Source organism: Canis aureus, chromosome 22 (assembly GCF_053574225.1).
Source record: "Canis aureus isolate CA01 chromosome 22, VMU_Caureus_v.1.0, whole genome shotgun sequence".
NCBI classification, from domain to species: domain Eukaryota; kingdom Metazoa; phylum Chordata; class Mammalia; order Carnivora; family Canidae; genus Canis; species Canis aureus.
In genome coordinates, this window is record NC_135632.1 from 12389494 (window position 1) to 12533672 (window position 144179).

Sequence of the window (144179 nt, forward strand, 5' to 3'; positions counted from 1 at the left end):
TGGAACTCCATCCCAGAACCCTGGGATCACAACCTGAGCAAAAGACAGATGCTCAACCTCTGAGCCACCCAGGTGTCCCTAGACAACCTCATTGTCCAATCATATTGTGATGGCAAGGAGGCTGCCCGGTATATGACTGTGGGATTTCTGGGAGCATTTTGTACAATGATGGTGTTTAAAGTCACAGGACTAGATAGAGGCTATAACCTACATCCATTGTGCAGATAGACAGAAACGAGGGTGTGCCCAGGATAAAGCTCTCATTTCTTACAGCCTTTAGAATCAAGGAGGCACCAACCAGGAAGAATTAGAAGCCAATGTTCATGAGACAAGAGGAAAACCAGTGAGTGTGCATCGTTGTGGAAGCCAAGGGATAGGGGTTTCAAGAATGAAAGAATGAGTGCCACAGTTTTAGTCATTTCTCTAGGTGAAGGAGACAGAGAAATGGGGCAGTAGGACAAACAGGGGATGAAGCAGTTTCCTTATAAGGTGGGAAATGTTAAAACATGTATTGATGGGAAGAATTCAGTGGAGGACAGGACATAGGCAGTGTATGAGACAGGATAAGTGGCAAATTAAAAATTTTGAAGATGTAAGAGGTGGTAGGAGCCACAATACCATCGGAGGCCTTGGTCTTTGAGGGAAACAGGGTATCTGCTGCTTGGCTAAAGGGAGGAGGCTGAAAATATGGGGATCAGACCTGCTCATCCCTTGAGAAACATTTTTAATTATTCAGTTTGTTGCATCCTACTAGTTCTATGTTGGCTTTAGTCTCTTCTAAGTACTAAACAGAATTTGAGGAGCCGACCTAAACAGTGGCTGGCGTGTCTCTGTGACTCTTCGTTGTCTTGTGTAACTGGCAACTCCAGAACCTTTGGCCTATGGCAGTGTGGTGGAAGGAATATATCTGGCTCTGCTCCGCCCTGCACACAAATTTGCAGTTGTTGGAAAACCACTGTGTTTCCTAAATGCCTTTGCTTCTTTATTCTCAAAGATTTTTAACAGGCAGACATTTTCAACTCACAGGTCTTTTGCTTGTGACAGAGATGAATAAACACAAGTAAGAGTCAAACAAAGAAACAAAAAACGATTTTGAGCATTTCCCATCATTTGCTCTCCAGCTGCCTAAGAGAAGGAGGGTTTTTGTTGCTGGGACAGCATTACCAGAATCTGGCTTTGCGGGACTGGAGGGGGTGAGAATAGTGGCAATGTAGAAAAGTTGTCAGAATGGTGTAGAGGCTGTGAAGGGAAACAGGGAGAGAAATCTATAAAGGTGAGTGAAAAGGGAAGAAATAGCAACACCTTGAACCCTGCAGATACTTTTGGGAATTTGCAAGCTGGGGGGAAAAAAAGGAAGGGAGACAGGCAGAGAATATACTGCTGCTAGCATGAGAGGGATTTTGGTAGGGAAGCAAGAGCCTGAGAGCACTCAAAGTGGCTTTTCACCACCTCCCTTGGTAGGAGAGATTTGGGGAGAGAAACTTGTTACTTTGAATGTTTTTAGAGTCATCTTTTTGTTTCTTCTGAATGTGACACTGTGCAGTCTCAAGACCTAGAGGTTTTATTAGGATTAAAATTCAACTGCTTCAGCATTTTCTGATGCACATTTGCACAATGTCAGGCATGGGGCTCAGCGCCCTGAGAGACAAAGGGTAAACTGTCCCACCCTCATCCCTCATCCTCTGGCAGTGCCCTCAAGTGGTAGAAACAGACACGTGCATGCACTGCTAAGTGATCCTAATCAATAGTTCTGGAAATAAAGGCAGAAGTCAAAATATATAAGGTACTGGAGAATTTTCAGAGGTACCATTTTTTTGGGGGGGGTGTGAGTTCTTTATTCTAACAGTTTCAATTTAAACCAGTATTCGTTGTGAAATATTTGTCCAGATGAGGGAAATGTTCCAAATGGTTATTGATAGATTAGTTCTTGTCTAAATGCATCATTTGAAAACTCTGTTTCAAGTGGTTTAAAATAACCCTAAATACTGTGGACTATGTAATCAGGAAATGAAAATGATCACTTTGGGCCTGATGGTGTTTTTTTTTCTTCATTCTATCCAGAGAATATTTCTGATTATTAGGTTAAGAAGATGTTTTCAGTATTTTAGAGACTAGGACAAGACTCAAAAGATCAATTGCAATTTTGCTTTTAACTTTCAATGAATGTTGGCTATTAACAAGTTCTTGGCCTTGTTTTCAGAAATTTTTTTGTTTTGTTTTCAGAAATTTCTTGTCTATACTGTCTAATCTGTACGTATTTTCTCTTTCCTCTCAAGAGAAGGTTGTAACTAACGCATCTTTATATATTTTGTTCATTTTTCTCTTTGTCATTTTGTTTCACTGCTGGATATCTTCTACGAAGAACAGTAGTAGTTGGCATACAGGGGTGGCTTAATAAATATTTGTGGCATGAATGGATAAAGTCAATGGAAAAAGTGAGAGACAGACTTTTCTATCCTTCACATTGCCTAGTAGCAGATCCTCAAATATTAAGTGATTTGAATTGATTACCATCAGTTCTAACCAGTTGCGTGAATAGAGATGCACGTCAAAACTAAAGACTGTAACCATCTCTCTTTTACAGTCAATGACTCTCCAGTTGTAATTGGTAGTGTTCATAAGCTCTAGTTTTGCAGCAAAAGTGTCACTGCACCTCAGATTGTCATTTCATCATTGAATATGAGGTTCTCACCTCACTAGCTAGAGAATTTCAGTTGAATTGATCAATATATGCATTTCCAAAATGAGGGAGAGTTGAAGGGAGATCACAATTAGGCAGAGAGCCCTGAGAACAACCTATCAAGGTTTATAATGGTGCTTAAATTCTATCAGGCACACTATAAAACCTATGAAGAAAGTGTTATAAAAAATAATTGGACAAAGGATAGGTATTGAACACAATGATAGAATGACTAAATGTCCTGATATCACCAAACATGATATGGAACATGAAGATTCTGGCTCTAGAAAGTAAAAATTACATTTTAAAAATAAGTACTTGATTTCTAAAGTGTTTTTATAATAAATTTACATTATGAATTAGATATGAAAATCTTAGGGTGATACAAACATTCAAAAATAAGTGCATGCTAACACATAAAGAAGACTGTTTTTCAAATTGGTGAAAATGGAGAGAAATGATAAAAACAGGTCTCTTACCAGCAATCCTAAATTTGATATTCCTAAAACAAATGAATGATCTGACTTGATAAACATGATTTTATCATTTTTGATTTGAGAAATCATAATCATGATTTGACTTCATAAATGATTTTTATCATTTTATGACTCTTTCATTTAACTATAAATAGTATTGCATGAAGTAATAATACACAGTGATTGGGTTCAGTCATATCGCTTGATTTTCATTTCAAAATATGAACTTTGCAACCTATATCCCAGGTCTCTAGAGCATGAGGATTCCTTTCAATCAAAACTCAGAACACCTTTCACTTACTTGTCAGAGTTCTCAACTTGAAATTTGGTCTCATATGGCAGCTGTCAAAGCTTGACAACTGATATTTCAAAGGGTTGACCTAAGGGACATTACAACCATTTATTTCTATAGGTTCTCTAAAATTCTACCTTTCTAGGAGGGCAGACAGACAGCAAGCCAGGTAACTGGACTCTATTATTCTGTTCATAGAAACACTTTCACTGAACTAGGATTTAACATTTTGTCTTAAGGCTTATAATTGGTTGACCTAAGAGAAGGTCATATAATGTTATAGGTATCATCTATTGTAGTGTTTATTTATTTATTTATTTATTTATTTATTTATTTATTTTTTATTGTAGTGTTTAGCATGTCTTATACACAGAACCTGCAAGTTAAGTTCCCTTAAAGGTCGAAGATTTTGTTTTCTTTACTTATCCTTTTATTTTTCTTTTCTGCTGAGTTGTGCTTCTTCAGAATAAGGAGTGCGAGCAAAATTAGCCATTTTCTCTTTCGCCTCAGACACTACAAAGCATATTACTGAGTTTTATGTTCCCTTACTTTCTTTTTCCATGCTTAAGATACTACTAACTCTTTTAAAAATTAGGCAAGATTTATTCTCAAAACAGACACAATCTCAATTGAAATTTGTTTACTCAGATTTTGAAATTTGTGTTTCTAATACAGTAGTCAACCATATATAAATCAGTATTTGTTTTGCTAAAATTTATTCAGTATAAATAACCACCTACACATCATAACAAAAATCATACTTTATCAATACTGTATCCGTAGTAAGATTATCACCATGAGTACACAGTTTGACATCATGAATTGAGCAAGGTTTTAGATTCTTTAGATAAATCTGTGTTCTGGATTCTCCACGAATTAACAGATTAACTGATCTCATCTTGAGCAACTGACCTAAGCCTTTGTTCCTTTATTTGTAAAATACAAATCAGTAACAGCATCTAACAAAAGTTGCCTCAGACATTCTAAACAATATATGGGAGGTAAGTTGACTGGCATTTTAGAATATAGAGCTTCCCTTTCAATACCATCTACTGTGTTCCATAAATAGTAATAACCATATTTTTTATAAAACCATGCTTTCTAAGCATTAAAATAAAATTTGAAAATTAAGCTTTCTTCTTAGAGTTCTGCAAATTCCTTAAAATCATTTCATTGTTCAAAAAGCAAAATAATGTCATTTTGTAACAGAGTTCTGGTAATTGTAGACATTCATATTCCTGGATCTTTGATAAAGGGATAGTTTATTACTTTATAAATCCACATTTTTAAGGTACTTGGCTCTCTAATGTATCCATCAGTTCACTATTAAAGTGAAATCAGGACATTTCACAGGGCAATATTGTAAAGATTTAATCCTAGTGGGTAGTTTTTTGAAATGTAAGCTTCACAACAGAAGACTTGTGAATGTTTACGATGAAATTAATCAGTATTATATGTATTGGATTTTTTCTTAACATAGAAAGTGAAAATGCCTATTTCCAAAATTTCTTATTTATTTTCAAAGATTTTATTTATTTATTTGAGAGACAGAAAGACAGCACAAGCAGGGTCTGGAATGGGCAGAGGGAGAGGGAGAAGGAGACTCTGCACTGAGCAGGGAGCTTGACATGGGGCTGGATAGGACTCCCAGATCATGACCTGAGCCAAAGGCAGCCACTTAACTAACAGATTGAGCCATCCAGGTACACATATAAACTTTCTTTAAAACTACATGAGAGGGATGCCTGGGTTGCTCAGCGGTTGGGTGTATGCTTTCAGCTCAGGGAGTGATCCTGGATTTCTAGGATCGAGTCCCACATGGAGCTCCCTTCATGGAGCCTGCTTCTCCCTCTGCCTGTGTCTCTGCCTCTCTCTTTCTGAGTCTCCCATGAATACATAAATAAAATCTTAAAAAAAAAAAAAAACTACATGAGCATATGTTGACATCTGGAGAAAAATACTTTGGAATTAACTTCTGAAACGATATAAATCAATAAAGCAAGTACTCTTTGAGTATTTATAAAGTTAGGCCCTATTCTTATATCTTATATCATTAATGAATGCTTAAAACAACCATTTGAAGCTTATACTGTCATTATTAAGATATTCTCAAATGAAGAAACTGAGGCACAGAGAGATTTTATAATTTGCCCAGAGCCATACACTTTACAGAAAAAGGACTTGGATGAAACCCAAATCTATCTGACTCAGAACTCTGTGCTCTGCAACAGTAAGCTCTAAATACTCAAAAAATATATAGTTGAGCTCTAAAGATAAGACACAGATGAACAAAGGGACTGGAGTATAAGGTCTTGCTGCTGCTACTTTTTTTTTTTTTTTTTTTTTTTAAGATCTTGCTTCTTCCTCAGTCTGCTAATAACTAGCTGGGGGTTCTTAGGTAAGTTACCTCACCACTCAAAAATTCAGTTCTCTTCTGTATATGATTAGACAGTTGAAACATAAGCTTTCTAAATTCCCATCTGATGTGGTGCATGGGTGGCTCAGTCGGTTAAGTGTCTGCCTTTGGCTCAGGTCATGATCTCAGGGTTCTGGGATCGAGCCCTATGTCAGCTCCCTGCTCAGCAGTGTTTGTTCTTCTTCTTCTGTCCCTCCCCTCTGCTTGTACTCTCATAAATAAATAAATAAATAAATAAATAAATAAATAAATAAATAAATAAATTTTTAGAAAGTCCCATTTGATTATCAAGCTCTATACATCAGATATCTTTGCTTTTACATCATACAAGCTTGGGGGAAAATGTGGTTATGGAAAACAGTTGCCATGTCTTTTCTCTGGTCTATTCCCAATGTTGGGGATATTGTCTTGTAAAATTCATTTTCAACTTCAAGAGAGTTACAGTTGTCCAGAATCACCACCTCTCACCTCACTTGTTATAGTAGATGCTTCCTGTCTTTATTTCTTTGCCTTTTTGTAATGATTTCAGGTGGTCGAACCCTGTTCAAGGTTCTCTGTCCCTCTCTAATCTCCATAACTGACTATTAAAGAATGCCTGTCAAAACTGCTGTATCTATCAACACTAGCACCTGTTTGCCCCAGAAGAAGCCTGATGAAGCAGGGTTTTCTGTTTGTTTTGGTTTTGCTTTATATTTGCAGCCCCTTCTTTCTAGGGCTTAGTCAAATGTGTGCTAGGGAGGGGCACCTGATGGCTGAGTCAGTAGAGCATGTGACTCTTGATCTCAGGGTTGTAGGTTTGAGCCCCATGTTGGGTATGGGATTATTAAGAAACAAAATCTTAAAATATATGTATATATTTTATATATGTGTGTGTGTTTCCCCACATATGCATTAGGGGAAAAGAGTATAAGATGAATGACAGAACTGCCTTGCACTCTAGCCCAAGTCAATTGTCCATGAACTGGTATTTTACACACTCTCTATCCCTTAGTATGAATTTTTATTCCAAATATCCTGATCCTTCCTGTAAATAAGTCCAAAACAAGCCAGTGTCAAAAACTATCCAAATATGCTTAGGACATATCAGTAATAAAATTCTAAAGTGACCACAGTTTGACTAACAAAGATAGAAAACCACCTGTGTTGTGTAGGCAAAAGACTGTCATAAGCCACTATCCTTCCTGGACTGTTACTATGGTTTAGTGATTCAGAATTTGGGCTAAAGTGTATCTATCCATATGAGGCCAATACACACCAGAAAAGGAATGAATAAAACACAGTCTAAAAAGTCAATGTAGTATAATAAAAAATTTGTACTTTGGGATTAGATCTTGGTTACCATCCAAGTCTTTCACTTGCTTGGTGGCTTTGACTCATCTGTGCCTCTGGAGTCTCATCTATATAAAATGGGGATGATTTTATATAAGAGAAAGTTGTGAGCTCTATGCTATATAAAATACATAAAGTGTAGAAATACAATAAATTCTGGTTATTATTATTAACAATTTTACAGAGTATAATTTGAGTAGGTAAAAGGAGAAACAAAAGAGATCATATGATTGGACAAGCAAAGTGCATCAGACCCTATTACCATGATATATAACTTCTCTCCTGAGACAGTTTCATAAACTAGTTATCTCTATCATGTTGCTACTGCATGGGGATGATGAAGGTTTTATTTGTATAAAAATTAGCATTAACATAAATCTATATATTGAATACATTTCAAGTCATAAATACCTCCTTTTACATTCCTGTTAAAACTGAAGTGTGTAAACAGTGTAATAATTTGCCAGTACTGATTCGATAAGAACAAAACACAGTATCAGGCCAATTAGTCATACAACAGCAGTGATCCTGTATCTCTAGAGAGAGTACCACCTATTCCCCAGCCTGTCAGGCAGATCGGAGTGCAGCAGTAAAATTCAACACAGAACTATTACATCTCCATGTACCATCTCAGCCACAGGCATTCTTCTTTGAAACTCTTGTCCAAAGGGATGGACATTTGAAAAAGAGGAAAATTTTTTAGTTCTGCGAAATATTAAAAAGCAGTTTGGAAGACTGTCCTAGGAGCTCCTTCTTAAAATATAACTCTAGTATACCTGAAAGCAGCTCCAGTTATGGGGAGAAGACATCTAAGGTGTCAACTGTCTGAGTTCAATTTTTCAAAAACAAATGCATTAGTGTCTGCAGGCTCTTATAATTTTTGTCTTATTGCTCTATGATTCAGTTATGAATTAATAAAATCTGTACTTCAGGGAGCTGTTGAATATAACTTTTAAAATAAGAGCAACATCCTGTTCAGTTAGCTTTCATTAAAAAATCATCTTTATGATTTATCAAATGTGCCTACAATAATGATTTCCCAAATGCACCAAAATAGAGTATATATGCAATTAACCACAGGAGATGATGCTTTGCAGAATCCTATGAATGTTCTGAATCTAAACTGATTTTTTAACTAAATATTCATATGAAAAAGATTCACTTAAAAAGACAATTTCAATCTGAGCAACATCAGTGAAGCATAAATAAGACCATTATTTCTGCTTTTTGTGTTTGTGAGCCTTGGTATTTCAAATTCTGTGTCTGCACATATAGTACATAAACTCTGTCCTTGGAAAATTTAATATGAATCACAGGCGAATATAGATACTAAGTTTGAAAAAAGATATAGGAAAAAATAGGAAGAAGTCAAAATATCTCTGTTATCATAAAGCCACTCAAAATGTTATTGTTAATGGCTAAAGAAGAATATATTACATCTATATCTCATTTATGAAAATAGATTATTTACTTATGAAACAGCATTGGATACAGATATCCATATTTTCTGTAACAATCTTAATTTTATGTTTTCTATAACTTTGGCTCTATTATATCCTAAATTTTCCAATATTTAGCAAATAAAATCATTTAGTCAGAAGTAGTAATACTTACAAAAATTAGCAAAAGCCAAAGAAAAATGATGGTGTTAATAATTTGAAAATTGGCAAGACAAACTACAAAAATAAATGAAGGTCTATTTTTTCCCTAAATCTGATAAACATGAATTTATAAGATATTGAGGAAAGTCACATGTTTAATATTATTAAAATGCCCATACTACCCAAGGCAATCTATGGATTTAATGCAATCCCTATCAAATTTCTTAACAAACTAGAACAAATAATGCTAAAATTTGCATGTAAATACACACAAAAAGACCCCAAAAGCCAAAGCAATCTTGCAAAAGGAGAATGAAGCTGGAGGTATTACAATCACAGATTTCAAGACATACCACAAAGCTATAGTAATCAAAACAGTATGGTACTAGCACAAAAACAGACATAGAGAGAAACTGAACAGGATAAAGAATCCAGAAATGAACCCATGATTTTATGGCCAATTAATCTACAACAAAGGAGGCAAGAATATACAATGTGGAAGAGTCTCTTCAACAAATAATGTTGGAAAAACTGGATGGCTACATGCAAAAGAATGAAACTGGATCACTTTCTTACCCCATACACAAAAATAAATTCAAAATGGATTAAAGACTTAATATGAGACCTGAAACCATAAAACTGTAAAAGAGAACACAGGTAGTAATCTCTTTGACATTAACTGTAGAAATATTTTTCTAGATATGTCTGCTCAGTCAAGGGAAACAAAAGCAAAATTAGACTATTGAGACTATACCAAACTGGAAAGCTTTTACATAACAAAGGAGACTGTCAACGAAACAAGACAACATACTGAATGGGGAAAGATATTTGCAAATAATATATTCAATAAGGAGTTAATATCCAAAATATATATAGGACTCATACAATTCAATACCCAAAAAACAATCTAATTAAAAATTGGGTGGAAAATAAGAACAGAAATACTTTTTCCAAGTAAGACATACACATGGCTGATGGACACACGAAAATATGTTTAACATCTCTAATCATCATGGAAATGCAAATCAAAACCACAGTGAAATTTCACTTTACATCTGTCAGAATGGAAAAAAAAAAAAAAAAAAAAAACACCCACAATAAATAATGTGTTGCTATGGATGTGGAGACAAAGGAACCCTCCTGCGCTGTTGGTTGGAATGCAAGGTGGTACAGCCACTGTGGAAAGTTTGAAGGGTCCTCAAAAGATTAAAAATAAAAACACCGTATGATTAAGTAATCCCACTACTGGGCATTTACCCACAATAAACAAAACCACTAATTCAGATAGATACGTGCACTTCTATGTTTACTGCAGCATATTTACTATAGCTGACATATGGAAGCAATCCAAGTGTACATCCAGAGATAAATGGATAAGGAAGATGTGGTACACATGCAGACATAAAATGGAGTATTATCTAGCCATAAAAATTTAAATCTTTTCATTATAACAACGTGGATGGATCTAGAGAGTACAATCCTAAGTGAAATGAGTCAGAGAAAGACAAATACCATATGATTTCACTCATATGTAGAATTTGAGAATCAGAACAAACAAACAAAAAAAAAGAGGCAAATAAAAAAACCAGACTCTTAAATATAAAGAACAAACTGGTGATTACCCACAGGGAGATGGGTAGAAGGATGGGTAAAATAGATAAAGGAGATTAAGAGTAAACTTATTTTGATGAGCATTGAGTATGGGATTGTTAAATCATTATACTGTAGACCTGAAACTAATATAACATTGTATGTTAATTATACATGAATCCAAAATAAATAAAGTAAAATATTAGTATTCGACAACATTTACATTGGAAATAAATAAAACCACCCTGAGTTAAATTTATTATCCTTCCTCTTCTTCCACCCCTACTTCTTTTCCTTTCTCTTTTTGATAAATGTTTTCATCTGCTTTTCTCACCATAATGTCAACTCTTCAGAGGTGGGGATTCCTCTTTTTCGTCATTTCTATTTCCTTCTTGCATTTGATATGATGTATAGAGAAGCCACTCACTAATTTTTGTTGAATAAACATATAGGTAACTGAACAAATTATTTTTTATTGGTTGGTATGCCTACTATGTGTCAGATACTGTACTAGACAATATGTACTTATTTCAATGACAAAAACAATGCAATTCATATACTCCTTCCGTTTTATAAATGGGAAAACTGGACTGCAAAAGCTTAACTAACTTGCCCATAATCTCCCATTGCTGGGAAGTAGCATAAGCAAAGTTTGAACTAAGCTCTTTCTACAGCTAAAGCATGCTCATGCACCGGCATATCATGCCACATTAAACCTGATCTCCTTTGATCTCCCCATTATGGAAATATAATGAAGTCAAGGGTCTCTATCACAAAATCTTCAGTTTGACCTGCCAAATGCACCAGAATAGAGACATAAATCAGAATAAAGTAAATCATATGGGTGATTGATATGATTCCACATTGACAGAATAACTTAGTTAAAAATATGTTGGTGTCAATTTAAAGGGCTGCCACATGAGGGGAAAAAAATTCATTTCAAATACACATTACTCCAAGAATATTTCAGATGATTCCAAACACTTACATAATATATCAATACAGAATCAAGTAATTTAATAAGAAAGCATAGATAGAGAATTTGATAGAATTGAGAAAAATATTGGTCTGAGAAATGTATACTATTAAGAGTGCATTAGTCAGAGTTTAGCAAGGCAGATAATATTATAAAAATTTGGCCTTCAGAGTAGTGGAAGGAGTTGGGAAAGTTATACAAGAGGGATTCTGAGAATCATAGGAGTTGCTAAATCGCTTCTCAGTTTATCTGAAGTGCTAGTGTGAGTTAACAATTTGCCCTTCAGCCAAGACTACCAGGAAAATAACTTGCTGCACAAGTTAGCTATTTTACTTATTGCACACCAAGGGGGTGCCCTAGCAAGAGGGTATTAAAAGTGAATTATTGTAAGATTTAGCTTTGTGTTAGGCAGTGTTATGCAAATAGGTATTTACTCTGAAAATAAGGAGAATCCAATGATTTGTATCTTACTAAATCTTTTTGAGAAAAAGGGAAAACTAGTCCAGTGATAAAAACTATGATTGGCAAAGAGGCAACAATCACTCATATTAGCCAGTATTAAGGGACATTTGATTATTTTTGTAGTTAGGACTATGTTCTTGTTTTCCGTTCAAACGTGATTAAGGAGTGGTCTTGTGTTTGTTTTGATCCACCAGAGTCACAGTGACTTTTTTTTAAGATTTTATTTATTCATGAGAGACACAGAGACATAGGCAGAGGGAGAAACAGGCGCCTCACAGGGAGCCTGATATGGGACTCGATTCCCAGACTGGGATCACGCCCTGAGCCAAAGGCAGATGCACAACCGCTGAGCCACCCAGGCGTCCCACAGTGACCTTCTCTAATGTTGATGTTTATGAAATATTAATATTAAAGAGGAGAATACCAAGACCTTGCTGTGAGTTCCGGGCCAATTCCCAGATGTTAAAGGCTCTTTTCTCCTTATCCATAGCTTACAGAGAAATCCAAAGCATGACCATGAAGGAAAGTTCATGAAAAAAGTTTAAAGTAGAACTACTACTTCTGTGGTTCTGTGGACAAAAATCTGTTGGTGGATCTGCGCCCTGCTGGAAGTCAGTTGTAGCCATCATCAGACATGAAGTGTAAGAGAGAGCAAAGATGTGTCCAGGCACCACTGTTCTGAGATGGAAAAGTTGTCATTCCGTTTACACAGTAAGAAACTGAGTTATAGAGACCTTAAGTCACTTGCTCGTGGTCACCTACTTCTAACTAGAGGCACCAGGATTCAAAGAAGCAGTCTTGAAAAATCCATAGTCTTAACTACTGGTTTCTGCTAGATCTCAAAACAACAAATGCATTAAAAGATAGAATCACTGGTGCTTGGAAAAATTCCAATAAATGTAAAATATTTTAAAAACTTCTATCCTAGTCTATCAAAAGTTGGGAAGACCACTGTTGCAGAGAATGCCTTAAGGAGGAGAGCCTTCAGGTATACTGCTGGGCTGGCAATGAGTTACCAAAGTCTTTAGAAGGTCATTGTCCTTATCTGGGCATTTTACATAACATAGCAACTTTGCCTCTACAAATTGATCTTAAATAAAATAAAAAGCAGTTGAAATAAAAGCATCAGTGTGTAAAGAAAAAGAAAAAAAGCAGATATATGAGTATTTATATTATTGATAATAACATAAAATGGGAAACAATTTGTATGTCCATCAACAGATGAACAACTTGCAATATAAATTCTATCAAGTATTATGCAGCTGTGCAAATAATTAGATTTTTTATATGAATCTAGAAAGATATTTATGATAAATTCATATTTAAAAATGACTCAATGTTCATAGTGAAATCCCATTTTTAAACCAAAACAAGCAATGTTTCTCCAAGTATATTGATATTAGCATGAGCAAATAATGGAAGGATACATGCCATACTGTCAACATTGCTAACTTCAGAATAAAGAATGGGAAACGCAAGGAGTGCACCGAAAGAAGCATTATTAGTTTGTGCTCATCTTTATTTATATTTCTGGATTTTTTAATTTATTATTTTGAGCACATAGAATTTTTGCAACGAAATAAATAAAGAATGCTTCTGAGGAGGATAAAAGAATTTGATATTCCTTAAAAGTTTTTAAAAATTTTTACTGAAGTGGGAATTGATAAAGAAAAAAATTGTTCTGATGAAAAGAATCCTTCACATTAATAGAAATTTTTGTGATGGAATTGGAATCTTATAAAATATTCTAAAACAACTTGATACTGTACAATTTCACTCCATGGAAACCTTTAGGCTTTGCAAATATATAATGATCTCTATAAAAACATAGCAACACAAGAGAAATTTGAGTTGTTATATGTTCACAATATGTACATCTACGTAGAGATAGATATTTTTGTTTTCTCATTTCCTTTCTGTTCCAGCAACTATAAATTTTATGTTGGCCTCAGACTCTACAACAGGTGACTTTAAAAAATAGCTGTAGTCTAAATATGCTTAAGGGAATCAGAATTCTTTTTAGGATGTATCCATTTACAGAACCTAGGGAGGTCCTTTTTTAATGCAATATTTGTATTTTTGACATAGTTCTATTATGAAGACTAACATATAAGATGTTTAACTGGGTAATGATGTGTTCTTTAGGTCACTGCCTCTCAATTTAAAAAATAATGCTCAGTCATACATAATCAGTATTGTATAATATCCATACCTTGCAGCTGCTTGCGTAATTAGACACACTGAATAATAGCTATCAAAGGACAATATTCAGATCACTTCCCTCCAAGAGAAATAGAGAGGGGAGAGAGAGAGAGAGAGAGAAAAGAGAGAGATAACACTTGGAAGCCACTGTGAAAAATTAATTTTCTAAGTATTTTTAATTCCAACATCTGAACTTGTATTTGAGGCACAAGTATTAATATTATGCAAAGTGTGTGTGTGTATAGTACTCAAATATAACCTCCATTTTACTTAAATAAAATTCATCTGATTGAGTGGTACATTTAGTTAAAGTGATAGCCAATTTGGTGAAAATGATAATGGGCCAGGGCGAAAGCTCATTTTAGTAATCTTATGGCTATCTTTGTAATAATATTAAGCCACACAGTGTTTTAAAAGGACCTAACTATAAGTCAAATGTTTTGGCAATTAGACATTGTCATCTCATACATACACCTCTCTTATTTACCTTCTATAATGCCCCTCTAAAAAGCATTAATTTATAAAGTTATAATAATTACAAATGCATTTTCTTTTAAAAATCTATATATGAAGTCACTTTTCAAACATGGAACGCTTGTCATTTGACTGAAACGACCAATTTAACAAATAACGCATGGGGGATTATTAGGTCCTTTGAACATAGAATAGTTAAAATATCAAAAAAGGGTGTTCTACTAGAGCCTAATATATTATAGAGCTGTTGTACTGATAGAACCAGAAGTATATTTGCAAAATATATCCACTGAGAATAACTTCATGTCAAGGGTCAAATTTGCCATACTGTTAAGATTTTAAGGTAACCTTGTCCCATCTGAAATGCAAATACTCTCAGACCTGGTGGCCCATTCATTATGATGGTTCTTGAGCTCTGTTACAAGAGACAGCCAATGAAAATTATCTATTAACCTACTTGAAAAAAGCCATACATAATTAATGTCTGCAGATAAATAGCATTCACATTTTGACAAGGAGCATCAGTGCCAATAACTCTTCCACCCAGACAGTTTTATGTGTCTTCTCTTCACTAATTACCATTTTGGAAAGCTTTCAAGTGATATGTCTTATTATGGTAGAATAGTTTTCTGATAAAGTTCTGATATATGTGTCCTTATTTAAGGTGAATTCTAAGATGGCTGGGGTGAAAGTTAACAAAGTCAAGTGTTTGAATTTATAGATATATCCAGTTTGAAGGACTCCACTTCGTTGAAATATACCTAGAGGCAAGAAGCCCACTACCTATGGATGTTATTTGCTCCTTTAGAATTTAGTATCAAAAGACAACTTATGATGTAGGTGTGAATGCATTTTTCTTAAATATTTTACTCTTTAACGTTCAGAGCTAGTATTTTATCTTCACGCACTTGATTTTTATAACCTCATAAGAGATGGCTACTTGTGTGCAAAGAGATTCCAACATAAGATTAAAATTAAACAGTGACTGAAGGAAAATTGTAAGAAGTTATTTTCCTTTTTAACCTTTGGGAAATAAAACACTTGAGCCATGAATAAGCCATGAATAAGAATGGCCATGAATAAGAATATTTAATTCTGCCCCAAATTTGGCAAAACATGGTTTGTCTATTGCATTCACTTCTTACCTTACCTCTTCAAAATTTATGCCTTTTTCTGAAATGGTTTTTGCAAATCCATTAATGTATCAAATAATAAATCTAGTATAAGTCAGATTGTAGTGTATATTATTCTTTTCGTTGGCTGTTACATTATTCTACTACAAGAAATTCCTAGATACATCTTATTAGTACTTATCTATTTTAGTTTTTCTGATGCTCACAGACAGCTCCTATTGAATCCTATTCTATGGTTTATCCATATCCATATCTATTATCTATTAGTAGGATATGCACATCTTGACAGCTAGACTGAATTCAGCCACCTGAGTACCACTTAATGACACGTCATAAAATGCTTCATAATTTAATGAGATCGTTTCTTGTTTTTATCTTATCATAATGATATATCATAACAATTTATGTTAGATCATTAAAGTGTTGTAGTAGATTCAACTGCAAATCTCAAGTCTGTCAAAATATCAGTTGTTAAAAAGGGTAAGCTGACAGAGTTTCTTATCTTGAAAAAATACAGCCTGAAATGTGGACTATGTCAAGATTCAAGGACATTTTGATTCTTATGAAGAATCAATGATTTTTCATGATTCTTATGAAGGCCAAACGTATCCTAAGAAGTAGTCAAGTACATTTCAAAAGAAAAAAGTTTGATTGCTTTTTTAAATATGATATACTTTATAGAGCTTTATATGTTGATAAAGTCTTTATAAATTCTTGTGGTAATAATTTAAATGACCATAAAGGAAATTATTTCTTTTAGCAATATGCAGGCTTTCTTATATTTCTTAAATATTCCTAATGAATATATATACATATAAATCTATATCAAAATTGATATAAAAAGAAATAACAGGACAATGCTAATTTCATCACTTTGACTTCTATATTCATTCATTCACTGATATCTTGAGTCAGATATCTGACTCACACATTTTAGTAAACCAAGTAGGAATTTATCTAGCAAGACTTACAGAAACACAATAAATAAGAGCTGTCAAACAAATGAAGAGTGTAAAATGAGCATAATTCTATCTTAATTTTAAAAAAATACAGATAAAGCTAAACAATGTACATTTATTTGTATTTACATAAATTAAAATACTTGCCCAAAACAAGATAATGGTTCTATGTGTGGAGAGAAAGGGATGTGTGATGCAGAGTATGGTACCCATATATTTATATAAAATCAAAATTCAGTTTATGTGTATGTGTGTTTTAGATATTCTTTGATGCAGTTGATATATTTCATAATAAATTTCAAGTAAATTTTCATTAAAATGAAAAACTTGTATTAATGCTATATAATATCTATGATTGATGCTGGCCTACCAGGTGGCCTCAGGATAGCATAGTAGTATTATAACCAGAGAGGTGTGTTAGTTTCTGTTGCAAAATGTTAACACGTTCCTCATTTCCTTTTGAGCCCTAACCATCACTGTCCTTAAAGACTGCTCAAGGTAACTTAAGCCTTCTTTTTAGGACTTCCACAACTACCACACTGTTTGAGCCACCATAATCTCTTACCTAGATTTCTCCATTAGCTCTTTGAGTGTTTCTTTCTACCCTTTCCCTCTCCATTTTATTTCCAGAGCGGAAGCAAAAATAATTCTTTTAAACATTACCAGATTATGTGACTACACTGCTCAAAACCCTCCAAAAGCTCCTCATTCTCCTCAGAAAATATATGATAATCTTTACAATGGCTATAGAACCAGGAGTAACAATCTTTTTTCTATAAAGGACCAGAGAGTAAATATTTTAGGCTTTATAGATCTTTGTTCCAACTATTCAACTCTGCCGTTGTTGTATCACAAAAGCAGCTGTAGGCTATATGTAATCAAATTGGTGTGTCCTGTGTTTCAATAAACTTTATTTACAAAAAGAGTCTACAAGCCAGATTTAGCTCATAGGTTTTTGTTTACTGACTCCTGTCATAGATCATCTGAAACCTTGTCTCTGTGACGTCATTTCTTATTATTCTTCTCCTCTTTCATACAGCACCAACTAAAGGGCTCCCCAGTGTTACTAAATTACAAAACATAAACCTACTGTAGGGTCTTCATTTGGGTTGTTTCTCTTCTTGGAATACTCTTCTTCTGTATATCCAGTTGGTTAAAATCCTTCATCTTTTCAATTCTTTGCTCATATCACACCCTCTCAATGATACCTAACCTAACTGCCATTATTTAAAATCTCAACTAATCCTCATCCCCAGAACTCTCAATCTCTTATATCTTGGCTTCCCTTTTTTGACTACTTTTTTTTTTTTTTTTACTTCCTTTTATTTGACTACTAAAGAAACTCAATCAGCAGTTCTAAGCTTGATTTGCAAAATTGTGGAACTTTTCACAGTAACGAGTATTTCATGACTTTTTCTTGTATAGCTCTGTAGTATTTTTTGTTTGTTTGTTTAAGATTTTATTTATTTATTCATGGGAGACACTGAGAGAGAGAGCCAGAGACAGAAGCAGAGGGAGAAGCAGGCTCCAGACAGGGAGCCCCATGTGGGACTCAATCCCTGAACTGCGGGATTATGCCGAGGCAAAGGCAGTTGCTCAACTGCTGAGCCACCCAGGCCTACCTTTGCAGCATGTTTTATATTCTAAAACAGGTTTATAAAAATGAGATGGTGAATTCCTATGCTATAGCAGTCAACAGAGTAAATATGAATATCAATCTAATGAGATCTATCTGGGTATATTAAAATATCTTAGTAAGAAGTGCATACTGCCAACGAGACTATGTCTATTTACTATTTTTATTTCTAATATATACTATTAGTATATAATTTCAATGAGAAACAAGTGAAATGAGTGTATATTTCCTTTGTTTGCATGTGTGTTTGTATATTTATATAGATGCAATTACACAAACTTCTGTGAAATGCTGGGATTCTTCTCTGTATCACTCTATTTTTTAGAGAGTATTTCTATAGAATTGCTTAAAAACATAAAAAAAATCTTAAAAGTTTGGAGTTAAAATGATTAAGTCAAAGAGATGCTAAGATTACTAAGAAATAATGTTAAAATAACTGAGAAATGAAAACATTTCTGTATTTCCACGTTCCTGTATTGATTCTCCTCCAGACCAAATGGATCAATTAATATGAAATTGTTATAGAACCATGGCCTATTAAATATACAGAAGAACATGCACTTGCTTAGCAAGCATTTAGGGATTTTCAAATTAAAGATGGTTGTAAAATTAAATTATACATATTAACTTCATTTGGATGAATTCTCCTCCCTTCCCATTAGACTTTTATCAAAGGGTTTTACTCAATTAAGTGAAGATTTCTCTGTAGTTCCATGGTTATACTTCACCCCATGTCAAAATCTCAAATCACGTTTATACAGGCGGGCTTCCTTATGGTATTACCATTTCATTAAGGGAAGAATTAGAAAAATATAATAATATATATATACACAAATATATATTTTCATATATTTACTTAAGATGATTTTTTCATTAAGGGTTTTATATCAGAGTGAATATTTTTGTTTTTCTTTTCTTTTTTTTAATATCAGATGGATGACAATAGCTGCTATAGTCTTGGTGGCTCTTGGAAATATCTGATTCACAACCAGAGAAAGGAGAAATTACTCATCTATATCTTTGTGTAACTTGTTTATATAGTTTCATAGCAAGGCTTGTTTTTCATTCTTAAAAATATTTTTTGTAAATTGTCAATTTTTTCATGTATGATTTCATTTGTGCTCCCCTTCATGCTAATATACGTGACATATTATATCTTCTTTATTACTAGAACATAGCTGGTTGCATAAGAGAAGAACAGAAGAGAAATACCAAATCAGTCTCCCTGAAACACCATACAATAATAACAGTATTACTTAACAATTCAGATATCAAGTGGTTTGAAGTACAAGTGATATTCAACATCTTTTATAACCAGCCTGGTCAGAAAAAGGCAGGCCACTGAGTATTACCTGTTGAACATTACCTATAGATGGAAAATCCCCTTGGATCACCAACAACATTGAATAGGCAGCTGTTTTAATGCTATTTCAGGTGAAGGTTGTGAATCTAATTCAACAATAAAATTTATACACATTTTATTAGAATACAGTAATAATAATAGCTATTGTTCATTAAGTGCTTACCTTGTCACAGGGACTCTAAATATATTATTATCTTTAATGATATTACACCTGATTTGAGCCCAAGTGGAATGACTCTAGAATTCATATTTTTAACAACTACCAGTTATCCTCCTTCTTTATAGACTGGGAGACCAACTTCATTAAATATCCTATCTTTCTTTCTATAAAATGGGGATAATAACATAAATCTCATAATATTATTGGAAACAAAGTACCAAATAGGGTCCCTGACACATAGTAGATCCTAGAAAAATGGCAGTTTACCTCTAGTCTCATAAATAAATATATTTAATGAAAACATAAATGAGTCATTTTCCATGCATGCTGGAGAAGTGAGCTTATTATGATTCATTTGCTTTAACAGGTTTATTATTATCTGTTTTTTATTTTGCTTTCTTTTTGTAAAGAGATACCAGGTCTTCACTATGACAATCAAATACCCAGAAGAGAAATACCAAAATATACCAATAACATTCGAAATAACTAAAAGAATACATGCCATCTATTAATACACACCACTCTACTTAGTTTTATGATGACCCAGACATCATATTATTTGTTCCCCGTACATTATTCTCATTTAGTCTTGAAGACCAGTGATTCTCAGTAACTGATATTAATATTACAGATACAGAAACTGAGGCATAGGTGATTTGGGAAATTTACATATGAGCCCATCACTATGAAGTAGTGGAAAATCAATTCTGTTGACTCAAAAACCCATGATTTTAATAATCAAGGTTTTTGATCAAAGTTTTCTTACTACCTAGCAGCAAAATATTAAAATTTCAGTTAATTACCCTTATATTTTTATTACTCCATTTTAATACTATCTCAATATAGAAATTAGTTTGAAATATTTTTCATCTAAAAATGTACAATTATGTGTCTAATTGCATTTTGACATACATTCTAAAAATATAGGAAAATGTCTCATGACTTCATTTAATTTTTTACCTGATTTGGTGTTGTAGTATAACACAATGGAATATTAATTGCCAGAATCATACCCTTTTCTGTACTTTTAAAACTAGCATGCATTCCCGATATTGTAATACTTGTGGCTAAATTGGTTTCCAAGTTCCCACTAGCTGGTATGATTCACTTACTTTGCACATTACTAACATCAGTGGTTTGAATACAAATGGGTCATTTATTCCCTGACAATAATTTTTTACATGTGTTGTTGAACTCTAAGCATTTCTGCAAATTAACTGTAGAAGAAAACACAGCAGTTTGGGAGAAATGTCCAGAGAGCTATGTAGCTTTTAAAGACAGTAGTTATAAATTATTGTTTTCTTTTTTTTTTTTACCTAGAATCTCTCAGCACTATCTCATATCTATCGCACAAATTGTTTTTCTGTCCTTGAAACCAGGTTCTTCTGTATCTCTCCATAAATTATATGATTGTAGCCACCCCTTCCCCTCTTTCCATGGTATAACAGTTTTCAGCTTCCATCTTTTAAAATTCTTAATTCCTATGATTTACTTTTATTCAGCTATTTCTCCTGGATCACGATGACTCCAAATGGCTTGATGACAATCAACACATTAGAAATCTCTCTTGCAACCATGATAAGTGTTTCTATAAAATATTCCTCATCCAGTAGGTGAAAGACTTGCCTGCCATGCCAGGACAGGGTTTCTTTTCTTGGAAGAGGCATGTGTTCATCTATTCTGGGTCTGCATTTATAAACAATATGACCACACTCAGTTGTTTAACATTTAACAGTTTTAAAGAGCCTCCATGTACATATTCACAGTGTGACAAATTATTTCTAGACCTAGATACTATATAACAATCAAATAAATAATACATATTTTTTTTTCATTTTACCTTTCCAACAAGTCTGGCAAGAAGGCAGGGAAGGTATTAATAGTTATACTGAACACATGAGAAACTTGAGGCTCAAAGATGTTAGATAAATTTTCTCAAGGTTTCATAATTAGTAAATGTTAGATGTCATATAGACAGCTCTTCTGAATCAGGAGCAAGCCGCTAGCCTATCTTTACTTCTATTATCTTATGCATTGAGAGACACTACAGCTAAGAATTAAAAAGTTCCTGAGGTCAAACAGCTTAGATTCTATCTCTGATCCTGCTGGATTTCTCTAGTTGTGTTAATTTGGGCACTTAACTGCTTTGTGACTCAATTTATTGTAAATTTGACATGACAGTGTTTGGCCATATAAATTAGGAATAATAAATCTTGACTCACTTAGTTTAGGATGTTCACTTTCTAGATAAAATTGTGTACCATACAACAGTGAAGGAACACATGAATTACTTTAGAGTCGGTAAGTCCCAAGAAAAAATGAATGCCTTACACAAGTATGGACTAACCATGTTCCAACATGGTTAGGAGAGAAGGTATCAGGGGACCAGAAAGCAACAACAACAACAACAGAACAAAAACAAAAAAAAAAATCTTAAAGAAGAAGGAAGAAACTCAGATAGTATTGAATATCTTAGGTAACTCCACAAAGCGAACTCCTACCCAACACATGTCCTGAAAAAATTGAGAAATAAGACAAGGGAGTGGCAGTAGAGACCAAAAGATCATCTTTATGAGTGACAAACAAACAAGCAAATAAACATGGAGCCATAGCGGAATGTAAAGCAAAAATAGATCTGTTAACTGAATCCAGACTTAGGCTGATTTAAAAACCTACACACAGATATGCTCCCATACTCCTAATAATGAGGGGAATGTACAGAGAATCTGCCTCTAAAGAAGCATCAAGAAAAGGCTTGCTTCCTGCAGTCTGTTGGGTCCCAGGAGGGAGAAAGGGCAGGGATGAGTCAAACATGCCAGTTTACTCCTTCCAAAATATTGGTGGAAAAATAAGATCACTATATAAGCCCCGTAATAGAGAAGCAGACAATAAATAATAGAAACATCTGAGGTACGGAAGAAAGGTTTCCCAATAAAAATTTAAAAAATGCAAACCCCACAATAACAAAAGGCAACGTTTGAGCAATAAATAAGTAAATGCAACAGAGAAAACTAATCACAAAAAATTCTTAACTATTAGAATGTGCTGCATTCCTATTTCAGACATGTTAGATGTTCAAAGTAAAATATTCATTTTAAATTCTGATGATAGCACTGTACAAAACGTCTTCCTTCAAAGTAGGAAAATCAGAGAAATTTAGTTTTTGCCTGTCATAAAACTAATACATGAAAAAAATGGGAATAGTATTCCAAGAAGCATGACTCCAATTTCTCAGCAGGAAATAACACACATTTCAGCAAAACAGAATTCTCACATTAACTTAAATATCAAACTATCATCCAAATTACTTGTAAAGCAGAATACAAAACTAAAGAGCACCTGATAATCCAAATGGAAAATAATGATAGCCCGATGTCTTTTCCATTATAAGAATATATTCAAGTGCAGTTTCCAAAAAAAGATAAAATCGTGATCTCATGCAAATGTAAAATGTAAATGTAGTCATGTCAAAGATTTTATTCTGCTAATTAATTAGGCCACTAGTAAGATGCTTAAAATGGTTCAGAGGGCAGCCCGGGTGGCTCAGCGGTTTAGTGCCGCCTTCGGCCCAGGGCCTGATCCTGGGGGCCTGGGACCGAGTCCCACATTGGGCTCCCTGTGTGGAGCCTGCTTCACCCTTTGCCTGTGTCTCTGACCCTCTCTCTCAATTTCTCTCTCTCTCTCTCTCTCTCTGTGTCTCTCATGAATAAGTAAATAAAATCTTTTTTAAAAAATGGTTCAAAGATCATTTGACAAGCTAGGTGTATAAGGACAATTCATCCAAAAAAAGGATATAATTGCTAGATTGGATTATTTTTAAGATGGTTAATATCTAAAAGAGCCATAAACCATAATCTTTGGTGTTTAATCTGTTGCATGGCACAGAAATTATTTGCATCTTTACTACACAAAAACTTACAATTTGACTTCCGCCCTGCCCTTTATGGATATGAAAATTGTCCACTAAATAAAAAGTCAAGTCCATGCTGCAGTAAAACAACATCCAGGAACCTCTTTCGCCTGTTTCCAAATTTCAAATAAATATTCTAATAGATATATGTAAACACTTGCTACTTGCTATTAGAACTAAATTTTTCTCTTGGTCACTCACAGCTATCTATGCCACCAGTTCAGTACTGAAAACACACGGAAAATTATTCCTCTTTGGCCACTCACTTTTTAAATTATGCCATTGTTTCAGTCATATTCTATGATGTCACTTATTGAATTGCAGTTGTTTCTTGTTTGTTTGTTTGTTTTTACATTTCCTCTCCAGATTACCTGACTTGACTGGTTTGGATTGGATTACATTTTTTTCTAATTTATTAGCTACATAAAAAGAAACATCTAATTCAAAATAAAACTGAAAAGATAAAACCAAGCAAACAAAATTTCAAAATGCATGAATTCTTTCCTAGGACTTCGGTATCCTAGCCCGTAGACTTTCCATGGGCCGCAGTCAATATCATTGCCATTGGCTGCAAAATAAGAATCCAATGAACAGTGGACGGGGGATAGCCACAGGCAGGTCCTAGCCGACTCTTTGGAGAGTCTACTCTAGGGTAACATCCAAGCCAGCCATAGTCTGAGTTTCTTCTACCTGCTTAAAATCTCTTTATTCTTCTCACATTTCCCCAAACATGTCTTATTTCTTTTTTTTTTTTTTTTTATTTATGATAGATATGATAGAGAGAGAGAGAGAGGCAGAGACATAGGCAGAGGGAGAAGCAGGCTCCATGCACCGGGAGCCCGACGTGGGATTCGATCCCGGGTCTCCAGGATCGCGCCCTGGGCCAAAGGCAGGCGCCAAACCACTGCGCCACCCAGGGATCCCTTATTTCTTTTTCTTAACTGTGCTGATGCAGTTCCTGTGTCATTTTCTCACTTCTCTTATCTACTCTCTAATCATAACTATCAAATGTCCTCTCCATTACGGAGATGGTCCCGTTCTTCTGGTCATTTCTCCTTTAATACTCCCATAACCTTTAACATACCTCTGTTAAACACACACACAAACACAATTATTTAATTTTTTTATAATTAGTTGTTTACATATCTATCTTCCAATGCCTTTTGCACAAATATAGTTAATATAAAATGAATGAATCAATGACTGAGTATAGATGGAGTATTTAGTAGAAAAGACATTCGCAAATTAGCATAATTATAATTTATCATGCTTGACTTGTGGACCAGGTATAAGTTAAGGGATTTATAAAAATTTTTGTCTTATGAGGTCTAATCCCTTTTATTGTTCAAGATTCTGTTCAGAGGTGACTTTTTTCAGGATCATGTATTATCTGCCAAGGGAGTATGTCTAGACGTTATTGGGATGATAGGGTTGGTAGAGAAGTGCATGATGCTAGAAGAGTGGTGAGAAAACAGAAGCTGGAATAAAGAACGTAGTGTTTTGTTTAGTGGAAGCACTAACAGAAATTGTCAATTAGGCACATTGATTATTTATATTCAGAATAGCTTAAAGCAATTCCAAACAGAAATGCTTTCTCAAAGTCTCATAGTTCCTATGATAAATTTTCCTGTACTAGATGCTACATTCCATGCAGGAGCCATCCATCTACATCAATGAATCACCATGATAAAAGGATAATGTCTATGTGTAATCCTTCCCCATCCCTGCAAAGAAAAAAAATATTCTGCATGTCTATTTGGCAAAGGTTGATGAATGTTTACATGGCCCATAAACTAATGTGATTGTCAGATAGCTTTCTGCAGACTACAATCCTAAGAATTTCCAAGACAATGTTTTCCCATCAAATGTTATGCAAATTGTAATGAATTATGATAATTAATTTCAAATGCAGATTTTTTGCTGAGGAAAAACTTTCATTCAAACAAATGTGTTTTCCATGCCATTGGAATTACAAGTTCTAAGCATGTCTAGTAATTTATTAAAAGCTTTTTATTCAGGTTCAAGTGTTTGAACACCAGCTGGTTGTCAGAAAGATTTATCAAATTCTTTCTAGAAAAATCATAAAGTTTTAGGGCTGCTATTAATGTACAGTAAGTATTCATTATTATCTGAATAAGCAAACCTATGTCACTGAGAAATTGAAACACTGTGGGACCTAAAGCCTGTATATAAAATATTATATCCTTAATAGAATAATAAATCACATTCTTCTATGCAGCTATTTTAATGTCTACAGCTAGAACTTCAGGTGAGGAGAATTTTGTTTTATATTTCATTCAGGAAAAATGCCAGGGTCTTTAAATACTCAGGAATAGGGACAGCCTTATTTTTCATTTGCTTGGGATGATACTTTAATTTTTTTGTAGTTCTTACCGTATTTAGGCTGCTGTCATGTACTCCTTTTTTTTTTTTTTGTCACTTATTTTTTTTTTTTATTGGTGTTCAATTTACTAACATACAGAATAACACCCAGTGCCCGTCACCAATTCACTCCCACCCCCCATAAAATCTAAAAAGTCATACTTAGATGAAAGTGGTAAAAATTAGGATGGAAGCAGAAGCCCAATAAAAGGTCCCCTAAACCTGATGACTTCAATTGATGAAAATGAATTTTATCATTTCTGTCTCTATCTGTGTAGATCAATCTACTCCAGGTTCCTAGAAGAAAATGTTCTTAGGTATAGTTCTTCTCTCATATACAAAAGAGTATTTTGTGAATATTTCCTGGCATGCCACTACTCTTACTAAGGTATGACACTGAGGCATATTTATTTGTTTGATATATAAAGACAGAAACATAACTTCCTTATGACAACTAATTTAAAACCAGTGAACACTAATTTGCTCTAGCTTCAGTTATTCTTTATACTTAAAAAAATAAAAAATTTAAAAATGCAAAGAAAATGACATCATGCAAATTCACATCTACTTAGAACTACAACAGCTTACTGACTTATTTTATTTATTTATTTATTTATTTATTTATTTATTTATTTATTTATTTATTTTATTTTTATGATAGGCACACAGTGAGAGAGAGAGGCAAAGACATAGGCAGAGGGAGAAGCAGGCTCCATGCACTGGGAGCTCAACGTGGGATTCGATCCCGGGTCCCCAGGATGGCGCCTTGGGCCAAAGGCAGGCGCCAAACCGCTGCGCCACCCAGGGATCCCCAGCTTACTGACTTATTAAGTAAGTATGCACACCAAAGATTTTATTAAAGAGGTTTAAAAAAGTTTCATTGGAGGAAAAAAATGGTTAAGAATAACATGGAACGTACTATTCCTTAATGTAATTTTTATAATACTCTGTACATTTGCCTAAAGAAAAGCAATAACAATAGAGTAGAAGAGAAACAAAGATAATCTGCCAAGTGACTTTTGGGTAAAAGTTAAGAATGTAACACTGCAAAATAATTGTCTAAAATCTGAAGCATTCCTTCAGGCACGAGTATAAGTTTAAATAACCCAGGAGAAATAGTGTTTTAAATACATTGTAAAGCTTGCAAATCAAAGTATAAATCATGAAGTTTTCCAGAGCTGCTGTTGAAGAGAATATTCATTGAGCACATTTGGGCTATAAAGATGAAGAAACAGGGAATTTACAGTCCAGAGGTGGAGGACTGATAAATATACAAAAATTATAGCACAAGTCAGAATGACAGTTGCCATAACAGAGTTCAGAATAGATTGCTATGGAACACGAAGGAGGGAGAGATTATATTCTCTGTAAGGAATGCAGAGTTTTCCCAGAAATGACTATGTTTATGCTGGACTTTGAAGAATGGGTTAAATTAAAGCAGTTGGAAAGGTTGGCAATTTCTTGAACATGAATAAGAGCAAAGGCACACACACTGGAGTCAAGGTCTCATATTTAGAAAAGAGCAAGAAGAATTTTTGTTTGGATAAAATTCAGGCTCTATGCAGGGGGTGGTTGGCAAGTAGGCTGAAATGGGATACTAGAGTTATGTTCTGAAGATCCTAAGATCCCATGCTGAGTTGTTTGCATTTAATTCAGTAGGCTTTAACAGCCTTTACATGGGGAAATAGCATGCCTCAAACTCTAAAAGACAGTAGAAACTAAAAATTAATTATCTTGATGCACCAATACTCCTTCTAGTATTAAACGGAAGATCATTTTATAAGAGAAGTATCTAACTAAGCAGCATATTAATGGTGTGTCACAAATGAACTGTTGAGAATTACTTTTATTAGAAACATACATTATATACACTCGGCCATAAAAAAAAAGGATGAATTTTTGCCATTGGCCAGGATATGGATGGAGCTAGAGGGGATTATGCTAAGCAAAATAAGTCAGAGAAAGACAAATAACATATGGATTTCTCTCACATGTGGAATTTAAGAAACAAATGAGGAGCAGCAAACAAACAAACAAAACAAAGAGAGAGAAACCAAGAAACCAAGAAACAGACTCTTAACTATAAACTGATGGTTACTGGAGGGGATGTGGGGAGGAGGGGAATGGATGGAATCCGTGATGGGGATTAAGTAGTCTCAAGCATCACAAAGGGTGTTGTATGGAAGTGCTGAATCACTATACTGCAGACCTGAAACTAATATGTTAACTAACTGGCATTTAAATAAAGGCTTAAATAAAACATAGTTTAATGCATTTTCCTGGGCATTCTAACCAGGGGTGGAAGGGTTTGTTTTTGAACTATGTAACAGTAATTGTTGCAGTTTCTGAATATTTGCAATTTCTGAATCTTAGTTATTACTTCAGTGAGGACAGCTTTTATTTTAGGAAAAAATAAGAGAAAAGTTAATAATAATAATAATAAGAAGTAGTAGTAGTAATAGTAGTAGTAGTAGTAGTAGTAGTAGGGATGGTAATCTTTAAGTTATTGAATATTCTATGGCAAAAGATATGACTGACAAATAATACATTCACTAATATCAAAATACTCATTTTGGAAAACAGAGGTTTTAAAGAATATTTTTATTAACTATGCCTCCCCAGTCACAATGTTAAATTAAAGACACAGACTTCAAAATATCATGAGCAGACAAAACCTTTTTCATCACGTAAGCAAAACTAAATCTAGCTCATTTAATGAACTTTAGTGAAACATAACTTAGGTTATTTCTTTTAAATGCCTCTGAAAATCATAAAAGAAACTTCATCTTCCTGAAAATGGTATGAGATGATCACTTGTAGCCGATCCCCTGTCCTCTGGAAACCTCCACTATGACAATCAGTAATTGTGAAGGTTAACAGCTCCTGTTCATTGTATAAGGCGTCCTGTAACTTCATGCCCCTGAGATTCAGATCAGTCTTAAATATGAAAGTTGCCAGTTCATGAACTCTTCTTTATATACACAATAAGCTCTTACTAAATACTGTTTATTGATTTGGTGGCTTTAATTTTGTTATTTCTGGATTTTTGATAATAATAAGCTTTCAGTTAGAACACAAAGAACCAAGTACAGTATAAAAGCAGAACACTGAGTTTGTCTCTTCCAGATTAAAACTATTTAGATCAATTAGCTGATGTCAGTTAAATACGATGTAACTATGCATATACTGTTAAATATATAGAAAAAATCACATAGGCATTTTATTGATGTTTTCAGATATTAGCAAAAGATTGAATAATGAACTAAACAGTTTAAATTTTATATATATGGATGTATATAAATATGGAAAGAGACATGCATATATAGAGAGAATTTTGAATTTTTATGTCAGGACTAAATATACTGTTGGTTCTTCAAAATGCATCAACACACAAATTTGCATATCATAATGTAATATGTATTGAATAGTTCTATAAACCACTGAATAATATAAGAACTGCTAGTGAATAATTAATATTTTCTACCAAGATATCATCACATGATTTCACAGTAAATTACTTATGAAGGTTGTGTATTCTGGTCCTGAATTAAAATATCTCACAATTTCCAAGTTCCTAAGCTCTTTCTCAAAAACACTTTGTTGACTGCTTCTCTACAGTAGACCCTATAGTGATGCTTTATTATAGAACTCTGCCTTTGATAACGACAGTCACAGTGTAATCCTTCCATTTACGTGTTGACCTCCTCTTTCAGCAGCCTACAGCTATAGAACTTACTTTAATATATTATATCTCTGGTGCCCAGAATTCATTAACATTTAATAAATAATTATTGAATTAAAATATTTTTTTCCAGAAAGCCAATAATTTAATAAAGGAAAAATGTTAATCATTTGGATATCTATATACTGCCAACACCTAATAATTTATAATGATACATTATTGATACAAGTAATCCTTGTGTTTAGATAGTAAGGAATTTTTATGTAGAATCAGGAAAACTTGAAGAAGAAAAGATTTACATTTAGCTTGGTATTTGAAAACAACATTGAAAATGCAAAACAAACTTTATTTTCATTTGTTCTACAATTTTTACTGAATTCATATTATGTACAATACTATGTTAGCTCTGACGGGAGATACAAAGATAAATAAGATATGGTTTCTCCTTGGAGAAATGAGTAATGCAGGACAGGTAGGAAAGAGATACTATAATTTAAGGCAGAGAATGACAATCGGCATTAGAGATTTGCTGCAGCAGTGTTTCTCAAACTTCTTTTTACCTCAACCACAGTAATAAATTCATTTTACACTAGGTGTGTATGTGTATCTGAAACAAATGTGTCATAGAACAGTATTTTACTTTTATCCTATGCAATGCCCTCTAATATTTTCAACTCTATCATATTTCTTTTTAATATGGGGTGCTGATTCACTAAACTTTTTAACAATACATAGTTAAAAATAATAATACATAGTTCAAAAACACTGAATTACTTGGAGAATCAGCTCCTTCAATGAAATCTTTATGCTAAATGTCGAATTAAAAACAGTATAATATTTGTACATGTAACTTTAAGGAAAAACAATTCTTCTACACAGAAATGACCACACAAATAAAAGTGCTGAGAAAAACATGTAAGGAATAAATTAAGTGAGCAAGCTCAGTTTGGCTCCTGTGGTAGGCAGCAGAATTCTAAGATGGCTCCTATGATTCCTATATTCTGATATATATACTGTGTGCAGTAGTGCAATATACTCCTCTTGAGTGTGGCAGAGTCTGTAAATGTGAAGGTATATCATTCCCACAACTATATTACTTTCTTTGGCAAAAAAAGAAGAAAATTTGCAGATGTGATGAAGTCCTCCAAGTCAACTGAGTCAATCAAAAGATTACCCTGGGTGCATCTGACCTAAACAGATATCATCTTCAAAGGGAGATTCAAACTCAGAGAGGCACTTTACCGCAGCTCTGAGCTCAGCCCTGATGAATTCTACCTCTATGAGGCAATTAATTCTTCAAACGCCACATGAACTTGGAAGAGGACCCTGAGCCAGCCCAGCCGGCACATCAAGATTATTAGACTCTGAAGAGAGAACCCAGTAGAACCACCAGATTTCTGACCTACTGAAGGGTGAGGTAATAAATAAATGTTGTCTTAAATCACTAAGTTTGTGGTAGTTTCCTACCCAATAATAGAAAACATCTGGAGCTATAGGTACACAAAGAAGAGTAGTGAAAGAAATTATTGGTGAGACAATTGAAATTCCTACCATATCGTGCCATGAGAGCTGGCTAAGAGGCTTCTTCTTTGGGAAATACGAATATTGGGAAAATATTTGGGAAAAGGAAATTGCTTAGAAATGAAGATAAGCATTGGAAGAGATATCCCCACCATTGTGCTATTCTCCTTTTAAAGGGATTTTGTTTCAATAGTCAAGTGGTTCATTTATGAAATAGACAGATTATAAGTATTGGTATTGGTTTAGGAATAGCAGTAGGTAACCATATAGGTGTGGATGTCACTGGTAAAAATATGAAAATAAGTATATATGTCACCACATTACTGTCTAGCCTTGGGAATCCATGCTGATTATCCTGGGGATTGATTGTAATTAAATAGAACAAGAGATGTTCTCTTCTTTTCCACAAAGTACTGAATAACATATATCACTATTGAAACCAAAGCAAGTTATACTCCTGATTAGACTAAAAATGACACCCTCTTCACAGCAGCACCCCACATAGCATCAGAGAATGGAGGATTTATCCCACATCCTATCATACAATCTGCAAGTAGTAGAAACATTATTTCCCCAGTATAGAAACAAAGCCATTCATGTACTAATGGAAAATTTTTACAATTTTAATTTAAAAAAGATATAACTTAATTTTAAAAATAATTTTAATTTTAAAATCTGCTTTTTATACTGAAATAATAAAGGAGAACATATAGATTACACTATATTGGGATAAATATGTTAACACCACCATTTCTAATGATTCTTAGGTCATTACTAATCTTTTACTAATCTAGATTTTGATTATTTAAAAATTAGAATACTGACCAGATGCATCATATTTCTGCCATTTTGAAGGTAAAAAAAAATGTGTCATAGAAGTTTCTTTCATTAATATTTTGCTTCTTTTCTTCATATAAGGGTATGGCATTATAATGTTCACCTTTTAACATCATATATCTTTTTTATCATAAGAATATGATATTTTAATTATTACTAATTGATTGAATTGGACAGTCTTGAGGTATAGAAGCCCTCTCACTCTTAGAGAAAGCCAGGTGAGGACTCAAATAGAACAATAACTTTCATCCATGAACAGTCTGGTCCATTTATGACTGAATGCCATTTATATCTCATCATTTTATTTGCGTCTTTTGATGTGAAATGCTTTGGAAGCCTTGCTTACAGACTATTTTGCCTTTAGAAATACAATTATGGCTTCTACATCCCTCAGTGAACAGCTTAGAGCAGGTGACATTTTCAGAGCTCTGTCAATCATGAAAGTAGTACAACAACTATCTGACTCACACATTTGACTGTATGTACTGAGCCAAAATGTTTCCTAAAATGCACAAAGAATGATTTTAAGAGCAAGTGCCTCTGACATGTCACATGTCATTCTTTTAACATCTGTCGATTTGTTGATGATGATCCCCACTAGCATTAAATATTACTATTTTAAAGTAGATACCTTACCTCTGAACTAATTAAAAACAAATCATAAGCCTTTATTTCATAACATGAAATGGTATAAAGCCAGTATTAAATTCAATATTTAAATGCAATCATATGATGTCCTTCACAAGCACCATGAACTGCAGTGTGACATTAAGTAGTTAAAATGTAAACACACACATTCCCCCCAGCAACTACCTTTCCAGATTTTCTTACAATTAGGAATAGAATCATATCTGATATAAGGAAATGTATCTTAGATTTTTTCTATTCTCTCTGAAGTCTGAAAGAGACTCTGTAGTTTTATACTGGTCTCTCCTCAATATGACAATACTATCTTATTAGCCAGAAAAAGAAAGCAAAAGTATCAACCAAATGACAGTTCCTATTTTATGGCATAAGCATTTTTATGTCTTCTAAATAGATTTTACCAATGACTTTAGTATTTCTTTCAAATAATCTTATAAATTTGCTGATTTATAACAACCAAACCAAATCCCCCTTACTCTTTGAAGCTTCACAGGGCCACTTCTTCCTTGTTAACAAGACAACTTCTGAAATGGGCTAAGAAGGGGGGCTTCAAAGCACACTGGATAGTGCACTTGTATTTTTCCTTTTTGTAACAATGCTTAGGAAATGGCTTAGTACTTTTTAAAATATGAATAATGTGGTCATTAGAGTGGCACCAATTCCTATTGTTTATAATCATGCTTAAGTCACAGTCAATTTTAAATGAATAAAAGAAATAATGTAATATAAGATTAAAATTGTAGGAGGCATCAAAAATGTGAGAGAAAGCTGGAAGTAATTCATGTAATTTTACAAATTCAATATAATTATAAAGTCGGTGGTGTTATCCTTTAGTATGTTGAGCATATCAGCTCCATAATGTCTCTATTGTTTCTACCAACATATTTTATCTACTTTACCAATAGCAACCTCAGTCAGTGCTAAAAGCATCTAATTTAAAGTTTATCTTTAGCATCAAAAACTTACTTAAATCCCTCTAATCCATGCCAGAGCAATTGACACCTACTTTCAGTAGGAAATTCAATAGAAGGCTTTTCTCATTCTAGATAGAAATTCTGTAGCCATCTTTGTTCCTGACTGCATTTTTATGCATTCAATCTGCTGCTAAGTCTTGTTGACTGTTGTGGTTGTTGTAGTTTTTTTAATTCCATATTTTTATATTATTTCTGCTGTTAACACCCTAGGTCAAGCTGTTGTCCTTTTAATGTCTGGGTCACTACAACAGACCCCTAGCAATATCAGTTAGTGGGCCTCCTTGTTTAGTTTCATTACTAAGCTCCTAAAATAGGGATCCCTGGGTGACGCAGCGGTTTAGCGCCTGCCTTTGGCTCAGGGTGCGATCCTGGAGACCTGGGATCAAATCCCACTCCTGGTGGGCTCCTGGTGCATGGAGCCTGCTTCTCCCTCTGCCTATGTCTCTGCCTCTCTATCTCTCTCTCTCTCTCTCTGTGATTATCATAAATAAATAAATAAATAAATAAATAAATAAATAAATAAATAAATGTTAAAAAAAATAAGCTCCTAAAATACCGCTTGTGTCAACAACTAAGAACCAATGTACAAAAAAAAAAAAAAAACCAAAAACGTTGCCTATAATGGAATATAAACCTATGGGTACACTGAATAATTAGATTATTTTGGGTAACAATTAAATAATTATTACCGAAAAATTAAATAATCAAGTTTTGGCTGATAACACAAAGGCTCCAATTATCAAATCAAACTCAAAAGAGCAGAGATATTTCTTAGTATCAAACTTTGCAAACAATTCAAGTGACAGTGATTAGAAAACATAGGCCAAAGCTCAGAGAAATCTGAAAGTGTCCACATAGCTCCCCAGATCCTCTCTCACCACATTAGAGTTGACTTTGGTCTACATATAACATATAAAGTTCAAAATGATGTATTTAGGACATCCAAGAACTATACAAAAGATATGACATTCATAGCAACTCATGACCCATAAATCTATAAATTTTAGATTTATTTTCCATGAACAAGCTACAGAGCCCAGGAATTCCTGTTAAGCGTAATTCATATATCAAAACTCTTCATTACTGTGGTGTCTGGGTGGCTCAGTTGGTTAAGAGTCTGGCTTCAGCTCAGGTCATGATTCCAGGGCCCTGAAATCCCTGCTCTGCAGGGACCCTGTTTCTCCCTCTCCTTCTGCCTGCTGCTCCCACTACCTGTACTCTCTCTCTCTGTGTCAAATAAAAAACTAAAATCTTAAAAAAAACAAAACAAAAACAAAACTATTATCTTTCTAATATCACACATCTTCAGAGGTTTAATATGGTCATTTCTTTCCTATACTCCCCACGGCCATTAAGCCTCTAGAAAATAGAGAGGATTATAGACAATCACTAGCCCTTTTGCTTTCAATGCAAAGAGTTTATCCTCATATTTTAACATGGCCTTTTTTCTTTCTTTCCTTTTTTGTTTTAATGAATGAATGGATTGATTATTTTTTGAAAGAGAGAGCAAGTAGAGGGAGAACAAAGAAGGACAGAGAGAGAGAATCTCAAGCAGGCTCCATGCTCATAGCAGACCAGAGTAGGGCTGATTTTCAGGATCCAAGATCATGACCCAAACCGAAATCAAGTACGATGCTCAACTGACTGAGCCATCTAGGTGTCCCATGGTCTTTTTGTCTTGACCATAAACCTCCATTAATTATAAAATAATTTTATTCAGAGACTAGCTAAAATCATTTATTCAAGTATAGAAAAATGAGTAAGACACAATCTCTTATGAGCATATCAAGAAATTCTCACACTCTTAGGAAAAGATTAATTGTTCCATGACCACAATAACAAGTAGTTACCAGAACTGGTTTAAACTGTTTAATCAATAAATGACACTTTTATTCTGTTTCTTCTTTAGATTTGCTGTCAGTTGAGAAATAATAAACAATAGTTTGAGCACTGTTACTGCTGAATACTTGATTCTGAATTATTTGATCACTTTAGGACATGTAACCAAATTAAATGTTTTCATAAAGTCACTGGATTAGTTCCCTGCAGCGCTGTAACACATGACCACAAATGCAGTGGTTTAAAACAACAGAAATGTAGTATCACACAGTTCTGGAGTCCAGAAGTCCAAAATTAAGATGTCAGAAAGAACAAATTGGCAATTGGTCTAACTTTGACTTGGGTCCCCTACAAAATCTTCAAAAGGGTGTACATGTCAATTTGTGAAAAAGGGATCACTTTCTTTAGCCCACAGTTTGGGATCAATAATTGATGGGCTGCTAATGATATGACCCTTCTTAGCCCTTGCCTGATCGCGTAGGCTGAGGATCATTCATAAGCATACACCTTTTACCTTTTCTTATTTATCATGGATTTGTCAATATCCAAAAGTCACATCCTCCTTCTGGAAGAAATTCTGGTTCCTTTTATAACCCCATACTGTAGTCAACACTTTTGCACTTATTTTGATGAAAGACAAGATTTTTGTCTTAAAATAACAATGGCCATTATGCCATTTTGGGATATTTTTGACATGTGAAAACCAACAAACTAACACATTAAAGAGGGAGTCCTAGGAAAATGAGGCAATAAATAGCAAAACAGTCAGCTCTTTTAAACGAAATCAAAAGAGAACTCAACTCTAAAATAGTTTCTCTCAAATATTCTATTTTTAATCTTCTGAAACCCACCCTCCTGACATTGCTTTCTGTCTCAGCTTTATCAACTCAAGCGATCTATATTCCTTATTTTGTTTATGCTTCTTTGTCTGGCCTCCAAATGGACTTGTCCTTTCTTTAGGGTCTCTCCAAGAAAATAGCAATCATTTATTAAATTGTGATGCCATAAGACAAATCTTAAGAGGCTGAACTTAAACCCTGCCTATATCTGAGTGAAGTATTTCAATTAAGGAGCTCTTCTAACTTCAGAAAGATAGATAGAAAATTATGGAAGAGTTTAAGATTTTATTACATGAATAATGTCCTGGACTATGAGACCTTAACCAGTTAGATCACTTAATAGACCTTCAAATAAGAGGGAGAGAGGAAGGGAAACAGGAAAAAGAGAGAGAGAGAGAGAGAACTTAAAGGAACTGTTTTAAATTATCATGTAGGGTAAAAGATTATAAACAGCCTAGCTAGTTATAATTTTGAAAATCCACTGAGATGGAAAAAGAAAGAAAACATACTACTAAGTCCACTTCAAAACTTTTCATTGAAGGACATATTCCACAACGATTGAAAACTGTAAAGATTAAGATGAGAAATTGACTACAGGAAACTCTCAAAGAGCATTCTGGTATATTCTGGCATAGATTTAACAGCTGAGGCAAAGGGAGTTTTGGACTCTGCTTTCAGAAACAGGGAACTGAAAAAGTAAAATCTAACATAAAATCGCCAATTAAAAAAAAACAAACAGTGACATGTAGCTGAACATTTTTAAAAAAGTCTTCGTAAACAAGCTAGAAATCAAAACAAACTTATGGCATACTAGATAAAACAACTGGTCTCTGAAATAAAAACAAGAACAAAGAGCCTGCTGTTTTTTAAGAGTTGAGAGCCTATGGATAAGGACCTCTGTAGATACTGCAAACAAAGGTCCGTTGGAAGAAGCAAATCCCATGTTGCATAAGAAACAAAAAGGCAACTATAAAGAATCTGCCCAATTATTCTCTGAGGGCAACATGAGCACTAAAAATTTCCCTTTTAACTTCAGAAAGAGAAGTTCCAAGAGAAGTTTATTCGTATTTGTAAATATAAGTAGACAAAAAGTCAACTTTCTTATTGACAAAGTCCTACTGTCATAGATCATCAGATCTTTGGACTAAATCTTAAAAGCATGTTAATAGAAAGGAGGGAAGCAAATTAACCAGTACTAAGAATAAGAGAAAAAAAAATGGAGAATTTTCTTAAAAAAAATGTCTGTGACAAAATATGAAAGAATATAGTAAATGATAAACTTGAAAGTGGATAATAAGCTGTAGGACTTGCCGGGGAAATGCACTGTTTGCCTTGGTTTGCTAGAACCACTCCAGTATATAGGATTTCCAACATTCCTAAACCTTTCCTGAACCCTACCTATACCCTATACCTTACTGGTGTCCATTACCAAAAGATACCTCTTTCATCTTGTGATATAAGCCCTAAAATATGACAGGTAGAATCTACTTTTCAACGAACAATTGAAGGACAAAAACAGAATGGAATTAAACTAATTAATAATAGACCATAAAATCAGTCATTGACAAAAATATAAAAAAAGAAAAGAAAAAAAAGAAAACAAGAAAAGCCCCTTACGTTGAAAGAAAATTAAAAACAATGATTAAAATCTAGGTATTTATTATTTTTAGATAATTCTTGATAGTCTCTCCTGAAGCTTTGGCTGAAGAAATATGAGAAAGGAAGGGGTGAGATTAAAAAGAAGTTTCTATATTCCCCAAAAAACTGACTGTTCTTTAGCCATGACAATAATTAGCCACTAGAACTAGTCACCTGCTGAATCGATCAATTATGGTTTCATAGTTATAAAACTACCAAAATCCAGTGTGAATTTCTATATGACCAATAATAATTTGAACAAGCCTTTAGAAGCCAATCAATCAGGGCAGCCCCAGTGGCTCAGCAGTTTAGTGCCGCCTTCAGCCTAGGGCCTGATCCTAGAGACTAGGATCGATTCCCATGTTGGGCTCTCTACATGGAGCCTGCTTTTCCCTCTGCCTGTGTCTCTGCCTCTCTTTCTCTGTGTGTCTCTCATGAATAAATAAATAAAATCTTTTAAAAAAAGCCAATCAATAATATAGCACCTAATTTTATTTATTTTTTAATTGGCCAATCAGGAATGGGTTAATTTTAATGAACTGGCTCTTCCGACAGGAACTGTCTCCCCTTAGTAAGTGTGCTTCTAGGGCTGCTATGAAGTCACTCCTGCCTCTGAAAATCTGCCAATCTCAGACCATGAATAGCTTTAAAGCCACTGGGTTTCTCTCTCTCTCTCTCTCTCTCTTTTTGTTTTTTTACACTTGTTTTTATTTAAGTTCAATTTGCTAACATCTAGTATAAAACCTAGTGCTCATCCCATCAAGTGCCCTCCTCAGTGCCTGTCACCCATTTACCCCATCCCCCCACTCACCTTTCCTTCTGCAATTCTTTGTTTCCCAGAGTTAGGAGTCTCTCATGGTTTGTCTCCCTCTCTAATTTTTCCCACTCAGTTCCTCTCCTTTCCCTTATAATCCCTTTCACTATTTTTTTTTTTTATATATTGCATTGGGTTTCTTTTCTAAGCATTATGGAGTTAACTTTTTCTTTTCTTTCTACTCCAGCAAAAGGATGACAAGCATATTTACTATGAAAGGCACTTGTGAGTCCGAATGGTAACTCTGAAAGAGAAACTGGGTTTGGAAAAGATAAGAAAAAAGAAGTTAGGAGGTTGTTATAATAGACTATGTGAAAGTTTATTGAAGTCAAGCAGTAAGAATACAGATAGGATGAGGTACACATTAGAGAGAAGACAATAAATTGAGTTTATGGATAATTTGGGAAGTTTCTTTGATTCAGATTATATCAACACAGAGCTAGGTAGATAAAAAGCATATAACTAATACTGTTTTATATCCTCTGTCAAGATTAATTGTTGAGACCAGAGACAATTTAGGGGTATTAATGATCACTTATTCTGTAGAAATATTCATCAGTCATTCATCTTAACTGCTTTTGAGAAATATTTCTTGCAGAAGTGGTACTTAAACCAAATTGTGAACTCCTTTTAAATGGGGGCCAAGCCTTGGTATCAAATGAGAACTCATAAGGGTGAAAAAATTTAAATATTTTAAAAATAATAGTTCTACCGGTTCTATATTCTCAGAGCAAAAATATAAAATAGTTCCGCTTTAGTGGTGTGCTATGTATGCTTTCTGAGGCTAAGGGAAGTCTGTACATTAATTTTTAAAGACTATAAAATTTGCATTGCCATTTGCTTCTTTCACCTTCTATTTTTGCTATGTTGTTAGATTACTCTCTGATTAATTGGATACATTAGCACCAACACAGCATCTGGTTATCAGTGAAAACTTGCATTCACAATTTCCTTGATGAAGGTACAAGTAGATGAAATAACTTACCCTGAATAGCCAAGATGGCATAGGCCTTGTCAAGTGTAGAATTCATTATATCTTTCCAAATTTTAATCCCTATCTGGATGACAAAAATCTTAACTCCTGCTGAGAGGCCCAAAATAATTTAAAATGCTTGATGTTTTATATATGAAAACAAAATATCATACAATATTATATTATTATTATAATTGATAATTTACAGAAAATAGTGACATTAAGTTATTGAGAACAATACCATCTGGGGAAAGCTTATTTAAAAAGAAGTATTGGAAAAAATAAAAAATAAAAAGAAGTATTGGGTGCGTAATACCTGTTCTGAGGTTTCCTTCATTAAAAAAAAATACTTTATATCCTCAATGATATCACAGCTATCATATAATAATAAAGCAAACCTGTCTGTGAAAGCCTTTGTGTTAAGTTCAATATGATGCAAACATGAATCAGATATGAGACTCAATATAAGGAACTCATAGTCTAGTCAGAGACACAGTGACATGTACAGTTTACCTGACTACAAAAGGACAAATGCTAGAATAGAGTTACAAAAAACAGTGTCAGGGGGATCCCTGGGTGGCGCAGCGGTTTGGCGCCTGCCTTTGGCCCAGGGCGCCATCCTGGAGTCCGGGGATCGAATCCCACGTTGGGCTCCCGGTGCATGGAGCCTGCTTCTCCCTCTGCCTCTGTCTCTGCCTCTCTCTCTCTCTCTCTGTATGACTATCATAAATTAAAAAATTAAAAAAAAAAAAAACAGTGTCAGCTGAGGAAAAGGACTTATTTATTTCTTCTGGTTTATGCATTCTTACTTTTGTTTTGTTTGTAACTGAAATGTCTTAATTAGTATTTCTGAATGCTGATTGTACAGTACAATCACTTGGGGAAAATTTTTAAAAAAAGGAAAGGCAACACAACTAGAATTAGGAGAACAATCTCTTTAATAAATGATATTGGGAAAACTGGACAGCTCAGCAAAAGAATGAAACTTGGATCACTGTTTTAAATCTATACAAAAACTAATTCAAAGTGGATTAAGTATTTAAATGTAAGACCTAAAGCCATAAAACTCCTAGAAGAAAATGTAGGCAGTAAACTCCTTGACATTGGTGTCAGTGATGATTTTTTTTTTTTTTTTGGATTTGATACCAAAAGTAAAAAGAAATAGTTGTGACTAATCAGACTAAAAAGATTCTATACAAGGAAACCATCAACAAAATGAAAAGATGACCCACCAAATGGGAGAAAATATTTGAAAATATTTGCTAATCATATGTCTGGTGAGAGGTTAATATCCAAAACGTATAAAGAACTCATGCAACCCAAAAGCAAAAATCAAACAAACAAAAAAAATCAAACAAAAAAACAAAAACAAAGCAAAAATAAATAACTGATTTAAAAATAGCTGTAGAGATATTTTTTCAAAGAAGACAGTATATGAAAAATATTCTAACCCTAATCAGGGAAATACGAAACAAAACTACAATGAGATACCACCTCATACCTGTTAGAATGGTTACTATAAAAAAAAAAAAAAAAAGAAAAAGAAAAGAAAGAAGAGGTAAGATAACTAGGATGTGGAGAAAAGGGAACCCTTGTACACTCTTAGTGGGAATGTAAACTGGTATAGTTACTGTGGAAAGAGTACAGAGTTTGCTCAAAATATTGAAAATGAAACTACCATATGATCTAGCAATTCCACTTCTGGGTATTTACTTGAAGGAAAACACTAAATTAAAAAGATAGCTGCACTCCTATGTTTGTTGGTATTTACAATCGCCAAGATATGGAAACAACCTAAGTATTCATTCACAGATAAATGATTAAAGAAAATGTGACACATGCAAACACACAGTATGGAATATTATTCAATTATATTATTCAATATAATTCCATTCATAAAAGCAATAAAATCCTGTCATTTGTGACAATAATGGACTGATCAGAGGCTATTCTGCTAAGTGAAATAAGTCAGACAGAAAAAGATAAAAATCTTATGATTTCACTCATATGTTGACTCTAGAAGATAAAACTAAGCAAAACATAGAAACAGAAAACAGACAGGAGGTTGCCAGAGGCAATATGAGGATTAAGCAATGGATCAAATGGGTGGAGATGGTAAAAAAGTACAAGCTTCCAATTATAAAATAAATAAGTCTTGGAAATGCATAACATGGTGACTATAGTTAATACTGTTTTGTATATTTGAAAGTTGCTAAGAGAGTAGCCCTCATCACAAAGAAAAGCAAAAACCTGTAACTATATGTAATGATGAATGTTAACTAAATCTTTTTATTATCATTTATCAATATACATAAATATTGAACATGTTAGATACCCAAAATATAAAGCCAGTTACATTTCAATTTTTTTAAAAAGCCCATATATATGTGTGTATGTATATATATATGAAAAATATATATATTTATAATATATATAAAATATATAAAATATATATTATATATTTATATAAAAATATATATATGAAAAAATGAAAAAAAATGAAAACTCAACTTACTATTGGAATGACCAAATTCTAAGTTGCTAATCAACAATACTTAAACAACTTAGCTGTGATGCTAGCAGTCCCCATTCCCACCTAATGCCATGCACTAACTGGTTCTAGGGGCTTGTCCCTAATGGACTGGCATGGAAGGACAATAACAAGAGGCTCACCAGGTTGTCTGGTATCCTCATTAGGGCCTCCAACTCACACTCCCGCAGTTGACTCTTCGGCATTAGCCCAGAAGTGCTCCTTGCCCACCACATAGAGCCTATCTTGTGGAGATGGTGATTCTGCTCCCAGGAGGATAAGGCTCTCCATTCCCCCAACACTGGACAGAGTAGACAACTGCAGCAAAGATCAGAAAGCCCTGAGCTCCTGTGTGTGTGCGTATAAATGTACCCATCCACCTATTAACACACACATGATCATAAGGGGGCCAGGAAGGATTAGAAACAGAAATATGTGAATAACTAAGCTGTGTTTATCTGTTTTTTCCTCCCAGAAGAAAAGCTACCCTAAACTTATTGGGCATGCACCCATTTCCAGGGAAAGAGGTTTTAGTAGTATCTTTCTTAATGTCCATTCTGAGAGACTATAGAGAAAGATGAAATTACAAGTGCTCAATCTTAAAAACAGAACAACATAGAGGACTAAAAATGTACCTGGGATTAAAAAGAGGAAAAAAAAGGTATATACCTCACTACTAGAATTATGAGTCAGTAGCAAGAAATGAACCTGAATATTTTGAAAAGTTTTTCAGGTAATTCTACTATGCAGCCAAGATTAAAACAACTAGAGCACTTATATTTCTTAAGCATCACACTGAGTGAATATGTATTAAAGAATAGAGTAAGAGTTCCATTGTACAGATTCATTTCAATGAAATAATAAAGGAGGAGTGAAAACAAATATTGCAAAATATACATAAATTAGCTAATCACATTTCTTATGATCAACATATCTTAAGATAACATTAGTTCTCTCTCAAAGCTCCTGTCATATCAAAGCAAAAGGCCTTCAATGGCCGAGTTCTTAGTTAAGGTAATATTAGATGTTATATCAAACAGAGTAAAAAAATGTATAATGGCTCGAATGTGATAAATGTTTATTTTTCATTCTCATGTGTTTATGATATGACATATGTTTATGATTGGAAGGTGGTCTCTTCTCCGTGGTAGTTCAAGGACACAAATTCAATCTTGTGCCTCTATCTTCTTGAGCATGTGGCTCCCACATTCACAAGTAAGCAAATGGGGAAAAAGCATGAAGATCAAACCTGGGAGATGCAGTTTATTATTTCATTTCATTTCAACTGAAATTGAAATACAGGATTTTAACTGATGAAAATCTGGTGTAATGCACATCCACATTATATAAATCATGTGGTAAGATAATTAGACTATAATGTATTGAGGGGAACACATGTTTTTCAGCTTTGATTTACTATTACTCAGAAATGAGAGATTTGTGAATGACATCAGAGTATCAGCAAATTATGGTTTCTAACATTTAATATAATTCCTGGAAGAATTAGTTTCTAAAATATTGCTTCTAAGAACCATAGTACACTATAGTTTTACAGTGCCTTTTAACTGAATATATTCAAATGATTATTGTATTATTTCTCAAACTCTCAAATTTTTAGTTTTTAGTTTGTTTTTATGGTAATATGTAATAATAACTGGACAATCTTCCCTCTTTGTCTACACTGACAGAATGTGTAAGGAATATATACAATTACCAACCTCGAGCATGACTTCAAAAATTGGCTGTCTGAAGAGACCAAATTTTATTCCATACATTTTGTAATTTTAAATGTGTTTTTCTTTGATCACTTATCTGTTACCTCATTATTCCTCATGAAAAATACTTTTTAAGTTGTCTCATATGCTCATGATTTGCTTGGAAAGATGTAAATAAAATCTTGAAGGCAATGTCTTTGTCAACTACTTTTAATTTAGTCACTAAACCTTCAAAGATCATTCTGTGCCAAAGTAACGGGAAGTCATTAAACAAATTTAGAAAGGGTGACATGTATAGATTTATGCTTTTGAAAGTTCTTTCTGAATAAGAGTGCCTATAGGGAAAGAAGCTGGGAGACATTAAGACCTGTGCGGGCCTTGGAATAATCCAGATTTTTAAAAGTGGGCAATTCCTGGGCAATTCTCATTCTAATGGGAATTGAGAAGGAAATGGAAGTAGAAGTTCGATGTTTGTAGAAGAGAAGTACTGGGTGATTAACAGAATAAGACTTGCCATGGTATGTATCTGGCTCCTGGTCAGCCTTCATGTGGCAAACCCAAACATACTCCCACTCTCATAATTTCCAAAACATTTCCATGTTTTTGATCTCAGTCACAGTTTGCCTGAAGGCCTAGAAAGAAAAGAGCTTTTTTCTTATCTGGTTTAAGAGTTACTTCATTTCCTACCACACAATTGTCCTTTTTCCAGGATCTGACAGTGGAACATCTACTATCTTCAAGGGAAACTCTACTCACTCACATAAAGAGCTATTAAGTCCTATTGCCCTTGGGTTAAAGATAATCAGATTAATTGACCAGATGCTTCCAAGAGTCTGGATTATTAAATCTCAAATTAAAGCACATATGGCACAGCAACAAACAACTCCAGGTAGCACTATGCCAAGCTCAGGGCAGTTGTTTTTCATTTTTTCTATTGGCAAGAGATGAAAAAGTACTCTAGCCTGCACAGAATTTGTACTGCCACATGATCTCCACTCTTATTCTCCTGTGACCAAGTGCTTACATAAGCACTCACATGTCTAACGAGGGAATTTTTTTTTCTTTAGTTAGTTAGTTAAAGGCAATCTAAATATAGGTGTGGGGAAGAGAAGAAATTTTCTACATTCATGGTGTATAATTGTGCTAAAGAAACACCAAATTCATGATCCTACATAAATTGTACTGCATGTACCATATCTCAGTCTGAAGGAACTGCATTTGGATTATGTCTGAGTCAGGTCTTCAGTGAAAATTTCCACCAAATGGTTGCACTTTTGCCTTATATATGCAAAAATAAAAGACACATTAAAGAGCTTACATAATGCTAAGAGCATGTTACCCCAAACATAATCATTTGAAGCCTGACTTCAAGGAGCAGAAACTGTTTGTTTCTCTTAAAATAGCCATTTTAGGTCCTAGGCTATGCTAGCATCCTGTTTTTTATTACACATTTAGTTTAATTTCCAAAATTAAGAGGCACTGATAGAACCCATGCTACCCATCACAGATATCCTCACTTATAAATCAAAAGCTATTTGTGGGGTTTGTATGTGTGCATCCTTTTACCCTTCTAGGGATCTTTCAATGATTCCATTAATTTTGTTACTCTCTTAATATACTAACAGAAAGTCCTTTTTAGTCTAGTCTTATGCTTCCATTCCTGATGTCATTAGCCTAGGACATGGCTTTTTAATTTTTTAATGAAACTCATATTACTGTACCAGCTCCTAACGAGCCCCCTTAATGTCATTTTATTCAGTAGTTCTCCCTATCTCCTACCCTGCTACTTGAGTGATTTATGCAAAAGCAGCTGAGGAACATGTCATTTCCATGTCCTCCATATCCATTTTACAAAAGAATGTTGAGGGTCTTTGAGGACCTTATCAGGTCCCAGTCCGGGTACTCTCTGGTACAGTGAGGCTGCTTGGTGTCAGCTAACAAGGGTGGTAGAGACTATGGCAACTAAAGATCACAAACCAAGACTGCAATGATTCAAATATTTTCAAAACCTATTCGGTCACATTAAACAATCATTCAGATTAAATATAGTCATGGACCTCTGTTTGCAATCCCTGGACCTAGAAAATCTAGAAAACTCTTCCTTATCTCTCTTCTTATTGCATATTTTCACCAGGCCAGACTGTCTCATAGGTCTGTCCTCTATATGCTCTAAGTTTTACTTCCTTCAGGCATTAACTCACAAATGTCCTGCCCAGCTCTGTAGCTATGGCAATATCCATTTCCTTTTAAACTGAGTTCAAATAAAACTGTCCCTGAAACAATCTATGATTTCAGAACTAGAATTCATTGTGCCTGATCAAGAATTCCTTATATTTTATTCCTTACTTTATGCCCTCATGTAATTATAGCGTTTTTAATTTACTCATGCCTTCCTTTTCTTCTCTATAGATGGAATCCTCTAGCTTTCAGGAAATTGGTGATATTAGGTAACTCTTGTTCTCTGACACAGGATCTTTGATATAGCAGACTCTTAGCAAATCTTTGTGAAAAAGGATTTGTGATAGAAAAACATTTGAGTGGCTACAATATATGAATTTTAGACCCAAAAGATTTGGGTCCTATTTATAAGATTCCATTTATTAGATGGATAAATCTGAGCCATTGTCAAAATTCTCAGTTTGTTCAGTTCCAAAATAATGATAATAAAGCAGACCTTACATAGTTGATATAAGAATTAGTAATAATCTAGAGCATATATACATTCCACAACATGTAATATGTGTCTAGTAAATAGTGGCTTCCATTATTATTATTAACCTTTTTTCCATAAAATTATCTTCCTTGGGGTGCCTGGGTGGCTCAGTCAGTAAAGTGTCCAACTCTTAATTTCAGCTCAAGTCATGATCTCAGGGGCATAAAATTGGGCCCCTCACCAGGCTCTGTGCTCAGGGCAGAGTCTGCTTGAGATTCTCTCTCTCCCTCTCTCTCTCTGCCCACCCAGCACTCAGGATATATAAATAAACAAAATCTTTTAAAATATGAATTTCGGGGATCCCTGGGTGGCTCAGTGGTTTGGCACCTGCCTTTGGCCCAGGGTGCGATCCTGGAGTCCCAGGATCGAGTCCCATGTCGGGCTCCCGGCATGGAGCCTGCTTCTCCCTCTGCCTGTGTCTCTGCCTCTCACTCTCTCTCTCTCTAGGTCTATCATAAATGAATAAATAAAAAATCTTCAAAAATATAAAATAAAATATGAATTTCTTCTGCATTTTTTCAGTTTTGTCTCTTCACACTTCCTCTTAGATAGAATGCCTCATATTGAACTCTTACTCATTTGATATAAATTAAGCTACTTCTATATCCAAAAAATTAGGAAATGAAGCATTATGGGGCCAATGCATTGATATCACTGGAGGCTAACATTGCCTGACAGAACAGACAAACCTGTTAGAAAGCCAGACATAAAATGCAAACAATTTCTAGTTGTTCAATAGCTACAGATATATATGATAAACCAGGAGCGATTTTATAAAGTTTCACTCATTTTATATTTTAACATACTTTAAATAGCAATTAACTGGAAATCTAACTCCAACTGATTTAAATAAACAAGGGGACTTAGTCTAGTAGCTGGGCAAACCCCAAGCATGCTTACTTACACACCACATCCATTTTTTTGGCAATTTGTTCTGATCTTGTTTATCAGCTTCCTAGTAAAGCTGTCTTTCTTAAAGGAAGCAGAGAACTTGAAGTAGCTTTAATTCTCCATCTGCACAACATGCATTTTAAGAAAAAAGAAGAGTATCCCTCACCATTAATGACCACCAACTGAATGTTGCTTCTGGCCTCTCCTCTGATTGGACCAGCCCCTCTGAACCAATCAATGAAGCCAGTGAGGCCACCTTAAGCCGATCTATGATTAGCCTAGGTGAATCAGAACCAGTTCAGCAACTGGATTTAAGTCAACATAATTAAAACAAATGGCAGCTACCCAATGGTAAGAGTAAAATGGATAATTCTAGGGAGATAGTCACCATGTCATAAATACATGTTTGTGTGTGTATATGTGTCCACCAAGACTGTCGTTTAATTTTTCACTAATCAGCTGAATCTAGTTTATTTGTAATCAGTATAATATCTTTTCAACTCTCCCTCTCAAATCTTATAAAAGTTACCTTTTACATAATATGGATGCAAAACAACAGTTCTCACAACATTTTTCAGCATAAAATTCTATCTTTAAAATTCGCTATTCTACCTTTTTATACATTTTTTATTCTTTTATTTATTTAAATGTCCTTAATAAAGAATATGAAGTGTTTATGTGTTTTTTGATTGGTAGCTATTATGTACTTTACAAATAATATTTCATTGGGGAAACAAGTAATTAGCTATAAAACAAGAGGGTACAGAAAATTTTCCTTTTGTTAGCTTTAATATCTTTACTTACTGATGTAAGTAAACGGTTCCTAACTGTTGGTTAGAAATGGTTACAAACTGTTGATAGCATTAAAGTCAACTAGAATGCCTGAAAAAAAAAAAAAGTGTTATCTTTTCATCATGAGAATATATACAGTGAAAAATCTAAGACTCAGAAGCTTAACAACTTAATTAACCGGAATCTTTAGAACCTGAATATAATCTGGTTCATTTAGAAAAGTTGTGTTCTAAGTAAATAATGGTTGATTTCAAGGTTGTTTGTTTATGCACACTTTGACCATTTTAGACAGAACATAGTAGATCAACTGTTGGTTTTAAAATTAACATTATGGACTCTAACACAGAACATGTTTCCACATTTACATCATACCGATAGATAAATGAGGGCTAATCAACATAATATTGTTGCTTGCCTACAATATTTGACCATGACCCAAGTCAGTCTATGAGAATTTTAACACATTGGTATTATGTTTCCAATTATTGTCATTTATGAAGGGTGTGCTGCTTCTGTTCATTTATTTTCCAGGAATTAGCAAGACTTCCTGACCTTGCATATCTGTATTTCAGAAGTGAATTTCTACTAGCTTCTTTCCCAGAAAAGATTACTACCATCAATTCCAAAGTAATATACTTGCATAAAGAAGATGGCCACAATTGCAAGGAAGAATGCCAAAATCTAGAGTATGGAAAAGGGTGGAGAATCACTGCACCCTGGTTAGACCATGAAAAACTGCCCAGGGTCCCACAATGGGCCATAGTGTTTTTGAAAAGTAAATAAAATACCATTTGAGTATGTTTCCCTGCTCAAATAATAATTCACGTTTTTAGTGCCATACTGCCTAAAGAGCTATGTTGTTTCCATATTTTCCAAAATTTGTGAGAGTTAATTATACCAACAAACTAAGGCCATTGTAAATCAAACCTCTGCTGGGATAAGATTAAATTCTTAAATATTTCAGTAGTTATATAACTTGAAATTTATTTAACTTTAAAATTTATTTAACATATTTAAAAGTTAAATATTTAAATTTTTATTTAAATGTGTCTTTCAAATTTTAGGTGATAATCTGAAATTTAAAAAAAAATAAATAGATGAATGAACAAATAAAGTTAAGGTGTATTTAAAATTTTATGTGATCATCTGAAATTTGAGATAGTAAATTAATGGAGAAAAAACCTAACCTGTCAAGTCAGCTATAAAGATGCTCATAGTATCTCAGCTGCAGAAAAGATTCTCAAAGCCTGATTATTGACATTGTATCAGCTCATTCAGGTATAGTATCAGGAGTTCTTCTTCAAAGAAAAGGAGTTAGGATTGACCTAGCATATTGAGATTGAAGAGAAAGATTTTAAATTTACTGTGTTTTAGGTAAAAGCATATTGTTTATTCATTTTTTTGGCAGAAATCTTGGGTAGATGAGTGTGCACATGCGTGTGTGTATGTCTAAGTACATACACACAAATACCAAAAGATTATTCTAGGAATCTATTGTCTAAAATGGATCTATTAAATAATTATCTAATATACCACTTTAAACAATTTTACATGCCATTTTTTTTAGTAAATGAAAAGTAAAATAACACAGTAATATGACACTCCATGGGAAGCAAAGTAGGTCATTAACTGTTACTCCAGCAATTTCTATTTAACAAGCTTCATTAGTATTGTTTCTGATTTCTCTCAGATAAGCAGAGCAAACCACAGCATTTCTTTGTACTTGTGTTTATTTCAACAGAGTATACAAAGTATAACTTCAGTTCTGTTAATCAGTGAACACAGTAAAATTTGGGGCTGCTTTAGTATTACCCAGTGAGAGGAATAATTTTTTATTTTTTTATTTATTTTTTTTAATTTTTTTATTTATTTATGATAGTCACAGAGAGAGAGAGAGAGAGAGAGGCAGAGACATAGGCAGAGGGAGAAGCAGGCTCTATGCACCGGGAGCCTGATGTGGGATTCGATCCCAGGTCTCCAGGTTCGCGCCCTGGGCCAAAGGCAGGCGCCAAACCGCTGCGCCACCCAGGGATCCCGAGAGGAATAATTTTTTAAATTTATTGTCAGTCATTCAATTGATGCAAAATGGCCTAGAAGTGAAGGCAATAAACTGGCTTACTTGGCTGCTAGGTGGGAATAAAGAGAACATGCTTAAAAATGCTGCAAGGGAGATGTCAGAGGTTCAGATATTTATGCACAGTGAAAAAGAGATAGTTTTCCAAGTAGTGTCTAAACTGAACAGGCTCCCTTTCGAAAAGTCAGACTTACAGAGAGGGGGGAAAAAAATCCTGTATGCAATGTACAAACTGGAACTAGTTTTGCTATCACAAGCTACAGGTCTGTACAGACTCACTTTATATTGCTACCTTCACTTCGACACAGCCCCCCCCCCCTCCTTTCCCTTCTCTGCCATCACCTCCACGGTATGGATATAGCTAGTGAGGTATAGATGGGAGAGAAGTGGAGCCAAAGAGAACAGCCAAAACTGAACCCAGAACAAAGGCTGAGAGAAGGAATTTCTCAGGTATCAGGAAGCAGACATTTTTTGGAACATGTATCATAGGAAAGTGAGGCTTCTTAAATCCCAGCATCTTGTGGATTGGAGTCATTAGGGATGAAAATAAGCCAGGGACAAAAATAATGCTGAAGAATCTCCACTTAACTAAATTCAGATGTTTGAGTAATTGCATGTTAAAGGAACAGTTGCTGCAATTTCTGGACAAACGTGCAAGAAACTGCCATTTGACACGAATGCACATGGGGCAGGAGGCAGAAGATTTGGCCCCTTTCAGCAATATTATTAACTTTAATGAAGGTAGAGGGATATTATAGAACCTTGAGGATATTCCTATTTCTTTGATGCTGCTATTTCTTGGAGAAAGAGGGAGAAAAACTGGTGAAGAAAAGAGAGCAAAGCAGTCAATAAAGTAAGACATGAAACAGGATGGTGTGTCTCTGATGCTAAGAGAGGGCAGGATCAAGATCATGCACTGTTTAGGACGGCAGGGGTCACTCCTGGTCACTCACCTCTGACAAACAGACCCTATGGATACTCACAACACAGAGTCTTTGAAAGGCTGTAAGAGCTTGAAATGTCTATCAGTAACTTGAGTAATGAAACATCGTATTTGTTTTCACAAGATGAACGATTTAGTCACTTTAGTGTCTCCTAAATACATTTCTGAGAATTCACAATAAATCAATCACCAAAAACAGCATATGCCCTTCTGAAGTACTTCTGAGTGCTGCTAACTGTGGACGGCATTACAAAGCCATGGGATCATGAATTATGCTGCATTATATGTTCCAGAACTGTCTTTTAGCATTCCATAGCTGTCTAAATATAATATATTGTACCAGTGGGTAAACGATGATGTGAAGCAAGATCAAATATGTAATGTGCTCCCTTCATTGTCCTGAACTACTTTTTAGATGTGTTGTAGTAACTAGCTGAGTCTAGGCATCTGATAGACAGGACAGCTGAGCAGGCCAGTCAGCAATTCTGGCACTATCATATTGCAGGTGCAGGAATGAAGCTCAAATACTTGAGAACAGTTGCCTTTGGGCCAGCTATGAACTTGACCTCATTTTAGATAGCAGCTTTTCCTTCTCATCCACAGCACAGCTGAAGTTTAGAATAGAATTCATTTAGCTCAGCTTTCAAAAACAAATTGATTCAAAGCCTACTTTCCTAAGTTTCTTTTGAAGACAAAAATGCCAGGAGTTTTTTGGGGTTGTTTTCTTTGTTGTTTAAAAGGCTCACACAGAATTAACTACCTGGATTTTTCTTTAACAAGTGAGAATAAACTAAGTATAACCTTTATTTCCAGGTACATTAAGAGCTTTGTGAAATTGTAGAAGCATTTACTTGGGTAACATTCCTTATTTTGATAAGATGTAGTCCTTGAATTATTCAGTTTAAAAATGTGTCCCCAGCAATTATAAATATTTTATTGAGATGTATCTGGACATCTCCTCAAAATTAGGAATAACATGTATAAACAGTAGCTGTGTATTTAAGAGGTCCGAAAAAAAATAGAAAGTCACTTCACTCTAAAGAATAGCTTGCTGAAAATATATCTTATCCCATAGAGAACTACTTGGTGAAGTCTTTTATTAAAACAAAGATTTGACATCATTTATAGGTGAAAATAATTATGTCAATATAAGCTACTCTCAGTTCAGATTCTGAAGTGATTAAATGGAAATGGAAATGATTAATGGACTTGGATAAGACAGGACATGGTCCCCATGATTCTATGAAGTAAAGAAATAACTTTCCGTTAAAAGCATTTGCACTACTCTATCTTATCCCTTCTAACCCTTAGTATATAGAGAACACTGGGTATGCCTGGGAAGGAACATATCAACATCTTTCTATTTTTAATTGATGTGGCATTGCTTCTTTATATGATTGCTACAATCCTTGTCCATATATATACCCACAGTGACTCCCTCTTACCTAGCAATCTCCACCCCCTGACTCCTCCCTATTACCATCAAACATGACTATCTTACTAATGACTATCTTACTATCTTACACTGGACATGATCATGTTCTAAGCCTAGGTCATTAAATGAGGACAATTTAACTCAGGAAATACTTTTTTAGTCTCTAATTTTTGAAAAAAAAAAAAAGGGCAAGGATTTGTCTGTGATATCAGGATAATTAAGCATGGTCTCTGCTTTCAAAATGATGGCCAAAGAGAAGACAACATGTGCACAAACAGTATATCAAAGACAAAGCATTCAAAGGGACCATGAGATAGAATAAGAGAGAATCATGATTCTAGAATGTCATCATAAAGGGCTCCTATCTGAACGGGTTCTGCAGGACTATATGGGACTGTCAAGCATGGGTTGAAGGGGTGGTGAAGGGAAGACTTTCCCAAATAGAGAAAATAGAATGATCAAGTGCTCAAAAGCAGAAAAAAAGAGCAGGAAATTCTGACACTGCATACAAAAGGGAGGAAAGATGAATGGATAAAGAAGATGTGGTTTACGTATACAATGGAATATTCCTCAGCCATTAGAAATGACAACTACCCACCATTTGCTTCAACGTGGATGGAACTGGAGGGTATTATGCTGAGTGAAATAAGTCAATCGGAGAAGGACAAACATTATATGGCCTCTTCATTTGGGGAATATAAATAATAATGAAAGGGAATAGAGGGGAAGGGAGAAGAAATGGGTGGAAAATATCAGAAAGGGAGACAGAACATGAGAGACTCCTAACTCTGGGAAACGAACTAGGGGTGGTGGAAGAGGAGGAGGGCGGGGGGTGGGGGTGACTGGGTGGCAGGCACTGAGGGGGGCTCTTGACGGGATGAGCACTGGGTGTTATTCTGTATGTTAGCAACTTGAACACCAATAAAAAATAAACTTATTATTAAAAAAAAAAAAACAAAAGGGAGGAACTTGTGCTTGCTAATAATCTCTGCTTATATCTTTTTCCTCATCCTACTTATTCTTTAAGACTTAGCTCATAAATCACCTCCTCAGAGAAGTCTCAGAAAATAGACAACAGCTGTCTAGCTACATATTTACGTAATAATGTTTCTGTCATACGTTGTGTTACATTATAATCTCAGTACATAATTGATTTAGTTATTATATTGTAAATCCTGAAAGGACAGAGTTTGTAGCTTAATTATCTCTGTTTCTTGAACCAATAGTCCAGTGCCTGGTACTTTGTAAATACTTGTTAAACCAATGAATGACTGAATGCTCAAATACTTTATATTAAGATCCATATTTATAGCCATCATCTCGTTTAACTCTTATGGAATTTTTTTTCAAGAGACAAATTTTATCTGTCATATTCAGGAAACCTTTTGTTCAAAACAAGTCTCTACTCTCAATGTATTCTACATCTACATCAGATGCTTGTATAAGCATGGTTCTAGACTAAGTATAATAGCATCTCAATGTTAAAACACTTACTTTTTGTTGAAAATTTTATTTCTAAGACATAATGCTCCATATTAAGGCTGCATTCAAGTTTTTTTATGCATCTATTCCTCCTTTGGGATTCTGAATGTTGTAATCCCTCTTTTATCCAGTACCACTTATAAGACTGTAATAATAGTAAAATCAGGAAAAATTCAACAAAACTGAAGGCACAATGTCTTGAGAATAACAATATTTGGAATTATAGGTGAATGTGTCAATAACTGATTTCTTCTTTGAATAGAATATACATACAGACCCTTCTCTTGCAGGAAAAAAAAGAACATTATTTTTTTTTATAACATTGATGCCTTATATTGTTAGTTAAGGACTTTTTTCTCTCCAGAGTTAAAGCAACCTGAACTGTGCTGATGACTCATCCCTTAAATTTGACTTTTTGTTTTTGGCTTTTTATTTTTAATCCTATCCATCTTGCTTTAATTTCTAATTTCACAATAGCAATATTTATTAACATACTCTAATATTAAAGTATTTGAACAACAGACGTGGTGAATATATCCTTTGATTACTACTTTCCAATTCAGTCCCTTCCCCAGATATAATAACCATTAACTTCATTTTGCTGTATATTTTTTATTTTATTTTCAATCTATTTAAATTTATTTAATTTATTTTAAATACCTCCATAGTACCCACAAAAAACATAGTTCACATGTGTTAGTATATTTTACATTAATGATGTCTGTAGATAATATTCTGTCCTTGGTTATTTTCTATTTAATATCTTAGAATTCTTCTCGTCAATATGTATAGATCTATCTTCTGGTTTTTTTTTTTTACCCCTGTTTAGTATTCCAAAGTGTGCCTCTAATATACTTCACACAGCCATTTCCTTGTGATGGATATTCCCATCATTTTGATGAATGGTGGATTAAACAAAATGTTTATTTATGCCAAATTATCCTCTAAAATCTTTATCAATTTTTAATCTCACTTGGCAGTCTATGAAAGTATTGCATTAAAATATTAGTCTATTTCCTTTATAAGCATTACAACCATCTTCTTCATATACTTTTATTTGTTCTTTAATTATACTTATGGAGTCTTCTACCAATTTTTGAAAATTGATGTAATTAAATGAATAGTTTTTTCCATTTGTTCTGATATTTTATAGTTTGAGAAGGCCTTACCGAGTCCCAGATTCCATAGTCTCAGGTGATTCCTTTTAACATTCATTCCATTTTAAGTTTATTTCTTTAAAGATTAGGTTAGGGGTGCCTGGGTGGCTCAGTCAGTTAAGAGTCCTACTCTTGACTTCAGTTCAGGTCATAATCTCAGGGTTGTGAGATCGAGGCCTGTCTCTGGTTCACACTCTGGATGTGGAGTCTGCTTAAGATTCTCCCCCTCCCCTCAAATAAATAATTCCTCCCTTCCATTCCTTGATTATTTTAAGGATAGGCTCTTTGATGAATACTGGTCATCCAAATTATTGTGTCACTTATATTCCCTTTCATGTTTCTCACCTGAGCTAACTAATTCAGTTCACTGATTTATCCTATTTTTTCTTATCATTCTAGACTATACAATGTCCTATTGCTCCTGGTGCTCACCCTATTCCAGCAGGTTGGCATATTTCAGAGACCAGCCTCTTCAAGTGTGCTGTAGTCTGCTGTCAATAACTGAATCATTCCTCACAACACTGAATCCTGCTGGAATTGCTGTGATTCCCTTACCCTGCTTTCCTGTGAGAACAGAATGTATAGGCAGAGTAAAAAAGGAAAGTGAGATAATCATGCTCCCATTACATAAGTCATATCTTTTATTCTAATTTTAATCCTATTCAGCTCCACAATGACCCTTTGATAAGTCTAGATGGTTATATGAATTTTGCAGAAATGTGCAGAAAGCAAGTGTGTGAAAGGAAAGTGTCATGCAATTGCAAGTGCAGGTGACAGCAAGTGACAGAAATTGGAAAGAATATTTGATTGTACTTGAGCTAATGGTGATATTGATTTCATGCTCCAATAGACCCTAAAGGACAAGGCAATGTAATGGTATTTCATTTCCATTTAACATCATGGGTGTAATACAAGTCAAGGTACTTTTGCCTTTAAATGCCTTTTTTTAAAGTAAGGTGAACTGAAGATATAGAAAAGGATCATATATAAATCACATTTATTTGAGGTATATGAGCACTGCTTCACAGAAGTGCCATATAAATTGGCTGCCATTATTAAAAATACTTCACAAAATAACTTCTCAAACTACTTGGTGCAAATTAAGAAAGTTGATGTGGACAAAAATAAATACATGTACAGGCATAAAATAACAATATTATAATAAGTGTAGACATAGTGAGCTCTTTACTTTTAACAACAATATGACTAAAATATTTATTTAGGCTATTATGCTCTGCTACTACAGAATGAATGAGAACAAAAATCATCATTCTTCTCAAGGAGTTTAAGGTCTACAGATAGAGATAGGCATTATCCAAATAATCATACCCACACAAAAAAGGACACAATTACAGTGATGGAGTAGACTATTAAGAGGGAAAGGAGCACTGCATGCAATAATTTTTAACTAAAAAGAATCAGAACAGGCAAGGATATCAGAGCAAGCTTCTCTGCAGAAAAGTAACCTGAGCTGGTCTCAGAGGAATGAGTAAGATATTAACAGGAGAGGGGAGGTTGGTGAGAATTCTCAAGGCTAAGCGCAGTATACATAAAGGCTCTGTGGCAGGAACAAGTGAGAGGAAACCTTTAAGACTGAGGAGGGATGAGACAGCAAGAGAAAGTGACACAAAAGGATACTGGATAGGCAAGAGTTCTGCAACACTAAGTACTTTGGAATTTTTCCTAGAACAATGAGGAAGACGTAAAGTTATTTCAATCAATTCCATGTGTGGGGGGATGGGGGTGGGGTGACAGTATCATATTTGTGTCCAGAGCACAGAACAGCAGTTGTAGTCTAAAGAACACATGAGAGAGGGCCAGAGTAGACACTAAGAGATCTGACCAGGGGACAATGCAATGGTGTGCAGAAGTGAAAATAGCAGCTTGAATGCAGGGGATGGTGGGAACAGAGTAGTAGATAAATAGGAAATGTACTGAAGATGTAAAATTGTTCAAACTTTGTAATGGAATAACTTGAGGATACAGAAGCCAATGTTGATAATTCCCAGGATTTGGACGTGTGCACTTAGACTGCAGGTGGTGAAACCATGACGAGAAATACTAGATTAGAAACAAGAAATAATGCTTGCTCATTGCCTTGTTATTTACTTTGGAAGAGAGTGTTTATAAAATCAGGAATTCAATCTTGGCACATATTGAATTTGAGATAAGACTGAAATGTCCCAGAGGAGTGGAAATTTTGAAGGTGGCTTGATATATAGGTCTGGCGCTTAGAGCAAAGATTTTGGTCTAGTTATATACAATGATGAGTCATTATTTCATCGATGATGAATCATAACAAGGAAAATAATGAAATCCCTTTAGAGAGACAGCCAAGAGAGAAGAAAGAGAGCCCCCCAAAAATCTGTGTATTCTGTGGGTCATTTATATTGACTCTTTTGAGAATGAGATGGGCTGACTTACAAAGTAGAGGAGAGACAGTAAAAGTGTGGTGTCATGCTTGCCTATTGGAAGAAAGTACTTTGGGAATGAATAATCACTTCAATCAAATGCTCATGAGAGGTCAAATCCCAGAAGACTGAAAAGCATCCTTCAAATATGGAGACATAGAGATTATTAGTGTCCCTGGCATGAGACATTTTGGTGGAATAATAAGAGGTGTTTATATAAAAAATTAAAGAGTATCTCAATGAATACTCAAGGCAAACTTTACAGTAGATACTATTTTCTCCCATTTAATGACCGTAGAACAAAGACTCAAACAGGTGTAACTGTTTGCTCAGGTGTCCAGTATTTGAATTCAGTCTTTTCACTCAACACACTCTACGTACAAACCTTCTACATAAGTAATAGAGATTGATTTTTTAAAATTAGGAGGAAAATAGACAGAATGGGGGAAATTACCCATATTCTTATGTTAAGCAAAGATCATTCAGAGAAGAGCAAGCCCATTCATCACTTTTTCTCTTGCCTGTTTCTGCATGTATGTCGTATACACCATCTCTCCAACTGGTTAGTTCTAGATGAGTTCTATCAGTCCTCTGCTGGTCAGCTGACCAAGGGAAATAAACTCTTCCAACCTGCAACCAAATGAAACTTAAACAACTGAAATATTTGCTTAGCAGAAAAATTAGTGGTAACAAAAACAAGATGGGAACAAGATACGATTCCTTTAGGAAAGAAAATAATCACCTGAAAAATTTTAAAAACCATACTTAAAGAGGAATCTAACCCCCAATTAGCAGGTCTCAGTTTACTCATTTTTCCACATTTTGTTGTTGGCTGAATTCCTTGCTGTAAACAGCATTTGTACAGACTCACCGACATCATTTGTATTCTCAGCATCACAATTCATAGAGACAATCCAAAGAAGATGGAAATACCTAAGAATTATTTATATCTTTGTGCAACTCCAGAACAAGTATGTCTTATGGGAACTACTGTTTGCTGAATAAATAAACTTTCAATGTATATTCTAATAATACCATTATTGAAAAAAAAATCTGTATGCTATATTTCAATAATAATACCTAAGGGTTGAAGAGTTCTTCATATTTGACAAAGTACTTTCATTTACACTTTAGTTATGAGTAACATTTGTCCAGCAATTTGCAATGAATTTTCACATTGTCTAATTTGAACCCCATAACAACTATGTGGAGTGGCTATTAATATCTCTGTTTTGCTGATAAAAAAACTGTGACTTGGAGATGTTAAATGACTTGCTGCTTTAACTCAACTAGCAAGTATAAAATCAGGGATGTAACTCATAACTCTTGACTACAAGTTTAGTGCAGTTTCCATATGCAATAGCTGCCTAAGAGAATTCTTGTTTATATTAATTATTTCAGCAGATATGGCCTTATTTTTTCCAACATTTTTCAAGATTTGGTTAAATGAGAGTAGATGTCTCATGTCTCTTATGTAGCTCCCCAAATGCAAGCAATTCATGTATTTATTATTATATGCTACTACATTCACTTTATGCAGCAGATGTTGCTAAATTTCCAAGCACCATACACTTAGCACATCCCTTCCATAGCTGCTCAGCATCCAGGTTGGAAATCTATTCTCAGGTATATTCTGCATACATATTGATAGAAAATAAACATACTAGAAAGCATTTACAATTTTAAATTCCAAATAGATAGCTTCTTAGTCATTACTAATACTTGCAGTTAACACCTGCTCCTAAAAGTCAAAGATTATACCAAAGTTGTTACAAGTGAATTAGGATAGAAATAATTTAATTGCAATATAAAATGATTTTAAAATAATATACTTGAAGGCAGCCCGGGTGGCTCAGCAGTTTAGCGCCACCTTCAGCCCAGGCGTGATCCTGGAGACCGGGGATCGAGTCCCACGTTGGGCTTCCTGCATGCAGCCTGCTTCTCCCTCTGCCTGTGTCTCTGCCTGCCTGCCCCTCCCCCCCCTCATAAATAAATAAATAAATAAATAAATAAATAAATAAACAAACTAACCAAAAAATAATAATATACTTGATAGCATGCAAAGACCATTTATTTCTTATCTTCTGATAAGAAAAAAATGTATACTACTGAATAAGTTTTTGAAGTCTAAAAGGTTAATGCAACTTTGCAATGCAGAGAAACAGCTTTTAAGAGCAGATTTAACCAGAGACTGGTTTTCATAAAATTTCTGAGGCTCATTTTTAGCATTTGGGATTAGGCCATACAATATGTGATTGAAAATAACCATTCAAATGTCTTTAATAAACACGCTGAAAAATGTTCTTAGAAGAATTTTGAAAGTAGAATATCACCTAATATACAAGTTACAATCTTCATCACTCACAGATGTATGGGTTTTTCTTTAAAATTTAATTTCAAACATTCTTCCCACGAAGAACATCATCTCATAATTTCTACACATAAGCGAGCTTTACTTATAATAAGAGTTAATTAGACAGTGATTTCCCAAAGAAATTTTAAGTGCATTTTTCGGACAAAAGTTTTCATTTTATAAAATTAAAAGCATTTGCATCCAGAGATATTTTATTGAATTTCGGTAATGGACTGGGGATAGCTAAAAAGGGAGTTAGTAATTATTGAGAGTCTACTATGAGCCAATAAATGTACCAAGCACTTAAATTACAGTATCTAATAGGCAGACTCTAGTTCTGGTCTTTTATCAGCTTTAGGGATATGTAGTAATAAACTTCCATATTACAAAAACAAACTTGCTATATGTTTTACTGTGTATAACTTTAGAGGAATAGTTGGATGATTTTCCATTTACCATCCCTACCTGTCCAAAATAAGTGCGCACACATGCACACAAACACACAGACAGAAATACACTATCAGCTTTCTGTTTTAGCTTTACAATTGTATATACATCACTTGAGGAACTGGATTGGCACTTTATTAATACTATCTTATTGGATAACTTAATGACATCCCCGAGGGGTACGAATTTTAACCCCAATTTACAGATGGGGAAAATGAGGCTGAAATATACTAAATGATCCTGACATGGTCATTTATCAAGTACATTTATAATGAAAATGTGAACTCAGTATTCCACACAATTTGCTCTGGTAAACACTATAATTTATTGCCTCATGCCAGATTTTAGCAGGTTCTAGGGGTAAGCTCCATGAACTAGTCAGTCCCTTTACCTATAGATCAGCTCCCTTCCACTGAATACTGAGGAATGCTGTCCTAAGGCTGCTATATATTTAGTTCAGCTTTCCCTCTCTCAAAGCTGCATTGCAAAGCTCTCTATTTCTATCCTGCCAATTTTTTATATATCCCCAATTCTTTTTTTTTAATTATCATCAATTTTCTAAATAGAGTAACAAAGTTTCATAAATTTAAAACATGCCAAGGAATATTCAGCAACTAGGATTCCAAATCTAGGGACCATGCTAGAAAATATCTCTCTTCTTATGTGTAATATGCCAGGCCCTGATTTAAACATTTAGTGTTTATCCAGGAACAAAAGGAAACTTCTATTTAACTTTCATTATTAACTTCAATGTCACCTTGGGTGAAAATATTTATCTTTGACTATATTTTGTATTCAATCCTATTGTTAATACAGAAAAATGTGTATATGAATATTTTCATACAGTAAAATATATATGCTATTTATCTCCAAATCAATACAATCAATTTAAGTGCAATTTTCTCTTTTTTTTTTCTTGAGCTGATTTAATGGTAAATGATAGAGATAAATACTTAGAATTACTTAATATCTGTGGTGGTTGAAGGAAAATAATTTTTATCTGTAGATGGTTCCAGAGCCAGGTAAGGTTCTATGACCCTTAGGAAACAATACAGCTCAAACAAATTGTTGCAAAATAAGATTCTGGAAATGACCTAAGATTAAGAAGTAGTAAAGTCAATAGGAAACATAAAATGGACACAAGAAAAAAATTAAGTATTTTAAGGAATTGTGGCTTACAGACTCTGAGATGATCCCCATTTACCCCTGCTTCCTTATACCCACATCTTTGTGCAGCACTTTCCTATCTTGTGTGAATAGGACCTATGACTAAGCTATCCTGTAACCAACAGAATACAGCAAAGGTGATAAGATGTCACTTTAGTGGTTATGGTACATAAAATTTCAACATCTGTACTGCTAGAGATGCTCTCTCTTACTGGCTATGATGAAGTAAGTAGCCTTGTTGGAGAAATCTACAAGGCAAGGTAGAGAGGATGACCTCTGGCCAATAACTGGCTAGAAAGTGAGCGGAGCCTATGGATGACAGTCAACAAAGAGCTGAGGCCTCACTTCAAAAGGCCATAAGAAACTGAATTCTGTAATGATACACATTAGCTTAGAAGTATTCTCTCCCCAGTTGACCCTTGAGATTAGACTGCAGCCAGCATCTTGACTGCAGCTTTCAGATGAGATCCTGAACCTGAAAACTCACCAAAGCCATGTCTAGACTTCTGACCTAAAAAAGATGTGAGATAATAAGTTTAATTCACTCATTTTTTAAAAGATTTTATTTATTTGTTCATGAGCAAGCGAGAGAGAGAGAGAGAGAGAGAGAGAGAGGCTGAGGGAGAAGCAGGCTCCATGCAAGGAGCCCAACATGGGACTCGATCCCGGGACTCCAGGATCACACCCTCTCCCAAAGGCAGGGGCTAAACCTCTGAGCCACCCAAGGATGGTGATTTGTTACAGAGTAATAGGTCATAAAAATAAAGAGTTAATAGTGGAAGAAAAACATTGACTTCCTTGGGATCTCTTATCAGACCTGTCATTCCAGTCAACAGGCAGATCTTATCTCCTCTACTTTAGGATTTACAGTTGAACTCACTAAGACTCTATAGCCAATGGACATTCAACCTGACAATCTGGTTTCTGAGCATATCTGGATATTTGAGATAAAAATCAGTATTTTTGTATTAGGATTATGTTTGATTGTATATACCAAACACGCCAAATAACTTGGCTCAAAAACAAAGAGTTACAATTTCTTGTAAAAACAAATCTAGAAAATTCAGGGATCGTTTCTGGGTTCCACTGTTGTCTAGATCACAAATACTTAAAACATCCCTTCACGGTCAAAGGTGGTTGCTTAAACTCAAGGTAGCAAGTGGTAGAAATAAAGGGAGCAGGAGAATTATCAGGAGCTAGAGACAGTTTTCTTTACACTTAATACAGCAAAACTCAGTAATGTAGCTACACCTAGCTTTCAGGAAGTCTAGTAATCTAGACTCTTAACAAGGCTCATTGTTATCCCAAATAATATTACAGTTTTACCACTAAGGAAGAAAAGAAGTTTGGAATTCTGGGAGTCAATTAGCAGTCTCCACCACATAATTAAATTTCTACAATTATTAAATTTTGAAGAATGCTTTAGTTATAAAATTAGGTGGCATAGATAAAAATGTTCCTGAATTATATTTGTAGTTATACAACCATAGTTTGAGTTAATGATGAAGCAAGATTAGTGGTAAATGACACCATTTATGATCATTGTATTATAATAATTCATAACTGTACTCAAACCTCTGCTTTTAAGTTGTCAGATATGCAAAAACACTATCTTTTTTTTAAAGATTTTATTTATTTGACAGACAGACAGACAGACAGCATGAGCAGGGGGAAGGGCAGAGAAAGAAGCAGACTCCACTGAGCTGGGAGTCTGATGGTGGGCTTGATCCCAGAACCCTGGGATCATGACCTGAGCTGAAGGCAGATGCTTAGCCAACTGACCCACCCAGTCAGTTAAGCCTCTATCCTAATGACAAATAAAATCAATACTAACTACTCAAGATATATAAATGGGGCTCAGATAACTTGGTATGAGAAAAGTGAGATTATACTTTCAAAATATAAGCATAGCCCTAATGCATCATGTTTTAAATACATTATTATTAATAATTAAGTCTGTTTCTTTAGCACTCTTCCTAATTTTGAACTCATCAACTTTGGATAATCTCTGTGCATTTGACCAAAGTAGGACATCACCAACAAAAACAGGGATAAAAAGGAAAAATTAGCTGATGAGAATAAAATTAAATATAACTGCATTCTAGGAGAACAAATAAATTCAAATTATTGAGAAATGGCCTGTCCTGAATACTATATTGATCTCTGAGAGTTATTCTATCACATTCTATTACTGTCGTCAATAATCTTAAAATGTAAATCTGTTTATATATAGCAATTCTATTTCTAGACATTTATTTTTTGGATAAAAATTATGCTATTTTCATTGCTCTAGCCTGCATGATAACATAAAAATGTCAATAAGGCAGCTGTTCAACTATATTGAAATAATAAATACTTTATGGTATAGACATATAATAAACACTATCGAAAGACGAGATGGAAAATAAATTATGTTCAAGATGTATCATTAGTTCAACAAATATTTACTAAGTGGTTCTTTATGGATTATCTTTAGGAAAATCTCCCATGATTAAACTTAAATATTCAGTGTCCAATATTTAAATATAACTACCGTAAATGGAAAGGGTGCTACCTAATGTGTGATCACTTTTCCAACATGTATCACTACGACTTACTATGAAAAAGATACTTATTAAGGAAGATTTCTTAGTAAATGCAAAATTTCTGCATATATATGTATTTCTAATTATAACTTATAAAAAGTCCCAAATATGAAAAATACTGGCTCTAGTATGAAAAGAGTAACCTAATTTGTTTTGAGGCTAAGTAATATTTAAGCTGAAACCTGAAGAAGTAATAAAAATTTGACAGGAGAAGCTTAAAAAGAAGAATATTCTAGACTAAGGAAACAATATGTGGTAAGGCCTGAGTCGCAGAAGCTTTGGTTAGCACACCATGTGTGCTCTGTGATCCCACTGCTGTAAAATTTTGTAGGAAAAAAAGATCTGAAAAGATAATATCATCCTTAAGGGATGACTTTTTGTTTGCTTTAAATCTGTCTTCAGTGTACATGTATGGGTATTTGGATTATGTTTCATTGAATATAAGTTACTTTTGTAGTCAGAAAAAAAATTTCTTCAGGGAAGTGTTTGTTGTAGTAAGAAAAAAAACTTTCAACATTAACATGGAGTTGATGCAGCCCTATATGCTCTGACAGTGTTATGCTTCCTCCTGGAATAGCATATATCAAACTATATTAAAATGAGCATTGTGTTCAGCTGGTATCACTAGGAGATTGTGAATTCCCTGACAACAGGAACCATTCATTCACCCCTAGCCTGCCATACTCACTGTAACTGATGCAATCACTGCTTATACTTTTCCCTGTAAATCCTTGTCCCTGGGATCAGATGTTACTTGGGTTTGAGTCCCACATTCACCATTTAGTAGCTGTGGGTCTCTGAGAAAATTACACAATCTTTACAAGGCCTCATTTCCTTTTATGTAAAATGGAGATAACATTAAAACCTACAAAGTGTGTATGCTTTGAGTATTCAATAAGATGAAGCACAGAAAGAATTATATATATTAGTCAATAAGTATTTTTAAACTATCACAATGGTCATCAACATCAACCTAGAGTTTAAAATTCCCATCAACTGGGGCGCCTGGGTGGCTCAGTGGTTGAGTGTCTGCCTTCAGCTCAGGGAGTGATCCTGGGACACCAGGATTGAGTCCTGCATCAGGCTCCCCACAGGGAGCCTGCTTCTCTCTCTGTCTCTGTCTCTCTGTTTCTGTCTCTCATGAATAAATAAATAAAATCTTTTTAAAAATTTCCATCAACTGCCTCTGAGAGGGCATGCAGTGCTACTCAAACCACTGCTACTACTACCATTAAGCAGTCATCCTCGTCCTATCACATTTCTATGTCTGTCTTCTATGATGAACACATATTTCCACTGAGGAATTTCAAAGAAGGTATGGATTATAAGCATCCCAGAATTTTCATAGCATGGAAAATGCTTAGCAGAAGAGATAGTAAAGAAAAAAAATAAAAGTGGTATGTAGGGAAAAAATATTCTTCATACCAAATTCTGTATTAACTGACAGGTTTTATTTTTATAAATTTATTTTGAAAATTATAAACCATATAGGTGTTAAATTTCAAAAAGTTAGAAGCACTAAATATATAAAGAAGAAATTTCAACTTGTCTGTATTTATAACCACCAAGGTTCTAGCAGTACTTTAGAACACTGTCTACCAATCTTTTACTACATAAAAAAGTGAGAGCACAATTAAGAGACAGACATAGGAGAAGTTTGGTGGCAGTTTTATGGAGCCACAATCTCTCTCCAGAATCCTCTTCCATAAAGAGGCAAACAGGGATAATTCCAAATAAAATAATTAATTATTAATTAATACTGGAAGAGCTTGCCACCTCCAAATAAAAATTAGCACAATGTGAATGAATAATTAACCAGAAAACAAATTTCAGTAGAAAAAATATTGAAAATTGTGTCACTTTGCTAAATATAAAAAAGTAAAATGTGCTATATATATATATGGCTATTATATAATAAAGATGTTGGCTCCCTGCATGGAGCCTGCTTCTCCCTCTGTCTGTGTCTCTGCCTCTCTCCCTCTCTCTGTGTCTCTCATGAATAAATAAATAAAATCTTAAAAAAAAAGATGTATTTTAGGAGATGATTCTGACTTGTCAAGGTTCTGTTAATAATAGTGATTAGTAAATAAACAGTAAACATTTGTTGAGTAAATGAATGACCAAATGATATGCATGTAAATTGGCAATAATTTCTAAAGGAAAATTTGTTAATATGTCTCAAGAACTTAAATATGTCTCAAATCCTTGAACCTAGCAATTCACTAATTCATACACATTTTAACCTAAGGGTTTTACATATATAGATATATAATTTATTATGCATATAACTATATAAATCATATATAATTCTACGTAAAATATGTACTTATTATATATAATTAAACATATGATTTATATTATGTGATTTATAAAATCACATCCTAAGTTATAAATCAATAAATTATCAATAAATGCACTTGTATAACCACTACCCAGATGAAGAATCTTCTTTCATATTCTTCTTTCCCAAATGTAAACACCACCCTGACTTCTCAAACTAAAAACAGTCATCTCAGACTATCACTACAGTTGAAATTTAAATCTCATTTTGTCTGATATTGCGATGCACTGTTCTTTCCATTATGTCATCCTACTTTATGTGTTCTTGGGGCTGTGTAATTATAAATTCTATTGCTACAGAATTTGTAAAGTAAATTTTACATTGTACAATGGATATTTGGTACCTGGAATTGGATTTATCACATTATCAGTAGATGAATATGGAAATCAGTAGTTCAATAAATATTATTGACCACCTCCTGGTCAGCCACTAGCCTGGATGTAGGAGATACAAAGGGAATACGAATGGCAGGATACTGCCCTCAGAAACTTGGATTATATGGGCCAGAGGGAGAAGATAACACGAGATAAATAAAGTTCACTGTGCAGTGAATGCTATGAAGGAATTAAACACTGTTATGTAATGGGAAGTAATGAGAAGCAGCAATAGAGGGTGGGATGGGTAAGGAGGCCAAGCAGGCCAAGGAGCACAGCCAGGCACCAAGCCCTGATGAGTCACTTTGTGCAAGGGCAAATGCTCTACATCTGGAAAATGCCTCCATGTTCTCTTAGAGAAAGCAGACCAGGACAGCTGGGGCCCAGTGATAAAAGGGGAGAAGTTAAATGGATACACCCAAAAGACAGGCAGAAACCAGCTATGTGAACACATGGGGAGATGTATGGGTCTAATTCTGTGGTTTTATTTAGCAACGTATAAACCTGTCTTAGTCTTCACAAGATCATTCTTACTCCTGAGTGGAGAAGGGGCTACTGCCCAGGGAGAACCAAAGGGAGAAGCTCAGGGAGGAGGACATTGCAATATCACAGGGAAGAGATATAATGGCATGGATGAGGGTGGTAGCATTGAGGGGGCAAAGCTATGTGTGGAAGGGAGAGCTAACAGCAAGTCTGAAAAACTGGAGGGAGATGAAGTGGGAGGGATTAAGGATGCTTTCAGGGGGTTGGGCTGGAGTGGTTGGAAGTATCGCTCCCAGGAGCCACATTGTCACTAGTGACAAAGTTTACATCATTCAGTAGGCATTGTTACAATAGACACAAGCTATAATTTTAAAATAATTTGCTGCTTACAAAACAGACCATCACTGAAGTTTCCCTACTGACACCATCACTCTTACATTCATAGCTGACATGTTCTCTTAAGTGAGAGTGAGGCTTACATCTCAAAGCAGCAGGAAGAATGTTCCATACATGTAAATGCCACTCATTGTATTGGAGGATATGTAAGAAAAAGAAAGAAAGAGAGGGAGGGAGAAGGGGGCAGAGGGTGGAGAGGGAGAGAGGGAAAAAGAGAAGGCTATGGTAAAGTGTGTTTGCAGGAGTGGGGTGGATTGCTAGTGAACAGCTGGCCTAGAGATATCAAACAAAGTGACTTCAGCGGTAAAGTTCTGAGCTTAATTTGGATGCAGGTTTACTGGATGCAGCATTTATGCTTTTGCTTTGAAATATGGTTTGCAGTGAGTCAGAAGCACAATTCATTCTCACCATAGTATTGTGCCTGACGCTTGAGGTCTGATACGGAAGTTAAGAATAACAGTTTATGGTTTAGAATCTTAAGTACAGATTGATGGTAACTTTCATTTACCCAAGAATTGAAGGTTGAGACTGGAGACAGCCCTGTGTAAGAAAGACTGTGATCATTTTAAAGTTTCTCAGGATGTCACTATTTCAAAAGGTCATGAGGCTACCTTGTCATGTCAGAACAGCTTGATGGATATTAGTACCTAGGACAAAGTTTAGTGTGTGAGGGAGACTGAAATAAAGTTAGAGGCAGCAAGGGCACCCAAGTGGCTCAGTCAGCTAAGTTGTCTGCCTTTGGCACAGGTCATGATCCCGGAGTCCTGGGAGCGAGTCCCACATCTGGCTCCCTGATCAATGAGGAATCTGCTTATCCCTCTGCTGCTCCCCTGCTCATGTTCTCTCTCTTTCTCTGTCTCTCAAATAAATAAATAATATCTTTTTTTAAAGATTTATTTATTCATTCATGAGAGACACACACAGAGAGAGAAGCAGAGACACAGGCAGAGGGAGAAGCAGGCTCCATGCAGGGAGCCTGATGCGGAACTCGATCCCGGGACCCCGGGATCACACCCTGGGCTGAAGGCAGGCGCCAAACCACAGAGCCACCCAGGTATCCCCTAAATAAATAAAATCTTTAAAAAAAAAGTTAGAGGGAGTAGATAAGTATAAGACAAGTTTTGTTCTCAATTTTACTTAAGTTGGATCCCAACTGTAGTACCACCAGAAAGAAGTTGAAACCAAGGCTTTCTCCGCAAAGTACCTAATAACAAATTCAGCTTAATTTAAAACTATATACAAACAGTAAGCATTATTAACACCTTAGACATGATTTAGACAAGGGCTCTTTTGATACATTAAAATTATAATGTCTATTTTCATGGAATAAGACATTAAAAGTTTTTTTTGGTACAACCAACAGTTCTAGCTGGGTAACCTCTTGGATTATTGGAGTCCCAATTTACCTGCTTCCCCAAGATGCCAAAACTACTTCCTGATTTTATCCACTCAGCAAAACAGATTTTCTTTAAAATGTTTAAACTCTCCAGTAAGTGAAATTGATCAGTTAGTTAAATAAAGCATCGACTTTTACTCACCCTGAGAAAGTCACAAACACAACACTAACCAAAGTCACCCAAAGATAGTATCACAAATAGGGGAATGCCTGGATGGCTCAGTGGTTGAGGGTCGCTTTTGGCTCAGGGCGTGATCCCGGGGTCATGGGATGGAGTCCCCACATCCGGCTCCCCATAGGGAGCCTGCTTCCCCCTCTGCCTATGTCTCTGCCTCTCTGTGTCTCTCATGAATAAATAAATAAAATCTTTTTTTTTTTTTAAAGGTAGTATCACAAATAACTGGCAAGCCTTTGCTCTTCCCCACCTCTAGGCCCAATGCCATAATTGAAATTAGTTTTTTGTTTTTTTTTTAAGAAAGGAAAAGAAAAAAAAAGGAACTAAATGATAGATGCCATTGAGTATCCTACAAGAGATCAAACAGAAGTTCTTTGATGATGATGACTCAACAAAAAAGTACAAGAGAACCTGCAGCAGGTTGCTAAGAATGTTGATTTTCCTCTGATAATCTTAAGGTTAAGCCTCATTCATTTGATGTGACAGAAAATGGCTGGTAATTATCCCAAACCTCACAGTGCTGGAGCTAAAAGTCAATTTAATTAGCATTTTTATCTGGCCACTTGGACTTTTATTACTCTAGAACAAGATTTTGAAATAGCAGTGAATTCTTTTAGAAGTTCAAAAATAAATACCTTTATTCTCTCAGCATGTTATATCAGTAAACTTTTTTTGTGCTTCCAGTTTTATCTAAGTTTATATTCTATATGCTATACTATATGCTATATTCTATATTTGTTCAAGTTTTTTTTTTTCTTTTTCATAACACAGAAAGAAGCAAGGGAAAATAAAACTATGTGAAAACAAAATCTACCCTAGATTCACTTGAGGTATGTTTTAGGTGTATTTCAAGGATTGGCCTAGTGTAGAAACTGAGCTGACCTTGGCCTACAATGCAGGGCACAGACTCTAAGAGGGGCAGTGTGTGATGTTATTCCAGATGAGCCAGGGGGAGGCATCATTTAGTCTTTTTTTTTATATCTAAGTCCAGCTCCCTCACTGACTATCCATAATCAGCACCAAGGCATTGCTTCTCAGGAATCTTCTCAAATGAAATAACTTCTGTTAACTTCCTCTACCCACATCCTCTCTCTGATCTCACTCACTCCTACAGGCCAGTCATCACTTTTATATTGATGACTCTTTTTTTTTTCTTTTGAGAAGGGGAGTGGGAGGTAGGGGGGCAGAAGGAGAGGGAGGGAGAGAATCTTAAATAGGCTTCATGCCCAATGCAAAGCTGGATGCGACATGGGGCTCAATCTCATGACCCTGAGATCATGACCTAAGCTGAAATCAAGAGTTGGATCCTTAATCGACTGAGCCACCCGGGTACCCCCTTGATGATATTTTTTAAAGATTTTATTTCTTGAGAGATAGAGTGACAGAGAGAGAGCACGAGGGGCAGAGGTGCAGAGGGAGAACAAGACTCTGCTGAGCAGGGAGCCCGATGCAGGACTAGATCCCAGGACCCTGGGATCATGACCTGAGCTGAAGGCAGACACTTAACTGACTGAGCCACCTAGATGCCCAGATGACTCTTAATGTACATCTTTAGGTTAGGTTTCATAATGTTGCCAATTCTATAGACCCAATAGAATGCCTAATGCCTAAAAGACCCAATGCCTAAAAGACTTAAATATAAAATTGTACTGACACTCAATGTGACTTATGCTGAGCTCATTGTACCCCAAACTCAGTACCATCTACCTTGTCCTGGCATATCACTATACTTTTCAGAACCTAGGCTAGATATAGAATGCTTTGCTCTGTTTGCTTTTAGGAGCAGTCCTTCCCATGTTCTAGGAAATGTACATATCTCCTTTTTTGCAGAACACCTTTTTCTTCCACATTTCAACCATATGGTTCCAATCACAGGCCCCTGTTCTCTCCATGTGAGTTAGTTGGGGGAGGAGTGAGGAGGCAAAAGGCTAGAACTGCTCATGCAGCTGCCAACTGAGGTGGTGCATCCTCTGATATGCACCCTATTATTTTCTACATTCTTATCCCTAACTCATAGGAAAATAAGGAAGTGAGTTTATCATTTGGTGACTAGTCGGCACATAAACTAGGAGGTTAATCCATCCACTGAATGACAAGAGACATTGACTATAGAAGTCAGGATTTAGAAAAAATAAAATAACATAATCTGAAAAAGCGTAATTTCAAAGTGCAGATTTAAAAGGTTAATTGCATAAATATGGAACAAATGGCCTACCGTAACAGATAAACCTGGATTATTACTTGTTCATAGCTCAAAATGCTAATACATATATACTTGGTGAAATGTTCATATCAAGAGTGATAGTGATCCCATTAAGTTATAAATTAATTAGTTCACCCAGGAGAATTATATCCAAGTGTAGCTAGCACTGTCCTTTCAAGGAATGCCTACAAATAAACGTGATGCCACAGAAGACAATCTGAATGCTCGGAGATTTGGAAAAAGGATATTAAAGAGACTGACCAGGATAATCATGTATGCTTATTCTGGAACTTAGTATAATATGGGGAAGGCAAGTCCCATTTTTTTTCTTTTTAATATTTTTAAAGAATGGCTGTATTTATCCAAAGTGCAAGAAGTGCAGATATTATAGGATAGCCCCCCCTTTTTTTGCATTATCAGGCAGATATTTTTTAATATTTAAAACTTCTGAGAATGAAATGGGCTGCTTTACAGTGAATGAGCTTTCCAAACAGGGAGTCTGTAGCTGGTAGTCACTTGTCAGAAGTGCTACAGATACGGTTCTTGAAAAAAATCTTGCTATCTTTTTTTTCTTGCTATTATCTCTTAAGGTTTTCTGAAGCATGACCATTAGCCATTTTAATCTTCTTCATCCTTCCACTTTTGATCATTGCATAGTTAGAACATCATTAACTCATCTATAATTAGCCCAATTATTTTGGTATCTTTACTTTCCCATGGAGATTTTTTTCCCTGGGGAATGGGAGCATTTATAGATGCCAGAGTGAAGCTACCTGTTCTTGTGCATAACAGTGATGAAATCTCCACTTGATAGCTATGAAATCTACACTGAACTATACACAGACGTCAAGAGGCTACAGATAAGATGCTAATTCCCAACCACATGCCTCCTCCTTGCCCCCAAATGTTCAAGGTACAAAAACAAGTTGAGTTCACAACTCAACCTCTAAGTTCACAACTATTTTCATGTTTATTCAGCAAATAGGCTTGAATACTTAATATTGCCAGGGACAACCAAAACTAAAAAGGACAACAAGTTCTGTATCAAATTTCTTTGGTCTTTCCATAAGGGTTTGTGTGTGTTTAAATCTTGCTGCCTCTTACCTTTCAGCTTGCACATTTTATAAGGGCTCTTCATTTGCTGTAAAATGTCACCAATATTGATGAAGCTGACTACTGTTTGCAAAATCCCTTCTTCCTTTGACTGAAGAACAGTGTAGAAGTTTATCTCATCTAAACCGTTTCCATGGGCAATAAGGTTATAAAAGCAATACAACTTTTAACAGCTTTTAAATATTTATACAATTAGAGGGATTTGAAAAAGTGACTCATAGGGTCTCTAGCTACATGGCATTTTGGAATCTACAACTTAAGGAAACTGTAAGATTTTTGTTTTCATTAATTGTCGAGCACCCACAGTACATCAAAAATATGTACAAGTCCATAAAGATTATACTACTTAGATTGAATATTTCCCACACACGTTTCTTAATTTGGTCTCTTCTACAGAAGTAATACTGTTGTTGGATTGTGTTCTCATTTTTATATTTGTCTAAACATGTAGATTGTGGAAATGAAGACCACTAATATGTACACAGAAGCAATTCAGAGCTTGTTATCACAAGAGTGTGAATCCTATCACTTCTGTTTGGCAGAGACTCAAGACAGGGAGTAGGAATGGTTTACAGAGGAAAAATAAAGGAAAGCCTTCAGGTACATCTGATTGGAGGTTGTTGGCAGTAGGGAGCTGGAAGCCTGTCAGCTATAAGTGGGGCATCTTGCGTGATTGGTTTGGGAAATATATTAGGTTTTCGTTGTTTGGTCCTGAGTTGACAATAGGGAGGCAAAAGGGTGCCTGGCAATCATTGACCAAGTCCTGTCTGTTTGGGACTGATTTATACAGACGCTGTGGTTTGGCTTCCAGGGCTGGTGGCCACAGAGTTCAATGTTCATATATGGTCTGGCCACTGTCCATTTGAATATTTCTCAGTGTTATATCTAAAGTAAAACTGTTAATTTGTCAAGAAACACTTTTTCTCATTAAGTACTATAAAATATATCTCTATAAAGTATAGTTGGGAGGCAATTCTTCTAAGTCTCCTATTTTTCTATATATCATGCAAGCAGAGTCATGGACATTTTTCATTCCAGATTATTTTTCAAGGATGTTTGTATGGGGAACAGCCTTGGAACACAGAGATAGTAACTTTCTCCAGAAAAGAGCACAGGTGTGTTTACAGCCCAGTATAACAAAGATAATATGTCCCTCCAGGGAAAAGTTTGGGCAGGTTTGCTTTATAAAACATTCGAGTAGTCTAAGTTTAAACTTCCTCAACAGTAATGCAAAATCACTGTGTGTGTAACATCCACTTGGGGCATTCCATATGTCTTTGTGGGACTTGGAGGCAAGGGGAACTGGAGCAAACAGGAAGCTCAAGCTGCTTGGTCTGCTGTAAAAGAAAGTTCTTTGTCTCTGACCCAAGAGTGTCATGTCTTCTCCAACAGCCAAGAAACTGTGGCAGGGATGACTTACTAACTTAAAAACAGGATAAATTCTCAAATCTCCTGCTCTTCACAAGTCCTAGATATTAACACCCAAGTAATCATGTCAGGGAACACTGTGTGTTCTTCCCTGTGACTTGAGAACATAACCAGGATTATAAGAGTAACGCACAAAAATGTAAAGGGTATTCTGGAAAAACTCGCAGAAGTTAATTCAGATTGTCTTTGGTAAATGGAAATAATTTAATGCTAAAAGATAGGTGGGGCTAATGAAATAAGGTTTCTGATTGTGTTTATCAATATATATGTGCATTACTATTCCTCCAGTGGTTCATATTTAAATAAGGCCAATCATCAAAACTTTAAGAATGCAAGAGATTATAGAAAATGCTTAAATTTATGTTTAATACTTAATACATCATCTTTCTCTAAATCTCATAAAAAATAATTGCAGCAAAGGTAGTAAACATTGCTACTTCATGGTAAAATATCAGTGCACCTGGCATATCTAAATCGTTCATTTATAAGCCAGCAACATTTTCATCTCAATGAAAATAGATCTAACTAGACAAATTTGTATGCTTAAAATACATCTAAATAACCATCCTTGGGTTGGAAAAATCAATGATATTTTTCAAAATGTACTTAATCAACTAAGATACGCTTTTAAATCTCTCCTGGATAGTTGATGCACACATGACTACCCAGCATTTTGTAGACTCTTATTATGTACAATGATGGATCCTTCTGTAACTCAGGTTATTATTTATAAGTAGTTTGTTAATGTTTTTTTATCTGAGAATTTTTATTTTTATTTTTTAAAAGATTTTATTTATTTATTCATGAAAGACACACAGAGAGAAAGATAGAGGCAGAGACACAGGCAGAGGGAGAAGCAGGCTTCCTGCAAGGAGTCTGATGTGGTACTTGATCCCAGATCCTAGGATCATGCCCTGAGCCGAAGGCAGACACTCGACCGCTGAGTGACCCAGGCATCCCTATCTGAGAATTTTTAAATAATGTCTTCTAATTTATCGAATAAGAAAATTTGAGACTGCACAGATTATATATTTTCAAAAAAAAAATAATAACCCAGGGCTTGGATTCAAATATTTGGCTTCAGAGTTTACCATGTGCTGATGGTAGAGACATTTCTAAATGTGCTGAAGTACTGCATTTTCTTTTTGAGAAGTGAGGCCCATATACTTTCAACTTCAAGGCAAGTTACTTTTAAAAATAAAAACCAAGTACATGAGGAATGAATAAATAAATATGAAAGTGTCCATCACATACCGTTTTTCCTTCATTAGAGAGTGTAATCTATTATCTGTGTGATAGGGATTGTAATGTTCAATTTTCAGGAACTGGGGGCAGCTTCAGGCAAATATACACCCTGAACATAATTACACATCCAAAGGGAAAGTTTTTGAATGTACTGGAACTCAAATAATTCCTGGTCTTAACCAAGAAGACACAAATGTCACCCCAAAACTCTATCATATTCAAATGCATGAGTTAAGAGTTGTGCTGCCATAACATTTCTCATATAATTTAAATGAAATCTAGAATAAGAAACTTAAAAGAAGGAGATTTAAATTGTTTCCTGTTGTTCAGCAAATAATATGCATGGCTGATTCCCAGAGACCAATATTAGTTATTTCATCATGAACTTTTTTTTTTTTTTAAGATTTTTATTTATTTGAGAGAGAGCGAGAGAGCACGCAAGAGCTGGGGGGTGGGAGCACAGGGGGAGAGAGGACTACACTTCTCGCTAAGCAGGGAGCCTGATGAGGGGCTTGATCCAAGGACCCCAGGATCATGACCTGAGGTGAAGACAGACACTTAACTGACTGAGCCACCCAGGCACCCCTCATCATTAATATTTTTTAATATAATCACAGTAAGTCACCCATGTTCGATAATTTGATAAAAATACTTTGAGCACATGCAGCATCACTTGTCCTGTTCCACACTTAAAAATGCCACCTTCAGATTTGTAATTTAGTCTCTGGAGTGGCAAAGAGAAGAGCTCTTTGCAGTGGAATAGCCCTAGTTCTTGGGCCAAGTGATCTAATAATGTATCATTTCTGTCTACTACATTGATATGAGTTTATCTTCCACAGTCTGAAACACTAAAATCATATAATTACTTGTTGCCACCTGAAAAATTGAGGACCAGGATCCTGTACCATAGTGATCCTATACAATTACTGGTGGGAGACTCTAGCTGAACCAGCTCACCTGTTTCTCCTTTATTGGCATAACAAAGCTTCTGAAAAAGGTTTCGTATAAAACTCAGCTCTTTGAAACTCAGAAAGAAAAGCAGTGAGGGCTGGGATCCCTGGGTGGCGCAGTGGTTTAGCGCCTGCCTTTGGCCCAGGGCGCGATCCTGGAGACCCAGGATCAAATCCCACGTCGGGCTCCCGGTGCATGGAGCCTGCTTTTCCCTCTGCCTGTGTCTCTGCCTCTCTCTCTGTGACTATCATAAATAAATAAAAATTAAAAAAAAAAAAAGAAAAGAAGTGAGGGTTATGGAAAGATAGTCCCTCTATCTAGATAGGAGTGACTGTAAACAGCAAACAAGCATGTTTACAGGAAATTAATGTTCTCTTAAATCTCAACCCGACCAGCTCCTATTTCAGGAAGTAAAGTGATTGACAAAATCAAATTTAAAAAATCTTTTGATGCAAATTGAAGAGCCCAGGAGCATCTGACACAGAGATAGACTAGATTCTGGGGGACACCATCTAAGAAGAGGTAGAAACATCCTAGAAGCACTGTTCAACTCCAGACAAGAGTTGAAGAAGAGATCCTGTCATATATCTGAGCAAAATATGCAATAGGAACCTAGTCAGATGGCACTTTCTCCATCACTTTATCAAATCAAATGATTACTGTGCAGCGGGACACTAAATTCTGAGCCTTTTAATGGCAAGCAAACTTACATTTTAGTCTTTATTTCCCACTCTTTTAAGCTAAGACATCAAATTCACTTTAAATCATACTTACTCTTTGGAACAAAGTTTCCATTATGGCCATGATTTTGTGTCTGGGGCTACCAGGTTAACTGACAAATACTTACATCATCCCATAGCAGTAAAGATCAGAATGGAAGAGAACATACTCTCAGCAGTGGTTCTTACTTGACTATTTAAGAAGATGGACACAGAATTTAAATGTATTGCTATCATCCAAGAGGTACTTAAAGGAAGATGCCACATCCATTAATAACAAAATATAGGCAAGGCTTGGCTATCTTCAGAAAAAATCTCAGCAGGGGTTATACGAGGATGCCATTTGATAGGTAAAACAAATCCAAATAGAATCTGGCCAAAGAAAATTTCAGGCAAGTGGGAAATTGTTGTCATTAAATAAGGAAATCTACTGCAGTTAATTATAAGGGTAAATTGGCCTGGGGCTCAAATTACAGAACTCCAGTATCCTAAAGGACTAGAAGTATCTATGTAAGATCTTCAGATTAAAGAAGTGGGATTCTAGACAGATCCAAGCTTCAAGCTCAAGGGTTGTTTACAAAACCCGCCATGTCATTTGAATTTTTTCTACTTTTGGTCACAGTATCCAAACAAGCAAACAAACAATGGCCACATGTGTCTATACCTGCTGCCCTATAATGGATCACTTCATATTTATTTCTTTACCACATTGGCTGTCTCTAAACCTCCTGCTTTTTTATGCAGTATGTAGTTTCTCTTGTCCAGAAGAGTTCTTGGGTATGTAAACTCAATGTTTATTTTCCTGATTATTTTAGCTTTTCAGTTGACCATATTGGATGTGGCAACCTGTCCTCTATGTGTTTTCTGACTCATACTCTCTAGATGCACTCATTTTTGCCTCATGGTGTCTAGTCTCGGGCCCTAGCACATTGCTACTGATCTGTAGGAGAATCTTACTCCATTTGCTGTCCTAGAGTACAATCAGGATTTACTTTTACTCAGCTTCTCAGTTGAGAATATAATTAATGTATAATATCATATAGTGAACAAGACAGAGACCAGGTTACCAGTCTTGAAATACAAGGGTAAATATAAATGAGTTAGATAATACAAATATATGATAGAATTTTGTGGATTTATAATCTGCATCTGCTTCATTTGAGGATTCTCAATCCCTCATATTGTATTGTCTGTCCTCCTCTATATGTATTTCTGGAAGCCTCTGAAAGAATGACTTTTAGGTACTCCATTCCCATGGTTTTCACACTCAGGCCTCAGGAACTGAAATCCTTGCTAAATTGTACACAGCCAGGAGCCATCTCTGCTGGGCTGGGCATGGTGGGCATTTCCACATACCATACATCCCACTATTAGGGATGATCACCTATTTTACTTGGTAGCCTAACTTTTATGGTGAACATTGTAGCTATTCCACATCAGCTTCCACATATTCAAGTTAGCATTTGGGAGGCAAAAGATGCAAGTATAATTTATAGCAAAACTGAGACAATGCATTTTTTCCCATTGGGTGACAACAATGTTTTTAATAAATCCCAAAGCAAGAGTTTCTGTGTTGCAAGTTGTAGCGTAGCAACAGGTTTTTTTTTGGTTTTGTTTTGTTTTGATTTTCATTTGTCCTCACAACTTGTTCCTTTCCTAGGACTTAAAGGGCTGGCCTGAGGACAAAGTCAGTTTATAGACACTCTACTGTGTCCAGATTGCATGGTCCCCTCAGGACAATAAGAATTAGTCACAAAAACTCAATGTGCTGACTCCATCCCATAGAATGTGCTCAGCCAGGCAGACTCACATTTTGGCTACAAATGTTCCCACTCTGAGCTGGTGACTTGAAAAAGCAGGTGCCCAAATTTGGAACTTGGTTTACCTTGAGTTAGCAAAGGAAGACTGACTTGTTGGTAGGCTGCTGATTAGAGAGAGTAAATAGAAATTTATGAATACATGACATTACAGATGTTCTCAGGCCTAGCTATGCACGAAAATCATGGCTTTACAATTAACAATGAGGCTCAGGGAGTTTACACAACTTGTGCAAAGTCGAACAGCAAGTAAATAATGGTCTGAGATGGGATTTAAAATGAGATTTATTCAAGTTTAAAGTTTATGCTTTTTCTACAGTGCTTCCTTGTAGAATATATATATGTATGGTTTATATATAGGTATATATTTTATATACATATTCATATATAGGAATATATTTATAGTTTTTATTTACATTATATATAGGACTACTTTTTATATAGAAATGTGTGTGTGTGCATACATATATATTCCTACTAAGTAAATTTAGATCCAAAGAAAAATAATAGAAGCAACCTTAAACTTGACTTGTCAGAATTTTTCTCCATACCGTGAACTGCATCATTTGAAATATTTCCAGAGGGACATAATATCTAAATATCATCAACCATGTGAATGTCATATATATTTATGAATGTGAATTATAAAAATAAAAAGCTGACCAGGAAAATATAGACATGATTATGATTATTTATCATGAAAATGGCTTTTAAATTGATGGAGAGTTGCTTAGAATATAAAATTGCATACAAAATACAGTTTGATCTTGTACTGCTGATTAAGTTAATTCCTTCTGATGGGCTGAGAGAAAATGTAAGCAGACAGACAGCTTTGTGACACAGAGCACATCATAAGAGTTTAACTGAATTTTTCACCTGATTTGAGCTGCATAAATTACTAGATCACTCCGTTTTCCCTTTGAAACTCTCCCATTGGGGACTCTACAAACTCCCAATTAACCCTAACAAGAGAGCCAAGCTACTCAAATGCATATCTGGAATATGTTCACTGTTTTGTTACTTTAGTGCTTGGGGCCCAAACTGCTTCTCAATCCCATTCTTCCCTCTTCCTTAGAAACACACACACACACACACACACACACACACACACACCCCAGGTATTACTTTAGGTAATAATATGCATAGCTAAATAACTATATTTCCCAGTCTCCCATGCAGCTGGAGATGACTGATAAGAAATAAGAGGAAGTTGTGGGGGTAGGTTTGAGAGAAAGCTCTTTTAGATGCAGTCAGAACTATCATTTATATATTTATTCCTACTGGTTCTCTGAAATGCAGCTATGATGACTAGAGCTCCATCAGCCATTTTTGATTAGGAGGTGATCCTAAAGATGGAGTACCCATGAGAAGAATGGTAAAATGGAGAGAGGATTTATTAGGTATTAAATTGATAAGAATAGAATAGTACACTTGATCTTAGCCAAAAGGCCAAGAAGCGATGGGAAGAATGGTAAAATGGAAAGAGAGAAAAAAAATTTTGGTTTTTCATTGAGTCACCACATACCAGTCAAAATAGCTCTGTACTACACACTTCTTTCTGTATGAGAGAGAGAGAAAGAGAGAGAGGGAGAGAAAAAGATGGAGAGAGCAAGAACAGTGAGCAAGGGAGAAATTTTTATCATGTTGAAGTCAGTGTTATTTCTGGTCTTTGTTATTTACAGTCAAATGCAATTCTTAGCTGATACATTGCCCATTCCAACTAGTGTCAAATGGTGTGCAATGGGGAAAAAAAAGGTCATCTAGGCAGTGGCTATAATGGTATGTCTGGGATGTTGACTTGCTCATTTTCAAGGTCTCATCTTTTACCTATTCTGTCACAGTTCTTCATTATTTGAAAGTTGTGTTCTATTTCCCAAATAAACTACATTTGTTTAAGTACAGAAAATTGACTTTGAGGTGATATTAGCAGTCAGCATAGTATAATGGAAAAGGGGTTGAGAATCCATGAGTTCTGAATCAAATTCCAACTCTTAACATTTATCAGCTTGTATGTCTCCTGTACAAGTTACTCGGTTTCCTTAGGGATAAAATGGGAATAGTAAGAGCCACCTCATGGAATAATTGGTTAACATAAAGCTATTAAGCACCATAATACTCAATAATGGCAGATATTTTTATTATTTGAGTTCTATAACAAATATTTTCCAAGCTTAGGAATAAATGGTTATGGTCTCTATAAAGTTCTCTAACATTATTATTAATCTGACTGAATCATTATTTTTACCAATCTTGAGCACTACTGCCACTTATGTTTTATGTGGCTTATTTTTTTTCTACAGATTCTAAATTCTTTATATGTCAAATTACTACCAGACACCGTTCTGAACAGTGACTGGTCAAGAAATATTTGAGGTTGCTGTTCTAACTACATCTGTTCTCACAAATAGCAGAAAACATATGGAAGGTAGCAGGGGTTGGCTGTAGCAATCAGAATTCAATTATTTCTTTACTACTGAAGTTATATGTATTTTAAGCCATGAAGTAGCAGCATAAACAGTAAAAAGGCCATTTTGACAATTTATATCATTTGAATAGACCTTAATTATTTTAGTTACACACCATACTTTATTCTCATTCTAATCCAACTTATCTATACCTTCTGCATTAATTTTTAGGACAACTTAGCATCTGTACAGGGGCTACTTCTATGCATACTCTGATAGACACTGAATCGTTTTATCACCAGCCTCATATGTTCTTTCATGGATATTTTAAAATGGCTTTTGGTATCACATTAGAAAATAGACAAATCCAATTTCATATTGGTTGTGGATGTCGATTAAATTCAAGCTGAATTGTTAGCTAATAAATGAACTAAAAACCTTTTCTGATCTTCTTATTCAATAATATGTGAAAATAACCTAAGCCATTTCTTGTTAGTGTTATTATAATTTTAGTGTGACTTCAGCATTTAGAAACATAATTATGTAATTAGTTTTAAATATCTATAGTACATATCAATCATCAATGGAATATTTTAAAATAACATTCAAATCAATCTGTCTTTGAAGAGTTTATTTTCGGAAAGTTATTGGTAGTTAGTACCATTAAATTCTGATTATAGGAACACCTGGATGGTTCAGTGGTTGAGCATCCCAGTCCAGGGATCAAGTCCCACATGGGGTTCCCTGAGGGGAGCCTGATTCTCCCTCTGCCTGTGTCTCTGCCTTTCTCTGTGTCTTTCTCATGAATGAATGAATGAATGAATAAATAAATAATTTAAAATTCTGATTACAAAACAAGTATTGAACATAGATTATTCTATGTAGGCAATGGCAGACAAACATAATCGACTCTAAAACTAAACACTAGTGCAAAATAATAATGTACTTATGTCCCTTATTAAGATATAGTTCCAAAGTACATTAAACAAGTGGCATATTCATGTTACACTTCACATTTAACATATCCTCTTACTGAATATTGTCACATTAACAATTAGGCAAAAACATAGACAATTATTTAAATAGGAAATAAATTTAAATGCCTCATGAATGAAACAGTGATCATACTTCATACTGAGAAGGACTACTATCCATACTCCTACATATAAAATTCACCTTACTAACATTAGCTAGTACTTCCAGTATGATACTGAAAAGGAGATGTGAGAGGGGACATCCTTGCTTTGTACCTGATTTAATGAGAAAGCTCCAAGTTGTTCATTTATTATGATATTGGTGGTAGGTTTTTGTAGTTATTCTATTATCAAATTTCAGAAGTTCCTATTCCTAGTTTACTGACAGTTCGTATCATGATTGGCTGCTGAATTTTGTCAGTGCTTTTTCTGCATCTATTGATATGATCACATGATTTTTCTTTTTTAGCTTATTGATGTGATGGATTGCACTAATCAGTTTGGAATGCTGATCCTGTCTTGGCTACATGGAATAAATCCCACTTGGTTATAATGTTTAATTCTTTTTATACATTATTAGATTTAATTTGCTTGTATTTTGTCAAGCATTTTGGCATGTATGTTCATGAGGGATATTGGTCTTTTCTTGTAATGCCTTTGGTTTGGTAATAAGGTAATACTGGCCTCACAAAATAAGAATTCCATTATTTTAATCTTCTGAAAGAGATTGTAGAGAACTAGTATAATACACGTTTGATAGAATTCAACATTAAACCCAACTGGTACTGGTGTTTTCTCTTTTGGAAAGGTTATTATTTACTAATTAATTGTCCTTAATAGATAAAGGCTTATCTAGATTTCTAGTTCTTCTTGTGTGAGTTCAGCAAGTTGTGTTTTCCAAGAACTTGGTCCATTTCACCTAAAATTTGTGGGCACAGAGTTGTTCATAATATTCCTTGATTGCCCTTTAATGTCCTCTTTTCTTTTATGGATCCAAAAAGTTTGTTGAGTTTTCAATTTGTTCAACTTTTTATTTGTTAGGCTGCCTAGTGACTTCTAAGGTCCTTACATGTGGAACCAGGAATCAGAAGTCCTACTGATCTTTTTTTTTTTTTTAATTTAAATGAACTTTTTAACATTTTTATTATATATTTAAAGGTTTTGTCAAATTGTTATGTAGATTAACACAACTATATATCTTTTTAAAAGTTTTCAAGAAGAATTTATCCATTTTTCCAGATTTCTGGCTTAGAAGATTCATTTATATTTATTCTTGGAGACATTTGCTTTTCTGAGAAAAAATATTTTTACTTCATTCAGCTTTTTAAAATGTCAAAATTTCTACTAATTCTACCTGTTCTGAAAATTTGTATTCAGACGATATAATTTTTGTCAAAACATTTTTAATTAATTAAATACCAGCAAATAAATGCAATAGATATAATTAAATGAAAATGAGTGATAGTTTTAAGGTGTGGAAAATGAGTAAAAATATTATTATACATACAAAATATATGATTGTATTTTACCATACAACATTAACAAAATTTCTTCAGAAGATAAAAATTAAAATACCAATGGCACAAAGGAATTGATTTTTTTCTATACACTGATTCCTTTGATTCACACTCTTCTTTTAAAAAAGATTTATTTGAGAGAGGGAGAGAGAGCACATAAGCACACATGCAAGTATGAGCAGAGTGAGCAGCAGAGGGAGAAAGAAAAGGAGAAATAGACTCTGCTGAGTGGGAGCCGAATATGGGGCTTGATCCCAAGCCCCTGGGATCATAACCTGAGCTGAAGGCAGATGCTTAATCTACTGAGCCACCCAGGTGCTCCAGTGATTTATATTCTCTTCCAACTACTTTGATCCGAACGAATTGTTTTAGAACAAATGATGCATTTCCAAAACATCTACAGCAATAAGAAGTCTATGAAATTGTGGCTTTTCTCATATTCACGATTTCCCTGAATAAAGAGGATACTTGTTTGACACCAGAGTTGACACTGATGGGTTACAGGTAGATGTCAACAAAGGGAAAATTGTAAGATATGATGATTTATGTATTGAGGACTAACTTTTTAAAAGATATGCTTATATGCCATACTATAATTTAGTCTTGGCTGCTGTAAAGCAAAAATCATGCTTGCTTTTGGACACATTGGAGTCTAATAACAGTGTTTGACATGAGGTAGTGGCTTAATATATATTTTCAAATGAACGGACCTTACACATTGATGGCAGCTTCCTTCTTATTTATGTATATCTATGTAAGAGCATAAGTATTTCATTCAGTTCATATCTGTTCATATCTGCTTTCTGCAGTATAATGTTGCTTTTGGTTTTGGGAGAAGGGAGAGAGAGAGAAATAGTGAAAGGAAATTATCTCAGCAGGATGTTTCCCTCCTGTTGATGAAAAGATTTACTAAGGTTTTAAGGAGTTCTATACTACATCCCTTAAAGGATGTTCTTTTGTCTTAAACAATAGAAGACATTCCAACAGAGTCAGCATGAGTATGAATGCACATATCCTATAGATAATACCATATTGTTTGTGGAGTTACAGCCAAGAGAGAAATGCAAACCATCAAAATAATCTGAAGATTTCAACCCAGGTGGGGGCATTTTTAATTAAGCACCAAGGACTACAAGGGGAAAACTGCATTATAAGGGAAGCACCTTTTTCTGAGCCTAAATATTATGTAAAATTCAACATTTGATATATTACTTTGAACTGAATATGTTCATCTTGGCCCAATAGAGAAACAGAGGCAAAGTTCAACGTGTTAAGTATTTATTTCCCTAAAGTTCATCCAAGTCAAGTAATAATTTGGGAAACTCATGCATAAAAAATCCCTTTTGCCAATTTTATTTCATTCATTATAATCAGAAATTAAGAGTTTTGGGGAAATAGTTTTTCAAAGATTTATTTATTTACTCATGAGAAACAGAGAGAGAGGAAGGCAGAGAAATAGACAGAGAAGCAGGTGCCTCACAGGAGCCTGATGCGGGACTTAATCCCCTGACCCAGATCACGCCCTGAGCCTAAGGCATACACATAACCACTGAGCTACCCATGCATCCCAAGTTTCTCGGAAATAATTAGGCAATTATACAACTTCTTCAATGGCTGAATCTAAACTCACTTTTCTCTTACAGAATCGAACTGCAGATACAAAGGAAGCATTAGGGCTTACCTGGTTGAACTTGGTATATTAAAGGGTTTGAACAAGCATTCATTTATGATTAAGATATTATGGAAGAAACTGCTTTCAAAGAATGAATTTGAGTTTACGATCTGTTAGCAAGGAGTCTATCCCAGTATAATCCACATCGGCATTCCAAAGTCCCATAGGCACTCTGAATTCAACATGTTTGGTGCTAAACTCATTTTACTTTATCTTTTCCATACTTACTATATTCTTATTTACATTATCTGTATCTCAGGAAACAGCAAACACCAATCACTCAGTCTCTCAAGTCAGGAATATGAGAGAGGCTTTTTATAATTTCTCTCTCTCAACCTGCACATGAAATCTTTCAAAGTGACCAGATGATTCTCCATCCTTCACATCTCTCAAATGTTCCCTTGTCTCTTGAGTCCTTTGGAAAACATCTAAGTTTTAATATTAATAATTTTTTCTTAATTTTTATAATAGCCTACCTGATTTTCCTAATTTCAGCCACAGTTCTTTCTCATGGATTCTTCCCTTTTACCTGAAGAGATCTTTTTTGAAAATGCAAAGAACAAACAACTGTTCTGTTTAAAATAATTCATTAGTCTCCATGGATTTCAGAATAAAACAAAACTCTTCTCCATAATACTTGGTTCTCATGTGTCTTTCCTAAGATTACTAGTTTTTCATTTCCCTTAAGTTCATAACATCAGCCTCTCAATCCCTTGAGCTGAAACACAGGTGTTTCTCTTCCTAGATTAGACTCCTCCCATCTGAAAATTTGGACAAATCAATATTCTTGAAGGACTAAACTAAATCATTTCCATTGGATCTTTTGCTCTAACACATTCCTCCAAAATTCCCAATTTAACTGTATAGTACCTAAGCTCTATTTTTTTTTCCTAAGCTCTATTTTTTTAAACTTATGAACTATTCATAAACAACTCAAAGGCAAGTAGAGTATGTATATCTCTTTGTTTTCCAATAATCTAGCATGAAGCCTGTCTGGTACATTCATTTGTTGAGTGAATGAGGCAGAATACCTTTCTACTTTCTACTCAAGAAAACTAGGATACATCTCCTCTTAAACTACATACAAATAATCTGATGATTCAAAATGTAATATAAATACAAGACACTATCTGTAGCTACTTTATTCTCCTTTCAAGTTTTACCTCATGGGACCATAAGAATCCTTAACATATTTAATATATTTTTAGAGAAAGGAATCATTCCCAGTGCAGAATAAATATATGTGTCCAGAGTAAATCTGACTGGGAAAAAATGCAATTTGTAAGAATAAAGTGATTGTTGTTTTTACAAATACCAACTCTCTGTATAGATCTTCATTTTCCTTATTAGAAATATGGATAACATAACCAGAACTTATGTAAAATGTTTTAATTCTCACCAAATCTAAAATTTTACAGCATTTGCTAGGTACTCCATATTCAAATTATTTTTTTAAGATTTATTTGTTTTAGAGAGAGAGAGAGAGAAGATGAAGTGAGGGCAGAGGAAGAGGGAGAGAGAGATCTCAAGCAGATTCCCTGCTGAGTGCAGAGCCCAGACCAAGGCTTAATCCCATAATCCTGAGATCATGATCTGACCCAAAATCAAGAGTTGTAGGCTTAATGAACTGAGCAGCCCAGGTGCTCCTAAAAATTAAAATTCTTAACAAAGTAGAAATAAATATATATCTATTTATAATTATTTTAAATGTAAATGGATTAAATACTCCAGTTAAAAAACACAGGGGCTGAATGAATAAAGAAAATCTATATGTTGTCTAAAAGTGACTCACTTCAGATCTAAAGACACACAGATCTAAATAGAAAATAGAAATTAAAAGAAAGATGGGATACAAATACTTATACCAGACAAAACAGACTTTAGAACAAATACTCTAGCAAGAGACAAAGAAGGGTATGTCATATTGATAAAAGGATAAATCCAAGAAGATATAAAACTTGTAAATAAGGAAATATTAAACAGACACAAAAGGAAAAATTGACAGTAATACAGCAATAATAGAGGACTTTAACAACCTGCTTATTTCAATGGATAGCTTATCAACACAAAATTAATAAGCAAACAGTGACCTTAAAATACATATATGAACAGATTACATATTAGACCAGATTTAATAGATACATACAGAATATCCCATCCAAAACCAGTGGAATACACATTCTCCTCAAGAGTACATGGAATGTTCTTCAGGACAAATCACACGTTAGGCCACAAAACAAGTCTCAATGAATTTAAGAAGACTGAAATCATATCAAGCATCTTTTCTGATCAGATCAGCATATGACTCTATAAATCAATTATGAGAAGAAAACTGGAAAAAACAAACATACGAGATGAAATAGTATGCTACTAAACAATCAAAGAGTCAATGAAGAAATCAAAGAGGAATTCAAAAAAATAACAAAACAAATGAAAATAAAAACACAACATTCCAAAATCTTTGGGATATAGCAAAAGCAGTTGTAAGAGAGAAGTTTATAGTGATACAAGCCCATTTCAAGAAATAAGTAAAACCTCAAATAAAAAATCTGACCCTACATTTAAAGGAACTAGAAAAAGAAGAACAAAGTCTAAAGTTTGTAGAAGGAAGGAAATAATAAGGAGCACAGTGGAGATAAATTAAAGAGACTTAAAAAAATAGAAAAGATCACTGAGACTAAAAGCTGATTCTCTGAAAAGATATACAAAAGATAAACCTTAGGTAGACTTTTCAAGAAAAAAAGAAAAAGGAGCCCAAATAAATAAAATCAAAAAATCAGAAGTTACAACTGAAAACAAAAATACACAGGATTTTAAGAGATTACTATGAATATTTATACACCAACAAACTGGACAAATCTAAAACAAAATAAAAGGATATATTTCTAGAAACATACAATCTTCTAAGACAGAAAGAGGAAGAAGTAGAAAATATGAACAGACTGATTATTAGCAATGGACTGAATCAATAACCAAAATAATCCCCCCCCCCCCAAAGTAAAAGGTCAGGACAAGATGACTTCACAGGTAAATTCTACCAAACATTCAAAGAAGAATAAAGGCCATATACAATAAACCCAAAGCTAATACAATACTCAGTGGTAAAAAGCTGAAAGGTTTACCTTTAAGATCTGAAACAAGAGAAGAATGTCTACTTTTGCCACTTTTATTCACATGGTAATAGAAGCCCTAGCCACAGCAGTTGGGCAAGAAAAATAAATAAAAGGCATATGGATTGGAAAGGAAGAAAAGTAAAACAATATTTACAGGTGACATGACACTATTAAAAAAAGAAAAAAAATCTCCTTGAAAGAAAAACCTATTAGAACTAATAAATGGATTCAGTAAAGTGCAAAATCATTAGAGAAAAATGTTGCATTTCTATAAATAATGAACCCTCAGAAAGAGAAATTCAATAAAACAGTTCCCATTATAATTGTACCAAAAATAATAAGATACCTAGGAATAAACTAACCATGAAGGTGAAAGACCTGTACTCTGAAAACTAAGACATTGATGAAATTGATGACAAAACAAATATTAAATAAAAACATATGTGCTCATGAATTGAAAGAATTAATATTGTTAAAATTTCCATACTATTGAAAGCAATCTATAGTTTCAATGCAGTCCTATCAAAATACCAATGGCATTTTTCAAAGAACTAGAATAGCCTAGATATAAAAAAAAAACCAAAAAGCCCATCAATAGATGAGCAAATAAAAAGGATTTTTAAGGGGGGGAGGATTTTAAAAATCCTTTTGGGGGATATGGGAGGGTACCTGAGTGGCTTAGTCAGTTAAGGGTTTGACTTGATTTCAGTTCAGGTCATGATCTTAGGGTGGTGAAATCGAGTCCCACCTTTGGCTCTGCACTCACTGTAGAGTCTGTTTGAGATTCTCTCTCCTTCTTCCTCTGCCCTCCACCCCCCATATGCTCTAAATTAATTAATTAATTAAAAACCCTAAAAGTCATATGAAACCACAAAAGGCCAAAAATAGCTAAGAGAAAGAGGAACAAACCTGGAGATATCATGCTCCAAGATTTAAAACTATACTCCAAAGCTATGGTAATTGAAACAGTATAATACTGGCACAAAGACAGACACAAAAATCAATGAAACAGAATGGAGCACCAGAAATAATCCCATTTTTATATGGTCGATTAATATTTGACAAAAGAGGCAAGAACATACAAGGAAGGGGAAAAGACAGTCTTTTCAATAAGTGGTGATGGGAAAATTGGACAGTTACATGAAAAAGTACGAAACTGGGCCATTTCCTTATACACAAAAATAAATTCAAAATGTTTTAAAGACTTAAATGTAAGATCTGATGCCATAAAACTCCTAAAACAAACAAACAGGCATAGTACCTATAAATAAAATCTTTTAAAAAAGAGGATGTGATACATATACACAAACACAGTGAAATGTTAGTCATGAATACTTCCAAATACTTGTCATTTGCAACAACATGGATCAACTTAGGGAGTACTATGCTAAGTGAAATAAGACAGAGAAAGACAAATACTTTATGATTTCACTCATTCATAAATACACTTTATGTATTTCACTCAAATACAGAGAAAAAAACTGATGGTTGTTAAAGTGGACAGGAATAGGGTGATGGTTAAAAGAGGTGAAAGGAATTAAGAAGTACAATCTTACAGTTATAAAATATGTATGATACTGGTAATGTAGAGCTTTTAGTAAAAAATATAGTAACAACTTTGCATGGTGACAGATGGCAACTATAGTTGTAGTCACTATAGTGACTATTTCATAATGTATATAATTATTGCATCTCTATGTTGTACACCTGAAACTAATATTACATGTCTATTATTCTTAAAATATAAAATATAAAATACTTCATCCTTTTGAGAAGTAAAATTTGTTACATTATCTCCTCAAAATTTCCTTTCATAAAAATGTAATCTCACAGGGCAGCCCGGGTGGTTCGGTTTAGCGCCACCTTCAGCCCCAGGTGTGATCCTGGAGACCCAAGATCGAGTCCCATGTCAGGCTCCTTGCATGGAGCCTGCTTCTCCCTCTGCCTGTGTCTCTGCCTCTATCTCTCTCTCTGTGTCCCTTGTGAATGAATAAATAAAATCTTTTTTAAAAAAGTAATCTCACAATCCTGAAAATTTTAAACATTGCCTAGAAAAGAAAGTGTTTTTATGTCTATCAACATAGATAGTTCCTTCTGTCATTATTTAGATAAAGAAAAGTTTCTCTTGGTAAAGCAGTTAATATTTTCTAAGTTGTTTAATACACATTTATTTATACTATGATTTTTAATCCTTAGGAGGAGAAGTAGGAAAAAAGGGAAATGGAATTATTTCAATTTGTATTATATACCGCGTATAATATATATATATATCTTATTTAGTCATGAATGTTTAGGAAATTGTAGTTCCCATATTTAATATTAAATAATAAGATGATCTTGTTCCATTGTGTCTCTAGAAGGAAGTATTGCTGATATATTAATAAAATGAAATTCCAGTAACAAAAAAAGTAATTTAACAAATAGCACCAAGATTGCGAAGTATTAAATTCTAGATATTGAGGATAGTCATCAAAAAATAAAATGTTTTTATGTGTGCAAGCATCTGCGCAAAATACTATCACATAAAGGTTTACCCCATATGGTGTCAACTCTGCTTATGTTTGTCATTCCGCCAAATAGCTGACCAGGTAACATTTGTACTTCTATCTTGGTTACAAGTTATGTTGCTGAGAATATTTCCATTTATTTCTTATCATCTCTTTCTTCACTTTCTTGTTATCCATTTTATTTACAGCCTTATACTGATAGATTTGTTACTTTTCAAGTTATTCTTTTCTTATAATTCTGTGCAGACTATTTCATTTTTAGTCAATAGTGGTTTGTAGAAAGTTTCCTTGCTGCATATAGTTGAACCAGATACTTTTTCTTTTCTCGGAAATAAGACAGTCGCACCTATATCCTGTACAATAATGGGAACCCAGAAGAGTGTCATTTTCTCTTATTCAGAGAGATAAAAACTGAAAGTCAAAATTGTCCTTGCTATTCCATAACAACTGCATAACAGAGCAGGTTCTGTAAAATTCTGATATGTTTCACATGAGATTTCTACGAAAAATACTTCAAAGATAAAACTGATACTAAAATGTATAAATTTTATGTAAAATGAATACAAGTGTACCCTGTAAAGACATTTGATATTGGTTCAGCAAAATAGCCCAAGTCAATGTATTGTTGTTGTTGTTGTTGTTGTTTAAGTTTTATTTATTTATTTCAGAGTGAGAGAGAGAAATCAAGAGTGCCGAGGAGAGAAGCAAAGAGAGAGGGATGGAGAGTCTTCAGCAGCCTATGTGTGGCTTGACCGCATGACCTCAAGATCAGGGCCTGAGCCAAAACCAAGAGAAAGACGCTTAACTGACTGCAACACCCACGTGCCCTGCCAAAGTCAGCGTTTAATTGTTTCTTTTTGGTCATCTAGTGCCATAAAATAAGAAAATTGAGAAACTGATAATATTTGAAACTAACTTGAAGATAAATCTATAATACTTTCATATTGAATAACTTTCTAAAATGAGGATGTAAAATATTTGACTTACAAGAAAATAAAATAGGACTTCCACAAATATTTCATTTCTGAAAATGTATTTCTTTTAGTGGCTGTGTTTCCTAGCACCACTTACATAAATTATGATAAATAAATTTCTTTGATTTATATCAAAATGCCCGAGTTTCTTGGGGTGATTTCTTGTGTTAACTAACAATGTATAATTGTGAAATTCCCTACTGTAATCAGAAACAAATGGAAAAATAATGTCAAAAATTAATATCCATTATAGACAAAATCTGTTAGTCATAATTCCTAAATTATATCTTTTTAAAGAGCTATGTTTAAACATTGTGGCAAACTTATTTGGAGTGAAAACCTGATTTGAACCATTGTGAGGCATATATGGTCTTCAGTTATCTCACTTTGTGAAATATTCTTATTTTTTATTTTTGTTGTTGTTGAGATAATATGTTTAGTTAAGGCATCGTACTTCAGACTCCATTGGCAGTGATACATAACATATGGTTTATAAAGCATCTTATATTCCCCAAATCTGAAACTTTTGATATCAGAAGCATGCATGGCCCCAAAGGTTTGAAAAATGGTTCATAGAACTCTGTCATGATGCTAAATCTACATTTTTTTTTTACCTTTTCCGTTGTTTTGTAACCAAATTATATAAGTATGTTATAATACAGATGTGTTTAGCATTTACATAAACTGGCAAAATATATTCTCCTTTGCTGTTATCAGCTTATTCAGTAGTGTGAAAATAATTTTTTTCTTTTTTCAAAGAAGCTGTTGAGAAGCCAAATGATTAGGATTATAGTTGATAATGAAAATGTATTAATATGTTAAATTTCAAATATTATTTTGGAAATAATTATTTCTAACCTGAATAAAAACAAGATCCTTACCTTTCAAAAAATAGACCTTTTCTTCTAGCTCAGTAATAATCTCAAAACAAAAACAAACAGATAACAGGTGAATAAACATAAGTCAGAATAATACCACTTGGAAAAGCAAGCAACTAGCTCTTTTCCTAATTTGATCATGGAAGCACAAGAGTGTTTATAAACCTTTATTTTTTTTTTTAAAGATTTTATTTATTTATTCATGAGAGAGAGAGAGAGAGAGAGAGGCAGAGACACAGACAGAGGGAGAAGCAGGCTCCATACAGGGAGCCTGATGTGGGCTCGATCCCGGGACTCCAGGACCACACCCTGGGCTGAAGGCAGCACTAAACCACTGAGCCACCTGGGCTGCCCCTATTTATAAACCTTTAGAGGAAGATCTACCCACATTAATATTCTTAGCAAGAATAATCCTCAGGCCAAAAAGAATATATCCTAGATCACACAACCATACCTCAGGTTATAGAGACAGGGAGAGGGCTACATGAAGCTGGACTGGGCATGGAATTAATTAAGCAGCTTTGAGAGACGGGGGCAGAGATCATGTGGCAATATCACTCACTAGCTAGAGGGAGATACTAGTTGGAAACTTGAATAGAGTAGTAATAGGAAACAAACAAAAATGAAGGGGTTAAATGCAAATATATGCATAGAATTTCTGAGTATTGCAGAGCAACTGCTATAGTTGGTGAGCCTAAGTAGGTCAAGGTTGAAATTAATTCATATCATTTCATACCTACTGCTCCCAAACTGTAACTAACTTGTCAAAGTGCTGGTCATAGAAAGCAACAGAAAAGTTTGGTCCACTTAGCTAGCTCAGCATCAGAGCAAAACAAGCAATATTTTTCAACTCTAACCCATAGCAAGAAATGATTTAATGAACCACCAAGAGCCATGACCTACTGTGTGAACAACACCGATCTCGGTAATTTGCCAATATCTCGGATTTCTTCTAATGGTCACCATTCTGACAAATCACTACCTTGGAATTCCGAAGTCCTCTTGAGTATCTAATAGTCCACTGACATTTGTGTCCAATCATTCTGGTTGTATTGATTTCTGCTATTACAAGGAACGTAAGAAACTCACTATGGTTAGGGTGCTATGGAAAATAATGGAGAAAATGTGGAAAAATATTAAAAGATTTTTCCAATGGTAAGAATACAATTATATATTATAATGGAATTGTAAGTGTTCTAGGACAAACTTGTCATTACGATTGAATCTTACCATGAGAAATGGGCGGGGCTACTAACAGGCTGTTTCCTAGAGAAGAGGAATAAAATAATTCTTGATTCCTAATTAAGCAGTAAAGAAATTGTCCTAGCCCCAGGAGAAGTCTGACCTTTACCTTTGGCTTCTGGAAAGTTACCTATGTTATGCCTGCTAGAAGTGTCTTTGTTCAGGCTGGAGGCCAAACACACAGGATCTCAGGGTACAGTTGGCCACGTTTGACAGTCTTATATTGAGGTGGGCCATGGAGAAATATCAACCATATAATTTGGAGTAGAGGCTTTCAGTAATGTTGTATCAGTTACCTGGAAGCCAAGATAAACCACATCTATGTAATGGAGCTCAATAAAAACCCTAGACATCAAAGCTTGGGTATGCTTCCCTGATTAGCAATATCCCATGTGCACTGTCATACAATGATGCTGAGAGAGTAATGTACCCTGACTCTATGGGAGAAGACAAGAAAAGCTTTGCATTTGGAACCCTCGCAGACTCTTCCCCATTCATCTCTTCCTTTGATTAATTTGGATCTGTATTTTTTCCCCATAATAAATCATAACCATATATGTGTAGCTTTCAATGAGTTCTATGGATTCTCCTAGTGAATTATTATTATTTTTAAAGATTGTATTTATTCATGAGACACACACACACAGAGGCAGAGACATTGGTAGAGGGAGAAGCAGGCTCCCTGCGGGGAGCCCAATGTGGGACTTGATCCCAGAACCCCGGCATCACGACCTGAACCAAAGGAGACAGACACTCAACCACTGAGCCACCCAGGCATCCCACTCTCCTAGTGAATTATTGAACCTAAAGGTGGTTTAGGGAATCCCCACCTTCCAGTTGGTGTCAGAAGTGAAGGCAATCTTGGGAACTATGCCCCAAACCTTTGAATTTTGGCCAATTCCAAGACAGCTTCTTCAAAAACCCAGCTGGTAGAAGTCAATTTTTTATCCTTGTTTATGAACAGTACTTTCAGAAGTCTGAATAATAACAACAAAAACAAACCCTTAGTTTTCAGAGAGGAATATACAAATAGAGATTTGTAAAAATTCAAGTTGATTAAATATACCTGAACTCAGAAGTGAGTCTACTTAACAGTATACCTGCTCAATTATTTTTAGGGCTTTTCACATCAATTCTTACTGAAAATATTAAAGCTATGAAAATGCTGTTAAAAACTTAGGAATGAATAAAAACCAAAAGCCAAGGAAAGAGGAGAAATATTTAAAAATGCCAGGGGATCCTTGGGTGACTCAGCAGTTTAGCGCCTGCCTATGGCCCAGGGCGTGATGCTGGAGTTCCTGGATGGGGTCCCACGTCGGGGTCCCACGTCGGGCTCCCTGCATGAAGCCTGCTTCTCCCTCTGGCCTGTGTCTCTGCCTCTTTCTCTCTTTCTCCCCCTCTCTTTAAAATAAATAAATAAATAAAAATGCCAATAACATGCCAAACACTATTAGTTGATATACATGCATTTTCCCCATAATTCACTACTTATAATTGCTTATCAGGAATTATTGTTACCCTATTTGTACATTTGGCAAGTTCAGGACCTGAAAGATTGAATGGCATACTATTTTCATACAGGCTAAGTGGTAGAATTGGGAATTTAAATATTGTTTGCCTAATTTGAAAAACCAAGTCCTTTCTGCTTTACCAATCTGTCTCTATAAGGTAACTATAAAACATCAGGGTACAGGAATTTTGAAATTATAAGTACCATGGCTTTTCTGTGTGACTTGGATAAAACCTTCCAAAATCTATTTGCATTCAGGTTCCTTCTTCTGTGGAAACATAATAAATAGTGTAAATGTAAAAAACAAAATAATGCAAACAATTCCTAAAATAATGATGTAAAGCTACACAAACAAGTCAAAAATGCATTACCTCTTCTCAAAAGGTCATAACTTTCTTGATCAGGTCTATTTTCATAAAATCCAAGATCTAAGATTTCTATGTTTGGCTTTAATTTTAGAGCATGAGGAAAGGCAGCTACATCAGCAGCAGGATGAATAGGAGTTACTGAGCTAAAAGGTATTAAACATAAAAAATGCCCTCTTATTCTCATAGGGAGTGTTGACATCCAAACACTAGAGAGAAATAATGCCTGGACTACTTCTTCATTGTAATCCTTCCCCTATAAAACTCTTTCCCCACCGCAAGTCTTAATCCATTTTAGAGTAACTGAGCTGGGATAAGATGTACACTTGAAAACTGAAGATTATAGACAAAACCCTTACTTTCTTCCTTGTTGCATGCAAGCTGACTTAGAAAGGAAAAAAGCATTGAATAATGTATCTGAGAATGTGTCTGTTATTAAGCTCCCATCTCATTTTCCGTATCTACTCTTCTCTGTAGTATGTGAAAGCAACCATGATAGTTCTTGATAACTAATTGGCATGCAGATTTTCTTTTTCAAAGAAAAAATTTCCACTCTACTCCTGTTCTATCCCAAGAATGCAAAGCATCCTATAAAAACATTCTAGTCCCAAAACTAAATTGTACTTATGAAAAGACCAGAATCAGCCAAAGATGCAAATAGAGACCATTAAAGTCACTTCTGACACAATGATAACAGGTCATAAAAAAAAAAAAAAAATCAGACTAGGTTACTCCAAGCCTCAAAATCCCTCAGGCAAAGAATTTTTTTTTTTTCATTATCTTCTGAGGACTAGTTTAGGTTTTACAAACTTTATACAGCAAATAATTCAGAAAAGGTGAGGCTCACAGAGGTGTCCTTAAATTGAAAAAAAAAAAAAAAAGGAGGGGTGGGATTACAGAAATTAAGAACTGGGAATGGAACACCTGGGTGGCTCAGGGATTGAGTGTCTGCCTTCAGCTCAGGGTGTGATCCTGGTGTCCCAGGATCCAGTCCCACGTCATGCTCCCTGCATGGAGCCTGCTTCTTCCTCAGCCTGTGTCTCTGCCTCTCTCTCTCTCTGTATCTCTCATGAATTAATAAATAAAATCTTTAAAAAAACAACTGGGAACAAGCTGAAATAATACTCCATCCAATTCATCTATAAATGCAGATACTGAGTCCTAGAGAGTTTAAATGATTTTTTGTAGGATTATAGAGCAAGTTAGTGAAATAAAGACTGATGGTTCTTTCACTCTGCATTCTGAGTTCTAACGATTTTTCTTATTTAACAATTATACTTAAAACAGTCCATTACACAGATTCCATATGCAATGGCAGAATTCCTGGTAACTCCATTACTGAGGTATAGCATGAAGTAGAATTGCTATATTCTTTCTAATATTTATAAATTGAAAGAGTAAGTTTTTCTAGATTGAAAAGTAAAATTCTTTTACTAAGTAAGAACACTCTAAAGTGCCATGAAGAAGAGATAACTTTCTCTGGTAGGTTCCAACAGGGGGAAAAATATGTGATAAAATGTTAAAGTTTGAAGGAGAGACTGACAATATGGTAGACAGGCAGTCCCTGAATAGAGAGGATTTATAAACAGTCCATGTGCATGAGCAATAATTGGTATTATTACTGCTAATATTCCTATTAACAGAGCCAAAGACCTTGTCCTGAGAGTCCCTGTTAAAGAAAACCACATCCCAACCATCTTAGGACATGTGTAACTGAAACCTGAGTTCCCCACCACTAGCACTAGTAGACACTAAAAAGCATTTGGCAAAATCCAACATCTATTCTTGATAAAAATTATCAGCAAATGAGAAATAGAAATGATCTCAACCTGATAATGGACATCTATGAGAAATCTAGGACAAGCTTTATAGTTAATGTTCTTGCTATCATTAGAAACACGACAAGGATGTTCATTCTTACCATTACTACTCAACACTGTATTGGAACTTGTAGCCATTATAATCAGTCAAGAAAAGGAAATACAAGAAATATAATTTAGAAAAGAAGAAATCTTTTTTCACAGATGACATGATTATCTATATCGAAAATCCAATGGAATCCACATTAAAGAGAAGTTACTAATATATTTAGTAAGGCTTCAGAGTACCCTTTCGATATATAAAAATCAATCTTATTTTTCTAAGGACTTATTTATTTATGAGGGGCAGAAGAAGATAGAAAGGGACAAGCAGACCCTGCTGAGCATAGAGTCTGATTTGGGGCTCTATCCCATGACCCTGAAATCATGACCTGAGCTGACATCAAGAGTTGGATGCTTAACTGAGCACCGAGGTGCCCTCAATCTTATTTCTATATATTAGAATCAAATGAACAGAAATTGAATAAAAACAACAGCAACATGTAAAACGTCATCCCAAATATGACATAATTAGGGATAAATCTAGCAAAAGATATAGAAAACTTGTATACTTAGTCCATAATGGTAAAAAGTTAATTAGATTGTTTCTCAACGTTATGTCTCTTCCATTAAAGCATTTCCCTTTCAAAGCGTTTAGCCTTTTCATGACTTTTTAGATTTCTTCCTCTGCGAACTGAGGATAAAACTTCATTTTAGGGCTATATTGCTGACTCAATGAGTTAGACCAGAATAGTAAGTAATCAAACTACTATTATTTAATTTTGAGAAGTTTGAATTAAAGGGAGACAAGCATTAATGATCAATCTTACATAAAAAAACATTCATGCTCTTCAGGCCACTATCATTTTGTCTTGATCTCCATCACTCCTTTTCACAAAAGTGGAAAGGAAAAAACAATTAATACCTTACTAAAGTCCTTTTACTTGACCTGTGACATTTGTCTTATTGATCATTCTCTTCTGAAAACCATCCTTCAGTGCTTTTCATTACACCACAGTGTTCTAGTCTAACTCCTTTTCCATTCCTTTTCACTCTCTTTTTTGGGTTTTAATTCCTTCAATTAGCTTTCTATATTGTGATATTTCCCAAGGCTCTATCTACTCCTCTCCCTTCTCTCCCTCACCCTTCCCTTCCTCTCTTCTCTTCATACTCCATTTGTCTACCATGGACTGTTTGGCTCATGTATTAAATTGTTTAAAAATCTCTCTTTTGAGATTTTTGAGTTTTCAGCTCAGGTCATGATCTCAGGGTCCTGGGATCGAGCTCCAGCCCCACATCAGGCTCCTTGCTCAGCAGAGAATCTGCTTCTGCCTTCCCCCTGCCTGTGCTACATCTCACTGTCAAATAAATAAATAAAATCTTTTAAAATCCTCTCTTTTTATAAGTGATGGGTATTAAGGAGGGCACTTGTGATGAGCACTGGGTGTTAAATGTAAATGATAAATCACTAAATTCTTCTCCAGAAACTGATACTGCGCTGTTTGTCTACTAACTGGCATTTAAATAAAGACTTGAAACAAAAAAGTAAAATAATAACAACAATAATCATCTCTCTTTGAGCTACAGATTCATATATTCATCATTTTGCTGGATATCTCTACCTAAAATCTTGCCTCAGTTCTCACTCTATTTCTCACCCTACTGGACTCAACAATAAAACCTTCTAACATCACCTTTGTTGATGTTTAAGACTCAGTGATAAGTCTTGATAGAAGAGTTAGTGCTTGAGCCTACTCTGAAAAAATTATGTATCAGTTTGGTGGAAAGACAGAAGTGAGAAATAGTTTAATTAATTGGAATAAGAAAAGTTACAGACATGTAAACTAAAGCTTGAAATCTTCAGGAAAACACATGCAGACTGCTAAGACTATATAGGAGGTAATGAAGTAAAGAGAGAAGTTTGTTGATAACAGTTCAATGAACAATTGTATACAACACTCAGCTACACAGCAAATGTGTTATGATGTTAAGTTTAAAAAGAATCAAGGTTTAAAAAAAAAAAAGAACCAAACTACAAAAATTTGAGCCATTATACATTTAAGACATTATAATGTCAAATATTTAAAACAATTGTGTGGAGGGGCACCTGGGTGGTTCACTCAGTTGAGCATCTGACTTGATTTCAGTTCAGGTCATGATCTCAAGGTCTTGAGATTAAGCCCTGGGTCAGACTCCATGCTGAGTATAGAACCTGATTAAAATTCTCCCTCTCCCACTCCCTTTGCCCCTCCCCCTTATCACTCTCTTTCTCTCTCTAAATGATATAAAATAAAATAATAAAATAAATAAAATAAAAACAGCTGTGTGGATAAATTACTTCCTGTGAAGGACATAAACCAAAATGTTTACAGTGATTAAAATGATGAAATTTGGGGATCCCTGAGTGGCTCAGCGGTTTAGTGCCTGCCTTTGGCCCAGGGTATGATCCTGGAGTCCCAGGATGGAGTCCCACATCAGGCTCCCTGCATGGAGCCTACTTCTCCCTCTGCCTGTGTCTCTGCCTCTCTCTCTGTGTGTCACTCATGAATAAGTAAATAAAATCTTTTAAAAATAAATAAAATATAAAATAAAATAAAATGATGAAATTTGAAATTATTTGTCTATACTTTTCCATTTTTTGGAGTATGGTTTTTCCCAATATACATTAACAGGAAGGATAAAACAAAGAAACAATAAACATTCAAACAGGCCTCTAAAAAAATCTTTAATCTTAAAACTTTCCACCTTTATTCCTTTGTTTCTCTAATTTAATCAAGACAATTCCTACATCATTCTCTCAAGATGCAACTTTTGTACTGTTTCTTAACTTGGAATCTATACCCATGCTTTTGAAAATATCTTACCATGCTAATAATAATAGCAACTGCAGTAGCAGTGCAAGTAATAAATTACCATTAATTAATTACTTATTCTGATACAAGCATGATGCTAAACCTTTTAAATCATTCCAATTAAACCTCAAAATAACATAAGGTCGATATGGCCACTTAAAGTACAGTTCATGATCTTAGAGTAAAAGCTTTCAGTTTTTCACCATTAAGTATGATGTTAGTTGTGAATTTTACATATATGACTTTTCTTATGTTGAAGTGTTTCTTCTAAACCTACTTTATTAGAACTTTTTATCATGAGTATATGTTGTACTTTGTCAAATTCTTTTTCTGCATTTATTGAGATGATCATATGGTTTTTACCCTTTTTCTTGTTAATGCGATGCATCATGTTGATTGATTTGTGAATATCAAACCACCCTTGCATCCCTGGAATAAATTCTACTTGATCACAGTGAATTATTTTTTTTTTCAAGATTTTATTTATTTATTCATGGGAGACAGAGAGAGAGAGAGAGAGAAAGGCAGAGACACAGGCAGAGGGAGAAGCAGGCTCCATGCAGGGAGCCCGATGTGGGACTTGATCCCGGGTCTCCAGGATCACTCCCTGGGCTGAAGGCGGCGCTAAACCACTGAGTCACCCTGGCTGCTCCAATATTTTTCTTATTGTACTGTTGGACTCAGTTTGCTAATATTTAGTTGAGGGTGTTGCCTATATGTTCACCAGAGATACTAACCTAAGGTTGTCTGTTTTTTTTGTTGTTGTTTTTGTTTTTTGTTTTTTGTTTAATATATCTAGTGTTTTTTTCTTGTTTTGATATGAGGGTAATGATGGCTTTATAAAATGAATTTGGAAGCTTTCCTCCTTCTTCTTTTTGGAATAGTTTGAGAGGAATGGGTATTCATTGGTTTTTAAATGTTTTAAATGTTTAAAAGCCTAGACCTTTCTGATTACTGATCCAATTTCATTGATAGTGATTAGTCTGTTCAGATCTTCTATTTCTTACTGATTCAGTTTTGGGATGTTATCTGTTTCTAGAAATTTATCCGTTTCTTTTAGGTTGTCCAATTTCTTGGCACATAATTTCTCATAATATTCTCTTATAATCCTTCTTATTTCTACAGCATCAGTTGTTATTTCTCCTCTTTCATTTCTGTTTTTATTTATTTGAGTCCTCTTTTTTGATAAGTCTGGCTGAAAGTTTATCAATTTCATTGATCTTTTCGAAGAACCAGCTCCTGGTTTCATTGATCTGTTATATTGTTTGTTTGTTTGTTTTTAATTCTCTATTCAGTTATTTCTGTTCTAGTCTTTATTGTTCTTTAACTTCTAATGGTTGCAGGCTTTATTTTTTCTACTTTTTCTAGACCTTTTAGGTGTAAAGTTAGGTGTTTTATTTGAGATTTTTCTTGCTGTTCAGGTAGATAGGTTATTGCTATAATATTCCCTCTTAGAACAGCTTATGCTGCATCCCAAAGATTTTGGACCGTTGTATTTTCGCTTTATTTGTCCCGTATATGTCCACTCTCATTTTTATTCAGCATAGCAATGGAAGCCCTAGCTTCAGCAATTAGACTGAAAAAGAAATAAAAGGCATCCAAATTGGTGAGGAAGAAGCAAAATATTCACCATTTGTAGATGACATGATATTACATATGGAAAATTCAAGGATTACACACACACAAAGTACTAGAATTGATAAATGAAGTCAGTAAAGTCACAGGATATAAAATTAATATGCAGAAATCTGTTTTATTTCTATACACTAATAATGAAGTAGCAGAAAAAGAAATAAAACAATCCCATTTATAATTGCACCAAAATAATAAAATACGTAGGAATTAACTTAAAAAAGTGAAACCTCTGTATTCTAAAAACTACATAAAACATTGATGAAAGAAATCAAAGATGACATAAACAAGTGGGAAGATATTCCATGCTTATGGATTGGAAGAACAAATATTGTTAAAATGTCTATACTACCCAAAGCAATCGACAGATTTCATGCAGTCTTTATCAAAATACCAATAGCATTTTTCACAGAACTAAAACTAATAACCCTAAAATTTGTAGGGAACCACAAAAGACCCTAAGTAGACAAAGCAATCTTGAAAAAGAATAAAACCAGACCTATCTCAATTCCAGATTTACTACTACAAAAACAGACACAGAGATCAATGGAATAGAATAGAGTCTATATACAAACCCATGTTTTTATAGTTAATTAATCTACAACTAAGGAGACAAAGATATATAATGGGAAAAAGTCTCTTCAACAAATGGTGTTGGGAAAACTGGACAGCTATATGTAAATGAATGAAACTGCACTACTTCCTTACACCATACACAAAAATACTGGACAAAGTTTACAGATCTAAATGTGAGATTTCAAACCATAAAAATCCTAGAAGAAAACATAGGGAGTAGTTTCTTTGACATCAGCTATAGAAAACTTTTTTGTAGATATGTCTCCCGTGACAAGGGTGTATCAACACTACACCAAAATAAAATGATTCTTCACAGGTACAGAAATCAACAACAACAACAAAAAGCAACCTAATTAATGAGAGATACTTGCAAGTGATATATCTAATAAAGGGTTAATATCCAAAATATATAAAGAACTTCTACAACTTAGCACCAAAAAAAATAAATCTAATTAAAATGAGCAGAGGACATGAATAGACTTTTCTCCAAAGAAGACATACAGATGGCCAACAGACACATGAAAAGAAGCTCAACAACACTTATCCTTAGGGAAACATATATCAAAACCACAATGACCTATGTCCTCACACTTGTCTGGATGGCTAAAATAAAAAACACAAGAAACAACAGATGTTGACAAAGATGTGAAGAAAAAGAAACCCCCATTCAGTCTTAGTGGAAATGGAAATTGGTGGCCACTGTAGGAAACAGTATGGAGGATTCTTAAAAAATTAAAAATAGAATTACCATGTGATCCATCAATTCCATTACTGTATATTACCCAAACAAAATGAAAACAGTAATTCAAAAAGACATATGCACCCCTATGTTTATTGAAGCATTACTTATAATAGCCAAGATATGGAAGTGACCCTCGTGCCCACTAATAAACGAATAGTAAAGAAGGTGTGTACACACACACACTATAGAATATATTACTCAGCCATTAAAAAAATATATGAAATTTGCCATTTGCAACAACATGAATGGTCCTACAGGGTGTAATGCTAAGTGAAAGAAGTCATTCAAAGAAAGACACTCGTGTGTAATTTAAGAAACAAATGAAAAAGGGAAAAAAAGAGTCAAATCAGAAAGCATACTCTTCGATACAGATAATTAATTGATGGTTTCCAGAGGGGAGGTGAGTGAAGGGATGGTGGAAATAGATAACGATTAAGAGTACATTTATCATGATGAGCACTGATAAATGTATAGAATTGTTGAATCATATTGTACACCTGACACTTAGTATGTTAATTATACTTGTATTTAAACAAAAAATTACAGTTCAAAACCACCTCTTCTTCTTTGACTTGTCCTCCCTCAGTTTTTTTTTTTTTCTATTTAATAGCATACACTAAAAATATCACCCAATGGACCTACTGCCCTACTGGAAGGTATGATTACTTGAGATAAAATATAAGTTCTACATGATAAAATATGGAGTCACAACAATTACTATAAGGGAAAAGAAATTAAATTGAGATCAAAATCTTGATGACTATAACATGAAAGGGGAATACATTATTTAGAAAACATTAATGATTAATGAAGAAATTAATGATAAAGATGAGTAACTTGTGTACATAGTTTTCCAATGAATTTGTCCAAACACATACTTAACTTTCAGTTTGAATCACTTAAATTAAATGGAATCACCTAATATTAATCTTTAGGAATGTATGTTGTTAAGTAGGAATTTTATATGTCCTTGAATATGGGTTGTCTCTGTATAAAACTTGAGAAGGACTCATTAAAAATTGGGTGCTTATGGAGTGCTTGGGTGGCTCAGTTGGTTAAGTGTCCAACTCTTGGTTTTGACCCAGGTCATGATCTCAGGGTCATGAGATTGAGGCCCATGAGGGGCTCCCCACTCAAGACAGAGCTGGCCTGAGATTTTCTGCTTCTCCTTTTCCATCTGCTCCTTCCCCTGCTCAAGATCACTCTTCCTCTTTCAAATACATATTTTTAAAATAAAAAAAGACTTTAAAAATTCGGTGCTCTTTAGATAAGCAAGACTTCATATATGTAAGTTTTGAATGACTTACATATTCTTTTTTTAATGTCAATTGTTCTATGGCAACATTCCATAACATAGTTTTTATCAATTCTTTAAAATAATTTAAAGAGTATAATGCTAGTTTTAGATTTAGAAATTAAACTTGGCCAAAAATATTAAATATAGATAATTTAGTGTTTTTAAATTTTATTCAACTTTCCTTTAATTCACTTTAGGATTGGAAATATAGATTAAGATAGTGCGTAATTGATCTATTCAAAAATTATAATATTTAGAAGGAAAACTAAAACCATGTACAGAAAAGTAATTGCAAATGTGACATGATATGTTTCATACAAAGTATGTATTTTCATGTTTAATCTTCACATACATAAGTCTGTCTATGCCAGCCCACGCACCTTGGTAATTTTAGTGCAATCATTCTTCACATATAAAATAATATTGAGGAAATATATAGGATGTTGAAATCTAATCCAAACTATTAGTGTAGCTTTTCTGTATTAATTTGGGAAATACTCCAGCTTCAATACTCTCTAAATTAATGTGTGGTTATTACCCTCTTCTATAGTTTGATATATTCTGTTTTGAAATTTAAGGGGTTTTTCTCTTCTTTTGACCTTTGGATTTTCAGATATTATAAAAGATACTTTGATGGATACTCAAACCAGTCAGTTCAGAAAGATTTCTCAGAAAAAAAAATTGATATGAACACACTTGATGTCGTGTGAGCTCCATGGAAACCGATTTCCATTTTTTCTAAAGTGAACTAACAACACATGTTATAATACACTCTAAGCTAGCACTATGCTTTGGCATAAAAGCAATAATCCAACTTTATTTTCTACAGATGTTCTCCTTGTGTGTTCTTTATCTGTCTGGCATAAAAAAAGTAATATACTGTTTCTAATTCCTCCATACATAGATTATAGGACTCCAACATTCACAGAAATAATGTTAGAAGACAAAAGGACATCGCCTCCATTAAGAGATTCCAAGTAACGTGACACATTGCTCTTCATTCTGTGTGTGAGACGAGCACAAAGCCAACATGACTAATCACAGATTCCTTCCTGTTCTTGTACAGATGAGAGCCTTAAGAGAAAACACAGGTTCTAACTGTAAATATGTGGATATTAGCGGTCTTTCTAAAATACAGCAACTCTCAGTGAGGTTTTTCTAGCAGCAATTACCTGTTTAAATTTACTGAGGATGAAACATAAAACTTAATAAAGATAATTATGATGGTAAATGTATTAGTTTTTTATTCCTACCATAACTACCATAAATGTAGTGTTTTAAAACCACAAATGTATTATAATTCTGCATATCAAAGTCTGACACAGGTCTCACAAGCTAAAATCAAGGTGCTCTCAGGACTGTTCCTTCCTGAAGATTTTAAGGAAGGATCTGTTTCCTTGCTCATTCGGATCACTGGTAGAATTTAGTTCCTTAAAGTTATAGGGTTGAGATCCTTGGTTTTTGCAGGCTGTCAGCTCAGTTCCAGTCCCAGTTTTTAGAGGTCATCTGCGGTCTTTGGTTTATGCCTGCCTTCTTCTGTCTCCAAACCCAGTAATCATTGGTAAGTTCTTTTCAGGTTTCAAATCTTTCCTTTGTCTCATCTCTCCGGCCCATGTTTCTGCCTCTATATTTTGCTTGTAGAAGCTCACATAATTAGCTTAGGCCCACTGGGAGATTCCAGGATAATCAGCCCATCTCAAGGAGTGCAACCTACATCACATTTGCCAAGTCTCTTTTTGTCACACAAGGTAACATAAACCCAGGTTCCAGGGATTAGGATATGAAGATCTCTGGGGGACAATCTTTCTGTCCATCACAGTAATAATAATAGTAGACACTAACGCTACATGACAACGCCTTTTTAAATGTCTTATATATATGAACTAATTTAAACTTTACAGTAACTCTATGTGGAAGATAGTCTTGCTAAGTACATTTTACAGATGAGGAGAATGAAACAGAGATTGTGTAACTTGTGAAGAGTCACTAAGCTAGAAAGTTAAATAGTCTTCCCATAGTCATACAGTTGTAATTCTGGAATCCAAATCTGTTTTATCAGTATTCACAGTCAGATCATTTTTGTTTGTTTAATTTGGGTTGTTGTTGGTCTTTTTGTTTGGTTGGGTTATTTTGATCCCCCCCCCCCCCCCGCTCTGCCTTCTAAGGAGTCAAATCCTAGCTTTAAACAGAATCAATTAAGGCAGAAAGGTTTAAAGTACTTCTATAATAATCCATCCTAGGATCATTCCCAAAATCAATATAAGACTTACTAGCTCAAAAAAAAAAAAAAAAAAAAAAAAAAGACTTACTAGCTCAGAATTTATAAATATATTCTTTCCCCACTTGAAAATAAAAAGGGAGATTGGGGTTTTTCCATACCAAGTTTTCAAGGAGTTTAACTATCTCCACTATTTCCTAAAAAGCAGCATCCTATCTCATTTTGAAGCTCTTTCAAAATTAATATATTTATTCATGTAGGGTCCTGAGTGAGGAGACTCAAGTTATTTTCAACTTAATGCCCTTTAGAAGTTGTAGAAACTTCCTAATGTAGTGATCATTGTTTTTGAAGGGCTGTGACCACCGAAAGCAAGAATGATGTAAAACTTCAGCATTTGCTGGGACTTGTGCAGTCAGAATGTATGTGTATACACTTGTGGATGTGTGTGTGCACACAAGGTAATCCAGGAGATAATTATAAACTGGCCATATTTCAGACAAAAAAAATTAAGTAGCATATTTTTTGTTAAAACAAGTATTTTTTTTCTATTTTGCTACAAGAAAAGTCTCTTTAAATAAATCCTGTGATTCAGAGTTCTCACCATTGACCTTGAAATATAGAAATTGTCCAATATGAGTGTGTTAGTAAATAAACATACCACCACATAGACATATTTAAATAATAGATGGTTGAAACACAGACCAAAGAACCCAATAGATTCAGGGTTAATTGGGACACACTTTAGCCTCTGTCACTACAGTAAGAAAAACATGTTTACCTGTAAATTGCAATAAAAACTCCATTACAAAGAACAGAGTACACCCTTATGAAAATCAATGAAGTCAATATGACTTTAAAAACAATCTTGTTTGCAAATCTACTTACCTCACTGTATATGAATCCTATATTCTCTGTGGCATATAACTAGATTTTATTATGTTATCAACAGAATAAAGTAAATAGTTTATAGATGAATATATTTTCAACCATGAAATATTTTATTATTTCCTTGGCTAACATAATGACTGCTGCTTGATCCCCCTCTCCTTGCATGTATCCTGGAGACATGTTGACAGCAACAAACTTCATGAGCAATTAAAGAATGAGGAACCTAACAAAGAGTTTGGCATAAAGGAGGAGGAGAGAAAAGAAAGAAGTGAATCACCAATATTTTGTACTTTAAGAATGGAGGGTTGTACAGCCTGCTGGTAAATGTTAAGTCTCAATTTCTTTTAAACACAGTAGCTTCCACTCTGTTTCTCTAAAGAGGACAAAACTATGTATTATCAGACAATGTTAAGTTCCATTCCCAAGAATTCTTTTTCTAGGACTTAGACAATTTAAATGTTAGGGTAATATATTTCCAAGGGATGTATTATCATTTTAAAATTATTTTTATCATGAATTGCTTTACAATCTATAAATATCAGAATTATATTTGTGCAAATAACAATGCTTTTTTCCCTATTCTACTAAGACCATTCCAAATGATCTCTTCTTTAAAGCATTATTTTAAAAGTCTGTTTGCTCTTAACAAGTTTTTTTAAGATTTTTTCTAATTTGATTGTTATTTGCCTAAAATAAACAGAAAGTACTTTGTAATTCTGGATAGAAAAAGGAAAATGGAACTTATGAGCCTTTCTGACTGTGTGCCATGGTAGAAAATAGGTTAGAATTTCTAACAGAAAAATATAAACCTCTCGCTATTTTCTTTTTCCTCTTTTTTTCTTCCTTCCTTAAAGAAATCTCGTGCAATACCAGTATGAGCATCACTGAATTGAAAGGTCAAGTTATTAGCAGAAACTGAGCCCTGTAATGTTACTCTGTCTCAGAAGAAAACTGAAATGACTCCTGGTGTTACTCTGAGGGGGATATGGTCATCTTGGAGAATTAAAAAACTGAAATTAGAAGGTCATAATGTCCTTGGGGATGGTGAAAAGGCAATGTGGTGCAAGGGATCCTCTTCTTCTCAGGCTCAGGCCTGTCTGTAATTGTAGTTCCCTACAGGAAAGGCTAATTCAGCATCAGAATTAAAAAGGACCTTTTAAAAACTACTTCCTGTCCTGGGTACTAGTTATAAGGATATTTGTTTGGGATTCAAAACAAAAGAGCTGATCTAATGTCTGTCAAATGACTGTTGTATGACCATGGACAATTCATTTTATTTCTGGGCCTCAATTTCTTCACCCAAATGAAGATTTGGTATCGAATGTTTTTCCACTGGTAAACAGGGGCAGTTCTACCTTCTATTCTTAATGTCTAAAATTTGGAACTTAGATGGGTTACATACCAGACTATAATTTGTTAGGAACACTAAATGAGCTGATCTCTAGAATTCTTTCTGGTTTTTACCTGATGATGTTATCATATCATATTGGATGTCTCCCCAATCCTAAAATTAATTTTCAGTATAGTCATATGTCATTTGCTGTCTAGGTATCAGAGAACTTTGCAGCAGAATTACTAAAAATACAAGGCCATATAAGAAATATACCCTCCCTGAAGAAATATAGTCTGGTAAATGAAGAAAGACATGTAAATAAATAAGTGCAATAAAGAATCACAATTAACTGAGGGAGCTCTTAAATTAGAATTAGGGAAACATGGAAGAAATCTAGTTTTACCCAGGGCATTTTTAGGTGACTAATCCAAAAAGATTTTATATTAAAAAGTGTTATTCGGTATTTTTGCCAAGAAAATGGCAAGGAGTGAGTCAGGTGTTTAGAAGAAAGGCATTCCCAGACCACAATTAAATCAATAAATAAAATACAATAGCAAAAGTGAAAAGGCCCCATGAAGCAGCAGAGCATGTTTATCTTAACTATTAACAACTCAGTAGGTTTGGGACAAAGGATAGGAGGGAGGACATAGCAAGACAAATGCTGGAGAGATAGGCAGAGGCTAAATTTTGAGAACTAAAATTCTTTCTTAGATAATATGGTTTTTATTCTGTAGACAAAGGGCTTTTAAGGCAGTGGCACCATGGATTAAAGCATCAGATGTGGTTGTACAGAAAGCCGTTTAAGGAGACATAATACTAAGGAGGTTTTACTGATTTGATATACAGATTGAGGGTTATTAAAGTATCATTTGCAAAGGCAAAATTGTGAAATTTATGCAAACAAAAAAATGACTAGAGCAATATTTTGCTCACCTAATTAAGAGGAAAACATCAACATTTGAGAAACTAGCTATTGCAATTCAAAAAAAAATGTTAGGTTAAGAGGGTTAGATTGGTTTTAAAACTGGTCAATGTTCAAAAGGGCAATAAACTATAACCTGAGTTATTTGTTCCATCAAGTAGAAATTGGATTTCTATTAGACAAAAATCAACAAGCTCAGATTTAACTTTACTAAATGCAAAACCTTTAATTAACAGCATGCAGAAAATTGAAAAGTATATTTCTCTAAACTTGGTGGGGGTAAAGGGTGGCAGATTCCTATATACATTGAAAATGCACGCCAGCTACCTTTCTGCCCTATTTCCAACTTTTGGACAATTATTTCTTACCTAGAAAAACTGTATCATCAGTATTTTGGTATGCATTGTCCCTTTTGCTAAGTTATGTACTATGTAATTGAACAATTTAAAATATGCATGTATAAATGTTATTATACCCTATCATATTGTATAATACATTTTAAAATTTCAATCTAAATATACCAATGAGAAATATTTCTTGTCTCTAGAAATATTTATGGAAAGCACTCAATGCTAGACTTTCTTTTTAAAACCTATTTCAGGCATATCTTTTTGAAAAGTCTATCACACTTTCCAAAATGGCAATGCTTTGTTTCTCCATTCTAATCAATTAGCTGACCCTGTAAGTTCATATTGGATAAATTTAAATTGTAATCCTGGGTATCTGTAGCCAATGTTCTACCAAAGAAGCAGGTTAGTCTTAGGTATCATTATTCCATCATCGGTATTGCTTTGCTCACCAATAATTCTTAATTATATTGTAGGTAACAAAAAGGACTTGTGACTTTTCTTGGGTTTTGCTTGGATATGGAGTCTGTGGCTAGAAATCCAGTAAGTGCTGTACTAAACAAACTGACTATTGTCCCTGGCTGTGGATATTTATGCTGAATTGGTTTTATAAATGAAATCAGCATTGTGATAATGTCTGATAGAATAATATTTCACAGGAAAAAACAAACACTTAGCATCCCTGATTCACTCAAACATCCCTCAGCAGAAAAGAGTAACCCCTCCCCCTTTATACATTGATACGGTTTTGTTCTTACAAATTAGGATCAGGTGGCCTTGACACAGTACATACTACTCAGAAGAAAGTCCAGGTATCAACTAGTCTAAGCACTATGTAATTGTGTTGGGCCAATGTCTTTTCAATATTTAACTGGCTTACATCTGAAGACCTTGTGCAACAAGTCAATACATCCTTCTTCCTGTGTTTATTTTCTAACCAATTTGTCTTAAAGAGACTTGTGTTACGCAGCTGAGAGTTAATTTCATTTATTCATACAACAAATATTTACTGAATCTTACTAAGTTCTAGGAACCTGAGAATCAAAAGCCCATGCTTTCAAAGATCTTAAACTGAAGTGGGAAAAGTCAGATGATAAGTAAATACATATATGCATAAATAAACAAGAAAATTTCCTGTGGTGACAAGTGCTTTGCAGAGAAATAAAATAGATTCATGTGATAGTGACTGAGTAATTCTCTAGATTGGGAATTCAAGCTAATATCTGTCTAGGAAGTTAAGTTTAACATTAAAGTTGAGTGACGGGGCACCTGGGTGACTCAGTGGTTGAGTGTCTGCCTTTAGCTCAGGTCATGATCCTGGGGTCCCGCATCAGGCTTCCCATAGGGAGCCTGCTTCTCCCCCTATCTAGGTCTTGGCCTCTCTCTGTGTCTCTCATGAATAAATAAAATATTAAAAAAAAAAAAACGTAGAGTGACAAAAGGAAGCCCACCATGGCAAGATAAAAAGAAGAGAATTTAAGACCAAGGGAACAGACAAGGCAAAAACAGAATGGATGTGCATACTTTAAAATCTAAAAAGAGCATGGAACCCTGGGGCACAGGAGAGAGGAGTATATGCTTCTGTGGACCATAAATATTACACCAAGATTTGGTTAAATGTTGCAAAATAAGCACTTTATGTCATGTAATTTGAGAACTTAACTTGCCCACTTCTGTTTTTGAGGCCCCAAATTTATATATGAACAAAATATCATGAGGCTATCTATGGTACCCAGTATATTTCTGCAGAGTGGCTGGTCCTACTGATGCAGTTGGACTTCCCTAGCTGCAATGATAATACTTCCTGAAACTGTGTGTGATTCTTAGCATAACACAATGACACATTATTGACATGACAAGATTTAAGTTATACCGCTTGGTTTACAAAGGTATTGGTCTCATTATCTACTAATGAAAAAGAACATCAATGAACGTGAATTTCCTGATTTTGCTGAGATTTCATGGGCCACCAGGACAAAGCATTTTTGTCCAGAAATACCTATCAGATATCAAATGCAAAGTAATTGGCATAGTCCTAGGTAATAAACATGATCACTATCAGCAGTAATTTTATCCTAGAGTTGCTAGAGAGTCATTTTTAAATTTTATTTAAATTCAATTAACATAAAGTGTATTACTTGAGAAAAAGAGATCAGTGACTCGTCAGTTGCATACAACACCCAATGCTCATTACATCATGTACCCTCCTTAATGTCCATCACCCAGTTACCCCAACCCCCCACCACCTCCTCTCCAGCAACCCTCAGTTTGTTTCCTATGGTTAAGAGTCTCTTATGATTTGTCTTCCTCTTTGATTTCATCTTATTTTTCCCTCCCTTCCTCTATGCTCCTCTGTTTGTTTCTTAAATTCCACCTAAGAATGAGATCATATAATTGTCTTCCTCTGATTGACTTATTTCACTTACCAAGTTCCATCCACATCGCTGCAAAAGGCAAGATTTCATTTCTTGATGACTAATATTCCATCATATATATACCAGTCTTCTTTATCCATTTATCTGTTGATGAATTTCTGGACTCTTTCCATATCTTGGTTACTGTGGACAATGCCGCTATAAACATAGGGGTACAGGTGCTCCTTCAAATCACATTTTTATCTTTGGGGTAAATAGTAGTGCAATTGCTAGGTCATAGGGTAGCTTTATTTTCAACTTTTAGAGGCACCTCCATACTGTTTCCAGAGTAGCTGTACCAGTTTGCATTCCAGTCAGCAGTGTAAGAGGGGAACACTTTCTCCACACCCTCACCAAAATTTGCTGTTAACTTCAGCCATTCTTCTGGTATGGGGTGGATCTCATTGTGGTTTTGATTTGCATTTCCTTGATGTTAAGCAATGTTGAGCATTTTTTTTTTACGTGTGTGTTGGCCATTTGTACATCTTCTTTGGAGAAATGTCTGTTTATGTCTTCTGCCCATTTCTTGATTAGATTATTTGTTCTTTTGGTGTTGAGTTTGGTAAGTTCCTTATAGATCTTGGACACTAGCCCTTTATCTGATAAGACTTTTCTAGATATCTTCTCTATTTCTGTAGGTTGTCTTTGGTTTTGTTGACTGTTCCCTTTGCTGTGCAAAAGCTTTTTATCTTGATGAAGTCTGATGAACTCATTTGTGCTGTTGTTTCCCTTGCTTTTAGAGACATGTCTAGTGAGAATTGCTGTGGCTGAGGTCAAAGAGGCTGCTGCCAGGGCACCTAGGTGGCTCAGTGGTTGAGCATCTGTCTTCAGCTCAGGGCATGGTCCAGGAGACCCAGGAGGGAGTCCCACATCAGGCTTCCCACAGGGAGCCTGCCTCTGCCTCTCTCTGTGTGTCTCATTAATAAAAAAATAAAATCTTTAAAAAAAATAAAAAAACAAACAAAAAATAAAGAGGCTGCTGCTTGTGTTCTTCTCTAGATTTTGATGAATTCCTGTCTCACATTTAGGTCTTTCATCCATTTTGATTCTATTTTTGTGTATGGTGTAAGGAAATGTTCCACCTTCATTCTTCTGCATGTGGGTGTCCAATTTTCCCAGCACCATTTGTTGAAGAGACTTTCCTTTTTCCACTGAATGTTCTTTCCTGCTTTGTTGAAGATTAGTTGACCATAGAGTTGAGGGTCCATATCTGGGTTCTCTATTCTGTTCTATTGATCTCTGTGTCTATTTTGTGCCAGTGCCATGATATCTTGAAGATTACACGTCTGTCTGTGATAGAGCTTGAATTCTGGAATTGTGATGCCAGCAGCTTTTTCTTTTTTCAACACTCCTCTGGGTTTTCAGAGTCTCTTCTGTTCCCAAACAAATTTTAGGATTATTTGTTCCAGCTCTGTGAAAAATGTTGATGGTATTTTGATAAGGATTGCATTGAATGTATAGATTGCACTGGGTAGACATTTTAACAATATCTGTTCTTCCAGCCCATGAGGATGGAATGTTTTTCCATTTTTGTGTCTTCCTTGATTTCTTTCATGAGTGTTCTATAATTTGAAGAGTACAGATCCTTTACCACTTTGGTTAGGTTTATTCCTAGGTGTTTTATGATTTTTGGTGTGTTTGTAAATGGGATTGACTCTTTCTCTTTCTTCTATCTCATTGTTAGTGTATAGAAATGCAACTGATTTTTGTGCATTGCTTTTATGTCCTGCCACCTCTAGCAATTTTGGGGTGGAATCGTTTGGGGTTTCCATATAGAATATCATGTCATCTTCAAAGAGTGAGAGTTTGACTTCTTTGCCAATTCAGATGCTTTTTTTTTCCTTTTTGTTGTCTGCTTGCTGAGGCTGACTTCTAGTACTATGATGAACAGTGAGAGCAGACAACCTGTCATTTCCTTACCTTCGGGGAAAAGCTCTCGGTTTTTCCCCATTGAGAATGATATTCACTAAGGGCTTTTCATATACAGCTTTTATGCTAAGACTCATTTTAGATATATTCTGATTACTTGCATATATATATACACATATATATAAAGACATATTTCTTAAAATATCCTTATACAATAGAGAAAACAGATTTTGTATTGACATGATTAGATTTTAACTATAAATTTCAACTACAAACAGTAGTGTCAACTTTCTCTTATGAAAGACTGAACAATACTTACTTTTTGTTAGTTATACTATAGTTTTGTAAAAATCTGAGTTTATAATATTTACAGCCTATTGTGCAATGAGATTCAGAGGATTAGTTAGAATGTCTTCAACATTCCATAAGTTTCAGTGGTCTACATAAATTGTTTTAATGCAGCTTTTTATTGCTTGTTTTATTAAGATGCTTCCTAGTTTTTTAGATTTTTTTTTAACCAGGTAATTTCTTCTTATTGCATGAAATCCTGGTACTCTTCAGTTCTTTCACTTTTGAAAATGTTTGCTTGAACTGTAACTTGTTGACTGTTATTTGGATCATTTTTTGTTTCTTTCAGGACTTAGTAGATATTATTGTAATGTAGCAGGCATTAAAAGTTGCTGGAAAGAGGTCTCAGGGAAGCCTGTTTTGACTTTTTCTCTTGGAAGATTTCCTTATTTTACATGGATGTCCAAAATATTTTTCTTCTTCAATAAATCTTAATAAATGAATATGAATCTTTGTGTCACATGCATTGTATGAGATTTTTCTAGAAGTACATATGCTTTTTCATACTGAAGGTTAGTCCTTTATTTCACAGAACTTTGCTATTATATTTCTGAACATTTTTGATAAATTTGCTATGTTCTCTACTCTGGGGAAATTAATGACATTTCAGTTGGATCAATTTTGTTTCTTGATAAGCTTTTTCTTCTGATAGCTTTAATATCTTTGTCTTTTTCATACATGATCACTGCAGTCATCTCAAGCCTCAATTGTCAGCAATTTAATTTTAGATGTCTACACATTTCTTGTCCTTCTAATTTTTTTCAGCATTTTTATGATGTGTTTTGGTGCTAATTTTTTTTCTTCTGTTTGAAGTTTACCTTTACCTAACTGTTTTATCAAAGTATCTTTTGGGTCTTTTTTTCTATGGAATGCATATTCACATTATTATTTCACAGTACAAAGCACTTCTGGAGAATATACTTCTGTCTCTATGTTTTCTTTTTACCAAGCTGGGATAAATTTTTACTATATTTTGCAAAACGTAGATTTCTCTTTCATCTTTTGAAAAAAATCTTGTCATTTAAAAAATGCTGCTCATATTATTTCCCTGTGCCCGGACAGAGTCAGTACATTCTTCTTTCCCTGATTATTTCCCTTATCCCGGAATTAGAGACTAGGTCCCCAGCAAGCAAGGCAGTTTGAGGGCCTGCCATTTCCTCTCTCCTTGGCTTTCCCCCCCATTTTCTAAGGACAATGTCACAGAAGGAGGAAGAGAAGAAAGCAGCCTGTCACACTTCTCATCTTTTGTGTCACAGATTTTGTTAAAATGTCCTGTATTATGCTCCCATCATCATTTGGGGGGAGTATCATTACTATGAGGAGATATTTTTGGACTTCAGATTTTATAATTGGAAACATTTCATGAAAGCAAAATATCATCCATTCCCCCCCCCTCCCACTTTACAACTCCTTTCACTACAGCTTAATAGGCAATAATAGATGGGAATGCCCTCTCTGTTTGCTTCACACAGTCATAAAAATCAGTGAGAATGATCAGGGTTTTATTAACTTATTAGCATGGCTTCTGAGGGATGTGAGTAAAGTTAGAAGCATTGCCATTCAAAAATATTTTTCTTCTGGGATGCCTGAGTGGCTCAGTAGTTGAGCGTCTACCTTCGGCTCAGGTCGCGAACCCAGGATCTGGATCCTCAAGCAGGCGAGGAGCCTGCTTCTCCCTCTGCCTGTGTCTCTGCCTCCCTCTCTCTGTGTGTCTCTCATGAATAGATAATAAATCTTAAAAAAAATTTTTTCTTCCTTTAAAATCCATGTACTTTGACGGGGTCTGTGAATCCCGTCAAATATTTCTACATTAAATGCTTTGTTAAACAGCAGACAGATGTTTCCCAATAGAAAGTAATTGTTAATGAAAAGGAATAAGAAAGATAGGGGACTATGGAACAGGAAAATGACTGTGTATTTGATGCTGGTCAGTAAATAACTTTGTTCTAGCAAGAGAGTATTTCTCTTAAAAATCACTTCCCATTTTCCACCAGGATTCAGAAAACTATTCTTAATTCATCTCTTCGATTTTAATATGAACCAATAGTTCTACCTGCACATTTGAATTACCTGGGGTGCTTTAGAAATGTGTCTCTGCTCAGGCCCAAACCTACATCCCAGAAAAGAAATTCTCGGGTGAAGCCCAGGATCAACAGGTGACTCTGATGAGCAGTGAGTTCTCAGAGCTACCCCATACACCAACCTTTAAAGCTGTTGATTCGATTTTTTAAATATACCTTTGAACACCACTTTGTTCCTCCAAAATTAATGTTTTATCAAACATTAAAATATTTGTATTAGTAGCAATATATTTGGCAGAGAAAATTGAGCTTTCTTCTAAGAGATGAAAAAATACCCATCAGGTAAGCTTATCAGAATTTTCAAGTAAAGCAGGTTTCACGTGACTCAACTAACAATGCCTTTGAGAACTTGGCATGTTCTACTGGACTTTTTCCATATAGTTATGCAGTTAGTTAGCCTAGAGTGTTACAGTGGAAATTTGCTAGTATTTATCTCCCATTTCTTCCAAATCAAATCAGTGCAATGTGTGAATATCACAGGACCTGACTGTCCCTAAATTGTTAAGCAGTATGTTGTTATTCACTCCAACTCTTTAAGAAACTCTAATCAAAGAGTCTGCATTGAACAGATTTCACTAATATGTTGTTTTATTTTTCCTCTTAAACTTTTCTTCAGTTAAAAAAAAAAATCTTTCATGTACTTTGGAGAGTATCCACCAATACAATATTTTATAATAGTTGCAATCAGAATGTTATGCACTGAGGTCATTTAAAATTTCAGGAGGTGTGTAGGCAACATATTCTAGTTGTTTCTATGATATCACTTGGATCTTGCAAACTGCATAACAAAATTACCTAATGCAGGCTCAGCTCAAGAGATTCACTGATGAGCAGGAATGGAGATCGTAAGCAATGGAACAAACTGAGTGCCATGGTTAAAAATTAATGTTTGTCAGCTGAAGCGTAATAAATTATTGTATTTGCCGTTTGGATCAATGGCCAGTATCTTTTGTATTCCAAGGAATACCTCCAAACGTCCCTTTTCAGACAGACAAATTTAAGGGCTTACATATCAAACTGGAGCATTCATAAAACACATAGTTGGAAGTAAACCAATGAAAACCATAGTTTAGTTCTATTAAGTCTCTCAGAATCAAAATTTCCAATGTATTAAGGGATTGTGACAATTACATCTTGTGAATCCTACAGGTCTGTGTACCATTTCTAAAGTGGAGGGTAAAGACATTATTACTTCATGACTTTTTCTTTCACGAGTTCCTAGATGCTAATAACCATAACCATTCCAGTACCAAAATCTCTTGTTTAGAGATTTTTAGCTGTCTAGGACTGCTAAGACCAGAGGATTTGGCACCAGTCTTCCCCAAAATTAGACCCTGGATCAGATGCTTATTCACAGCTCAAGACTCGATAAGTTACTTCTCTTGAGCTTAGGTGACCCTACCTAGTAAAGTTATGAAGATGAAAAATACATTCCTCACGGGTATGTTTGTAGGTACCTGTGTTTGCTGTAATGTTTATATGTATGGAAGATATTATTTGTCACATAGTAGTTGCAGGGTATGTTGATACATTTTTAAAATAAAGATAATAACAGAAATATTATTAATAATAGTGATTACCATAATTTTGTCTCCAAAGCCACCAACCTCCTATATTGGAGTTTAAGTTTATTCCAAACACTTTCCAACTGGTCTGCTGAAAAGAAAACTTCATATTTAGAAAGGGAGTTACTTATTTTAACAGTAGGCATGGTTTTATGAAATGTGCACATTCAAGCCAGTGTGGCATTTGGAATTTTGTCTTTAGATTTCTTATTGGTATCTTATGTATCTTTCCTTTTACTTTTCATAAGGTCTAGTGTTCCATATGGTTGGTCCAGAAAATTCTTGCTTCTGTAGATCAGGTTTAGGGAGAAGGGAAGCCAATATTTTGAACGTGATCAATTTTAGTAGGGATTGAGCAATTTATATGGATCCTTTTGCCACCTGCTGTAAGAGTCCTTTAGTAGACTCCTCAACTTAAAAATATCACTATTAGGAAGTCTTCCAAAATATCTAAGCAAAATAAGCCAATATTGATCTTGTTCTGCAGGAATGCTAAACTTTATCTGAACAGAAAATCTCATTAAAGCTCTAGCAGCTGCCCTTTGCAGCTTTTGTTATTTTAAAATGCCTTTTATACAATGTTTCTCTTCCCTACTAAATGGCCTCAAGTGTGGACGAATCAATGCAGTTTTCTGAGACTTACTTTTGGTAAATAAAAATTACCGTGTGGCAACAAAATGAACCTCATTGCCATACTTTTAGTGACTGGCAGGAAGGAATCTTTAATTTATACTAAAGCATTGGAAAATCTATAAAATATAAACTGTACATAGGTTCCTTTTTTTTGGTTCTAAGTGGCAGTTTTTATGTTCTAAGTGTGTATCTTTTTCTGCTCAATATAGATTCATTTAATGGTTATGAAGCATACTCAAAGCAAAGCTAAAGACAATGAATTTTGATGATAGGAACTTATTTTAAGAAATTGAATGAGCCTAACTTTTTATGCCAAATATGCTTCTAAAAAAAAATCTATTAGTATAAGAAATAAGCAAAGCCCTAAGAAGCTTCAGAGGCTTAATATATTTCTTTTATGGGTATAATTGAAATTATAGCCCTCTATGCATTCAAATACTTTCTTTAATTTTCATAGTTAAAACTATTTGGCTATTTTATTTTCATAATATAAGCCTTCAGGAGCAACTCATTTCAGGGAGAGGCACGACACAAAAACCCAAAGGCACAAATTTCTCATATGGGGTTAATCTAGAAAGAGGCATTCTTGAGTTTGGGACTACTGTTAAAAATAAACAAGCAAACAAAACCACATTATAATTATACCTCTATTGGCACATCAACATTTCATCCACAGTGAGTTACCACTACCAGAAAGCACCACCTGGGACCTCACAGAAGCAGCTGTGCATATGCCAACACCTGCTGCTGCCAGGTGGCAGGACACTGCAGCCCAGCAGCTCCAGGCAGTGGTGCTCGGTAGCTGTGTGTGCACCAATCACTGTCATGTGATAAGACACTCAGGAAGTGATGAGGTGTTGACTGTCAGTATTTTTCCTGTCTACACTGGATGCTCTTTGGATTAGAGATTGCATATTATAAATATTTATATTCACAGACTCTAGCAGAATGTCTAGTAAATAACTGTTAATCTATTTAATAACTGAGTATAAAACATGAACGAAATTTTCTGTTGCAAAAAAACTGGGCATTCACGGATCTGTGTACATGTATGAACACCAAAGTAATAGATAGGAGCAAATCCGTATTTGTAGCTTTGCTTTTTCATATTTTGAGCGATTATTTTATGTACTTGGAACATAAAATATTGGAACAATAGTTAAGCTCTTAGCAGTGGAAAGCAAGTATGAAAAACATCATGAAGACATTTTTTAACTTCTATTTTATAGGGCAGTAGTCTTCAAAATTAGGTACGTAAATATTCAAGGATACACAGATTTTCCAGTAGGTATGTAGACATAGACATAGATAGCTTCTTTAAGAAATTAATTTCCAGATCCACAACTTCAAAACGTGTCCTTTTCAAAAATCAATCTGCCAGAAAACATCTGTGATTTGCCAACTGTTTTTTTTTTAACCTCCCGTTTTACAACTATAGAAAAGAAAGAGGTACATCTCACCTGTCCCCCCTAATGAGGTACATTGCCACATGGTTAAAAACACATTTAGGTAACCAAAGGGATATTGTAGATACATTGCTTTTGAGGAGAATCATGAGGGCAAAATAAAGAGAAAGCTATGAAGAGGGAAGCACTCTATTTCATTCAGGTAACAAACTAAGGGAGGGTGGGGATTCTAACCTATTCATCTTAGAATTCAGCAGAGAGGTTTCTGTCACAGGAATAAAAAGTTGATTATATTTAAATTGAAAGGAAATCAGGTATTTTTCTGGAAATTCAGTCTGATTTTCACTGATAAGAACTACCTATACCATTTAGGTTATGTAATACGTATTTCCCAAATTTGCAAAGACTAAATCTGAAGTTTTATGGTGTTGAAAAACAAAGTAAAATCCCACCCTATCACTCTAAGTCATGTTCAAACATTTAAATTCACTAAGTGCAGGGTTGACTTATTGCAAACTTAAGTAAATGACCACAATGAAGTTGCTATGTAGGGTAGAAACCAACAACATTATATCTGAGTTTGTAGTATCTATAAGTTTTATTGTGTGCTTAATACAGGATCCAATTAATGAAATGCAGCATCCTTTACACTGTGTAAAATATCTATAATAAATTATTGATGTTAAGTTTAAAAGGTACAAGGGCAGACAGAGTTTTTCTCAAAGTTCTTTTAGGAAATATAGAATGAAAATTTTAAATTCCACTGCATAGCATTCAAGTTACTTCCAGTTTCTTATATTTGTGTGATAGTTTTATGAACACTTAAAATTTCATGGGAAGTCTTGGTTTAAGTAAAACTTGACCTTCATCTCCCCCTTTCCATTCCTTTCCATCTTCTAGAATTCAGGGTAGAAAGGAGAGTATGGAGATTTGCATTTACAAGATGACCTGTGAGAGTTCTGGTTCAAAATGTTGGACAGGGCACAGGAGTTGACCTACTGACTCTTCTGATTCCATGAACATCACAGTCATAAAAACAAAGCAGAATTCATGCACATCGTCACAAAACAACGCCCCTTCTCAGCATCTATTTACTGCAAATGATTTTTGTTTTTAAAGAACTGTTTTTTCTAATAGCCCTGTATGGATTTGGTAAATCACATTCCTTGGTTTTATATATTTACAACTACCCTTAACTCTCAAATCTCTGACTCAATATATATTTTAAGATTTATTTCAATCTTCATTCTTTAATTATTGGTCAACTCTCTCAAGCTAAAGTGATTTGTTATAATGCTCTTTATAATGCCAAAAGACTTGTACTAATTCTTACTTGACTACAACTTTTTGTCTTCCTGTTTTTTAACATGTCCCTGAAGTGATTATATGATCTTATTATACTTCCTTAACAAGGTAGGACAGTTTAAAATATTTTACAACCTTGCTAATCAACTGTTCTTGTCATTTTTTAAAATTTGTTTTATTTATTCATGAGAGAGAGAGAGAGGCAGAGACACAGGCAGAGGAAGAAGCAGGCTCCATGCAGGGAGCCCAACCCGGGACTCGATCCCGACACTCCAGGATCACGCCCTGGGCGGAAGGAAGGCGCTTAAACCACTGAGCCAACCCGGGGTTCCCACTTGTCATTTTAATTTTAGCAATTCAGTAGTTACACCATGTTGTGATTTTAACTTCTATTTCTCTGAGAAGAAATGATATTAATGACTTTCTAATTTGTTTATTGGCCATCTACATACCTTCTTTTGTGCCTTATATGTCTTCTTTTGTAAAGTGTTTGTTCAAATCTCTTGGCCAAGTTTTAAATTGGGATGGCTTTTACTATCAATTTGTATGAATTATTTCTAGATTCTCTATATAAACCTTTGTCATATATGTAAAGATTTTTAAAAAGTATTTTTAAACATTTTTCAAACTTTTCAACCTTCTGTTGAAAAAATAACAATCCTTCTCTAATTGATTTCCCCTAGAACTGTTCCCAAAATCAATTGACTTTATGTGATTTTCTATTCTGTTCTGCCTTGAATCTGTTTTTCTACTCTTGCCCAATATAGTATATTGTATTAATTATTATATGTTTATAGTAAGCTTTGATATTAGCTAATATATGCCCTACAATGGGACTATGTGAGTGTTCCAAGTCCTTTGAATTTCCATATTAATATTTAAGTAATTTATCAAATTCTTCAAAGGAAGATTTTTGGCATTTTTATTAAGACTGTACTGAAAGTTTGCATCCATTTGGAAGAACTGACATCTTGACAATACTGGATTCTCATTCATGAGAATGTTTTATTTCTTCATTTATTTATGTCATCTCAACATTTTGTACTTTTCAGTGTGAAAGTTTTAAATATTTCTTTCATTCAAAAAATTTGATTTGCTTGTTTTGTTATTTACTTATCCTGCAAATGGATTCTGATTTTGGTTTTGTTAATTTCCTCTCTTTTCTATCTCATTAAATTTACTTTGATCTTAATTATTTTTCTCCACTTATTTTGAGTTTAACCTCTGCTTTCATTGGATTTTAAGGGTAAATGTAGATTTTAAATATATATTTTCAAATATAAATTCTTAAATCTATAAATTTCTCTCAAACGCAGCTTTATCTGTAACTCAAAAATACATTGTTTTATATTTTTTGTCATTTTTGACCTATGGGCTCTATACTGTATTATTTTCATATTCAAAGACTTGGGAATTTTTAAATAATTTTATTATTGTAAATTCCTAATCTATTTTCATTCTGAAAGAGATCATGATCTGTGAAAGTTCCATTATTGCATATACAGTGGAAAATAGTTTGCTTTCTTATAACAGAATGGTGGTGGTTTGTTTTGTTTTTTATAATGTCAATTAAGTTGTTTGACAGTGTTTAAATGTTTTATTCATTTTGTGACATCTTTACCTAGTTCTTCTATAAATTACTATGTGAAAGGGGATAAAAAGCTCCATATGTGATTGCAGAACTACTGATATCTGCCTGCAGTTCTGTTGATTTTTGCTTTATGTACTTCGAATTTTTATTAGATGATTGCACACATTTTACCATCACAATGTACCTTCATATCCCAGATAATATTCTTTGAAGCCTCTTTTGTCTGATATTTGTAGAGATACTCCAGCTTTCTTATGTTTGATGTTTGCATTTCTCATTATCTTACATCTAATCTTTTTGTATCTTTGTATTTAAACTGTGCCCTTTATAAATAGCATATATATATTTTAATCCCAACAATCTCTGCCTATTAAATGGAGTATTTAATTCACATTTAATATACTTATAGACTAAACATACATTTAATGTATTTATATAGTTAAGTTTAAGTCTACTAGCTATTTGCTTTCTACTTGCAACAGTTTTTTTTTTTTTTATCCTTCCTTTTCCTTCCTTAATTCCTCCTTTCATGTGTTCTTTTGGGCTAGCTAATATTTTTCCATATGCTAATTTAATTCCTCTGTTGGTATTTCAACCATACCTCTTTATTTAACTCTTGAAATAGTTGTTCTAGGTTATGATTTCTCAATACTAGCACCATTGACATTTAAAGGTAGATAATTCTTTGTTATGAGGGGGCTGCCCTGTATAGTGCAGGATATTTAGTGGCATCTTTGGCCTCTGCTCTCTAGATGCCAGTAACACTGTTCCTCCACATTACCAAAGTGTTTTTATGTACTTCCAAATGTTCTATGAGGGGAAAAAAATCACAATTTGTTTAGAATTAGTGCCAAAAGGCTTGCAATATGCAAGAACAAATTATTACTATAAATTTAAAAATAATATTCTATGACTTAATGTAACATGCAAGAACCTTACTTTGTTAAAATTATTTTACTTTCTCCACATTTGGTATTATAAGCACAATTACTTTATACATATTGACGTGTTAAGTCTCACAATGAATGTAGTTCTATTTCAAATATTCACTTTTCTTTAAAAAATTTATATGAAAGATTATTTTTCATATTTACCCACACACTTAGCACTTCTGTTGCTCTTCATTTCTTCTTGAAAATATAAGCTTCCATATGTTGTCATTTTCCTGAAGAATTTCATTTAAATTTCTTATACTGCACATATGCTGGCAACAATTTCTGTGTTTTAATCTGAAAATTTCTTGACTGAGCCCTTATTCTTAAAAATTATTTTTGGCTTTATGATGAAAAGCCAGTCGTCCTATGTGTATATGGTCCTAAGGATTGCATAAATATGTTTTCTGGCTATTTTTAATTTTTCTCTTAATCTTCATATTTTAACAACTTGCCCATAATGTGCCTCTGTATATCTAGGTATATCTGTGTGTTTATCCTGCCAATTAGGGGTTTACTCAGTTTCTTATATCTTTCACAAATATTTGGAAATTGTAAACATTTTTTTCAAATATTTCAAACATATTTTTTCTCCTCTATTCTCTCGAAACTCTTCCCCTGAAATTCCAATTATAGTTATGTTACCCTGCTTGATATTATCTCACAAATCACTGAGACTCTGGGGTCTTTTAACCATTTTTCTCACTTTTCTTTAGACTGAATACTTTCTATTACTCTTCCTTTATATTTATCAGTCCTTCTTCTATAATCTCAATGCTGATAACACTGGTTAGAAAATTTTCATTTCAGGTCTAATAATTCAATTGTTATCTTTCTTTTTAATAGCCATGATTTATCTGCTGAGATTCATCATCTAGTCACATTTTATAATTATACTCTCTTTAAATATTTAAGAAGGTACTTCATGACTGTTTGTTTCAAAGTTTTCATCTGAGAATAGCAATGCCTTAGCTGACTTGATGTCTTTTCCTTCATTATGGATATTTTACTACTTCCTTTCATGTCTAAAATTCTAATTATATGTTGGACATTGTATATAATGATTGTAAAGATTGAGTCTTTGACATTTCCTTTAAAGAGTATTGATTTTTGTTCCATCATGTAGTTAAATTACTGGCTGAAACTTTTGGTTCAAATGTATTTGGTTTTCTTTTTGGTTAAAGAGGATTGACTCTGTTATTGAACTTAGTCCTTGAAAGTGGCATTTAGGGAATGGTTGCCCATCCTTAAACATGGCCTTTCATGAGACTCCACTGGGTGCTGAGGTAATTCATGGATCTTTACTCTGATATTGCATGATGTTAGTATCACACTTTAACTTCAACCCAACAGGTGAACTCTGCTTGGACTTTTGTGGTTTGCCTTTCACAAGTGGTTGAGCTCAACCACTGAGCCACCCAGGTGTCCACACCATAGAGAGAGAGAGAGAGAGAGAGAAGAGAAGAGAAGAGAAGAGAAGAGACACAGGCAGAGACACAGGCAGAGGGAGAAGCTGGCCCCATGCAGGGAGCCCGACATGGGACTCGATCCCGAGTCTCCAGGATCACGCCCTGGGCTGAAGGTGGTGTTAAACCACAGGGCCACGGGGCTGCCCACCCCCACCATAGGCTTTAAGTGAAGGCTAAACTGTACAAATCACTTTCTCCTCAAATCAACAGGACTACCATAATTGGTTTAGTCTCCAGCTCTATGGGCCACAGCAGGATATGACTCCATACTAAGAACTGAGATGATAACAGGATTCACCTCATACATTTCCTTCTCTCAAGAACCACTACGCTGTGTTCCTTTTTTCCAATGCCTAAAAACCAGGTCTCATAGATTTTAATCAGTCTTACATCATGTCGAGTAGTAAAAGTCAAAATTTCTCTATCAATATTTAGCATGATTCTCTTCTACTGTTTTTTAAAACAATATAGAATGTACTTTTTAAAAACCATTTAGATCAAATTATTTACCAGAATGAAATACACATGGCAGAAAGATAGGCCACATGAAGTAAAATAATGCAAGCCTGTCGAACAAGTTCAAAACACAATACTAATAAACCACATTGGCTCACAGCATTTGCTTTATGTACACTCAAAATCATTAGCCATGAGAAAATAGTACAGACCACTTCACCAGCTTTCATGAATTACTGAGTGAACACAGCACTTAGAACACTGAAAAGCATACATATCTATAGTACAATATAATGCTCTATTCATACACATAAAAATGCACATATGGAAAATCCAACCAAAAGTATTAAAAATAACTTTAATGATACTATTATATTTTAGTGTTTACCATGTGCTAAACTTTCACCTGTGTTACCTACACTGATCTTTACAAGAATTTTATTCCATATACACAATCAATATCCCCATTCTCAAGATGAGTAAAGTAAGGCACTAACAGGCTCGATAACTTGCCCAAAGTTACAGAGCTAGAATCACTATAAACTATTGATTCTTATAATAACCTACTTTTTAATTGTCTACTATCTTGAATTATTTATAATTTGTTTTAAGAATCTGTGAACTAATTCCCTGACTCCACTTTTTATTGTTTTTACAATTAACACCTTGTTAACTGTGGACAGGTGTTTCCCAATGGGGTACTGAGCTCCAACCAGGTGTTAATGAAAAGAAACAAGAAAGTTAGGTTAATAAGACATGGGAAAATTGCCATGTATCTAAAATAGGACTGTAAATTAGCTTATTCTATCAAGGGAGAGATGTATTTTTCTTTTTAAAGTCTTCTCTAGTTTTCTGCTGAATTTTAAGAATATTTAGCAATTCTTTGATTTTGACTGTAGTTTAAGTTAACATAAAATTTGCTTATCGATGTATGTAAATACAGCCTTGATCATTGATGTGGTATCAGAATGAATGCTTTGTGAGCCCCTTGTGAATACTCATTGCTAAATTTTATACTTCATAATGAAAAAGTTAAAATAGAACAGTGGGAGATAGAACAATGTATATAAATACTATTTGTGACAGAACAACTTTTTTCAGAAGCTGAATTTGTTCTTTTAATCCTTTGGTATATGTACTCATGTAATTAAGTAATGTCTTATGACCCTCAGTGAAACCTAGTTCATGTAATTGTTAGAATTTCATAAAGGAGCCACATTGGAATTTCTTTTATATATCCAAATACAATCACTTATGTTTAAGGGAAGATTGTTAGGCACCTTTTCACAAAGGTAACAGTGGGTAAGTAGAATACTTCCCCCAAGCCAATCCCTGCATTTAGATATAATGGCCAGAATGTCAGATTCAAAATATAAATAATAAGATAATATTGTTATTCACATATGCTTAATAAACGTGAAAAGCATCCTTCAATTCTGGTGTGGAAAAGTGAGCTGTGTACTTGTATATACATCTGGTGAAAAATGAATTGGTAAAATATATGAAGGATATTTACGGCAAGATGGTGAAGAAAAGATAAAATCACACTTTTATATTTAGCATTTTTATATCAAAAGATAAATAAAATCTCACTTTCATATTTAGTATTTTTATTACATAAATGTTTAAATGTATGCTACTGAAGTAATTGGAGGTGTTGAAAGTTTACATTTTAATGTAAATGGTGGATTCAATAATGGAAGGTGAATGGAGGGGTGCTTGCAATTCTAAACAAGGTAGTCATGGTAGATTCTCACAGAAAAATAACATTAAAGCAAAAACTTGAATACGATAAATATTTTTAGATTTTTCTTTTTAACTCTTATATTTTTAATCCATTTAAATTTTGGGAAACCTGAGAGGTAGGATTCTTTTTCTACCTTCAAGAAACGATGGAGAGTACTGTTAAATCTAAACCTAATCTTATCCATTGTGTTATTAGGCTACATTATCATATACCAAATACCCATTGATTCCTCCATTAATTTCGTGGATTCTTTACAAAGCCATTGATATTTTTTTTCCCATTGCTGACTTAATAACACATGGTTTTCATTATTATTTTTACTTTACAAATGAATATGATTTGTAACTTAGATTTGTATTACAATGTCACTATAATTATATTTGGAGGTCTAATAAGATAATTCTCCTTTATGGGCTTTTATTTTAACACAATTTAGTGTAAGTTTTATAGGAATGTATTATAATTAAATGGATAGATGACTTTAGGGAGAATTGCCATTTTATATTTCAAATACATATCTATTTAATCTGATTTTCCTTAATCAGGAAAACCTTCTTCATCACACTTTTATTCATTTCTTTTTCGGTTTATTATTTGCTACTTTTTAATTTTTTAAATTTTTTTTGCAAAGTTGAAATCTTTCCTTCTGTTTCCTAATTAGTCACTGCAGGTTTATTACTATGTATATTGACGTGTGTCCAGTCATGTTGCTAAAACCTCTTACTAGTAATAATTTGTCCATAATTTTTTCACTTCCTTTTCTTCTTTTTGAAATACTTTTAATTGACTAGAAACTACAACAATGATGGAATTTTATGATGTTCCTGATTTTTTGGGTATATTAAACTGTTAAGTGTGAAAATGGCTGTAAATTTATAGTGGAAAGTTTTTATCAGATAAAAGAAGTTCCCGTTTATTCATAATCTACTAAGATATCTTATAAAAAATGTGTAAGGAATATTATCAAATATTTTCCTGCAATTGTTGGGGTGCTTATATAATTTTGATCTGTTAAGGTAAAGGACATTAATAGATTTTTTTAAAATGTTGCACAATCTTTTAATTCCTGGTTGGTCATGATTTCTTCTTATCTGATGATGAATCAATTTGGTAACATTTATACAAAATCTATTTTCCTTTCAGACTCACAAGATCCAACCACTTCCCCAGTTTGTCCTAGTACTAGAGTACCATTAACCTCTTTCAATGAAATCCGTCACTTTTTAACTTGTAATAGCCTGTAATAACTTTGCAATTTAAGAAATTCCCTGAGGGGATCCCTGGGTGGCTCAGCGGTTTAGTGCCTGCCTTCAGTCCAAGGTGTGATCCTGGAGTCCCAGGATCGAGTCCAACGGGCTCCCTGCATAGAACCTGCTTCTCCCTCTACCTGTGTGTCTGCCCCTCTCTCTCTGTCTCTCTCATGAATGAATATATAAAATCTTAAAAAAAAAAATTCCCTGAAAGTTCAATAAAATTTGTCAATAGAATTATCTGAGGTTGGTGTCTAGTTGTCAAATTGAATATAATTTTAAAATGTACAGTTTTTGGTGATTCAGGGTTTTCTAATTTCTGAGATATATTTCCTAAACATATATTTCTAAAAATTGGCCAATTTTAACTTTTCAAAGATATCACTTAAATATACATATTCATAAATTTTAATTTCATATTTATCTCTAATTAACTTCAATTCTCAGAAGAGTATACGGCTTATTTGAGCATTGTTACTGTTATTTTTTTATCCATATTTGTTTTAGTCTTTCTGAGTAACCAGATTTGAAGTGTGTTAATCAATTGTATTACTATGTTCATTTTTAAAAATGATGTCTGCTTTATTAACTTTTCTTTTCATCCCTAAAAAAATTCAGAGGTGAGAAGAGGAGCACCTGGATGGCTTAGACAATTGAGCATCTGACTTTTGATTTCAGCTTAGATCATGATCTTAGGGTCCTGAGACTGAGCACTGGATTGGGGTATGGGAGTTTACATGGGATTCTGTCTCCCTCTCCTCCTTAAAAAAAAAAAAAAAAAAAAAAAAAAAGAGAGAGAGAGGGAGTGTGAGAGAAATGAGAAGAGAGATTCTGGCCAGAGATCTTACTCCACAGAACAAAAAGAAAATGCCTTAGTCACAAAGGATATCATAGGAACCAGAGATTCTTTATGGCAATCAGTGATGAAGCAAGAGTAAAGTGATTAGCGAGAGCCAGGATTGATGTTTTATCCAGTAGACACTAGGGTGTTCTGAACAAACGTTTCTGGCCTATTCTCCATCCTATTTGGCCAGTTGTCTCACCCATGTAAGAAAGATTTGATTAATATTATCACTCCCGCTCACAAAACTGACATGGAGAACACTGGGACATAATAAGGCAGCATAATGAATGTAGGAATTACATTTTTAAATTGTTAGAAAAATTTTAAAGTTTAAATATATTCAAATGTATGTCTTCTAACTTTCACTTAATCTGGGCACAGGCTTGTGAGTGGGTCTTTGATGTTCCACAAAAAAATAAACTATTTGAATCCAATTACCATATTGAAAATATTCCTCCAAAGTTTTAATTCCCTGTCATTTCTCCTCCATTTGTCTGAAGCTGCTACTCAGAATTTTAAATAACTCATTTACATAAGAATCCTTTTCTTAGCTCTAGACAGTGTGAATATTTTTATGCAGACTAAAGTAAATGTACTCATATGAAAACTTTAGCAAAAAAAAAAAAAAAAAAAAAAACCCAAAAAAACAAAAAACAAATTCCCAGAAGCCAAAATCAGATTATAGATCTAATAAGCTGCAGTGAATTCATATATGCTGCAGCTGCTGCAAAAGTGTGAAAGTGTCATCAGGTAAAATGAAATTGAGATAAAATGTTCTACTATGTATGTGTTTATTATTTCTCTTTATCCTGGGATAGGAAATTTAATATTTTACATATCTCCCCAAATTTTTATGCATTGTATAAAACTTCTCTAAGTTCAGATTTTGCAAAAATCATTGAAAAAATATGGATTATCAAGTATAGGAAACTGCAAGACAATTTCCTTCCTGCCTAATGTCCCACTAGCCAAATATAAGAAAAAAGTGTAATGAATTTGAAAATAAAAAGCTAACGTATTCTACTCCCCTAAGCACTGTAAATTTTCTAATGAAGGAAACATCTCCTGCTGAGTTTCTCCTCAGAAAATCCAATAAAGTTTTTATTAAAATGAACAGTCACAGAAAAGGAAAGTTTAAAGTAAATTTTCTGTATAGTTTAATAAGATCTTTTCCTCATAAACAGCACTGAAGTCCTTCATTAAAAAGACCAGTAAGACACTCAAAAAAATAGTTTAGCGCAATACCTATTAATTAGACTTTGAAAAATATTGTATGGCTAGAAGAAATCATTAATATAAAACCAAAATGAAAATAGATGCCACTTGAGAATAACTTTAAAATGAATAATGGTTTCATTATATAGCTAAAGCACATGACTTTGGACTGAAAATATGTGGAACTAAAAAGTTATTGGGCAACTATATATGAGAGACTTCCTCAAGTGACCTAATCTTCAGCCAGATGCTCTTCAGCAGAAAACCGTTTTATTCACAAAGTAGTAAAGATTCTTCCACTATGACAAACATAATATTAAGAGCCAACCTGGATTTTGAATAAACTAAACATTGTTAGTATTGAAACACAAGGATCATGTCTTGGACTACTGCAAGGAACTCAGAGCCCCACCTCACAATACCCTAGTGGTAAGAATTTGGAGAACACTTTCATATCCTTGAGAAAAACAAAGGAATTCTGTAACTGATATTCCTGCAAAAAAAAAAAAAAATATTAGCAATGATTAATGTTTTGCCTAAAAAATAAACACAAAGCAGATAAACTAGTTAGATAAACATACTAACATGCATACTTTGCTTCATTCTTTTATTAATGCTGGGGATTTTTTTTCTTTTTTTTTAATGTTGGGGATTTTTCAATAAAAAATAGAATCCCTTCAGTTAATTGGTATTGTAAATACTAGAAAATACATAAGTATTTTGTATGGGCTATGTGGAAAGAATGAGCATGTTCTTAAACTACCTTTCTGCATGACTTACATATAATTAGATTTTTTAATTTAGGTTTTGGATTTCAAATATAAAGTTATTTTCCACAAGTAAAATATATTCCTCATACATCAGCAATGGGATCATGTCTCTCACTTTCCTATTACTAAACTATCTCACAAAATGCCTTGACATGAGCATTACTGGGTATACTGAGCATACTTTGAACTGATTAAATGTTTTTAATGTCTCTTTTCTGGCATATCGTTCAGTAATAACTTCCCTTAAAACTAAAGAAAGATACAAAGATAATATCAATACTGTGCAGCTCACAGTCACTAAAAAGCACACATTAAGAGAGCAATAGTTTTTCCCTTTGCACATCACTGAATCAATTATTTTGGCTTAAAAGCTAAGAGTCTAAGAAACATTCAGTGCATACCCCAGACCTCTTCTCAAAACTGTCTCTTCTTCTACCTTAGTCATCCTTGTATGGCCTGATCACTCTTAGCTGTAGGCAAAGAACCAAACCAAGCCCCTTTTCCCCCTCTTCCTTCTTCCAGGCCTCCTCCTGGAATTTCCTTTGTTTCTTCTTGGTTTAAAAGAACTTTTGTCTAGAAGAGCCTACTCCTGTCATCTTCTCTTTAAGAAAGTCAAGGTGGATTTCTTATCTGGTTTAACATACCTGACCAGAATAGTGCTAAGGTTCAATCCTCTGATAAACTGATCAGAAAATCTTTGACAGTTAAGTAATTGCTCTGAGGAACATTAGACATTATCAACCCTGACGTCTTCATCGGTCAATTAAGAAATCCAAAGTTCAACATGGATAGAACTCATGACTCCTAAAGGGAAAAAAGGGCTTAGGATCTAGGGATGATTCCAAACTCAGAGCTTTTTACACAGTGTGATTTTAATAAATAAATACACGCATATATACCTACATATATCCATACATACAGTGAAAGAATAAGTCTATCAGTGAGAATTGGGATTCATGGATGGTTTTTTTGTTGTTGTTGTTGCTGTTTCTCAACCATTTATTGGTGGATAAACTTATTCTCAGAGAATTTGTTGATTTATTGACAAGTCTATACACTTCTTCACACCATTATGGAATTCTCCACACCACCAACCATAAACTTTAACTCATTTTATCTTAATTTTATGGTATAAAAAGAAATGTCAGAATTCTGAGATTTGGCTGTGTAAAGACTAACAGCAAAGGCAGTGATACCAAAAGATTAGGTTGTTAGTAAATCCACAGCACAAGACAAAAAGAATATATGTCCCCTGTCCTCACTATTAAATCTACCAAATACCCAAGATTAAATTTAAAAGGAAGAAAAATCCCCGTTGCTTCCAGAAAACAAGTATTGTTATCACATCTAACATCCTCTAATAAGTTTTAAAGGCTTTACAATGAAAGATAGAACTTATACCTACTTAAATAAATCAAAATGTAATTGCATTCACAGTGAATGAGTATATGTAGGTTTTACTCTATTAGTAAAGTTGTTAGCTTGCTAATGAAATCAATTTGATAGTGACAATAAAATGCTTTTATCATGTTATGGACTGAATGTGTTTGAACAAAATTGATATGTTGAACTCAACCCTCAATTTGATGGCATTCAGAACTCGGGCCCTTGAGAAGTATACAGGGTTAGAGGAGTTCATGAGGGTAGGGCTCTCATAAGAGGGTGGGCCCTTATAAGAAGAGATACAGAAACAGCCCTCTTTTTCTCGCCATGTATACATAAAGAAGACAGTGAGCACCCAGTGGGATAGGAGATACTCATAAGGCAAGAGAAGAGGCCTCATAATGAAACCTACATTACATGTGCTCTGATCTCGGATCTTTTTAAGGTTCTTTAAGCCACCTAGCCCATGATATTTTGTTATAGCAGCCTGAGCTTACTAACACATAGCACATGAATTGCCAAGAACATCTAAGACCTGAAAATTATGACTATTCTTGGTTTGCTTCCAGAGGTAGAAAACAAAATTTTTAATTAAAATAAAAAAAAAAGATAGGTGATACTGAAAGAGGTTTTATTTGTATTAATTTCTCTTTTAATTGTTTTATTATGTACTTGCATGTAAAGTTATTTCTTTAACTTCCCCTCCTTGCCCCTTTAATGTTTGCATACTCAATATTTTCATTATAATGTTGCATACATTATAATAACTTAAAGAAGTGGGAAATTCTGCTGTGTGTTTCTTCTAATTTTATTTACTCTTTCAATTAAAATTACATTCTAGGGCAGCCCTGGTGGCTCAGTGGTTTAGTGCTGCCTTCGGCCCAGGGTGTGATCTGGAGACCCGAGATCGAGTTCCACGTCAGGTTCCCTGCGTGGAGCTTGCTTCTCCCTCTGCCTGTGTCTTTGCCTCTCTCTCTCTCTCTCTGTCATGAATAAATAAAATCTTTTAAAAAAATAAAATAAAATTACATTCTATTTATTGTAATTTTTCCATTATCATCTTACAACATGGATTTGTGATAATTCCACTATTTTCTATTTAAAGCAAAACAACAAGCAGACAGCAGACTTAATTGTAAGATGATGCCTTTTTAATTACACTTATCTTCTGCTATTTATGTGCATGCTTCCTTCAAAATTTGGACTAACATTTAACATAGTCATTCTCTGGGGGAAATAGTCATTTTTGTTCACTTTTATTTACCTGTTCTATAATTAATATAGTTAAGCATTTAGAAAAATGCAATAAATTCTAATGATAAATTTCAGATTTTCTGAATCTTTTACTCTAAGACTCATAATGTCTTCAAGTCAATTATTGTGTTTATACTTGATTTTCATTACATAATGGCCCAAGATAAAAAACAGAATTATGTTAATCAGTACATAGAGGATAGCCTTTGATTTCTGCCTTCTTTAAGAACTAAATATGTTATTCCACATTATTCTCTGTATCAGAAATACATATAACAAAAAATAAAGTAGTATTAATTCAGCCTAGTAGGTAGGGGTTTATCTTTTTCATAAAGTAAATATCTCATCATAAACATTTATTTACTCAGTGACTAAAAATATACAAACCTAAGGATTTGTGATTCTCAGACCTCCTATAGTAGATTCAAAATAGCTGACTCAATTTCAAAGATAAAAAATAATTTCCTGGAAGGAAGGAAACAAAAAGCAGAAAACAAAGAGGTGCCAGCCAAGTTTGTCCTCTTTCTGAGGAGCTTTCACGTAAATAATACTAAATAATTTCTAATTTGCAGTGCATTGACCAGAACTGTGCCTAATAGTCATCTCCTGGCTTAAGGGAGGCTGAGAAAATTAGTTTTGTAGCTGGGGACTTTGTTGTCTAACAAAATTGAACCAACAAAATTGAGGTTCTGTCAATAAGGGAGAGGAGAATATTGGCAGTTAGACAGGCAATTCATATCATGTATCTTTTCAAACCACAATAGTATGAAACTAAAAGTCAATAACAAGAAGGAAGAAAATTGAAGAAATTCATAGATATGTGAAAATTAAATCACATACTCCTGAATAACCTAATAGGAAAGAGAGCGAGAGAGAGAGAGAGAGAAGGAGGGAAGGAAAGGGAGAGAGAGAAAGAAAAGATGGATTTAAAAATATCTTGAGATAAATAAAAGTAGAAACACAACATACCAAAACTTATAAGGTGCAGCAAAAACAGTTTTAAGGGGAAGTTTATAGTGATAAATGTCTACATTAAGAAAAAAGAAAGATTTCTAACAAACTAACTTTAGACCTATGGAACTAGAAAAAGAAGAGAAAGCTAAACCTAAAGTTAGCAGAAATAAGGAAATAATTAAAATCAGAACAGAAATACATGAAATAGAAACCAAAAACAATGAAAATATCAATAAACCTGAGTTCATTTTTGAGAAGATAAAAAAATTGACAAACCTTTAGACTAATTACAAAAGAAGCAATTCTCAAATACATAAAATTATGATTGAAAGAACAGACATTGGGGCAGCCCGGGTGGCTCAGCGGTTTAGCGCTGCCTTTGGCCCAGGGCCTGATCCTGGAGACCAGGGAACAAGTCCCACGTTGGGCTCCCTGTATGGAACCTGCTTCTCCTTCTGCCCTCTCTCTCTCTCTCTCTCTCTCTGTCTCTCTCTCTCTCTCCCCCCCCCCATGAATAAATAAAATCTTAAAAAAAAAAAAAAAGAAAGCAGACATTACAACTGATACCACAGAAATAGAAAAGATTGTAAGAAATGCTATGGATATTTATATGCCAACAAATTAGATAACCTAGAAAAATGTATAAATTTCTAGGCATATACATAAAGCCATTCTAACAGGTGTAAGGAGGCACTTTGAGTTTATACACTATTTTGCTAGAATAGTTTATCATTTCCTCACCACTTTTCTAGCCTCCTCAAGGCAATGCCACATGTTCAAGGTTTTTGTTATGGCAGCACTCCCACGCTATGAACCAATTTCTCTATCAGTTAGCTTTTTCTGTATAATAGGTTATCCCAAAATTTAGTGACTTACAACAACAGCCATTTATTTGGCTCATAATTTTGTGGCTCTGCAATTTGGTCTGGAACCAGCTGGAACAGTTCTTCTGCTAGGATCATTTTTATGTCTGTAGTCAGCTGTCAATCATCTAAGTGACTCTCCTTTGGAGGGCTCGATGGCTTTCGGCCAAGCAGCTGGATGAGTCTTCTCATTTGGAGCAGACTGGTCTCAGTTGAGCTCCCATAGCCATCAGCTGGAGAGGTGGTTGTGACTAGCTCATTTATAATGACTCTAACAGTGGCTTCACTCTTCATAGCATCATATATGGCAACTCATCCATATATGGTAGTCTTCCTTTCTGGTCTATAATGCACCATCTCCATTGGTCTTCTTAAATATGTAATTTAGTTTATATTGCATGATTGAATCAAACTTAATTTGAGTTCTTCTAGGGGACATATCCAGGCTGTAGATCCTTTGGTCTGAAATTATAAATCTATTATAACCTCTCTGCTTTCATAAATCTTAAGACCTGTCCTCATTTTTGGATCAAAGTAATTTTGGTATGCCCCCTATAGGTCACTGTCATTTTCAAGCTTCAAGGAATCATCCCAATAGCATAGTAGGACTAATTACAAGAATTTTTACCATGACTTTAAACTTTGACTCATGAAAGAGCATTTCAAGGGGTTTTGTTTTGTTTTTAATTTCTGGCCTTCTCCCAGATCAGTGAGGTCCTGTACTTTCTGGGTATAAGATATTTACTTCCAGAGAAGAAACTACATTTCCCTTGCTCAAATTGGGCTTTGACTTCTCTTTGGCTATTATTTGGGAGGTGAGAGGCACTCTCTTTGAAGTAGCAAATCATAACCTTAAGAGACACCTTTCTGAATAGACGTCTCTGTGTTGTCTCCAAGAGGAAACTGCTTTCCTCTTACTGGAGGAGGGAGATTTTCCTATGTTTAGGAACTGGAGATTCTCAAACAAAGTCCACACAAAGCCCACACAAAGGGAGGGAGATTCTCAAACAAGTCCACACGGAGTGCCACTCCTTCTCTATCAGGTCCATAATTTGGGAAAGGAGAGTTATTCAGGCTATTCATAAGTCTCTTTTGTGGCTTTGCTACCCTTAAAATTAGATTGTGTCTTTAATTTTCAATATATTTTGCCTAAAGGGTACAGAAGATGACTTCATTTAATACCTACTGAGAAGCCTCTTAGCCTTCTTTGTGGACCATGAAATGATAAAGAACCTGAGCTTGTGAGGGTAAAATCAACATATATATATATATTTTAAGATTTTATTTATTTATTCATGAGAGATACAGAGAGAGAGAGAGAGGCAGAGACACAGGCAGAGGGAGAAGCAGGCTCCATGCAAGGAGCCCAACATGGGACTCGATCCCAGGTCCCTAGGATCACATCCTGGGCCGAAGGTGGGACTAAACCACTGAGCCACCCAGGCTGCCCAAAATCAACATATATTAATTTACCCAACGACTCAAACATTTAATTTCCATCTATACATCCTCAGAAAGATGTTGTAGAGTATGTTACACAAAATGAGTAAAGAGAAACAAAGATGCACTGGATCCTAGAAACAGGAGAATCCACATGGAAGAGAGAGGAAGAGGATTCTTTAGACGGATCGTAAGGGACCAATGCTCTGTAGCAAACCTTGAAGCCAAGTCCAGTTTGGGGATGGAAAGAGGATTCTGTGGGATCCAATTAGATCAGTCAGACACGGTAATTGTGTCAGATGATTGGAAGACCCTATAAGATGGATAATTCATAAAAACTGTTCAAACAAAATATTAGCAACTGCTGACTCCAAGAGGGGGGCGGATTACTAATTTGGAATGAAACTTAATTACAGTACACAGGTGAGTGATCCATGGATAATATTTATGTGGTTATAATAATGCAAACACTGAATATTTATAAAGGCCAAAATTATGGTATAACTATATTAAGAGAATGATAGGGAAAAAAGAATATGATAGGAAAAGTGCATATGTTTGAGTGGTGCAGTGAAGAAAGTCACATTCTATTATTTTTGCATAGGAGATCAACAGATAATATCTAAAATCAAAAGTAAAGCTAAGTAGAGAATAACGATGCGCTAGAAATATGAATGTAAATACCAGAGGTATTGGCTAACAATATAAAATATATTTACCTCTGAAAGGCAGAAACCTTGTAAGGAGGCTTGAGAAAGGAGACTGTTAAAAAAAAAGAGAGAGAGAAAGGAGACTGTTCCTTAACATGTTATAAGACATATTAGGAAGTATGTACATTATTAGTGTGCTAAATTCAAATTCAAAAATAACAAAATAACAAAAGGCAAAATGAAGAACGTATCTTTACTTCAGCAAAGAACGTAATACAATTCCACAGAACATTTGTTCTGTAATTAACCAGATTATCAAAATAACATCCATTTCTTGGTAATGGAACCCACGGACATGGTAGTGTTGAGGCATCAAACTGTACCATCTACGAAATATAACGGGTTTTACTCTCAACTATGATATTTAATAGCTGTGTGGTTTTGGACAAATTAGTCTCTCAAATCTCAGTTTCCTTATCTGTAAAGAAGAACTGATTCTTCTGTAAAGAACAAATGTTCTGTAAAGAACAAAAGCAGAACTTGTGTGAAGCTTAAAAAAAAATTATCCTTTTAAACATCTAGCATTCTTCCCGACATTTAATAGCTATATGAGAAAATATAGCTATTTATTATGCTCTGGGAATCAGATTGGACAATTTTTAATTGTCAAAATAACAATCTGTCAGTGAAGTTACTAAGCTCATTACATTCACTGAATTCTAGTTAATGAAAAATCACAAATACAAACAATTATGTTGAACTTTCCTGTTCTTACGATTTTCCAAACTAACATCAACCACTGCATCATTCTGACGCTTTTAGCTAGGTAAGACAGGTCCATGCACAAGATTAACAATAACTAATTATTCTGAGTAATTTTTCTACAAATAATGGAAAAATCCAGTAAACTTCAATTCATGGCAGAGACAGAATAACTAAAGATTTCCCTAAACAAATTGATGTTTCCTTTGTGCCTCATTGTCACTCGATATGGGTATCATATGTCAATGTTCAGCAAATGTCAAATAGAAATACTGTTGTGGGCTTTGGACTTACTCAATGCAAGTAAGCGATAAGCAGGAAAAATGTGTTCAGTGTCAGTGGTCCAATGTAAGTTGGAAGTTAGAAACATAAAAACGCTAGTGGGAAATATAATGTATGGAAATTGGTTTGCCTATCCCTATGTCCTGACAGAGAATGATGGTTCCCCTCCATTTATCTATTTGATATCATAAACTGCTTATCTCAGCTGCAGGGCTGATATTGCTTTGCATGAAGCAGATGGTGAATCATGGCTAAATCAAAACTGCAACTGTTTTAAATATAAGGAAGTGCACTTTGTCTCCCAATGAGGACACTCCAACAAACATGCATCTTCCTTTCCAGTAACATCTGAGTGAAGCTATTTTAAAATGTGTTTAGTCAAGAACAGATTTTCATTATTTATCAAAGTGTTCTCTATTATATACTCAATTCAAAGAGAAAAATGGACCTTAACTATACAAAGTAAATAACTGTTCATTTATACTTTACATCTATCAAATTCTCCAATGTTATAAGCATTGGGGTATGTTTTAATAGTCTTTTTATTGATAGTTCTTTAAAGGAATACCCAGTGTTTTGAAGAAAACTATTTCTCTTTATTGTTTTATATCATCTAAATAATTTTTCCAACATTATAAATAAATATCATCTTGAAGGATACTACAGGAGCAAGGCAAAGCAACGATTTTTAGCCTAGGGAACTTATTTTTTTTAGGCATGAACACCAGAAATACATTGTCAAGTAAAAGAAATCCCTTCAAGACAATGAGAGGCAGGATTTTTGATAAGCAATATAAAAATATAAACACTGAAGGAAACAGTGGAAAGATGACAACAGTCAGATGAAATTAGCTAGTTCTTGAAAGGAGTGCAGAAGGGTGACTATATTCAAACATACTTTTCCACAGATTTATTTATGCAGAGAATAAAAATTCTCAATAAGAATGTCACACTATTAGTACAAAGAAAAATTATGAATTTGAGTCACAGCCCATAGCTGACTATATTTTTGATTGGGCTAGGTATTTAGCATATTATTTGTAAAACAATAATGATTTAACTTCTATTTCATAGGATTGTTTGGTTATAAAAAGATACAATTTAGGTAAATGAAAATAGCACAGATCTTATACAATGGAAGTATTCAACTCTCCTATTTCCTTTACTTCCCCAGTTTTATCAGCTCCTCAAATTGCCTTCAGAAAATGGTATATTCCAACTAAATGTTTAAAACGATTTAAAAAGTATTTTAAATACGAGAAAGATGCTTATGTTAACCTTCTGTTTCTCTCAACCCTAGATGGTTTTCCCCCAGGCGAATTTGGAAATTATTGGATCATTTTTGGTTATCACAACTGTGGAGGTGCTATTAACATCTAGTGACTAGAGACAGCCATACTGCTAAACATCATAAAATGCACAAAATACATGGGAGAGTACACCCCCCACCAAAAGAAGTATCCAGCTTAAAAAGTCAACAACATTGAAGTTGAGAACCCCAGTTTACGTAATGAGAACGGTCCCTCATATTTAATGTAATATTTTAAATGAGTATAGAAATAGTCCACTTTTCTTTCAGAATAAGAGTTGGCTTATAAGTTTAAGGACATAAGAAAATAAGGGTAGCAGATACATTGCATAAAGCAGTAAAATGGAGCTCAGGTCTGAGTGAAACACAAAGGTTTGTATAACTGATTCCACTGAGAGCAGACTATGAAGAAAGTTATCTCAATATCTCTGAGCATCCATTCCCTCAGCAAAAAAAAAAAAAAAAAAAAAGATAATGTCTTCCTTTTATGGCTGTGAAAATGTAATAACATAAAATTTCTAGCAGAATGTATAGCAAAAACAGATGCTCAAAGAGTGATCTGATTACATGGAGATAAGGCCAAAGATAAACCATACTCTAGAATAAATTTATTCTCTTAACCGAAATGATTTGATTATTTAATTCACTGTGGAAATTTGCATTCTGACCTCAGAAGCCAAATGTTTGCACATTTTTACATGAGATCAAAGGGCAATGCAACCATATTGCTAACCACTCTAAATATCTCATTGTCAAATATCTCAAAGTGCTAGAATTTTCTTATGACTATTTTGAGTTCCTCTACTCAACATTCCAAATCTTTAAGATTAATGCCACATAGAAACTTCAGCATGAATAACTTTCTTCAATTTTCAATTACTATATTCATCTAAAATAAACTACTCACTTATTTTCTATTAATACATTGATTGAAAAGAGCCAAGAAGAGAAATAGGAGAATTCACCACGGAACACCAGTCCCTAGTAAAGAAAATCACTAAAACTCAAATCTCAGTAAGTGAAGCTAATTACAAGAGGGTCAAGCCATGTTTTCTTTTGAAGAAATCTAATGTGAAAATTGAAATCTATGAAGTATTTTAGTACCTTTAAAATTTCAAATTGTTCTCACAGAATATGAGCCAAAGACATTAGTCAATCCTAAGGAATGCAATGAAACTTGGGGCTCTAAGGTATATTACAGGAATTTTCAATGACACATGATCACTAATAAATAGAAACTATGGGCAATTGCTACTTCAGAATTCAAATACTAGTCAAAATCCTATTATTATGGTTTCTTATACTAATATTTCATGATATACCCAGTAATGGATACATTGGAAAACAGTAAAAATTTTGCCTAGGTAACTAGAATAAAATGGACTTTTTCCTCTGTGTTTTGGTTGTAACATTAGAAATTATATTTGAAATGAAAAAACATCTGGTTATTGGGAGTCTACCAACATATACAAATGGGATAGAGTGGAATACTCTTTTGAAAATGCCTTAAAAAAATTGGCCTTTAAATGGAACTTAAATGAAATTGTGGAGTATCAATAGCATGGAATTCTTATATTCCCTGCTACAATAAAACTTAGGTTTACCTTAAAACTATAAAATAAAATGGAAAATGTTACACATGGTAATATACAATAGTGCTTTAATGACATATTGCTTTGAAAAATAGTGAATGCTATGGAAGTTTTGAAAAGAGGGAATAATCTATACTAGATAAACTAAGTAGAAATTCCTCTTTAAATTTTGAATTTTCATTTCTTATAAATGAGACCATGGGCAGACGATGATTTAGTCATCTGGCAGTAAAACTCATTGATTATTTAGATATTGGTTCAAAATTTCCCAGAGTCTGAGGATTGCAAGTGCACATTGAAATTTCCGAAGAAGTAAAAAAAAAAAAAAAAAAAAATTCAGTCTGGAGATCTTTTCTTTTTTTCTTTTCTTTTCTTTCTTAAGTAGCCTTCACACCAAGTGTGGAGACCAATGCAGGGTTTGAACTCAAAACCCTGAGATCAAGACTTGAGCTGGGGTCAAGAGTCACAAGAGTCAGATGCTTACCCAAGTCACCGAGGCACCCCACAGACATGAGATTTTTCTTTTTTCTTTTTTTTTTTTTTCAAGATTGATTTATTCATTTGAGAGAGAGAGTGCAGCAGGGAGGTGCAGTGGGAGAGGCAGAGAGATTTCTAGAAGACTCCATGCTTAGCACAGAGCCCACTCAGGGGCTCAATCACATGACCCTGAGACCACAACCCTAGCCAAAACCAAGAGTTGGACACTCAACCGACTACACCACCCGTGTGCCCTAGTCATGAGACTTTTAAAAAGAAAGATCAGAGTAACATCAAGCATTGTTATCTTCAAACATGTATGTTATTTGTTCTTAGTGTAGTTTATTAAGTTCTTA

General features: G+C 34.4%; 1 long non-coding RNA gene and 1 pseudogene across 1 annotated transcript; one reads left to right on the forward strand and one right to left on the reverse strand.

Annotated features, from left to right (window-relative positions):
• The first annotated feature begins 1214 nt into the window (after nucleotides 1–1214).
• LOC144294302 (uncharacterized) lies at nucleotides 1215–92343 on the forward strand. Its single transcript, XR_013361723.1, has 3 exons — nucleotides 1215–1273; nucleotides 26703–26872; nucleotides 91996–92343. It is a non-coding gene; the product is annotated as an uncharacterized LOC144294302 (long non-coding RNA).
• On the reverse strand, nucleotides 80492–80600 carry LOC144294414 (U2 spliceosomal RNA; annotated as a pseudogene).
• Nucleotides 92344–144179: the final 51836 nt, after the last annotated feature.